The sequence below is a fragment of the Vidua macroura genome, chromosome 1, assembly GCF_024509145.1.
Source record: "Vidua macroura isolate BioBank_ID:100142 chromosome 1, ASM2450914v1, whole genome shotgun sequence".
Classification (NCBI taxonomy): domain Eukaryota; kingdom Metazoa; phylum Chordata; class Aves; order Passeriformes; family Viduidae; genus Vidua; species Vidua macroura.
The window spans coordinates 2,846,208-2,988,938 of record NC_071571.1 but is presented as its reverse complement, the minus strand read 5'-3'; the positions used below and the strand labels follow the sequence as shown (position 1 = coordinate 2,988,938).

At 44.7% G+C, this 142,731-nt stretch overlaps 2 protein-coding genes and 1 long non-coding RNA gene across 6 annotated transcripts; 2 read left to right on the top strand and 1 right to left on the bottom strand.

Moving 5' to 3' along the window:
- Positions 1-46,623: 46,623 nt before the first annotated feature.
- SEC22C (SEC22 homolog C, vesicle trafficking protein) lies at positions 46,624-68,211 on the bottom strand. Of its 2 annotated transcripts, none has more exons than XM_053996725.1 (8): positions 68,184-68,211; positions 63,773-63,961; positions 63,139-63,348; positions 60,762-60,925; positions 59,181-59,363; positions 52,141-52,259; positions 51,480-51,545; positions 46,624-50,141 (listed from the first exon to the last, which is right to left on the bottom strand). In XM_053996725.1, the coding sequence occupies exons 3-8, from the start codon at positions 63,318-63,320 to the stop codon at positions 49,941-49,943; spliced, it is 915 nt and encodes a 304-aa protein (XP_053852700.1). In that variant the 5' UTR covers positions 63,321-63,348; positions 63,773-63,961; positions 68,184-68,211; the 3' UTR covers positions 46,624-49,940. The 2 variants fall into 2 exon arrangements, with proteins under 2 accessions (XP_053852700.1, XP_053852709.1); XM_053996734.1 differs by having other exon boundaries at positions 63,910-63,961.
- An 874-nt stretch (positions 68,212-69,085) lies between these two features.
- LOC128810905 (uncharacterized) lies at positions 69,086-71,020 on the top strand. Its single transcript, XR_008438173.1, has 2 exons — positions 69,086-70,409; positions 70,494-71,020. It is a non-coding gene; the product is annotated as an uncharacterized LOC128810905 (long non-coding RNA).
- A 17,496-nt stretch (positions 71,021-88,516) lies between these two features.
- NKTR (natural killer cell triggering receptor) lies at positions 88,517-124,481 on the top strand. 3 transcript variants are annotated; one of them, XM_053981458.1, is made up of 16 exons: positions 88,517-88,587; positions 96,925-96,999; positions 99,613-99,720; positions 100,349-100,393; positions 102,056-102,143; positions 109,994-110,023; positions 110,827-110,972; positions 112,657-112,879; positions 113,426-113,578; positions 114,595-114,682; positions 116,071-116,216; positions 117,184-120,120; positions 120,747-120,842; positions 120,954-121,013; positions 122,318-122,413; positions 124,147-124,481. In XM_053981458.1, the coding sequence occupies exons 1-16, from the start codon at positions 88,530-88,532 to the stop codon at positions 124,223-124,225; spliced, it is 4,428 nt and encodes a 1,475-aa protein (XP_053837433.1). In that variant the 5' UTR covers positions 88,517-88,529; the 3' UTR covers positions 124,226-124,481. The 3 variants fall into 3 exon arrangements, with proteins under 3 accessions (XP_053837433.1, XP_053837426.1, XP_053837442.1); XM_053981451.1 differs by having other exon boundaries at positions 122,315-122,413; XM_053981467.1 differs by lacking the exons at positions 88,517-88,587; positions 96,925-96,999; positions 99,613-99,720 and adding an exon at positions 100,705-100,732 and having other exon boundaries at positions 100,353-100,393; positions 122,315-122,413.
- Positions 124,482-142,731: the final 18,250 nt, after the last annotated feature.

Here is a 142,731-nt window from a genome sequence, read left to right as displayed (position 1 = left end):
GATGCTGAAAATTCCTTGACTTATTGTGAGCACAGTTTAGCAACAACCAGAAAATCAGTGTGGTATCAACATTATCCCCATGATAAATCCAAAACACAGCTCCGTACCAGCTGCTGGGGAGAAAATTAACCCTGTCCCAGCCAAAATCAGGACACAAAATAACGAGCCCCAGTTTCCTCTTCATTTTTGTGGACTTTGCTTGTCCAAGCTGGTCAGCCTCTCTTGTTTCCAGTCCAAGGGAAACAGCTTCATGTCTGACAGGAAATTTAACAGAGGCAGAGGTGTCCTTGATCCAAAAGCAAGGATGCTCAGTGCTACAAAGGCCTGACACACCAGGCACACAGATCCCAGCTTCAAAGAGCAGCTCGTTGTTATCTGCACAGCAGCTGGGGCCAGGGCAGCTTTTGAAGATGCCTACCAAAGACATTGGAGCCCTAACCCAAGATAAAAAAAAATAAACACCCTCCTGAGATGACTTCTCTTGGCTGATCAAAGTCAGAGTGAGTGCTGGGTGTGCCTGGGAAAATCCCAGAGCTGGGCTCACTTCATACAAACTCCAGCTTTTAACAAAGCCAGGGATTTTCTCCACAGCTCAGCACAAAGGCAGGTTCCCCTCCAGGAGATCAACCTTCCCTGAACTGGAGAGTGTTAGAGGAGCCTTGGGTTAGAACTGCAAACTCCTTCTAAGACGGGACCTCCTGGAGGCACATGGAGCTTAAAGAACCACAGAAATAGTCAGGGAGTTGGTCAGGTTGGTTATTTTCCTAATCCCAGAGCTGGTTTCTCAGCAGTGAGCATGAAACCCTCCTGACCTGAGATTAGAAGATCCCCACAGGATGTGTCTTCCAAGAGGTGTTTTTGGGATGAAGCACAGGTGGCCATAGGGAGAGAGAGGAGCTGTAAGCACCATGCACAGTCTTAACCATAACAAATTTAAGCTGAAGGAAGTAGATTTAGATGGGATATTAGGGAGGAATCCTTCCCTGTGAGGGTGCTGAGGCCCTGGCACAGGTGCCCAGAGAAGCTGTGGCTGCCCCTGGATCCCTGGAAGTTTCCAAGGCCAGGTTGGATGGGGCTTGGAGCAGCCTGGGGCAGCAGAAGGTGTCCCTGCCCATGGCAGGGGGTGGGATGGGATGGGCTTTAAGATTCTTTCCATCCCAAATCACTCAGTTTGTGGATTCATTCCATCTGTGACTCAGTCCCACTTTCTCAAGCCCCTCTGTGCCCTTCCCAGCACTGCTGGCACCATGGGCAGCTCAGCTGTGGCTCTCGTGGCCCAGGAACCAGGCGGAGGTGCCACCCTCCCTGAGGGACAGGGTCAGGCCAGTTCTCCTTCAACACGTGAGACTGGGCAGACCTGCAAGCAGCAGGGACCAGAAAGCTTTGTCCTTGCAGGAGAAAAGAGGGGAAGCTTGGAGTGGATACACCAGCCCTCCTGAGAGACCTTCCCAGCTCCCTGAACAGCTCCTACTGCTGGAGCTGTGCCCAGGATGAGGCCAGGCTCTGGATGGAGAAATTTTTTATCTTCTTTGACCCACAGAGCTGATATTTTTGGGTCAGGCAGAGCCTCAGGATGAAGGTTTGATGTCTGGCTGTACCCATTGCAGCTCCCACCACCTCTCCACTCCCTCTAACACTGATGTCCAGCTGCTCCAGGCTGGTGGGAAATGATGCCTCAGGTTTTAGCTTTTATATTTTCAGATTCTGTGCTGCTTTAGTGTGTAATTCTGAGCTTCATATTATGGGATGCTGAGCTCTCTGCACAGAGCAGGGAGACAAAACAATTCCTTCTCCAGCTGGGCACCAAGGACAAATGATCCAAATCTCAGGCCCAGGAGCACAAACAACGTGGGCTGGAGAGAGAAAAACAAGCAGGATGGGACTGTATGGGCTAAAGCTGGAATGGGACAATGAACTGCAAGGTGCAAATGGAGCAGAGCTGATCCCAGTGAGAGCCCCCGGGAGCGCTCGTGCATTTTGGGACCATTTTGGTTGATCTTGGGTGCAGCCCTGGCTGGGCTCTTGTGCTGCCCAAGGTGGATCCATTGAGGCCTTCTAATAAATCCCTGCTTTATTCTTTAGCTCTGTCCAGCCTCTGTTCTAGGTCAGCCTTCACAAGGCACCAAGACCTGCCAGGAATTTTGGCACCTTCCCCTTGAGCAAAAATCTGCTGCCCACACCTCTTATTCTCTCATCCACACAGCTGCAGAGACTTCGGGGACCCTCCCTAGAGCTGAACCCATGCTGAGCAATCCCACCCTCAACTCCATAAAAAGCAGGGCTGGGATGAGGCACAGCAAAACCATCTCTCCTCTATTGTCCAGATTTTCCTGAAGCTGCCAAAAACTAGGGCAGCCACAGGCACACCATCTCCATGCTTAACTTCTGCTGTCAGTCTGAAAAAAAAAAAATATCAGGAAGGCAGCTCCTGATGCTGCAAATTTCCCAGGAAATGGGATTTATTCCCCCCTTAGCACTGTGGGTTTGCAGGCAGTGCCTGCCCCTGAGGACAGCATCTGCAGCACAGGAATTCCCTGTGAGCCAGCAGATCCTGCTGCTCCTGCCTGGGAATTCCGGGAGCCTGGAGCTTCCCACTGCAGCCGTGTGCAGTTTGCTGGGTCCGGAGAGCAGGATTCCAAGGAAAAGAGCAGAAGCTGCTGCTTTCTGCATGTTAATAAGCTCAAAATATATGCCTGGAATTCTGTGTATCAGTCATGCAGCAGCCTCAAAGAAACTGGAGCACTTGGAATAATTTGGAGCTGTTTTCTTACACATTTCACCATTTCTTGCTTAATACAGCCAGAGCAACAGCCTCACTTTTATAAAGACAAAGTACAAGGCAAGTACCTGAGTTTACAACTGCTTTTACAAAATGTTCTTAAAGCCCAAAATGCCCCAGAGCATCTCCCAGTGTGATTTTCCCCCGATTTGCCAATTATTCCCTTGATTAAAGGTAGGGGAGTAACACATTAGACATGCAAATTCAAAGATCACGTGCAGTGTAACAGTACACACAAAAAAATGAGGGAGTAAAAGGGATCTGTGACAAATTGAGGCCACTTATTTTTTGTCATTTTTTAATCTTCCTTTTTTATGTGTGTGTATTTATCAGCTTCTATTAAAAAAAAAAAAAAAAAAGAGAGAGAGGAAAAAATGTCGTTGGTTTTTGTGATTTTTTTCCCCTTAAAAAGGAAATGTCTTGATAGTAACTTCCAGCTAAAACTCTGGAAATCTGCAGGATTTTCTGCAATGGGGAGGGCAGGTACAAGCCTTGCAATCCCTGACAAAGTAGAGGGACTGGAAATGCTCCAAGAGCCATCCAGCCTGTGTTCAATCTGAAAGGACATCAATAAAACATGATCTGCTTCCCTACAGCTGATAGCAATTCATAAATAATAAAACTCTTAAGATGTGGACTGAAACTGGAGGAGAAAAATCCCTGGAAATGATGTGGGAGAAGTTAATTTAGGAGTCCCTGTGGCTTGTTCAGTGCTTCCCTTCCCACTGCAGCACAGAGCATCACCTGAGACAGCAGGGACCCCTTGGGGGGCAGACGTGGCCCAAATAAATGACAGCACAGAAATCCAGGGCTGGATGTGCTCTTCCTGCCTGTCCTGCCCAGCCTGTGATGTCCCCCTGGGCCCATCCAGGCTCTCGTGGTGTCACAGAACAAGGGCCACACTGTCAGAATGGTGTCACAGCAATTTGTTGTACACAGACTGGGAAGTGCAGGTGTGGGAGAAACCTTCAGGAGTGCCTCCCACACGCCTGAGAATCCATGGATGAAAGCACCGCATAACCCTTGGAGACCTTGAGACATGAAATTACAGAATGGAATGGTTTGGGTTGGAAGAGAACTTAATTCAGTTTTAACCTACAGGGCACCTTCCACTAACCCAGGCTGCTCCAAGCCCAATCCAGCCTGGCCTTGGACACTTCCCGGGATGGAACAGCCATAACTTCTCTGGGCAACCTCTGCTAAGGCCTCACCAACCTCACAGGGAAGAATGGGAAGAATTTCTATCCAATATTTAGCCTAAATTTCCCCTCTTTCAGTTCACACCAATCTCTGTCCCTGACCACCCTTTCCAGCATGACCTCTTTCCAATAGCCGTAAGTGTCTGTGTTTGAAAAGACAGGTGTCTGCTGAGGAAGGCAGAAGCCTTCCTTGAAATAGAAAATGTAAACTCCCTCCCTAAGAATTATTATCATTTTGAAATTAAGGGGCTCTCAGGAAAAGATATGGAAATAGGAATAGCAGTTTTTAACAGGAAAATTAAAAATATAAATGCAATTGTACTAATAATAAACCAAACCACTGCCAGAGTCAGAGCAGGCCCTGGCAGCCTGTGGGTCAGGGTGGTGGCACAGTCCCATTCCATGGGGGCTCAGCCCTCCTGCAGTGCCAGCTGTGCTTCTGCTGGAGCAGGGATCCTGGACAAGGCTGGAGTTTTCCTCTGAAGCTCCAGGGCTGCTGGAGATGGGCCTGGGCTTCCTCTGGGAATGCAGTGGGGAAGAAAGCTGCTCCTCTGGGAATGCAGTGGGGCAGAAAGCTGCTCCTCTGGGAATGCAGTGGGGAAGAAAGCTGCTCCTCTGGGAATGCAGTGGGCAAAGGCTGCTGTGGTGTCCCAGAATCTCAGATTGTATCCAGGTAGGAATGCTTGGCTCCTCCCCTGGGCGCAGCATCTCCCCATGGGATGATGGAATTTTCTCAGCCATGCAGGGACACTCAGTGGCCATGAACAGAAGAGATCTCCTGGAGGGAGGATTGGCTGTGGGAGAGATAAAGAAAAACTGCCCAATGAACAGGAGAGAACTGCCCCCCTCTAACAGATGGGAAATAGAATACACACCCCCAGCCACATCATGTAACCTAAGACAGTCAAGATTCTGATTTTCCTCCCAGCAATAAGGGGTGAAAAGTCACCTGGAGAGATATAAATTGGCTTTATGTTGTCTGTGGAGGAGAAGCTCTCACCAAGGCCATGCTGTGCCTCATGACCAGCATGGGGTACATTAAGATTGGCAGTACATTTATTAATGCACCAGAGCTTCAGAGAGCAACACACACTGGAGAACAAATAAGTGAAAATAGACAACCTCCACTTGACTTCAATAATGTCAGCAGAAAAGGGTCAGCAAGGGGTAAAAGGCTCAGGAGTGAAAACTGTGCCACAGACTTTGCTTGGTCACACATCAGAAAATGGAATCAAATAAATGATTAACAGCCTGGCTTACACAAACTGAGATAAGTCAGTGCTGTAAAGAGTCCTGGGGATCTGCTGCCCAGAGGTGAAGGTTGTGTGGCGTTCCTACAATTGTCTTTAATAGGTTCATGTCATTTTGTATTTGTGATAATAAAAGAGGGTTTGTTGCTGTGGCTGTGTCCATGCTTAAGCTCCTACCTGTAAAAAAACCCTGCTCTTGGGAGACTGAATTTTATTAAGTTTGGGGAGATTTATTTTCTGCTGATTGCAAAGGATCTTCAAATAAAGAGTTGAATCTGAATCTCCATCTTTAATCTAAAGCTATATTTCCCTTTGCATTGATTTTCATCTATTTTGTGGGGTTTTTCATCTCTCCTACTACACAAATATCACAAGTGGCATAACAGTGTCAGGCAGGAATTCTTAATCCTTATTTGAATTACACTTTATTTACTAATTAGGGCATGTTTAGCATTTTAAGCAAAAATTCATTTCTTTCCTGTTTGTTTCAGAGACCCTTTTTCTCTGAGGGATTGCTTGAACTCTCTGTGCTGCTGTATCAATCTGGGGAGTGCAGTAAGATGCAGAAGCCTAAAAATCCACTGCTGCATCCGCTGCTTCCCTGGTGTTTTCAGCAGCGATGGCTGAACCTGGGCTGCAAATTTGAAATATTTTCAAGCACATTTTAGTGCAGTCTGCACTCAGATCCACTGAGGGAAATCATTGAGCCCCCAAACAGTTTGGGTTGGAAGGGACCTTAAAAATCTCGTTCTATCTTTGCCACGGCAGGGACATCTTCCACTGTCCCAGCTTGCTCCAAGACCTGTCCAACCTGGCTTTGGACACTTCCAGGGATCCAGGGGCAGCCACGACTTCCTTGGGCACCCTGTGCCAGGGCCTCACCACCCTCACAGGGAATAATTCCTACCCAAAATCCCATTTAAATTTACCCACAGCAAACTTCTGAGAAGGACAAGACACCCGGCTGGCTCTCTGGTGCCACTTAACACATTCAGTTTTCATCTTCACATCTACTTTCATTCTTCAGCTGCCCCCAAAATCCCAAACCTGGCACTGAGATTTTGACTTTAGAGATTACTGGAAATGTGGGGAAATTCAGAGGGGCTCCAGGGTTGCTAACCTAGACAAAAAGGGGAGGCTGATATGGAAAAAACCCTAAAACTTGTGACTGGAAGCCCAAGAATCCTGGCACTCCACAACAAGTGGGAAAGAGGATCAGGCAATGCACTTATCCATTCTTGTGACAGCATCTCTACAAGCAGCACTTTCCATCTGAACAAGCCTTGTGTATTTGTCATAGTAACTGTCCCCAAAATCTGCAGAACATTGCTCAGCTTTGTATCGACACATTCCCCACAACCCTTTTGGTGAGAAAACAGAGATAAATGAATGCCCTGTTGTCTTGGTTTGAAAAGACTGGTGTCTGCTAAGGAAGGCAGGAGCCTCCCCTGAAATGGAAAATGTCAAGCCCCTCTCTCCAAATTATTATAAATTTGAAATTAAGGAGCACTCAGGTAAAGATATGGAAATAGGAATTACAGTTCTTTGTTAGGAAAAAAAAAATAAAATATAAAAATAAAAATACAGCAATACAAAGCAACACTGCCAGAGTCAGAACAGGAGCGTACAGCCTGTGGGTCAGGGTGGTGGCAGCAGTCCCATTCAATGCTGGCTGCAGCCCCCCTGCAGTGCCAGCTGTGCTTCTGCTGGAGCAGGAATCCTGTAGAAGGGCCAGTGAGTGTCCCTGCATGGCTGAGAAAATTCCATCATCCCATGGGGAGATGCTGCGCCCAGGGGAGGAGCCAAGCATTCCTACCTGGATACAATCTGAGATTCTGGGACACCACAGCAGCCTTTGCCCACTGCATTCCCAGAGGAGCAGCTTTCTTCCCCACTGCATTCCCAGAGGAAGCCCAGGCCCATCTCCAGCAGCCCTGGAGCTTCAGAGGAAAACTCCAGCCTTGTCCAGGATCCCTGCTCCAGCAGAAGCAGAGCTGGCACTGCAGGAGGGCTGAGCCCCCATGGAATGGGACTGCTGCCACCCCCCTGACCCACAGGGGGTCATTTCATGTTCTGATTCTGGCAGTGTTGTTCTGTATTACTGCATTTTTTAATTTTTTTTTCCTGTTATAGGACTGTTATTCCTACTCCCATATCTTTGCCTGAGAGCCCCTTAATTTCAAAATGATAATAATTTGGAGGGAGAGAGTTTACATTTTCCATTTCAAGGGAGGCTTCTGCCTTCCTTAGCAGACACCTGGCTTTTCAAACCAAGGCACAGTCTCTCTCCATCACTGGGTAGGACTCAGCTAGGTTGGTGTGAGCCAGGTGTTTCTTAGGTAAGGAGCTGGCAGCCTCTTTTTCCTGGCAGGAACATCTCAGCTTTTCTTTGCTTGGTCTGAGTCTCCACAGTGCCCTACAGGAGTTTGTTCCTTTTCTCTTAGTGGTGCTCAAACAGCTGCTCCAGACAGCTCCAGAGAGCTGCCCTAATCCAAGGAAGCCTCATTTTCTCTGTGAAATTTCAGCTCCAACATCGTAACGTCTCAATAATAAATCAGAGCTGTGATGTCTCCTTCAGCTCCGTTTCTGCCCTGACATCTCATCCTTATGCAATGAAAGGAGCAGCCCAGGAGGCCTTCCCAGCTTTCCCAGCTCCTGGGTACCACTGCTGAGGAGTCTCTGATCACTGTTAGTGACGTTGGTTCAGCGAATTTCACCAAATCCTAATGCAATTAGCAGGGGAGCAACTGAATTGGCTTTATTGCCTCTCCTCTGGGAACACACAGCATTCCCTCAAGGCATTTTGAGGCCGTGTGTAACTCCACAGCTTTAAACACTCTGCCACATACCCCCATGTCAGAAACTGAGAGAAGTTTAATCACATTTTTCTTCCTAAATTGCAGCTTCCAGGCAATGTGGTGACCTATGGCTGGAAATCTTCTTTACAAAGGCTCTTGATTTATTTTGATGAAGATGGATAAACCCATCCTGTGTTCCCAGCAGAGGAGGGCATTTGATGATTGATCTGCATCACTGTGACATGTGCTGGTGGTATAATCACAATTTCCAAATGCAGGCAGAGAAGGACTGGATGGGGACTATTAAATCCCTTTTTCTGATTACAGGTCTCAGAGGGGAACTGCCTGCAGCTTATTCAGCAGTTTGGTTTCCTCTTACTTTTTTCTTTTCCCATTTTATCTCCACCAATGAGAAAATAAGGATAAAAGGAGGACAGGGAAGAAAGAATATGAACATTGTACCTCCATCCCAAGGTGCATGAGCACTCATTGCTCACTCATTTTGTTTTGTCTATTTAACTTTCATTTTTTGTGGATGTAGAATATGTTTGTACATAATCAATAATGACAGAGTCTCTCTCAGATGAGTCCCTCACCTATTCCAGGTATATTTTCTTTTGCCAAGTTGAAAGCCTGGTGTTAAAAATTCAGAAAACTTTCCAGCACAAAATAAAATGAAATAAAATCCTCTTCACTGCTGCTCATGTAATTTTCAGTATCCCAGAGGAGCAGCAGGGAGCTGAGCTCAGCACAAGCTGCCCTGGTTTGTCTAGACGTGCATTAGCATACAAAAGATTAAAGATGCAGTGGGTATTTTGGATCCTGCAGTGTGCTGTGGACCAAATTCTCTGCAGTTATGGCTCTCCTGAAAGCCTGAGGGAGGTGAGGGTGGGACCTCCTCCTGGCTAAAATGCAGATATTTCAGCCTGAGATTTTTCCCCCGTTTTCCTTCTGTAGTCAAGAGAGATAAATGGTCCCATCCAGAGGGGAATTCACCTCACCTTAAAATAGGAAACCAAGGTCAGTCTGACCAAGAGCCTTTGGTAGAGCTGTGGTGATACTTGATCTCTTCGAGCCAGGTCTCAGAAGCTCTCAGAGAAAAGTATCACACCCGAGATAGCTCAGCTACCTCAGGTGGCATAAAAGAAGCAGGATGGCTCCTGTGACAGTGCTGGAAACAGAAAAGTTTTAATAAAAGGCAAAATAACAAAGCTTTTTACAGAGAAAACCCAAGCCAGGGCAAGAGGTTCTTGCTCCTGCTAAAACATTTCACAAAAGCAATTAGTTCTTTTGTTCTCTTCTTTTTCTAGGGAATTGCTTAGGCAGGACTTTTTGGCTTCTGTCCAATTGGCTATCCTTAAGTTTGAGGTGAAGTCCCCAAGGTCCTATAAGGTGTCTTTTCACCAAATTGAGGAGAGAAACTTCTGGGCTTTTTTTCCTTTTTAAGGAGACAAAGGATAATTTGGTCACTCCATCAAAAGGGGGCACATTCCTACACTGTGGGTTAGAAAGGGATCCCAGGATGAGGAATCCAGGTGGAGGAACTCATCTGACTTCCAGATGCATGAAATGAAGATAAAACCCTCGCCCTGAATCAGGTCCCTGTCCCTCCCCACCACACCACGTGAAGGGACCAGCCCCTCCTCTTCCACATCACTGCCCCTCCACACCACAGGACTGGGATGAGGGGAAAGGAACTCTCCTTTTTCATCTCTGAAGGGAATATCAGGACCTCTCCCACTCCTCGGGGCTGAGGGAGAAACCAACATCTGTGTGCTGAGGACGGGTGCTCAGCTACAGCAAAAAAAGCACAATGTCAAGGTTTTTTGGGAGAAAATTATCTTCCTGGGAAATCTGAGCCTGATTATCCCACCAGTTCACCTCACTGAAGCAAGTGGGGCTTCCCAAGGCCACTCCACAGCCCTCACTCACAGAGCAGAGGACAGAATCCAGGGTTTCCTGGATGTTCCAGGTGTGCTTCTCCTTCCCAACCAGGAACAGGTTTGTAAGGTCATCTCAAGCGCATAAGAAGATGATCTTGGTTAAATCACATTCCAAAGAGCTGCTTCCTGCTGCAGCATGCCAGCAGTGGCAGCTCTGGGTCCCTGTCCTTGCAGGGGACAACTTCAGCCTGAGCTTCACTCATCAGAGCCAGAGCGACTCCCGTGCTCTGCACTCTGTGCTCAGAGACACTCACTGAAAGCTCATCTCTTTTTCCACTACCAGGAAAATCACTTCACTTGTCAGAGAGACAGAGGCCTTTTGATCAGCCCGAGAGAGGTGTCTGGCAGAGCAAATCCCTCTGCCTGCTCAAGGTGCAGCCTGCACTGTTTTTCCAGACTTGGTTTGCTTTGTTTTCTACCCTCAGGTTCTTTTTTTCACAAAGCAGCACTGCAAAGTGGGACAATGCACACTCTGCCAGAGCCCATCAGGGAACTTCCCAGGCCCTGTGAGCCTTGCCACATTTATTTATTTTTTAATCACAAAATTGTTTGAGTTGGAAGGGTCAGGAAAGATCATCCAGTGCCACCCCCTACCATGGGCAGGGACATCTTCCACTGTCCCAGGTTTCTCCAAGCCCTGTCCAACCTGGCCTTGGGCACTTCCAGGGATCCAGGGGTAGCCACAGCTCTTCTGGGAAACCTGTGATAGGGCCTCTCCATCTTCACAGCCAAGAATTCCTTCCCAATATCCCGCCTAACCCTGTCCTTTGTCAGTTTGAAGCCATTCCCTGTGTCCTGTCCTTCCATCCCTTGTCCCCAGTCCTTCTCCAGCTCTCCTGGATCCCCTTTAGGCCCTGGAAGGGGCTCTGAGCTCTCCCTGGAGCCTTCTCCTCTCCAGGTGAACATTCCCAGCTCTCCCAGCCTGGTTCCAGAGGGGCTCCAGCCCGGGAGCCTCCCCACAGCCTCCCCTGGATTCACTCCAGGTCCATCCTGCAACGGAGACCCCAGGGCTGGACACAGCAGGGCAGGTGGGATCTCACCAGAGCAGAGCAGCAGAATCCCCTCCCTCAAAGTGCCCACGTGTTTTTGATGCACCCCAGGGCACAGTTGGCTCCCAGGCCTGGAAATCCACAGGGCTGGGGCTTGTCCAGCTCCTCATCCACAGACAGCCCTGATGCCTTGTGCAGGCTGCCCTAGAACAGAGGCTGGACAGAGCTAAAGAATAAAGCAGGGATTTATTCAAAGGATCTCCTCCATGGATCCACCTTGGGCAGCACAAAAGCCCAGCCAGGGCTGCACCCAAGATCAACCAAAATGGTCCCAAAATGCACGAGCGCTCCCGGGGGCTCTCACTGGGATCAGCTCTGCTCCATTTGCACCTGGCAGTTCATTGTCCCATTCCAGCTTTAGCCCATGCACTCCCATCCTGCTTGTTTTTCTCTCTCCAGCCCACGCTGTTTGTGCTCCTGGGCCTGAGATTTGGATCATTTGTCCTTGGTGCCCAGCTGGAGCAGGAATTGTTTTGTCTCCCTGCTCTGTGCAGAGAGCTCACCATCCCCTCATGTGAAGCTCAGACCCACACACTAAAGCAGCACAGAATCTGAAAATATAAAAGCTCAAACCTGAGGCATCACCCCCAAACTCCAAGAGTCCCTGATCCTCAGAAAGGAGTGAGAGCCTGAGGGAACAGTCTTTGCTGTACAACAGCTGGAGTGCATTTGTCCCCAGAAGTGCTCTGGGCATTTCTGTGAATATTTCAGCAGTCAGACCCTGATCTGGGTCACACATCTGGGACACAGAGCTGTCCCCATCACCTTGGGATGTGGGACACTCCTCAGGAGAAGAAAAGTGGAGAAGAACAAGTGACACCAGCCTATGACACACCCGTGTTCCTGTGTTGTTCTCCGAAATGAGCCATTTCCAAATAAAAGGAAAAGAAGCATTCTTAAAGAGTTCAGATGTTTTGATGACATTTTTGAAAGAACCTATTTCCACCCACACGAGTTGTTCATTTGGAAAATTTCCCTAATTGCTCTTTTGTTATCTTAATTCTCCAACTTTGATCAGAGCACTTTGATTCAAATGAAATGTTTTATTCTGAGGGTTGCACTAGCTCAAAACACTGCTTTCCCTAATTACCCTGATTGCAGAGTCAGGGCAATTTGCCTGCCTGGCACAGGAGGTGACAAATGGGCAAGTCACAGCTGAGGCACAGAGGTCACCATGACTTCCCATACAGGAGAAACCCAAAATTCTGGTTCTGTTTTGGCTGCTTTTGAGAGACAGGCAATGGAGCTGGGCGTGAGAGTCAGGGGTTAATTCCAGCTCTTCCCTTAGGCTTTCCCTGAGGTTTGGATGCCTCTCCCTGAGCTCCTCAGCCCACATGAAATTGGTCAAGGGGACAATTCACCTCATCTTTAAGAGGATACATAAATAGGTCAAGCATTTTGCTCCCTAAAAGCACCAGCTTCTTCCCTTAATCCATTATCAGAGCCCAGGGATAGAATTTATTTGCCTAAAATCAGGCTCCTAATGGTATTTGAGAGCCATGGGACTCCACTGTGTGCTCAGCTGCCACTTCAGCAGGCACTGAGCACCCTGTGCATCCTTCCTGTCCCATACACATATTTAAAATACCCCAGACTATGTGAAAAGATACCAAACACGTGTTTAGAGCCGATCACAAACTTCAAGAGACAGAGAAAACCATAATTCTCTGAAGAGTTTGCTCTAATAAGTGAACTGCTCTCACTTTTCATGTTTTTTTTTTCCTTTCTTTGTTGTGTTGTTGAATAGATTAAAGAGCCCATTTAGCATCCAACCCCTCCCTGTCAGTGATGTCCTTTTAAAGACAGCAATCAATCCCCCTCTGGACAGAGTGTTTGGGAGGTCTTACTGCAAGATTGTGAAATAATTCCCATTGGAGGCAGAAAGAGGCAGAGCAGGGCAAAAATAAATTTGAACAGAAGCTGTTTCTTAAAGATAATTCAATCGCAGGCAAAGCACAGAACTCACAGGACCTGGAATTGTAAAAAAGTCTTCTTAAAATAAATTTCAGGTTCTTGCTGGCATCATTTCCAGAACTGAGTGTTGTCCTTGCTTTTAGGAATGGATATTATTCCATGCAATTCAGGGAATTTCCTGTTACCTTACATCTGCTCTTGGCCATCGCAATCAAGGTGAGCTCACTAATAAAAGAGATTTTTAGTGCCTCTAAGGAAAAAAAAAAAAAAAAACCTCAGTGGGAAAAACTCAGCAGAGGGAAAGGGAGCTCTGCCAAACCAGCCAAAGAGATGAGGGGAAAGTAATTTGTTAAGTCACTGATTGTTTTTATTACCAAGCTTTCAACCTCTGTGGCTTCCAACAGGAGAAGCAGAGATTTTATTACAGGCATAAGCTAATGCAGGGAAGTAATTATGTTAATGAACATGGCAAAGAGCTTGGTGAGGGGAATAAATGAGCTCCTGGGACACATCAGGGCACTATTTAGCAGGGCACAGGTGGCAAATGTCACCAAGGAATGAGGGAACTGCACCAGCACCTTGGGAGCAGAGGAGAAAACAGTGTTAGCTGCTCTGAAAAGAAAAAAAAAAAAAAGAGAAAATTTAAAAATAAAGATGTAAAGTAACTGGTCAGTGATCTGCAAAATATTCTGTTTATTGCTTTGAATTCTATGTGAAGGTCACAAACCTACTGATTCATGGCTGAATGCCACATAATTGCCTAAAAAATGTCATCAGAAAATGAGCTGGCCTCTGGAAGTTTCTGCTTCTCGTGTCTGATATAGAAAGAGCCTGGGTGAGTAATTTGAAATTGTCTGTTATCTTTTAAACATCTGATACTAGACAAAAACTGCTCTTCCCCTCTTGTTTCAGTAGGTAAAAGAGGATGGGCAGAGGAAATGATGGCCCTGGTACAGAGGCTGCTGCTTGGACTCCTGAGCTAAGCAGGGTGAGCCCCTCGCTGATGTTCTGACATTTTGCGTTTGTTTTTGTCTTAATGAAACATTGTTCATTTGAAGATGTGCCTGCTCATTGCAGGGGCGTTGGGTTAGATCACCTTTAGAGATCCCTTCCAACCTAGATTCTTCCATGGTTCTACCATTTGGCTTCAAAATCAAGCCTCCCCTCACCAGACAGGTCTTTCCTGTGTGTTTGCAAGACTGATGAGACCACTCTTCTCCAAAGAACCCTCTACTTCCTTATGTGCCAATAAATGGGTCCAAAGGAGGATAAAAATCATCTTTCTCCCAGCCTGACCCTCCCCAGCAGGCACCACATCAACCTCCAGCTGTTCAAGCTGCCAGTTCCACAGGATGTCCACTCCCAGCAAACCCTTGTAGTCACCTCCTGCCAGCCCCTGTCACCCTCTCAGGGCCACAGGAGCAGCCCACGATGGCCCTGCTGTCCCCAGGCTCCTCAGCATCAGAATGACAACACCTCTGCCTTGGTTTGAAAAGCCAGGTGTGTCTAAGGAAGGCAGGAGCCTCCCTTGTAAATAGAAAATGTAAACTCCCTCCCTAAGAATTATTATCATTTTGAAATTAATGGGCTCTCAGGCAAAGATACGGGAGTAGGAATAACAGTCCTATGACAGGAAAATTAAAAATACGAATGCAGTTGTACAAAAAACTGCTGCCAGAGTCAGAACATGCCTGACAGCCTGTGGGTCAGGGTGGTGGCAGCAGTGCCATTCCATGGGGGCTCAGCCCTCCTGCAGTGCCAGCTGTGCTTCTGCTGGAGCAGGATCCTGGACAAGGCTGGAGTTTTCCTCTGAAGCTCCAGGGCTGCTGGAGATGGGCCTGGGCTTCCTCTGGGAATGCAGTGGGGCAGAAAGCTGCTCCTCTGGGAATGCAGTGGGGAAGAAAGCTGCTCCTCTGGGAATGCAGTGGGGCAGAAAGCTGCTCCTCTGGGAATGCAGTGGGCAAAGGCTGCTGTGGTGTTGCAGGAGTCAGATTGTATCCAGGTAGGAATGCTTGGCTCCTCCCCTGGGCGCAGCCTCACCCCATGGGATGATGGAATTTTCTCAGCCATGCAGGGACACTCACTGGCCATGAACAGGAGATAATTAATAATTAATGGCCCATGAACAGAAGAGATCTCCTGGAGGGAGGATTGGCTGTGGGAAAGATAAACAAAACTGCCCCATGAACAGAAGAGAACTGCCCCAGCTCTGACAGATGGGAAATAGAATGAGCACCCCCTGCCACATATTGCAACCCAGGACACCCTCACATCCTGCCCTCCCCTCCTGGGACTCCCTGCCTGAATGGGATCTCACATCACAGGGCTTTGATGAACAGTGCTTTTTCATTCCATTTTGCAGAGGCTGCTTTCAGGGTGCACCAGACACCTCTGGCAAAATGTTCCATCAGAGGGCACGGAAAAGCCAAGCAAGGAATGTGAGTCATGGTGAAGTGTTTTAAATGCACAAAAACTTTTTCTTTTTTTTTCCTGGGGCACTAAAAGCTGCACACTTGGCCTATTTTTAGTGCAGCTGGCAGTACATCAGCATCAATATAGCTGCAATATTTTAATGGGTGACAAGTTATGGAACGAGCCATCAGTCCCTGGTTAATGGATGTGTTCTTGGCTTGGGCCAGTGTGAGTTGTTCTTCCTCTCTTTCCTTGCTCCACAATTTCCTGCTGCTGAGAGCTCCCCTGTGACAAGTCACTGTCACTCAGCTGAGCAATGGCAACTTGTCCATGGGTCCAGCACAAATGTTGTGCAATGGGCATTGAAAGTAATTAAATACCCTTAATTAAACCCCTTCCTTCTGCCTGTTCAGGCACAGGAATGTAGCTATGAGCATGTAAAGTAGCTCATTCTTATGAGCCCTAATGATGGCAGCATGATTGAGATGAATAATTTTAAACCCAGAAGTGCAAATTTAAATGTCACTCCTCCATCTCAGGCTGTTGACTGAGGTGTGACATTTTACAAGAGTTTGTGGTGATAGGATGAGGAGGAATGGCTCTAAACTGAGAGAGGATTGATTTAGAGTAGATGTGAGGAAGAAACTCTTCCCTGTGAGGGTGGTGAGGCCCTGGCACATAAATCCCTGCTTTATTCTTTAGCTCTGTCTAGTCTCTGTTCTAGGTCAGCCTTCACAAGGCAACAGGTATTTATTAGAAGGCCTCAATGGATCCCCCTTGGGCAGCACAGGAGCCCAGCCAGAGCTGCACCCAAGATCAACCAAAATGGTCCCAAAATGCACGAGCGCTCCCGGGGGCTCTCACTGGGATCAGCTCTGCTCCATTTGCACCTTGCAGTTCATTGTCCCATTCCAGCTTTAGCCCATGCACTCCCATCCTGCTTGTTTTTCTCTCTCCAGCCCACGCTGTTTGTGCTCTTGGGCCTGAGATTTGGATCATTTGTCCTTGGTGCCCAGCTGGAGAGGAATTGTTTTGTCTCCCTGCTCTGTGAAGAGAGCTCACCGTCCCCCATTATGAAGCTCAGAACTGCACACTAAAGCAGCACAGAATCTGAAAAATAGAAAAGCTAAAACCTGAGGCATCATTTCTACTTTATTCTTTAACCCTGCCTAGCCTCTGTTCCAGGTCAGCCTTCACAAGGCAGCTCAGATGAGCTGATGCTAACCAGGATTCCACAGGCAGGGAATGGTCTGGAAACACTGCCAGTGTTTTCCTCACTGACTAGGGAGAGCCAAGTTCTCTTTGTGCCACCATTCAGCCTATAAATTTTTATGTTTACAAAACCACTACGTGCTAACCTAGGTGGTTTTATGGGTGCCAAATGTTATGTGAGGATCTGGTTTAAAGTTCTCATGTCCCAACGTTCCTGGATAGAGGTGGAGATTCCCCTCCGGAACCCTACGTGGTGCTCGTGGTTTACAGGCCAAGATAATCTCACCAGACGTGGCACAGCCAGGACATCCCCAGCCCCATGTGGAGGGCACAGGCTCTTTTTTCCTCCTGAGAGGAACACAGCATGCAGAGGTCCCTGGCTTCCCCCCATCAAGGTTTGGATGCACCTCCCTGTCACTCCAGAGTCACCCAGGGGGACACCCCAATGCTCTGCATTCACATCTGGTGAAGAAATTGTGCTGCCACTACCTCAAGAAAAGCCCCCAAGGCAGGAGCGACCTGACAGCAGGCAGCAAAGCTCCTCCCTCTGTGACAAATTATCCTCGTTCAGCAGGATGGATGGAGCTCTGATTTCCTGGGCATGAAATCGTTGTACTGAGGGCCTTTAACTCACCAGACATGCATTGGGAGGTACAAGCTGTCTGGACAGACACACAGCCAGGCAGCTGGACATGAAAAAGGGATTTTAGAGCTTGGCCATGATGGATTTCAAACATAGTCAGAACTGAAGTGAGGGCTCTGCTGTGCTCATTCTCCAGGGAATGACAGCAAGGGGTGAATAACTGAGGAGAGCTTCATTGAAAAACCTTGGGTTTTCAAGTTAACTAAGGAGAAAAGACAAATTAACGGAACTAAAAATTCTGTGCTTCTTGTGGTCATTGATTAGGGCAAGAAGTCGACTGTGGCTTCTGCAGTTTCATCCTGAAGGAGGTTTTCCAGCATTACCAGGGATGCTGCTGTGCTGGTGTGTGACATTTTGTCAGGAAAGGGCCTCAAAGCCACCAGCTCCTCCTGAAAGGAGCCACCAGCTCCTCCAGAACTGCTGTGATCTGCCAGGCAGATCCCCCAGGCACTGACACTTGCCTGCAGACTCTGGAGCAGGTGTCACTGATGCGGGCACAAACTGCACAAAGAAACAGACAATTCCTGCTGCAAAAGTGTCCAAATCCAAATATAAGACAGAAAAATTGAGATGAACGTGTTCTTTTATAGACTGGGAAGTGAGGCACAGATGGAGTGTACAATTCCCCCAGGGTCACTTAGGGAGGTTTGGCAGGACATGGGAGTAAATCAAGATCTCCTGAAATGTGCTGAACTCCTGAAACCTGGAGTAAATCCCTCTTTGCAGTCACAGCACAGCCAGGAAACATGAACATCCCTGCTTTGAAAATGCAGCTCACATCAGCTGAGTCTCTCTAACACGGTGGGACTTACCTGGAAGAGCAGGATAGAGAAACCTTTGTGGCATCTCTGCAGTCCAGCTGTGGCTTGGAGGCCAGATTTTACATGTTGGGAAAGAGGCTGCAAACAATGAGCTCTTAACCCCAGAAACAACTTTACAGAGGACAACACTGAACCCTTACTAGAGAACTCAGGATATTGCAAGGCCCAGATTTGCCTGTGACACACAAACATGAAATAGATGCTAAAGACCACAAATGCTGTCACTTTGTGGGTGCAGAGAAAGAATTCAAGTGCCATTATTTCTGCTTGGCTTGCGCTTGACAGCACAATTTTCTCCCAACTCTTGTTAATGCTGGCATAAAGAGAGGCCAACCACTGACACACACCATCAGTGCTAATAAAAATCACGGTTGCTTGGCTCACTGAGATCCTTTTGAGAGCTCCTAATAAGTGGGAAGCTGCTGCTATTACCACTCCAGCTCCTGTGAATGTCAGCTTTTAAAAGAGAGAGTAAACTGCAAGGGGGATGTATCAGCTTTACAGCAGCAATAACATTTTGATTTCTAATCCACCATTATTTTAAATGAGAAACTCTCACTGCTGCAGCTCAGCCTCTCTCATTCCTTTGCTCTTTATGACAATTTGCAGGTGGTCCCATCACTGGGGTTTGTGATGGTCCGTGGGAACTGATCCCTAAAATGATCCAATGAGGGAAATGCCCACTTCCCACATCATAAAATCCCAGAAAGGTTTGGGTAGGAAGAGACCTTAAAGAGAATCCAGTGCCACCCCTGCCATGGGCAGGGACACCTTCCACTATCCCAGGCTGCTCCAGCCTGGCCTTGGACACTTCCAGGGATGGAGCAGCCCCAGCTTCCCTGGGCAGCCTGTTCCTCTTCTCTGGATCTGGGGCTGATAAATTTACATCTATAAATAGAAGGAGTTAATGACTCTGCCTGTCCATCCCATAGTCACCCTTAGGGACCTCCCCCATCTCCTCAGCCCCTTTTTTTTCCTCCTTTTCCATGTTCATAGAGGCCAACCCTGGTTTTTTTTGGTCCCTTCTGCTTCCACTGACCCTGAGAGGCACAATTTAATCCCAAGGGTTGATTGAGGCATTTCTTTCTCACTGCAGCATCTTTCCTCAATCCCTCAGTTCAACTCAGCCCTTTTCCTCTATCTCAGGCAAGCAACAAGCTCTGAGCAACCTTTTTTAGTGGAAGGTGTCCCTGCCCATGGAAGGGGCTTGGAACTGGGGAATTTTTAGGGTCTCTTCCAACCCAAACCATTCTGTGACTGACCCAACCATGGATCATCCAGCTTTGTTCAAGGCAGCCTTGTAAGCACTTGGTTGCAGGATAAAGGTGAGAGAAAAACCAAAGAGATTTTGATGAGAAATACCTGCAATTACAGAGCCTGAGGCGCATCCTTGGCAGAGCTGAGACCTCGTTAGCACAGCTTTGCACTTATTTATGGAATTTGGGATACACTTCAGCATGAAAAGTGCCATATAAATGAAATATTACCAGGAATTATTAAAGACTCGGATGATGCAAAAATCGGGATTTTCAGTAGCTTTCTGCATTAATCTTTTGTCCCTTTTCCTGTATCACTGTAACAAAAAGGGGGAGAGAAGGGTAAGGAAAGGAGCTCAGAGGTACCAAGGGGAGTGGTTACATCAGCTCAGTTTGTGGAATCCACCCAGCAAAGATAGTGGAAATGTCTTCTCTTTCAAATGGGACCAAGAAAATTTAAAAAAATGCTCAAATGAAGGCTGAGTATGAGAGCAGAAGGAGCAGCAGCTTCATTGGGGCTGGGTCTGTGCAGGGGCTGGAGCTGGACTCGATGGTCCTTGAGGGTCCCTTCCAATTTGGGATATTCTGTGATTCTTGTCAGAGCTCCTTACACAGCATGGGTATAAAGGAACCACCCAAAAACCTGGGGCAGAGACAGATCAGATCCCCGAGGACAAAACTAATGACATTCCTGGCCCTACAACCCTGCATCCCTTCATGGGAAGGAACCCAGCACCAAACCCTTGTGCTGCTGCTCCTCTGATGTGGGTCACAGAGCTTTCCAGAAATCCAAGAAATGAGGATTTATCTTTTGGCCACAGCCATTTAATGTCATCAGCAGAGCCCTGCAGAGAGCTGTCCCTCAGCCATTTGCTGATCTCTGAATTTCTATCTTGGTTTGAACAGACAGGTGTCTGCTAAGGAAGGCAGGAGCCTTCCTTGAAATGGAAAATATAAACCCCCTCTCTCCAAATTATTACCATTTTGAAATTAAAAGGCTTTCGGGCAAATATATGGGAGGAGGAATAACAGTTCTTTAAAAGGAAAATTAAAAATAGGAATGCAATTGTACAAATAATAAACCAAACCACTGGCAGAGTCAGAGCCGGCCCTGGCAGCCTGTGGGTCAGGGTGGTGGCAGCAGTCCCATTCCATGGGGGCTCAGCCCTCCTGCAGTGCCAGCTGTGCTTCTGCTGGAGCAGGATCCTGGACAAGGCTGGAGTTTTCCTCTGGAGCTCCAGGGCTGCTGGAGATGGGCCTGGGCTCCCTCTGGGAATGCAGTGGGGAAGAAAGCTGCTCCCCTGGGAATGCAGTGGGGAAGAAAGCTGCTCCTCTAGGAATGCAGTGGGCAAAGGCTGCTGTGGTGTTGCAGGAGTCAGATTGTACCCAGGTAGGAATGCTTGGCTCCTCCCCTGGGTGCAGCATCTCCCCATGGGATGATGGAATTTTCTCAGCCATGCAGGGACACTCAGTGGCCATGAACAGAAGAGATCTCCTGGAGGGAGGACTGGCTGTGGGAGAGATAAACAAAACTGCCCCATGAACAGCAGAGAACTGCCCCCCTCTAACAGATGGTAAATAGAACACACACCCCCAGCCACATCTGGCAACCCAGGACAATTCCCAACCAGACAAGCTGAAATCCAGGCTTCTCTCCAGGGTTCCAAAGCTAAGTAAATCCTCCTCCTCTTCAGTGCAGAGCAGTCCACACAGTCTGCAGCAAAGTCTGACAGATTAAATCATTTCCAGAGCCCAAAGTGCTGAGGACAAGTGCTTTTCCCCTGCCAGCAGTGAATGCCTCCAAGCCACGACACTCTGGACATGATCTATAAGCTGTGGTCAATCAGCACGAACTTTTAGACAGCTCCTCCTCCTCCTTCCCCTCTCAGGCTGTGCAGAAGTGACAACTTTGGCTTTGCTGAGGGCAGGCAGGGAGAGAACCCACACTCAGTAAGCAGCAAGGCATGACAGCTCCTCTTCAGGCTGGAATCTGATTCCCTTCCTTCACAGTCACTGTTTATAAACTGTTTGATCTAACAGGTGGCTTTTGCAGAGCAGGGTAACAGCACAAGGAAAACTGACAGGTTTTTTTATTAGATTACAAATAACTGGGCATTTTCTGTGTACTTCAGGCCAGTGAAGTAACCACACTCCTCCTTTTGGGCTTGCTTTGCCAAGGGGGAGCTTCTGAGTTTCCTCCCAAGGAGGTGAAAATGCTGCCATTCATTATCACAGTGATGAAACTCAGTTCAGACTCCAGAAAAGCCAAGACCAGTTCTCCCAAGTGACCAGGAGGAGGCACATCCTGGCAATCTGGGCTACTTCTTATTTTGCTTGAAGGAGGAAAAATCACTACAAACATGCAAAGGGAACACAGATCCCTCTAAGAAGTCATTTACATGGCCTGAAGAACACAATTTGCAGACAGAGGTCAGTGATGCAGATGTTTAAAACACTTCTAGAGAAAAAAAAAAGAAATAAAACAGGAGAAGATTGAGAAGATAACCACAAGGATGATTAATAGATGTGAGAAAATCCTTTGCAAGATTTGAACAACCTGATCTTGGTGGTAGCATCCCTGATCTCACCCATCTAAGGTGAGATCCTAAAGTCCCAAACCATTCTCCAAAGAACATTTCACTGTCTTTAAACAGCCCACACTTAGGTGCAGCAGCTTTGTCCCTGGCCGTGGGGAGCCCCTACAGCAGGATGTACAATGGGCCACTGCAGTGTCACTTATGCTGTAAGAGCACAAAATTGGGGGTTTGATGGCTTTGGGCAGCTTGAATTCCTATTTTATACTTTTCATAAGAAACCAGGTCAATTGTGTTTCATGCTGGAGAGATTCCCTACAAAACAGGGAAGGAAAAAGGAGTGAGGTGGTGAATTTACTCAGTGCAGAGATGCCCCACCTGACTGATCTGTTTCCTTGTGCCCTTCCTCTGGGGAAAAGCACCACAAACTGGTCCCCGTTCTCCAGATGTGAGCAAATCCTGATTAGCCCAGTGGCAGCTGGTGAAATATGTGACTCCTGAGCTTTCTCTGGCCACCAGAGCAGCACAGGGACAGAATTTATCCCTGATGGTGCTGGTGGCACCATTTCTGCTCAATTAAGCCATGCAGACTTCCAGGAGTAATCAGGGAAATGGGGTGATGGTCACAGCTTGGTCTCAGCCTCAAGGTCAGCAAATTCAAGCCCTGCTAAAGCCCTGCTGAGGCAAATATTAAATCCAGAAACTCAAATACAAAACACACAAATACACACACAGCTGTGCATGGTGACTGCTGGTATTTCAAAGGCATCCATTTGTCCTTTTTGGGGAGGAAAAAAATCAGTAAAACCATGTCAGAAATGAAATGGCGATGGATTTGAGATCTTCTCAGAGCCTGGTGTGACCAAATGTTTCTCCAAATAAGTTTTATAATGCTGAGGGAGAAAGATCCAGGCTGGCCCAAGCAGAAACACCCATGTCTCTGAAAAGCAAGAGCCAGGTTGGACACGAGAGTCCTTGCAATTACACAGGTCTCAGAGAGAACAGTTTAAACTAAATGTGGGCATTTCTGGGTTCAAACTGGCCAAAATCAGCAGCTCCTCCAGGCTGAGGGCCCAGTGCTGCTGTTTTCAACACCTCAGGGAACAGGGGAAAGTGTCCAGGGCCAGGCTGGGTGGGACCCAAGCAGCCTGGTCAAGTGGAAGGTGTCCCTGCACATGGCAAGGGCTTGGAACTGGGTGATCCTGAAGGTTCTTTCCAGGAATCTGATGTATTTTGTTCCTTTCAGCTCTCTGGTGCCCCATTCAGCTGAGTTTGGTCTCAGCATTCAAGGGTTCTCACCCAGCTCTGAGGGCACTTCACTCTGAGACAGAGCAGCTTCCAAATCCCCAGGGCAGGCTGGAAACCAAACTGTGTCCTTCACATGAGAAACGCTGTTATTGCCTCAGTAAGCTTAAAAAAAAAACCCTTAAAAAAAAGGAAAACACAGCATGCTGGCACCCAGGATGTGAGAGATATCCCACTGGATATTCCCTGCTGGGAGCTGGAGAAGGGCATCCAAAAGGAAATATCTGAGAGGAAATTCTCCTCTGAAGGACTAGAAGCTTTTCATATTAAAACATTTGAAGTTTTCAGGCTTTAATTCAGTTTTTCACTGGTGAAGGCTCAGGCAAGGATGTGGGACATCCTGGTTGCTGTGGTTTCCTTCTCTCCTTGGAGGTTTGTCCTTGCAGAGTTCCTGCAGTGTTGTGACACGGGCTCAATCCCACCCACCACCAATTTAGCTCAGAAAGCACAATTTCAGGTCAGGGTTTTGCAGGAACCCATGGATTCAGAGCTCCTCATCCATTAGGTGTGTGCAGCCCCTCCATGCACTTCATTTAGCCAGAGAGTGAAATCCAGCCCTGCTGGGTCACAGCACGGACGTAAAACCCATAAAAGGGGTGAAAAGCAACACAAATCCTGGCTGCTGCTTTAGGCTGAGTTTAGGGGCAAAAAGGGGAGTGTTCAGGCTCTAGTCCCTCATTCCTGGCACCGGGGAGGGCACAAATGTTTTACACAGCAAGACAAATTCGCTGTGGGGTGTTCCTGGTGCTGCTGAGGTGACAGCACAAGGACACTGAAGACAAGACATCATTTTAAGTGTGGACTCAATCTCAGAGGACTTTCCCAGCCAGAATGATTCTATTTTTCCAAACCAGCCCCTCAGAGTCAATCAAAGGCATGGAGAGCAAAGCAGGGATTTTTGTGTGTGTGGTCGGTTGCTTATTCTGAGTTGTCTTATTTTTCCCCCCTTTCCTGTTCCTCTCCAAGTCTGAGTTTTCACACATCAACTCTCAAGAGGAAGGGTTTGTTCCCCAGATCAAGCTGCCAGGACCCTGCTTGGCTCCCACACCTCCCTCATCCCCCTCCAGTGCTGTCTTCCCACCTTCCTTCCCAGATTTTCACCGGGGAGAAAATCTGCAGAGCTTCACTCCGTGGGATTCCAAAGCCCCAAGCCTGAGGTTTGTGTGCTCCCTGTCCTCTCCAAGAGCAGGGGGCTGGGTTTGCTCTGCAATCCCTCACCTGTGGGATCACCCTCCCCTGCCTGTTTCTCGTTCCTTTGAGCACACAGCAAAGAAATGTTTCCCTTGTGAGAAGTTGAAGGAATTTTCTGATTTTCCTGGGTTGGAACTCTGGGGATCGCGTCTATCCTGCTTCCTCCACCACCACCTAATGGCATGAGAGAAAACAGCACCTGGATCCCCGTGAATTCTGTGGAGCAGGTGAGGCACACCCAGGACTTGGTGGGCAGCTCTGTCACTTTGGATTTGCTGCTCAGAGCAACCCCTGCCAAAATATCCCGAATTAATCCTGCCCCACCACTGCACGGGCACAGCAGCCCTTCCCAGGGACACAGCTCAGCCTCTAAAAATTTAATTTGTCCATTTCACATAGGAAACTGAGGCCCAAAAAGGACAAAAGGATCAAAGAGTGGAGGAAATGCAGAGAGAGAAGGAATTAAGAATTAATTAAGAATTAAGCCGGTGATCTGGAAATTGAATAGAACAAACACCTGAGAAGTTCAGTAATGCAATTTGCAAATCCTCTGAGTTTTGCCATGCCTGTTTTCAAGGGCAGGTAAATCACCTTAGAATCTTTGCCTGTCAAAGAACTCGGGTTCTCTGTCATCCCAGAAGCACCCAGAGCTCCTTCCCTGCTCCATGTGAGCCTGTACCTGGTGCTCTGGGCCAGTCCAGGACTGCTCAGCACAGCCAGGCCCTTCCAAATGGATTTGTAACAGTTATAAATGGCACAGGACAATTTAAATTCTGCCTCCCCCTCACACCAAAGCAAAGCCACCGATTTTTCTGACATTTTCCTGCACAGCAGTGTGATGCTTCGTGGTTTATGTGACCTCCAACATGCAATGTATGGATAAATCCTGCATTTGGGCTCGGGATTTTTGGTGCCAGGAGGTATTTAGGGGTTTAATTATTTAATGAGACACTTCAGTGAAATTTTAAAACCACACAGCCTGCCTGGGTTAGCAATGAGACAAAAAGAGACACTGAGATTTATCTCCATACTCTTTAAAGCATCTCCCCTCCAAAGATCACCCAGGCTTAAACATTTCCCTGGTTTTAAACCAAAAAAAATTCTTTTTGAACTGCCAGGTACAACAAAAAGATGCTGCCAGAGCTGAAAACCACTGGCAAGGCAAGGGAAAAATCAGGATATGTTATGTTATGTTATGTTATATGTTATGTTATGTCAGGAATGTGTTGAAAGGTGAAACACAGGGAGGGGGTTTGCTTTGCTACAGCTGAGCCTCATCCCAGGTCTCCAAGGAGGGAAATCATCCTTCATGGAGGGTCAGGAGCCTCCCATCACAATCCTGCTCCACTCAGGATCCCCAGCTGCTGCTGCAGGAGGAAGAAAGCAGCAGTGGTGTGGCTTCCCCCAATAGAACTTCATTTCACACTCCTGGGAGTGTTTGATCTGGAGAAAAGGAGGCTCAGGGGGGACCTTCTCACCCTAAAACTCCCTGACAGGAGGGGGCAGCTGGGTGGGTGTCAGGCTCTGCTTCCAGGGAACAGGGGCAGGACCAGAGGAAACGGCCTCAAGCTGTGCCAGGGGAGGTTTAGATTGGATTTTAGGGGAAATTTCACACTGAAAGGGTGGTCAGCGTTGAAAGGGGAGGTGTTGGAGTCCCCATCCCTGGAGGTGCCCAAGGAAGGCCTGGAGGTGGCACTCAGTGCTCTGGGCTGGTGACACTGTGGGGATCAGTCACAGCTTGGACTCCAAGGTCTTGTAGTTCTTTTCCAACCTTAATGACTCTGTGATACTTCAGGGAAAGGCGTCTGCTTTTCTTCCAACCTCTCTACATCTCCAGCAAGAGAAATCTTACCTTGTTTATTCACTAAAATTATTTATGCCACTTCGTACCAAGCTTGCTGAAGAAGAGGGCTCTGCTCCACCACCCACACCCAGGGTTAAATTTGCTTTCTCCTCACACCCAGTTTCACAGCTCTGGCTGCCTTTTCTCCAGGAGCTGGAATGACAAGTCCCTGTGTTTGACAGGAGGGGGAAGGAGCAGGTTCTCCCTGCTGGCTGACGTGGGCATTTGCCTCTCTCCTGGCAGGAAAACAAGCACCACATTTACCTTGGCCACATAAAACCTGTCCAGGTCCTGCTGCAGAGCAAAGAGGAAGGCACCAGCACCCTGAGACCTTTTCTATCCCCTTTGTACAGACAGAACCAGCAGGGAAAATAAAGAGGCAAACCACCACCTTTCTGTTTGCTAATGCACACGAATTTCAGCCACCTCAGCTCCCACTGTGTTTTAGCTCAGCTCTGCAGTGTCCAAGTGTGAATTGACACCTCCCCTCACCAAACTTTGCACAGGCTGGCATAATTTAAGCCTTTTTCTGGGTTGTTTTTGTTTTTAGCTGCCTGCAAAGCTCCCCAAAGGACTGCTGGGCCACGGGGCTTGGGGTTCAGCTGATCCCAACCAGGCAGGCTGGGGAGGAGGAACACCTGGTGGATGAGGTGAGGGTTTGGTGTGGCACTCCTGCTCTCCCCAGTGGCACTGGGATCCTCACTCCAGCTCTGGGAATCCCACAGCTAAGCCAGGCTCACACGTGGGATCCTGAACCCTCCCTCAACAGGAACTCTGATCCTAGGGCAGGCTCTGCCCTCCTAAATCCATTCTGGACCCCCCAGATATCCCTCCTGGCCTCCAGCTGCCTTTTCAGGAGAATGCTGGTCCCTCATAAATGCTCTCTGACACCTGCCAGTCCCATAAGAATGTCTCAGATGCCATCCCAAATGGTATTTGGCAGCTGTGTGGGGGAACTGAGTCACACCTGAGGTCTGCAGGATCAGGGAGCTGAATTCTGGGCCACTGGTGTCTTTTGTTCTCCTAGAAAAGGACTCCTGGGTGACAGGTTTAGACTGGAAATTTAATTTTTACATGTTAAGTAAAATTAATCCTCTGCTGAAAATGCTGAGTTTGTTCAGCCTTAATAAGAGAAAGCTCCGGGGGTTTTATTAATTCCTTCAAATTCCTGATGAGGGAAGAAGATGGAGCCAGATTCTTCTCAGTGATGCTCACTCAAAGGATAAGAGGCAAGAGGCTCAACCCAGAGAAGGGGAAATTCCACTTAAACATAAGGAAAAGCTTATTCAGGATCAAAGCATGGAGCAGGCTGCCCAGAAACGTCGAGGAATTTCCATCCTTGGAGATATTCCAAACCCAAGGCTGCACATCCTGCCTTCCTTGACTGGTTTCAGCAGTGGGCATGGACTGGAGATCTCCAAAAATCCTTCCCAGGGGGCTCTGTGCACCCCAGGGCATGGCCAGACACCTCAGGCAAGTGCCCAAATGTGGGAAATGGGTTTGTAGAGAATTCTCCAAGCCTGACAGAGGCTCACACAGTGTGTGCAAACCTTGAGACAAGAAATGCTGGCTTAGAAATGCCATGGAATAGGACAGACATTGCTGAGAGAGAAATGGAGCTGGAAACAAGTTTCAGAGGATGGCCTTGCAAATAAGACCAGATACTCTGGAGAAATAGAACTAGGAAAGATGCATTGCAGTAGGACCCACGAGGGGTAATTTCAGATGATTGGCTTTAAGGCATTTTCAGCATGGTGTGGCTAAAGCTGATAGGCCAAGAAACACTGACAGTGTATTGTCATTAGGAAATAGTTGGCTTCTGGTTGTGATGGAGTGAATTATAACATCTGTATTGTCTCACCCTTCTCATGAGACTGAAAATGGAATGAAAGTTTTTAAAACACCTCTCAGGTGCCCCAGCTCTGGGGCATCCAAAGTCTTCCAGTCCTACCTGACTTCTGATGAGCAAAGCAGCCACACTCAGGAAAATAAAGTACAAGGCAGGCCTGAGCTTAAAAACAGTTAAATGCCTCATGACAGCCTAATTAAACTAAATTAAAGGAAGCTGTGACTGCCCCTGGATCCCTGGAAGTGTCCAAGGCCAGGCTGGACAGGGTTTGGAGCAGCCTGAACAGTGGAGGTGTCCCTGCCCATGGCAGGGGGTGGCACTGGGTGATCTTTAAGGTCCCTTCCAACCCAAACCATTCTGGGATTCTGTGATTTAGGCAAGACACAACATAGAGAAAGGTGTTTTTTCAACTCTTTCCTCCAAGTCTCAGACATTCAGTGCTAGACCCAAAACTTTCTTCTGGATGGAAAAGGAGACTTTGTGTTCTTCTGGGACAGCATGAGCCAGCCCACAATGTCACTGCCCTGCCCTTAAATCCTCCTGTCCTTGTGCCTGAGCTCCTCTGACAGCTACGTCCTTACTGCCTGTGTTTGTTCTGGTTTAGGGCAAATTTTGGATGACACCTCTGAACTGGGGTCCTCTAGAAAGCAAATCTAAGTGGTCATTCCCCCCGTTGGTTTGGGAAAAGATTTCTTTGGAGAAAAGTGGGGAAAAAAACCCCTCTTTAACACACAAAACATTTACTAGCATAAAAAAAATGAATAATGCTAAATAATAATGCCATTCCCATGGGCAGGAAGTCAAGGCAAGGAAAGGCTAAAACCCAGGAATTCTACAGCAGGGCAAGGAATTAATCCCATTTCTCCTGAGCTTTTTCTAAGTTCATCTTCTTTCCCACCCCTCTTAGAAACAGGGTTTTGTCTCTGCTCCTGTCCCTGCTTTCTCCTTGGAGAAATGATTGAATAGGTACTGAAATCAGCTGTTAGTTCTGCCTAAACCATCCTGATGATACTTAATGGTTGTGAAAATGTTTTTCTAGGTTTCCTTCCTCCAGGGACAACTACACTTCTCCCAAATCCCCTCATATTTTGAACCAGCCTCACATGAGGAAGCTTTTCCTAACAGTTAACTAAAAATCCCCTGTTGTAGCATAATTCTACGATTTCTGTACCTTTCCCTTTGGAGATGGGAAAGAGTTTATTCCCTTCACTTGCTCAAAGATAATAAAATCCCCTCAGCTCTCTCTCCCAACACTGAACAACAGAACTGAACTTGTTCAGCTCCCCAGCCTGGCTCCAGAGCAGAGGGCTCCAGCTCCTGGAGCATCTCCGTGGCTTTTTCTGGACCCACCCCAGCAGCTCCACATCCTGATGCTGGGACCCCAGGCCTGTGACACTGCAGGTGGGGGCTCGTGAGAGTGGAGTAGAGAGGGAGAATCATTGTCTTGGTATGAAAAGCCAGGTGTCTGCTAAGGAAGGCAGGAGCCTCCCTTGAAATAGAGAATGTAAACCCCCTCCCTCTAAATTATTATAATTTTGAAATTAAAAGGCTTTCAGGCAAAGATATGGAAGTAGGAATAACAGTCCTATAACAGGAAAATTAAAAATGCAGTAATACAAAACACAGAGTCAGAACATGAATTGACCCCCTGTAGGTCAGGGTGGTGGCAGCAGTCCCATTCCATGGGGGCTCAGCCCTCCTGCAGTGCCAGCTGTGCTTCTGCTGGAGCAGGATCCTGGACAAGGCTGGAGTTTTCCTCTGAAGCTCCAGGGCTGCTGGAGATGGGCCTGGGCTTCCTCTGGGAATGCAGTGGGGAAGAAAGCTGCTCCTCTGGGAATGCAGTGGGGAAGAAAGCTGCTCCTCTGGGAATGCAGTGGGCAAAGGCTGCTGTGGTGTTGCAGGAGTCAGATTGTATCCAGGTAGGAATGCTTGGCTCCTCCCCTGGGCGCAGCATCTCCCCATGGGATGACGGAATTTTCTCAGCCATGCAGGGACACTCAGTGGCCATGAACAGAAGAGATCTCCTGGAGGGAGGATTGGCTGTGGGAGAGATAAAGAAAACTGCCCAGTGAACAGCAGAGAACTGCCCCACCTCTGATAGATGGGGATAGAACACACACCCCCTGCCACATCTTGCATTTCCAACCTAAGACAGTCAGCCCCTCAACTACTGGCCACCATCCCTCCTTATTGGAAAGGTGCAGCTGTAGGTAAAACAGGCAATTTATAAGTGAGTATGACCCAGCCTTTGGCACCTGAGATCAACCTCTGGCTCTTTTATTTTGAAATGTGAAGAGTCTTCTGTTTCCCACGATGGAAAGTTTTTCCAGACCAGCTCACATCACTGCTAACAGAGCAATGTCCCACCCTGGGGTCCTGGCCGCACCCAGGGGACACACACAACAAATTAACACACCCCAAAAAAAAAAAAAAAAAAAAAAAAACCCATGCCCAAACCCCCTCATGGTCTAAGGTGTTGAGTTCACCTCTTCTGCCACCTGGCCAGGCTGATCCTCTCACTGTCACTCAGCTCCCTCCCCCAAACCCTCATGCATTAGCTCATTTAATTGCAGCATTTCTGAATCGATGGGATTTCATCGATTCCCGAGAAGCTGCTCTGGGTTTGTGCCTCCCAAACACATCGGGGCCAGCTGGGAGCTGTGTTCTGTGTCCTCCCCTCAAATCAATACTTAATGGATGAGAGGGATCCTTGAGACTGAATACAATTTTGGGATGGAAGGTATTTTACACCCTGACTGTCTGCTTTGTTTCCTGCAGCCCATTTGCAGTCTTTTAACATGATCACAGGCATAACTCACCTCAGAACAAAGCAAAAGCCCCCTGTACAAGACAGGGCAGGGGTGCTCTGGGCAAACCTCCCTCTGCAGAGATAAATGGGTTTCATCACTCTGCTTAAAGGATCCAGCCAAGCTCTAGAGGCAAAAGTTGTACTTCAGAAGCAAATCCAGCTTGTTGAAGGGGGAATGGTGTTGGGCAGCCTGATTTAGGTGGGGGTTGGACCTGGTGACTCTGGAGGTCCTTTCCGACCTCAGCCGTTCTGTCCAAACACAGAGGCACAAAGATTTTCATCATCACAGAAGATTTACATCACTCACCCTTGCTGCCAGCTCAGGAGTATGTGTCAGTCTTGTGGCACCTGTGGTTTTCCTAAAGCTTCAGACGTTGAAATTGTGCAAGAATATAGAGAGAATTAGCAAGCCAAGGGCCTTGATTGAAGCCTTGGAATCAGGAATGACCCCACTGTCACCTGGTGCTCCCATTCGAACCAGGGTTGCAGCTGTCTCCAGTGACTCGACTTGGAAAAAGGTAAATTTACCCCAAATAAATTCAAGGTAAACACAAAATGAAGCAATGGAAAATAGAAAAGTAAAGAAATCACTTCACTTACAGAGGACAAGCCACAGCTGAGCTGGACTGGCTTTACACCACGGTGACCGCCTAGACCAGGAAATCTGGATAAAATAGGAGAGCAGATGATTGAAGCAGAGCCATCCAGCAGATCCAAGAGGAGCTGGGCAGGATTAACCCCATCATCAGCCCCCACTCCCCAGCTGGGTGGGTGCTCACTGATGTCTGCATGCCTGGGACAAAGGGAGCTCTGTGTTCTGAGATGCTTTATTGCATGCGGTGTGTAGGAATATAAAAAGGTAAAAGACTTTAGAAAGTGCAAAAAGGCCCCAGAAAGTAGACATAAAGCTAGGAAAGGCTGGGAAATTTCTAAGCCTTCTCATGGGAAGCTAGGAAGTTAAGAACCAAGTGAATACATTTATATTTATCATAAGGAAAAAGAAAGAACAAGAACTTATTGATAGCTCAAGATGTGAAAAGTCCTAGATATACACTTTGCAAAGATAGAAGAATTTTCAGTCTTCAATGATGAATTTTTGTATATCATTTGAGGTTCATAGAAGTCCTTTTGTTAATGTTAAACCCACATGGGTCCTTTTCTTATTGGTTAGAGTATAATGATTTTACACCTTTTCTTTTATGCTATTGGTTCAAAGAATATGTAGAAAAAGGGTTTGCATAAGCTGCCATCTTGCCTCTGATCTGGATTTGCATGGATGTTGTTATTTCCCTGTGTCTCTTGCTTTTTGCTTGTGTGATACAGACAGATAATAAATCCTAAGTCTGCACCAGTCAGGGTCCCGTCCCGTTTGTGAGACACTGACCGATTTGGCAAAGTGGTGATTCAAGAAATAAATCACATTTGCAATAAACATGAAAGGATGAGGCCAGTACAAGGCCTCAGGGTGCCCAGAGCAGCTGTGGCTGCCCCTGGATCCCTGGAAGTGTCCAAGGCCAGGTTGGACAGGGCTGGGAGCAACCTGGGATGGTGGAAGGTGTCCCTGCCCATGGCTGGATGATGTTAAAGGTTCCTTCAGCCCCAGGCAGTTCTGGGCTGCTGTGGTTCCATGATTCCATGTTGGGACACCTGAGATGTGCACACAGGACTGGAACACAACCTACAGGAGATCCAAACCTCCTGGGTTTGGACCACGGGGCCAAACAAGAGACCTCAAACAAGAGACCCCAAAAAAACCAAAAATGGATATCCAAACAGCTGAGTGTCCCTGTGCACTTAAGGAACATAAACATTCAAAGACACACGTTCACAGGGCTCTTCACCAGAACCACATTAATATTCAGATGTTTATCACACCCTTATGCCACAAATCATTCCTCTTTAAGAGCTGCTTTTGTGTGCTTTGTAGAAATCTCTTTGCAGAAGAAAACCAGCAATTATGCTAAGCTCTCTTCAAGTAATTTGAGCCTTTTTCATCCAGTCCCAGTGTCTGCTTGTCTAGGATGTGTACTACACACTCCGTTTGCATTGTATGAGTTTTATAACCCATTTTCAGACATACAGGTTTTGTCTGAATTTCTGGATAAAAACCACATTGCATCCACACTGCCAAAGAGCACCCGAGGTGCAAAATGATGGAAAGACTACCAAGTAACTTCTAAATTTAAAATCAGAGAAGTCTCCCGTGTTCTTTACAAATATCACAGAGTTATAGGGTGGTTTGGGATGGAAGGGACCTTAAAGCTCACCCAGTTCTAATCCCCTGCCCTGGGCAGGGACACCTTCCACTAGACCAGGTTTTTAACCAGTTCCTTCCCTTCATGTGTTAAATAAGTCCAAAGAGGGTGAGCTCAAACCTTCAGGCTGAAATAAAACCACAAATACTGAAGGCAAAAATAAAATAAGAGGGAAATACCCCAAATCTAATGACACCAGACATTTAGGCACCTTGCAAGTAGCAAGTAGTTCGCACCTGCAGAACTCAGGCAGGGTTAAAAGTTTATCAGACCTCCTGAGACACAAAATAATGGGATGGGGAAGTCCTGGGAATCAAATTAATTAGTCATTTATTGCCTGCCACTGCCTGGGGGGAATGAGCACAGCATGGGGAGGGGGCAATGTAAAATATCATAAAATCAATGCCCATCGATTTTCCACATCCAGTAGGTTGATCTATTTGACTCAAAAGGCTCATGTTCCAACAGATTTTATTGGTCTTCCCTGGTGGTGAACATGACTGAGCAGACACAAAAGGGTGAAGCCTGCAAAAAATATTCTCAGCTGGGCACTGGAGGGTTTCTGACTGTATTATTTTGACTATTTTGCTCATTGTGGCTGGGTTTTTTCATGTTCCTGGGCTCTCTGGCAGTGCTTGGAATGAAACCTCTCTCTTTGTCCAGGACTTAGTGGGTCTGGGCAGTCTTGTACTAATACATTTCTTATGGATACCTACAGATAAGCTTGGAATTTGGTTCAGAAGCTGTGCCTGCCCCTGGATCCCTGGAAGTGCCCAATGCCAGGCTGGACAGGGCTTGGAGCAGCCTGGGATAGTGGAAGGGGGTTGGAACAAAATTATCTTTGAGTTCCTTTCCAACCCAAACCATTCCATGGTGGGTTTGGAGGTGTCAGAGGCGTCTCTGTGACCTGTGGGGGGTTTCTGCGTGTGGTGTTTTGGGGCTGGTTGTTTTTCATGCTGATTGTGGGGTCCAGAAAACAGAAAGGAGATACTGGGATATTGTAAATGCAGGTGAACCTGGTGGGAAGAAATGCTGATGTCTGACTCCAGTTCAGAAGGCTGAATGATTTCTTTATTATAACTATGCTATAATACATTCATATACTATTTAAAGGAGATACTAAAACTACAAACCTACTTTTCTAACTCACAACTCGTGACCCTCTGTGAGAGTGCAGCCACAGGTGGGTTGGATTGGCCATCAGGCTCAAACAATCCTCACCAGAATCCAGCCAAGCAATCACCCCAGGTAAAAAAATTCTCCAAACACATTCCACATGGGAAAAACAAGGAGCAGAAACAGGAACTGTTTTCTCTTTCTTCACTCTGTGCTCCTCCATGAAAAAATCCTGAGAGAATGTGCTTGCCACATTGGGATAGAGGGAGAGAGAAGAAGGACAAGAAGAATGAAAATGGGTTAATGACAACACCAATGAGAGTGACTGAGAGCAAATAAGAATGTAGTGGTTTAAGTTTTATTTATTGCATCATATTCAAGATGTAAAGTTGGAATATTTTTAGTGCCCTTTAAAGTGCAGCCAAAGGTAAATCTGGCAACCCCAAAGCCGTGCTCGTGCTGGAAAGTATCACATGCTGCCAGCCTGACTGCCTTTTAACTTCCTAAATCAGCTGAACAGGAGGATAATGAATTGCTGGAGAGGGAAAGCAAATGCACACTGAGCAGTTCTTTCATTTGCTTTCCCCAGCTTGTGAATCCAAGTCTCCAGTGGCACTTTGCCCAGTTCATTTTCCTTTAGCAGCTGGTAAATGAATATGTGATCAGGAAGTGTTTCCAATAAATGTAATTACTCCTCTGCTGGGGGGGGGGTGATGGTGAGGGAAATGCAGCCCAGCAATATTTTATATTAAACAATAAAAAGGGAGAGAAGAAATTAAGAGAAATTCCAGCTTAACTTGATTCTCATGGGTTAAAGGAGATCACCTAAGTCCTAAACTGGTGAAAATCAGGATCAGCTGTGGAATGAATTCCCTCCAGTGGATCTACCCACTTTGATACTGCTAGAATGGCAAATTCAGGGAATCATGGAATCACAGAATGGTTTGGGTTGGAAGGGACCTTAAGGAACATCCAGCCCCACCCCTGCCATGGCAGGGACACCCTCCACTATCCCAGGCTGCTCCAAGCCCCGTCCAACCCGGCCTTGGACACTTCCAGGGATCCAGGGGCAGCCACATTTTCTCTGATTAACCTGTTCCAATGCCTCACTGCTCTCTAAGTAAAGAATTTCAGCCAAACATCTCTTCTAAACACATTCTCTTTTAGTTTAAAACTGTCTCTCCTTGTCCCATCACTCCCTGCCCGTGTAAAGTTCATTTTATGGCAGGAACAACTGGATGCTCCCCTGGGAAGAGGCTGAACAACCACATCTGCTGCCTCACCAGCTGTGGATTTTGCCCTCAGGCATTTGGGCACTGAAACACTGCCCCATCCACTCTGCAGTCGCAGCTTGCAGGCTGCAGCCACAAAGGGTGGCCTCTCTCTGGGCAAATGTGCCATAAAAACTTACCTGGCCTAAGGTCACACAGCTCAAAGGCACTCCTGAAAGTCCTGCTTTAAATGCAGAAGAGAGGAATATCAGCTTGGAGATCAGGTTATTCCTTTCTGTTCAGGTGTGCCTGCAAAAATATTGTTAAGACATAAAAGAAGTAAAAAAAAAAAAAAAGCTAAGGTGGTTTGTTTATTGGGTTTTTAAATAAATTCTACTGAGGGCTGTTTAATTGATCACAGAGTAATGAAGGGGAATGCTGTAGGAAAACGTTCACTTTTCTTTCACTGGAAGTTTCAAAATGCTGTCTCGTAATTTCAAGTGAAATTTCATCAAAATGGGCATTTTAATTTTTTCTGAATTTTTCTTTGGAAGAGAACAGAATTTTTCTGTTGAAGAGAATGAATTTTTCTTTGGAAGAGAACAGTTCAACAAAAAAGGTTCTGCAGCTGTTTGATGCAGGAGGAAGTGAGGCACAGAGAAAGTGAGAAATCCCCATATCCTGAGCGGGGATGACAAGAGCCTCACGTTGGTGTGGGATCTGTGGATCCCAAGGGAATTTGATCCTGGACAGCAGATGCTCCAATTCACTTCCCTGAGCTCAGAAACACTGGCTGGCCACAAAACCTGATTTCTGCATGACCCTAAATCTGTCTGGAGTCACACAGGGAATTCCTGGAGAGCAGGAATTGATCCCAGGTCCCTTCAGCTGTGTCAGAGCCTGGCAACCCCTTTGGTTCATGGAACTCTCCAGCGATCCCTGGGGTGCTCACTCCAAAATAGGAACAGTTGAAGTCTCCCATTTGGAAAAGCACTGTCAAACTGAGTTATGCTGTAAGCTGGGTTCAGTGGGATGAATTTTAGAAATCTGTCTCAAAATCTAATTAAAGGAAGGAGGTGAATATTGTAAAATGCAGGCAAACCTAATGGGAAGAAATGATGATGTTCAACTCTATTTCAGAAGGTTGAATGATTTCTTTATTATAACTATGATATAATACATTCATATACTATTTAAAGGAGATACTAAAACTACAAACCTACTTTTCTAACTACCATATCTAACTCACTCACAACTCGTGACCCTCTCTGAGAGTGCAGCCACAGGTGGGTTGGATTGGCCATCAGGCTCAAACAATCCTCACCAGAATCCAATCAAGCAATCACCCCAGGTAAACAATTCTCCAAACACATTCCACATGGAAAAAAACAAGGAGTAGAAATACAAATTGTTTTTCTTTCTCTCTGTGCACCTCTATGAAAAATCCTAAAAAAAACCCCATCTATATTTACTACAGGTGAATTCTCAGAGGTGCTCTGGAATCATTCCTGCAGCTCAGTGTGTCCTGATATCTCCATATATATCACCCAACACATCAATATCTCCTAACCTGACTCCAGCTCCTCTTTTGAAGTTCCTCAGGCTTTACCTTTCCTTCCCTCTTCCCCACATTTACATCCTCATTTCTCTCCCACTGTTGTAAGCAGAGATCAGCACCCCCAGCAGCCAAAGGCCACCTGGGACCTGCACTTTTCCTTTTTCTCCTGATTTTACTGAGCTCTCAAACATTCTCATCAACAGGGCTCACTGATCCCTGGCAGGAATTGTTTGCACTCCAAAGTTACTGCTGCATTCAGCAGCCACAGGCCAAGGAAAACTCTTGGAACCCTGATTACTGAAAATTTTGGGCTTTCTGTGCTGCCAGGCACTGACCCCCAAAAGAACACTGCATTGACCTGAGGCCGTGGAGAAGCTTCCAAAATGGAATGACAGAACTGGGATTGTGGGGGTGGAGTTTGGATAGAAGTGTGTGACATCACAGGGTGGAAACTCAGAGTTTAAGTGTTTAGAATACAGGAATAGATATAGAGCAAGATGGATGTTTTGGGGTAGAGGCTGCTCCTTCTTCTTCTTTCTTCTTCTTTCTTCTTTTTTTCTTCTTCTTCTTTCTTCTTCTTTCTTCTTTTCCTTCTCCTTCTTCTTCTCCTTCTTTTTTCTTCTTTCTTCTTCTTTCCTCTTCTTTCCTCTTCTTTCCTCTTCTTTCTTATTTTCCTTCTTCTTTCTTCTCCTTCTTCTTTCTTCTCCTTCTTCTTCTTCTTCTTCTTCTTCTTCTTCTTCTTCTTCTTCTTCTTCTCCTTCTCCTTCTTCTCCTTCTTTCTTCTTTATCTTCACCATCTTCATCTTCTTCACCTTCTCCTTCTCCTTCTTTCTTCTTTCTTCTTCATCTTCTTCATCTTCTTCATCTTCTTTTTCTCCTTCTTCTTTTTTATCCTCCTCCTCCTCCTCCTCCTCCTCCTTCTTCTCCTTCTTCTTCCCCTTCTTCTCCATGGGTTTGGGTGGTTTTGTGTAATTGGATAAAAAGTCCCCTTTGCAGGCACAGGTGGCTGGTTATTGGGTTAAAAGTAAAAATAATTCAGGTGTCATTTCTCAATGGGACAGTTGATCCTTAAAAGGCCTTTAGAGAGAGAGCTGGGGCTCCATTTTTAGTTTGTTGGAGTGAAGTGCTGCAGAACTCAGGGTTTGTGAGGCTGTGACAGAGATAAGAACTGATAAACATCTGAGTCTGAATATGAAATTCCATCTCAAGCACTTTCAATCCCAACCCTGACCAAGGCAGAAAAGAAGATAAAGAACCAACAGAAAACCTTTGGCACATGCCAAGCATGCCCTTTTCCCCCTGTCTGTAACTCATGGAACGTCACAGGTCACAGATGGGATCATTTTCACTGAGCCCTTCACAGCCACCTCAGAAGCTGCTCTCAGGAACTCTTTGATCTTTCAGTTGTGCATAAATCTCTGCACCCACCACACCAAAACCTGTTCCACTGCAAACACCCAGCTGGGAGCTGGAAAATTCCAGAATGGGTTCAGTTGGAAGGGATCTTAAAAATCTTCCTGTTCCAACTCCCTGCCATGGGCTGGGACACTTTTCACTATCCCAGGTTGCTCCAACCTGGCCTTGGACACTTGCAGGGATGGGGCAGCCACATCTTCTCTGGGGATTCAGTCCCTCCTGGCCAATTCTCCATGTGAATAGAGAGGGTTCCTCTGGGAAGGGAGTGCTACCCTGGTTTTGGAAAGTGTTTTCTTTTATAGTTCTTTTGAAAGTTTTACAGTTCTCATAAAACTTCTTTAGCCTTCTAATAACGTTTACATATTTCTAGTAGAATTCTCACACACTGTTCATGTAAGTAATAATAGTTTTACATTCTTCTTTGTGAGAAGAAATAATTGATAAACTCTTAGTTTGACAGTGTGGTGGGAGAAGTGGCAATTTCATCCTCCAATCCACTGTCACTTTTAGAATTCTATATATTACAAAATCAGAAATAAAATTAACTCTTTTTCTCTCTTAAACTCACCAAGCTTCTGTACACTCATTTTGTGTCCAATAACAACATCTGGAGTAAAAATACGTCAACATTATTAGAAAGCTAAAGAAGTTTTACGAGAACTTTAAAGCTTTCGAAAGAACTATAAAAGAAAACACTTTTAAAAATCAAAGTAACAAGGGAGTCCTCACACCAGGGTTTTTTTGGCCATCCTGAGGGAGGTGGGTGTGCAGGAGGTGCCCCAGCTGCCGAAGTGCAGTGGGGCTGTGCAGTTTGAAAAGGCAAAGCCCATCACTCACTGGAGACACCTCCACACCGTGTTTAATGCTGTGACCTTTTGCATTATTGAATATGCTCATTGCTGTAAAAAGGATTGATTTGCCTCCCAGGCAGTGATGGATGGAAAGATCCGATGCAGGGGGAAGAGCTGCTTAATAACCTGGGTCAAAAATATTCTCAAAGGCCTTTTCCTTTCTTGCCCACATGCCCAAGTGTGCCTAAAGCAGCAGGAGGTGCCATAATGAAACAACTGAAGCCCATAATTCCTCAGTACATCAATGGATTTGGGGACTACACAGCTGACCAGGCACCAAAGGATGACTTAATTTGCAATCATTAATTTATTAAGCACTTAAATTTTTAAGTCAGTCTTAAAAGGCAATGGGGTCTCCACAAAACTGAGCAGTGAATTTTAATGACTCAAGATTGTCAGAACAAGGGCTGAGAGCAGTTATAGCCTGCCTTTAAAATCTTTATGTGATTAAACTCTTTGATCAGAGCCCACTGTTGCTGTTTCTAGGCTTTTCTGGACAAAAACTCTCTTGAGTTGAACAAAATATTTCATTTTCAGGATGTTTTCTTTTTTACTTTTATCGAGATTTGAGGCTGACAGGGAAGTATCAGTTTGAACGAAAATTGCAGCGTTTGAAGTTTGTTTTTCTTAAAGACAAGTTTGGATTTTTCTGTTTGTGGCTGAAACACCAGAAATCCCAGAATGGTTTGGGTTGGATGGGACCTTAGTGATCATCTGATCATGATTCCAATCCCCTGTCATGGGCAGGGACAACTTCCACTATCCAAAGTTAGTCCAAGCTCTGTCCAACCTGGCCTTGGATATTTCCAGGAATGGGGAGATACAGTCATGCAAATCTGCAGTAAAAGGTAATTTTAGGTCTTTTTTTGAGGCTGATGTATCTCAATCATCAGAAAAGTTAATTGCCTTAAGATATGGGAACAACACCACATTTCTATCCCCAGCAGACTTCCTGACTGCTTTGGAAGGCACTGGTGGTGTCAGGTCATTCTACCTCTCCCATAAACCTATCAGAAACTTGTAAATTGAAAGTTTATTGAGTCAGATTGCTGATAACTGGGGAAAAATAAAAGGTTTTCTAAATTCTATTGATGTTTGATTTCTATCCAGAGAGCCTTCAGGGAGAAAAATTTGATTTGGGGTTATTGGTGGGGATTTTTTGAATGCTGTGCTAATTTAGGACCTGAGTGCTGTGAAGCAGCTGAGCAGCACCCAGAACCCTCAATCACAGGATGGTGAAGTGCCAGAGATGCTGGTGGGCAGGGACATTAAATCACAGGGTGCCACGGGTTTGTCAAACCACAGGGGTGTGGTTGGAAGGGGCATTAAATCAGGGAGATGTGGCTGGAAGGGACAAGGAGTGCAAGCTTTGGCTCGGGGCAGGACTGACACCAGCACTGGGGCACATCAGCTCTGCCCCACGATGGGTCAGGCTGGGCATAGAGAAACCCCAGCCTGTGGGAGCTGTTCCAGGGCTTCACTTCCCTCCTGGTGGAATTGGTATCCAGCATCCAGCCTGGACCTGCCAATTGCAGTCACAGAATCACAGAGCCACACAGAGATTTCTGAGGTCCAGCCTTAACCCAGCACTGTCATGTTCACCACCAAACCCTGTCCCCAGGTGCCACATCCACACGGCTTTGAGCACTTCCAGGGATGGTGATTCCAGCTCCTCCCTGGACAGCCTGTTCTGTGGCATTCCCATTCTCTGGACAGACAGACACAATTCTGTCTCTCAGGAGAAGCACTGAGAGAAGAGGAGAAAACAATCTCTATCTCTGCTCCTTTGTTTTCCCCATGTGGAATGTGGCGTGGAGATTGTTCACCTGCAGGGATTGCTGGGTTGGATTCTGGTGAAGGTTGTTTGGGTTCAGTGACCAATGGGATCCAGCTGTGGCTCAGATGCTCAGCAGAGTCACGAGTTTGTTTGTTAGTTGATAGGGAAGTAAGAAGTAAGTATGTAGAATAGTATAGTATCTCTTTAAATAGTATATTAATGTAATATAGTATAGTTTTAATAAAGCTATCCTTCAGCCTTCTGAGCTGGAGCCAGACATCAGCATTTCTTCCCAGTCGGGGTTGCCTTTTTTACAATACTGTTCCAATGCCTGAAAACCCTTTCCATGAAGAAATTTCCCCTAATGTCCAACCTAAACCTCCCCTGACACTATTTGAGGCCATTCCTTCTCCTCCTGTTCCTGTTCCCTGGTGGCAGAGCCTGAACTGGCTGTCCCCTCCTGTCAGGAGCTGTGCAGAGCCACAGGGTCGCCCCTGAACCTCCTTTTCTCCAGGCTGAGCCCCTTTCCCAGCTCCCTCAGCTGCTCCAGCCCCTTTCCCAACCCCATTCCCTTCCCTGGACATGCTTCAGCCCCTCAATGTCCTTTTTCCCAAAACTGACCCCAGGACTGGAGGTGCCCCAGCAGTCCTTCGCTCTTTGCCAGTGAAGATGTGGTACATGACAGCTCAGCACTCTCCATGCAACGATCAGGAAGAGATTTAAAAGAAAACCAGAAACAAAAACAAACAAACAAACAAAAAAAAAAAAAAAACAACAAAAAAAAAAAAAAACAACAACAAAAAAAAAAAACACTATAGGGAAAGAAATTGCTGAAAGAAATCCCTAAAATTGTGGCTGGGAATTGGGAATTTTTTTTTTCCCAACCGCAGGTGATACCAGAAGTAGGCAACTTCTTGTACAGGACTCTCCTCCTCTTCACTCCTCAACAGCAGCAAATTTACTGTGGGATGAAGCTGGGGAAAATCCATCCTGTTTGCCTGTTCCTGGCACTCTGTGCCCCCTCCTCTTGCCAAGGCACAGGCTGCAAGGGCAGCATCACCCCTTGCCCATTTATCAGCAGGTTTGGAACCACGGCTTTGCCTCGAGTCCCTTTCCAAAACTCAACTTTCCAGGCAGTTTCTGCAGATGGATTAAGGGCCAGGAATGTATGGATGTGTGCCTCAGAAACCCTCCAGTCCCTTCCTGAATCCCTCAGGCTGAGAACAAAACCCCAGGGTTCAGACCTGGAGCGCCACTATTCAGCACAAAGAGCGAGGCTTTGTTCCTTAAAGACAAGCAAAACCAAAAAATAAAAGCTGCAGTGACTTTTTGCTTCTGACAAACTGGTTCCAGCCCTGACAATTAAGCAGATTTGCAGCCCCGAAGTGATCATCCTACAGTCTCCAGGGTGTTTGATCTCCATTTCAGGAATCCTACAGCAAAATCTGCCAGGAAAAGTGTAGCGTTTTTAGGAGCAGGTAGGAGATTTGGCAGGTTCCCCTCAGCTTCCTTCCCAGCCTTGTGCACTGGTGCCTCCCAGTGCCTGGAAAAGGGAGAAGCAGAAAGCTCGGAAAAATTGAAGATTGTTTCAGTATTTTTCATTTTAAATCAAAGTATTCCTTGCTATCATGGAATCACAGAATCTGAGAATAGTTTGGCTTGGGGAAAACCTTTGTGATCATCAAGTTCCGAGGCAGGGACACCTTCCACTGCTGGGAGGCCCATCCAACCTGGCCTTGAGCACCTCCAGGGAAGTGTAATTCACAGAATCACAGAATGACCAGGTTGGAAGAGACCAAGAGTCCAACCCAGCCCCAACACCTCAACTCAACCCTGGCACCCAGTGCCACATCCAGCCTTTGTTAAACACACCCAGGGATGGTGACTGCACCACCTCCCCGGGCAGCCATTCCAGAACTTTATCACCTTTCTGTAAAAAACTTTTTTCCTGATATCCAACCTGAATTTCCCTTGGTGCAGCTGGAGGCTGTGTGCTCTGGTTCTGTCAGTTCCTGGAGAAAGATCCCAAGCCCAGCTGAGCACAGCCACCTTTCAGGAGCTGTGGAGAGTGCTGAGGTCAGCCCTGAGTCTCCTTTTCTCCAGGCTGAGCACCCCCAGCTCCCTCAGCCGTTCCTCACAGGGTTTGTGCTCCCAGCCCCTCTCCAGCCTCGTTGCCTCTTCTTCCCAAACTCAGTGGACAGAGCTGGGCACGGCACTCGAGGTGTGCCCTCACCTGTGCCAGGTACAGGGGAATGTGTTTGTACCTGTGTAGGGGAATGTTCTGTACCTGTTCATGCTTGGGGGAAATCAGGAAATCCTGTGTGAGCTCAGGGAACAGCCAAGGAGCCCTGGGAATGGGGGGAACAAGGCTTCTCCCTGCTGGGTTTAGAGTATCAACCACAAAGTGCTGCTGCTCCCCATCTGCCCCCTCCAGCCACAGAACAAACCAGGAAGAAGTTTGTAAGAGGAGAAAAGTGGTTTTATTACTTAAACATGGGCCAGACACAAAGCAGAAGCTTCAGTACCACCAGCACAGGGTGCCATCCCTGGAAGTGTTCAAAAAACGTGTGGGTGTGGCTCTTTGGGACACGATTTAGTGGTGGAGTTGAGAATGTTGGACTCAGTCCTTGGAGGGCTTTTCCAGCCTCATTGATTCTGTGATTGTGACTCATCAGGGGGATTTTGGCTTCTGAGTCCAAACCAAAAACTCAGCTGCCAGCTCTGGGATGCCTCAAGCACCAGATGTTCCCACTCTGGATCATCTGAGTATTTCTCAACCACCACTGGGCAGCCAGTTCCAGTGCCTGCCCACCCTTTCTGTAAAAAAAAAAATCCTCCTAAAATCTCACCCAACTCTCCCCTGGCTGAAGGAGAACTTGGCACAACTTGAGGCCATTTCCTCTGGTCCTGTCCCTTACCTGGCAAAGGTAACCACTTGTACATAAACCTGGGTCAGAGCTAAAGCAGAGACAGCAGTGCCAGGGTGAGGCACTGCCACTGGCCCAGCCCCTGTCACCTCAGCAGCTGTGGTTGCACTGTCACATCCTCTGAGCAGCACCCAGGACACATTTGCCCTCTGGTGGGGACTAAAGAATTTCAAGGCTGAACTTTCTGCCTAATTTGTCTATTATTTCCCTACAAGAGCCCATGAAATAAGGGATTTGGGTTGTTAATTGTGGAGTCTTTGCTTCCTTTTTGCCAAGGTTGGAATTTAATGTGCAAGACAGTGTTTCTTCTTGGGACTCAGATGTTTATCAGTTCTCATCTCTGTCACAGCCTCACAAACCCTGAGTTCTGCAGCACTTCACTCCAACAAACTAAAAATGGAGCCCCATCTCTCTCTCTGCAAGGCCTTTTAAGGATCAACTGTCCAATTAAGAAATGACACCTAAATTATTTTCACTTTTAACCCAATAACCAACCACCCATGCCCACAATGGGGACTTTTTTATCCAATTACACAAAACCACCCAAACCCATGGAGAAGGAGAAAGAGAAGAAGGTGAAGAAGGAGCAGCCTCTACCCCAAAACCTCCATCTTGCTCTATATCTATTCCTGTATTCTAAACCCTTAAACTGTGAGTTTCCCACCCTGTGATATCACACACTTCTATCCAAACTCCACCCCCACAATCCCAGCTCTGTCATTCCATTTTGGAAGCTTCTCCACGGCCTCAGGTCAATGCAGTGTTCTCCTGGGGGTCAGTGCCTGGCAGCACAGAAAGCCCAAAATTCTCAGCAGCCAGGCTTCCAACAGTTAATGTCTTCCCCTGCATAATGAAAGGAATAATCTCAGCCTTCCATGCTGCACTGACTGGTGTTTTACCTTTTAATGGTCATTATTTCAAGCCTTCCTTACCATTCTTACATCAAAAGACATTTATTCCACCAAAGGGACTTTTAAAGTCATTTTGTGTTTTGCTTACCGTGTACTTTAAGTGGCAGCAGGGAGCAAAGACTTTTTAGGGCTCTTTGTTTGGTGTTGCCATTTAATTACTTTGCAAAGGATTCTTCCAAGGGCTAGAGAAAAGTGGCCCAAAGGAATCCCAGAATCCCAGAATGGTTTGGGTTGGAATGGACTTAAAGATCATCTCATTCCACCCCCTGCCATGGGCAGGGACACCTCCCACTATCCCAGGCTGATCCAAGCCCTGGCCTGAGCTTAGGACAAGTGGCCCAGGGCTTTGAAAGCCACGACCCCTTGGGAGGGACACTTCACCTGTCCCCAGCTCCTGCCTGCCCCTGCTTTTGTGGCCATGGTTTCCTTCCCCCCTTCACAAACAGTTTTTCCATGCAACTGGGTCACCTTTGAAAGTCAGCAGAAGTGGAGTTACTTTGTTTAAAATAAAAACATGTATTTCTATCACCTCAGGAGTTGTTTCTCTTTTGGCACAGGGACCCTCTGATCCTCCCACCTCCTTTTATCAGCATCTTCAAAAGAGAAAGGGAGTTATAATTGCTTTCTCCCCTCACCACAGAAGCAAGGGAGAGGCTGCTGTTCCCCTCCACTGGCATCCTTAGAAGAAACATGCTTTGAGCAATCATTTATTTACAGAACAAAAATAACATCTGGATTTCAAAGGGCAGAGCAGTTCAGAAGAATGAGGCTCTCTCCTCCTCACTCCCACCCCCTGCTCTGCCTCTCTCCTCATTCCAGGGGCTTCTCCCTCTCTCTGAGCTTTGTTTTGATTTTGCCACAGAACCCCAGGGTGGTTTGGCTTGGAAGGGACCTTGAAGCTCCTCCAGTGCCACCCCTGCCATGGGCAGGGACAGCTCCCACTGTCCCAGGCTGCTCCCAACCTGGCCTCGGGCACTCCCAGGGATCCAGGGGCAGCCAGAGCTCCTCTGGGCAGCCTGTGCCAGGGCCTCCCCACCATCAGAATGAGGAATTTTCCTAATATTTAATCTAACCCTGCCCTCTGTCACTTTGAAGCCATTAGATATCCTGTGGAGAAGCAGGGAGCAGAAAAATGTGAAGAAACCAGTAAGTTCCACAAGCCTGATTTCTTCCAGCTCTTTGATTTTTGCTTCATTTTCTGGTTCCTGATTGAGCAGAATCCTCTGAGTCCTGTCCCACAAAACATCTCCCCCATCCCATTCCAGCGATGGAAAAGCTGAATTTTCTGTCACATTAACCCCTTCATTGCTTTAAAGCTGATGAATTGGTGTCTTCAGAGCCATTGGCAAAGGTGGCTCAAATTCCCCCCAAAAAAGTCCACAAGTTCTTAGTAGGGACAGACTAATTAACAGGCCTGTTTTCATTAAGGCTAAAAATGCACCTGCAAACTGCCACATCCCCACTACTCCCTGCCAGGCTGCTGGAAAGGCACCTTTGGGATGTGTCACATCTCATTTCACCACTTCAGCACACAGGTTTTGCAGGAAAAGCCTCTGAGAGTCCCTGAAATTAAAGAGCAAGCTTCTTAAAGCCACAAGGAGATTCTATCCCAGCCTCCTGCAATCCCCTGCTTGGATAACTAAATTTCTATACATGTATTTATAAATATGTTTCTACACTTCAGCTGATGAATTGGCCACAGGGATCACTGGAGGTGCCTGCAGAAATGACATGATTGATCAACCTTGTTTCTCCTATAATCAATAAATTCCAAACACTGAATGAAGGCAACCATTACAAAAAAAAAAAAAAGCCATTTATTAGATTTATGTACATATATACATATACATGCAAAATTATTTTATACACATTTACACAGGTTCAATTATTAATACAGTGCAAAAATGTCTAAAAAGGTACCAGCCCACCTTCTACAAACTCAACAGGTCTTTGGGAGAAAAGGGAAAAAAAAAAAAAAAAACAAAACAGAATTACCAGCTTCATAAAGTGACTAAGCACTGACTAAGCAAATCTGGAAATTATTGAAGTTTATTCTTTGCCAATTTGCTTGTGCTGAGCTGCTGGGTGAGAGGAGTTTCCAAAAGACTTATCTTGCAAAGTGACAGAATGAAGAAGATGCAATTCAAACCACATTAACCAGTTTAAAGCTGAAAAAAGGGATGGATTTCTCTTTGGGGATTTGATTCAATACAGGAAAAATTCCACATTATGAGTCAGATTTTATCTTCTCAAACTGCAAGTCATTCTTTTTTATCAAATCTTAAAGCACTGAGATCAATGTAAACTATTCTATTCCTCTTGCTGTTTTGCCAGGAGAAAATGTTTTAACTGTATAACTACTGTGTGAACATGGGATAAATACCAAATTAAAAATAAAAATAGGTCAAATTCAGTGTGCTCTGCCTCACCCTGGAACCCCAACTCAAATCTATGAAGTGTACACAGACAAATCCATGTAGATTCCTTAATATGGTTTACGCCTATTACAGGAAAATAGAAGGTTGCAAATGGATTAAGACCAGCACCAAAACAGAGCTTTGTCACTGGGCAGAAAACACCTGAAGATTCAGCCACATTCCCCAAAAATCCACAAAGCAGAAAACTAGAAGTTTAGGCAAAGGCAGAATTGAACCAACTGATCTGGTTTGATTCTACTGAAACGTTTTTAGGAAAACCAATCCAAAGAAAGCTGAATTTAACCTTTCTCCACTCTCTGTTAATTGCACAATTATCCAGACACGCTGTGCTAGCACTGCTTTGCAGAGCTGTGGCTGCCATCCCCTGGCTCAGGGATGGATCTGTTTCAGGACAGAGCAGCTGGATGCTGGGGAAGCATCAGGAATGTCACAACTTTTCCCATCAGCTCTGAGGAATGCCCTCAGGAAATGCTCTGTGTGCCTCAGGCTAGAGCAGGGCTGGCTTTAACCAAGCCCAGGAGAAACAGGAAAAGCTCTTTTGGACTCTTTAGGATAAAAAGGCAGGAGCAGGGAGTTGGCTCCTGTCCTGAAGTCCTTTTCATGAAGATTTGTCTGTCTGTAGTACAAAATGCTTCATCCTTTCCCCACAGGAATCCAGTGGGTTGATATCCAATTTATCCTCCTGGAAAACACCACCAGTCACCAGATCCATGATCCTTAAAGTGTTAAGTTTCTAGTGTCAGATTTTTGGGGTGTTCATTTTTCAGATTTTTTTTTTTTTAAATTTTTTTTTAACTTGTAATCCAAACTCATGAGTTCCCTGCAGTCTCCAGAAGTTTTTACCAGGGAAAACTGGGAGTGAACAGGATGAAAATTAAGAGCAGCACAAAAAAAACCCTCACATCTGTGGGGTCACCTTGGTGTCTCAGGGACAGTGGTTGAATTGTGGCTCCATTTCTCCACTTCCACTCTGACAGAAAACTGGGATAATGACAGACAAACTTGAATCCCCTCCCTCATAACAGAAAACCTTTCCCTTATGGCACACAGCTCGAGCTGTGTCCTTAAAATGCCTGGCGAAAATATTCCTCCATCATCCCTACCAGACTATTCCTTAGAGTTTGGAGGTTTTTATCACGTTGCTGTTACAGTAAGTGCAGAGAAAAAGAAATCCCTGCATTTTCCTCCTGGGAAAAGCTCTGGCACTAAGTCCCCTGATGTCCTAGAATGTTGTAATGGGCTGCCCAAGGATGCTGCTGCTGCAGCCAGCTGCATCCAGAAGTGCTTCCAAGCTCCAGCACCACAAATTTCTGGTCTGATCCTCGTGTTTGATTTCCCTGAGATTCCAGGGAAACTCACTGAGATAAAAAAAAAAGACAACTCTGCTGCATGTTAATCTCTTTGCAACCAGAGGTAGAGACTATGTGAGAGGAAAAAGAAATCTTTGGTGAAAGAAATGGGGATGACCAGAAAAGAAAAAAAAAAAAAAAATGGAAACTTTAGGACTGTAATTCCACAATAACATACCCACACTTCTCTACATCTCAGATTGAATCTCTACAACCCCTCAAGGACAGCTGCATCAAACTGCTATGCATTTTTTTAACAGCCAGCCTAAATTATTCATCTATGCCCTAAAATGCCCCTGTGCACCTGGATCCATGACAGAGCAGAACAGCCAGTGCAGCAGAGGTTGGGAATTCCAGTCCCCTACCCCAAAGTGCACACCCAGAAACTCATCTGAGTGTAAGAATTCACCTCCATTACCCACAGGTGTTTTACAGAACAAAGAGAACCTGCTCTTGCTTTCCATTCCTGGAAATGGCTTTCTACTCACCAGCTACTCATTTTGTTAAAAAAAGGTGAAGGAGTCAGTGGCCTGTCATAAATAGGCTTGGAAGATTTATTATCCATACAGGCCAAGCAAAGATGGAATTGCCCTTATCCTAAAAGTGACCTTAGCCAAGGAAACAAAGGCCACAAGAGCTGACAGATCACTTACACCCACTTGGATTATTTTCTGCTGCCCCAAGCATATTTGCAATTAACCCATGAGCACACACGTAACTGCAATGTGCTGTTCAGCCAAGGAGATATTTATAGACTTTATGGTTTATAAAAGAGCCACAGCTTTTCCCTGTCCTTCCAAACTTAGAAAAATGATCCTGAAGCTCACCCTCAGCATTTTCCCACTGATACTGCACTCACCTAATTACAGCAAACAACCCCTTTACTCATATTTACCAAGACAATCTAGAGACAAAAATGTTGCCCATCACTTTACCTTTGTTTTACTACACAATTTGAGTATTTGAAGCAGCAGGGCAAGACTGACCTGCCAAGCTGTCACAGAGCCAGTGAGACAAATGGCAAAATGCTGCCTGGATGGTGGCAGCCAAGGAGGAAAAGCCTGCTGATGGTAAGAACTTCCATCTGTGGTGACACCTGACAAGCTCCACCATGCACCATGTGAAATCCAGCTGCACCCCTTGCTGGGTGCTGGACACAATTACAGGATCCTGCTTATCCCAAGTTGCTTGGAACTGTTCTCCTTGCAATAACCATTGCCATGGATGACTAAAAAACGCTCTGAGCTACTTTTGGCCAGGTGAATACAAAAAAAAAAAAAGGAGTTGTAAAAACAGAGTAGCAAACCCCAAGTTTTGGTTTTTTTCATACGCCACAGTCAGGCTGCTTCTCCAGGAGCTGCCTTGTCAGGATCTGATAAGAGGAAAGAGAAGCCACTCCTATGTGGAAGGAGATTTGCCAGAGGTTCCTCAATCCATACAAGTAGATGTTGCATGAGCAGACACAGAAAAGGAGCACAAATGTCTTCACCTTCCTGGCTGAGCTGTAGAAGAGGTACAGGTAACACTGCAAAAGGAGCAGAGAGGGAGAGTTAGCACTGAACCCTGCAAAAAACCAAGGATCCAGCTGGGAATTGCTGCCTGGGACCCATCTGCTGAGCATGTGAAGGGCAAAACCCTCCCAGGAGAACATGAAAAGCTCCCACTGCTGACTGAGGAGTCACTTTTTCCCCTCAGGCAGTGACAGATCAGCTCAGGTCACGATTTCCAACTGTGCTGATGCCACAGGCAGAGGTCAGCACGTGGAAAGCGCTGCAGGTTGTGCACAGGCACTTTGGGAAGAAGCTGCTGTAAATCAAAAGGAGAAGAGAGAACTCTCCTTTATTCAGCTTCCCTGGCTTCAGGTACTTACAGGGAAAGAGGCAGCACACAGCCTTTCTTTGTGAAAAACAGCTTGCATCAGGTACTTAAATCTAAATTCATCTATTAGATCTAAATTCATCTATTAGATCTAAATTCATCTATTAGATTGAAATAAATCTATTAGATTGAAACAAATCTATTAGATTGAAACAAATCTATTAAATCTAAATAAATCTATTCATCCCAAAGCCCTACCACGAGCAAAGGTGCAAAGAAGCCAAAAGACACTAAATTGTATCATAATACAACAAATAATCCCATAAAGACATCAAAGTCTGCAGATAGTGGTGCCCAAACCATGGTCCAAGTGCAACAAAGGTAATGAATACACTGTAGGCACCAGTTATTCCTAGAAACAAAACTGCAGCACCTTTCTGCAATGCCAGGCTAAAAGTTGAAGATTTTCCAGCATATATTGCCCTCAAGTTAAAGGCTGTGGAATTTTTTAGGAATTCAAGGAGCCTTTCAAGAAAAACCAATTTGCAACATGTTGTGTTTTCCTCATTCAAACTCTTCTGTGTAAGGTCAGAGAAAATAACCCCATTATGGAAAAAATCTAAGGAACCACCAGGATTCAATGTGATTTTTCATGTAAATTACAGCATTTTCAATAATGCTGCTGTCCAATATTTGCTGAGTCCTCAAGGTGGTTGTGCTGCAAAAGCCCATCACGAAGTCTGACACTGACAGGGAGATGTGTCCATCCCTTTGGGAAGAAACCATCTTTGGGATGGCATTTATCCATCACACCCAGCCCCCCCTGACTTGTCAGAACATGGAAGCACTGAAAAAGCCTGCAAATGCAATTCTCCAAGGGTCAAAATGTGCCTTGAGCTGCTTTTGTGCCACTTCACTGGAATAAATCAGTGGAATGACCTAGGTAGGATATTAAAAACCTCTGCTTAGCTAGAAGTTAGTCTGTCTTGTGAATTGTAACAGCAAAATAATCAGCAAAAAAAAATTTTATTTGCAGTTAACATACCTGAAAAACACAGGCTAGAAAAGGTAGAAAAAAAGCTATCACATTTCCAATGCCTTCATGGTCCTCCTGTTGGGATTAAAGAAGTGACAAGTACGTCAGGCAGAGCTTTTAGCAAGTGCTGCTTGATATTTGAGAACATTATAAATATAGAAAAGAACCTCTTAGCCCAGTTTATGTTGATTGACTGTAACAGTGTTAAACACCAAGATCAATATCATTGGATAAGACACCAAGAACTGAGGCTTATGTGACAGTTCCTGCTAAATAAAACTGTGTCAGGATACAATCAGGACACTTTTTTTCCCCCTTTTTTTAAAGTTGTTTACAGACTCATGTTTATTTAAAAAAATACAGAAGAGGATCTAAAATAAAATGCAAGAATGGAGAAAAAAAAAAATCCAGGCAGCCTGGTAAGAATAAAATACTTCTCAAAATTTAAACTTCTCTAGAACAGAATAAAATGCAGAATACTGGGATGTGTACAGCAAAATACAGAAGGTGTAGCAGGTGAGCAACCAACTGCACATTCCCTGGAGAATCAAAACTCTTCTTGTGGAAAGATGTGTGCACAGCTAAGGGGCAGAACAGCCACCCTGGAAGTGGGTACCCAAAACCTCTCTGCCTTTCACTGACTCTCAGGTCTGGGAGCAATCAGGGTTACCTGAAAGGAATATTCTGCCAGGTGAACTCCTCGGATGAGGTTCAGAGCTCCACACATGATGTTCAGAACAAGTGACAGAATCCCCAGGGCGGTCACAGGCTGCATTCTGTAAGTAGGGACTTGAAATGAAATGAAAACCAGACATTAGTGGAAGTTTGCACTTTTACTTTCAATCTTTTAATAGAAAACACCACAATTACCTTGTGTGGGTTTTTAACACTTTCAAAACCTTTCATGCTTGCTCCAGGGAAGACTGATTATGAACAGAAACTCCTTTTTTTTTGTTGTTGTTGCATTGCAGTATTCAGTTCTTCACACATCCAGAAATCATCAAGAGCTCTGAAGCATTTTTAAACAGGTCAGCAACAGATTTTTCTTGACCTATTTGGCATCAATGCCTTCTACTATGGTGAACATAGATAATTCTTTGTTTATTCCAGCAGATGAGGATGCTCAGCACTCCTCACAGGTCAGCAGAAAAGCCAGAGGCTTTCACCACCCAAAGGTCTGGGGAAGAGCTTAGATTTCAGCCACCCATCAGAGCAAGGCAGCAATTCATCTCCTCCTTAACCAGCAATTAAACATTTCTTCCCACTGGCAGCTTGAGGGTTCAGGCTGCCCCCATTGCACAGGTAGTGAATTATCTGCCTCCTTCCTTTCTCACCTTCTCTGCTACTGCTTAACACCCACACTGCTGAACAGCAATTCTGCAGGATAATCTCATTGATACATCCCTAATTAAGGTCAAAGTAATTACCATAAATGTGTGTTTAGCTTTGGAATCTGCTGCCTTTAATTCAGGCTTGGCCAAGAGCACACCTCCAGTTTTCCTGCACTTGTTCAACAACAGATTCCACACCTTGATCCTCACCCACATTTCATCCCTGCCCTTGGATCACCACAAGTAGGACACTGTCAGTTTAATCAAAAATGATAATTTGCAGCTCAGATATCAAATCCAGATCTTCTCCTGTACCCAAGACACAGGAGAGAATGAATGAGCCCTCCAAAAAAAAAAAAAACCATCCAGCCCTCAGGATCTTCTCCCTATCCTGCCTATTACAGATAAACTGCACCCCTGGCTTCCTTTAGAGTGACAGATGGAACACCACAACAGCCACCACAAGGTTTCAGAGAGGAAAACACCTCTGCCTTCTCCTTCAAGCCCGATTTTGATAGATGGATGCAAAAAACTCTGCTGCCAAATTAACAGAGGGATGTAAAGCACCTTTCATCCATGTCCCTGTAATTAATTTGTCTGGCATGCTCTCACACACCCATAATTTCAGCTCCAAAGGAACTGGATCAACTCAATTTGATGTGTGTCACTTTAGGGAGCATTACTGGATATTACAGACAGAATGGTGTAACTCTGTCACTCCAAGGCAATTTGCCTTTTCTTCTGCTACACAGTGACATTTACAAAGAACTTGCAGCAGCATCTTTATTCATTCACTGACCCCAGAATTCAGTTTCCTTCTATTTTTTCCTGCTATTCTTACTTCCTGCTTTTGATTAATTAAATAATGTTGCAGCTATATATGTGTGTAACTCTCCCACAGATATTTCCTAATAAAGACTGTTGCTCAAATTCTAAGGTTTACTTCAGAGGTATAAATGTCTCTCAAACAAATTATAATTATCAAATACAAATGTCATTCATTGAGCAGAACCCTGCAAACTACACGTGCCAAGAGTTCCCAGTCCCTAGGGAAGAACAATGTAGGTCTCAATATATTGCTTCTGCAGCATGAAATATTATGTAAAAGTTACATTTTTTTAGTCCAGGAGGATAAAAAGAATTGCTGTCACAGATGCAAGGGAGATTAAAACATCCAGTTGCTCAGGGTTCAGATTCTGTGAAAACTTGCCTTGAAATGATTTGCTGCAGAGATTTATTTGTGCTGTTAAATTCTGAGGTTTAACTCACAAACTGAAATTGCACAGAGAAGTGAGATGGGTCCTGCTAAGGGAAAATTATTTCATTTCCTTGGGTGAAGTCAGTCATATTTTTATAAAGAGAATTTCATACTGGAATGGCCTATTATGTTAAATAAGGGAAAATAAGAGAAAAAACACTCAGTCCAAGACAGCACCACTCTGCACAAGCACAAATAAACACTAATTAGGCTTCACAATGATCTGACTCTTCAAGCATAGAAGTTGTGCACTTCAGAGCACAAGACCCAGAGAAACGTTCTGGGAGCTGTGGGTGATGCTCCAGCAGGTTTGAACACGTGCAGGATAACTGCAAACACCCTCACACAGTGAAGAAATTAAAACCTCTGCCCATAAAAGATTTTCTGGCAGAGGCCCGTGGCTGTTTCACTGGAAGGAGACACCAGAGTGTGCAGCAGCTTGGATGTGCCTCCTGCAGGCACAGCACAAGGTTGGACACTGAGTCACTCGCTCCGAGCTCTGCAGAAAGAGCGCCAGGAGTGAGAAATGAAATCGCACTGCACCAGCCTAAACTCAGATACAAGCACACAAAAGGCAGAGAGTGAGACAGCTTCAAAAACAGCCCCTTCAAAAGGCCTCTGAAGGACTCCCTGTGTGCCTGTGGAGGATGAAGAACACTCACCAAGGGGAGCTGCAGGATTCACCAGCTCTCTCACAACACCAGCGGCACAAGTTGTTCTGCTGCTTCCCAGAGGCAGCTGTGATGTGCAAACTCCCCCTTGCCCACAGAGAGCTCCTCAGAGCCCCCTGTGCCCTGCACACAGCCCCAAGTCCTCTGAGCAGCACCAGCTGTGCCCACACTGGCACCAGAGAGGCTCTGAGCAGCAGCCAGGGCTGTGGGGGTGCTGATCGAGGGTACAAGGGAAGGGTTTTTGTAGCCAGAGTTGGGCTGGGTTTAGTCAACAAAAGGAAAGAACAAACAGCAGAAAGAACGGAAGTAAGAAGGGAAAAATCTCTTGTTCTCATGAATACTAACAAGGACAAAGCTGCCCTGACTTTTCTGGCCCTTTTCACAGCAAACTGAAGGGCCAGAGGATGAGCTCACCCAGCTCCAAAGAGGTCAGGAGCAGCTCCAGCCACGTGAGGAAGGGATGTTTGGATCATCCCTGGATCCATCAATCTGCACCAGGGAGTGCAGTCACAATTCAATCCTGCTCTCCTGCAGCCACAGCATTTCCAACAGCCTCTTGTAGAGCAGAGCCATCACATAAATAACATTAATATGGAACAAACACTATGCACACAGCTAAACTTAGAGCAGCAAAGTGGGATTCAGCTGGGAGGGGATGATGAGAGGAGAGAGACACAAGCCAGGAAAGCTGACTCCAGTGGAGGCAAACAGATGATCATAAACATGATCCTTAAAATAAAGGCAGAACAATCTGTGAGAGTATTTGGGTTAGACCAGAGAGAACAGCCAGAAATAAAAAGCCAGATGGAAAGTAAAGGAAAGCAATTAGGAATAAGAGGGAAGTGAAAATATATTTCTGATCTGTGGACACAGACTAGATCACAAATATTTACTGGCACTGAAGCTGTTGAAAATTTAAAAGAAAAAGTGCAAAGAATTTCTAAGCCCTGTCAAAACATGAAAAGATTTAACCTTCAAGCACAGTTCTGAGGAGCACTCACAAATCGGACTGGCAAATAAAGTGGTTTCCATTCTATTTTTAATTCCTCCTGGCCAGTGCCCTTCCATACTCTAATTTAAAATACCTATGTCAAATTAGATTCCAGCTCATCTATCAGAAACAGTAAGATTGAGCAACTGGAACTTAATTTTATTAGTCTTTCATAAGCCAAGAACAACAACAACAAAAAAAAAAAAAAAAAGAAAATACAAGCTCATGACACTCCAGCTGCATTTAAACCACCATGCTAATAGGATTAAAATAGAGAATGGTTTAGTGGTGGACTTGGCAGGGTTTGGTTTCTGGTAGGACTCAATGATCTGAAAGGTCTTCTCCAACCTAAATAATTCTATGATTCCATTTGTGGAGGAGGTAGGCAGGACCTTGACTGTGCAACTGAAACACAAGTAAGAGGTACCATTTTATAAAGAATTAGAGGTTGGTACTTCAAAAGCAAGTAAAACATCAGGTTTTGTTATAAAAAAGGCCTCTGTGATATTTATACAGATACACAAAGCCTCTTTCAGAACTTTAGTCAAATGGATTAAATTTCTGAAAAAATAAGGTAAAAGGAAAAAGCAAAGAGGGGAGAACAGCTCAAGCCAGACAATGCAGGAACAAGAGGTTACCCTCAGCTCATATTTTTCTCATCTTCTTTTCTCTCAAGGCTGAAGAAACTCATTCAGACTGTAACTACAGATCTTTCATAATGAGTTTGCAACAAGCAATGAATCACCAGAGCTTCTTTAGAAATTTGAACAAACAAGGATTTGAAGAGAAGAGAATTCCACATGGAAAATATCAAGCCCAGCCTATGTTTTCCATACAGAGAAGAAGCTGTAAGGCTGGAAAAAGACTCCACAGCAGTCCCCAAAGCTCTGCTGCATACCTGCTGCAATGTAAAGCCCATATGTTGTTTACTATGATGGAAAAAGCCTTTTTTGGTTTCACACACACGATGTAAATAAACATTTCTTGGTACACAAGGAACCCCCACGTGTTTTTCTGCCACGTGCTGTGGGCCATAATTCGTGACCAAAAAATGAAGCACAGCAGATTTGTCCATCGATTTAAATCTGCCTGCCAAAACAAAATTGGCTTTTGAAGTAGAAAAAAGAAAATAGCAGCCTCAGTGTTGGCCCCTGGGGTTGCTGCTGCAAAAACTTAAAAAATGCTAGGAGAATTGAAAGTGCTAGCTAAGTAAGCAAAGCAGTGCTACATCCTTAGCACTGAGTGAGCTGCCAACAAATGCTAATAACACCAAGCATGTAACACTATAAAACCAAGCAGCAACAGACTTTTCACTGCTTGCCCGTGGACATAGCTGCCAAGACTTTGAAAGGATGTGCTGCTTCAACCTTTCTTCACACTCAACATCCATCCACATCCAGAGGCTGAAGGAGAAAGCAAAGGGCTTAAAAGTTGAGAAGAACTCAGATATCAATGAACTTTTCAGACAATGGGGTTGACAAGATGGAAACAGATTTTGTAGGTTGTAATCATTGTTTTTATCATTTTACTCATGTTTTCCTGTTTAGTTAAGTATCTACAAAAATCCATTGGGGAAGTCTTCATAGTAGGAAAAAACAGGGGAGTTGTGGGAACGTAATAAACCAGGCTTTGCCCTGGAAAAACCTACCAGAGAGTTTTCCCCACCTAGGCTGAAAGAGAGGACTTCCCCCATGGTGCTCTGCAGCGCTATTGCCAATCTACATTAGAAATCTGTCTCGGTTTGAAAGGACAAAACTGCCTCAGGAAGGCAGAAGCATCCCCTGAAATGGAAAAATGTAAAGCCCCCTCCCTCTGAATTATTCTAATTTTATTTCAATTCCCCCATTGGCCAGTTCACCCTGCTCACCCCAATTGTTCATCCCTCATTCCCTCTACAGGTTGCTGCCCTTTGCACCATCCCTGTACCCTCAAGTCACTGACCCCACCCCACAGCACATGGTTGGGTCTTTGTCCCTGATCCCTTTGGCGTGGTGGATGCAATAAACCTTTGCTGGAATACATCACACAAAAACCCTTCCTGTCCTTCTTCCCCTGAGCTCTCTGTGGTGTGTGTGTGTGCATGGACTTGAAATGGCTGCTCTGGTGGCCTTCCTCTGAGTGCCTTCTGAAGGAGATGCTTCCAGGGAGGTTGCAGCATTTCTACTGTTATAGATAAACATTACAGTATTGGCTTTTTGCAAATATTAAAATAGATTTTATATGTGTAATGCTAAAGTAACTTTGTTACCATTATATAGTTTTTATTTCTGTTGTTAATTAAGCTTAGACACAGTAGTGAAATAGCTCTGCTTGTGTTAAAATGCCTGCTGGCATGGGATAACACCCAATGAACACAGGATGAAGACACTGCTACAGATCTGCCAACCATCAGCACTCACCCTCTGAAGACAGTGTGCACTAAGGCCCAAAAACTGGAGGTGAAAAAATGGACTAAAACCACAACCAAAGAATGTGCATGCTCTAAAAATGTGAACCCAAGAAGAAGCCAGGCTAAACAGCTCTTGGAACATGTAAACTAGTTTGGGGAAAAGCTTCCTATGCATAAGGATCTATGAATATGCAACAGGTTGATGTAATTAAAAGGCATTTAAGGGGTATCCCCAAAGATAACAGGGTGCTCTTGGTTCATGTGGGAATCCAGGGCATCCCTGTGGCTGCCCTGGAAGGTCTGGGACCCTGGCAGGGGGTCAGGAGCCCCCCTGTACAGAGCCCCGAGAGACACTGCCTCTGATCTCTGCCCATGGAAAAGAGTTTTCATTCTTACAGGATGAATTACAAGCTCTGAGTGTTTGCTATAAGTAGTAATTAGTGTGGCACGGGTGCAAAAGTAGAATTTTAGGATTCTAGATAAGGGTTCAAAGGGGGCAAGATGGAGGAAAATTGGGCGTGCCTTGTCCTCTTTCTTCTCCTTCAGGCCCTCCATGTCTCACTGTGGTGTTGGCATTTTTCTGTTGGTTTGGGCTGGGGACACACTGTTCAACATGGGTGATGGATTTGGCACGTTATTGTGAATACAGCACATGTATTTTCTAGTCTAGAATGTTTGTAACACCCCACTGAGGGGCAGAGCCCCCACGCTGCCCTGCAGGACAGACCTGCTGCAGGTCAGAGAGAAAATATTTTAGACAAGAAGAAATAAACAACCTTGAAAACCAGCACAGACAAATTACAACTCCTTCTTTGGCAGCGGGGCTGAAAGACAGAGACTTTCTACAATCTCAGGAGCATTTAAATATCACAGATCCCAACAGTTTCAGTGCCAAGATGCCCCTGGCTGTGATAACATTTGCTCTATGCTCCTTGTCTCCTACTGCCCTTCATTAAACCTTTTCCATTTTCACAGGAGCGAGCGCCTTTTTTCACATCTACCACCCTGCCACCTGGCAACAATGTGCAGGGTGAGGAAATCTCCTGTCACCTGGTGGAGAAGTAACTTACCAACCTCCACATGGCCTCCTGCGTGCCCTCCATTGCTCAGCCCGTTCAGCAGCTCCGTGGCCTCCAGCTGCAGCTGCACTGGGGGCTGCAGCTTCAGCTCCTCCTCCACCCTCTCCCAGCTGGCCCTGGCCCGGGAGCCACGGCTGCTGTTGAAATGGTGCTTCACCTTCTGGATGGTGTTATCTGAAACAACAGGAAAAGCTGCTCAAGTCACCTCTGAAAGACTGCTTAATTAGTCCTTAGCGTTGTTAAAACCTTAATTGTGGTGGTATTTTATTGTATCACGGCGTTCTCTTCGATTGTTTTCATTTCTTTGTTTCATTTCTTACTGGGTTCAGGCATGACATTCCACTGCTGGCTAGGGAACAAAAATACTTTTTTTTAGGTCTTTTACAGCACAGAAAGGTTTGGGATGGAGGGGACCTTAAGGATTATCCAATGCTACCCACTGCCACGTGCAGGGACACCTTCCATTATCCCAGGCTGCTCCAAGCCCTGTCCAGCCTGGCCTTGGGCACTTCCAGGGATCCAGGGGCAGCCACAGCTTATCTGGGCACCCTGTGCCTCCCCACCCTCACAGGAAAGAATTTCTTCTAATAACCACTCTAAAAAAATAATAAAAATAATCTATAGCTACCAAACAAAACATTAAAATCTTGAGCATCAAGAGCATCTTAGATCCAAACACAGGAAAGAAGATGATTAAATTAATAAATAAATAAATAACCACACAGCAATATTAGGCACTCAGTAACTTAATGAATAGTAAAAATTATTTTTAAAATGTATTTTTTCTTTGAAAAATGAGCTCTATGCAATTAAAAGAGAAATTCCCCAACTCCAATTCCCCTACTCAAGTTAAAAAAAAAAAAAAAAAAAAAAAAGGAGCAATGTGATTCTCAATATGAAATTACATCCTGGCTGTAACTTGCCCTGCAGGGAATCCACCCAAAATCCAAGATGGCTCTAGAAGGAGCTTTCCTAATGGATTTCTCAAGTTTTTAAGACTGAGTTTAACACTGTTACTGAAATCTGGACTGAACAGTGCAAACACACTGCAGGGTATTATTCTTTCCCAGAAAAGTTTCTCACTGCAAGGGAATTGTGTCATTCAAAGGTCTGAGGTTCAGTAGAGCAGCTGCTGCTTGGCAAGAAAACCAATTATTTCAGGTGAAAAAAGAATCACTGGGCATGGTTCTGAAGTATTCTGACTCCAAGTCATTCCAGAAATAAAGCTGCCCACAAAAATCTATTCTGTCTCCCTTTCTTCCTGTAGTCATCTGTCCCTGCTTGTCAGATTTTTTAATTAAATTAGAAAGTGTCTGAGATATCAATTTCTTTTTTCTTCTCTGCTTGTTCATCAATCACCACAGCATTTTGTTCATAATAGATGAACTCCCAGGAACTCCAAACCAAATATTTCAATAGTTTAGGGCATTAAGATCTCCCCCTCCTCCTCACATGCAGGCAAAGGCACACCCAGAGTCACTTTTATCATCAGCCTTTAGCCAGGAGATGTTGTTGAACACCATCAATTTGGCAGAGAGAGGATTTTTACTATTAGAGAGCAAAGTTACAAACCAAATTCAATAAAAGCATATGGTCTGGAAGCTGAATTGATGCTCCTTGTGTTGTAGGAAGCAGCAAATTCCCAGCGAAGCTCTTCCAGGAAGCAGAAGGCCATGATGGTTGAGTAGCTGCTGGAACAGATTGCCATGCAGGCAATATCCCCAGAAGAAAGGAAACTGAAATAGAAATTAAAAAAAAAAAAAAAAATCAATCACATCAACATAAAAAGGTGAAAGTCCTGCTGAACGTGAGGATGAAGCTGTGCTGTCTGTCAGAACAAAATGTACAGACTGAGCTGAGAGAGCAGACTGCAAAAAAAAAAAAAAAGGGATTTTTGTTGTTGTCAAAGTCCTGCAATCCCTGCAGATCTATTTTTTCTTACACAATTATTTATTCTTAACTCATCCACGATGCCTGAGCACAGTGAAAAGCACAACACAGACTTTATTAAATTGGTACATCAGTACAAATCGAGGACATTCTTTTCCCAGGCTGGCTTTAAGTCACCTTAATAAAAACCAAGGTGGTCAGAAAACTAATTTTGAAAGAAAATGCAGAAAAAAAAAAAGTAAAAGCAAGGAAGTTTGTTCCCAAGAAGCAGATGGGACTCCTTGCTTCCCTTGAACATGGCAACATCATATTAACAGCAAGAAATATTTGCAGATTTGCACAACCCAAGATTTGCAAACACTTCCTGCTACATCACAATAAAAATTCTACTCTAAAAGGGGCTCCTCTGACACTGAATCCATATTTTATTAATATAAATAAAACTTTCATTTTATATATAAATAAACTTTTATGTATATAGAAATAAACTTTTATTTATATAAAAATTTCCACTTGCAGATGGTCCAATCCTTCCAGGAGATTTCTCAGGGATATCTTCCCTTGCAGCCATTTGTCAGCAGGAAATCAGTTTAACACCCAAGTTTTGAAACTGAACAGTTTGTCTCCTTCCTCCTGTTCCTATATTTTACCCCAACTTCATTTCCCTCTCACAGTTTCCATTTCAGCGCATTTTTATTTATTTGCTGTACTGCGGACTTGGGATTTACAGTTTTGCTTGGCTCTGCCAGCCCCAGTTCCACTGGGGAGCTTCCCCAAATTCCTGCTGCTTCCCAGCTGAGATCAACACCATGCCTGCCTAAAAGCACCTTTTCCAAGTTGTCCATAATTTATGGCCTTTTTGCCACGGATCCAATTGCACTGCTCTCATTCCAGAGGCAGACCACAGCAGATTAAAAGCAGCAGGACTTGCTGGCATCAAAGGGCACAAGTTTGCTTTGAGTGAAAAGGAATTGAGATGAAAATCTCTGCTTTTCTGACTGTCTCCGTGTAAATTCATGTGTTTTTAAACTACCACAGAAAGGGATGCTTAGGGTCACTTAAAGTTTTCTTCCATTTGCTCACCAGAAATGCAATGACAAGCTAAAATTCACTTGTTAAATGAGTTCAAACAGATTTCTTCACTTCTTTCTCTGTAATGTCTTTAATAAATTTCTTCTCCTAAACTAAAATCATTCCAAAGCACTTGGATGCTTTCTTAAAGGGATTTGTAGAAATCCATGATTCTCCAACTGCTAAGAGTAACAAGCACTGCCCATTTTTGCCACACGAAATGAAAATTAACATGAGCAAAACATATATAAATAATAAATATAAATATATAGCTAAATATGTAAAAATATTGTGCATGTATCTATAAACATGCAACTAAATGTGTGTGAATATTGTGTATATATCTATAAATATATAACAAAATATGTATAAATATTCTGTATATATGTATAAATATATAACAAAATATATATAAATATTGTGAATATATCTATAAATGTATAACAAAACATGTATAAATATTGTGTATATATCTATAAATATATAACTGTATATAAATATTGTGTATATATCTATAAATATATAACTAAATGTGTATAAATATTGTGTATATATCTATAAATATATAACTAAATGTGTATAAATATTGTTTTTGTGTATGTATATGTAAATATGTATAAATGTATGTGTATTTATATGTATAAATAAGTGTAAATGAAATCTATGTAAATATAATACAGTATAAAACAAGTAACAGTTATGTAAGTGTATTTATATAAATTAACATACAAAATACAATATATGAACATACAAAAATATACAAATATATAACTAAGCACATGCTCACTACACTGAGCAGGAACTGAGGAATGAGGCTTCAAAATCATTGGAATTCACACCCTAGACAAGCAATGTGGGATTTCACACTGCAATCAGGCACTGCAGACCACACCCAGGGTATTATTTCAATATAATCCCGACCCCCAAGAGCAATATTTTAGAAATTAAAGCCATAAAAACCCCCCAGCAAGGCAGAGCAGGGACTCACTGGATGCTCAGGTTACGTCCTTTCGCCGTGCCCCGACTGGGGTACCGCGCCAGGATGGAGGACAACGCCTTCAGCCTCTTCCTGCACTCCAGAAAGTCCTGGTTGAGATGGAAATCTGTGGAGGCTGAGAGGGGAAGCCCATCCCTCACCCTCACCACGCAGGCAAAGAAGATCATGGACATTCTCCACGGGAGTATTCATGAGGACAACCTGGAAAGGAAAGGTTTAAGTCAGCTCACTGTGAAATTCCAGGCAGGGTGAGAGTGAATTCACCACTGGAGCTGAACAGCACCTCTGGTGACACCTCTGCCACTGCAAGGCAACCAAACTGTTCTCAAAACTGTGCCCAATTCTTGCCTCTGAGATTAAAAGGTGAGGCAGAAGATTTGATAGGGCAATTATCCACCTGAAAAATATTCCTGTTTTCCCTGCTGCTCTGCCCAAAGCATCAGAAAGGCTGAGTAAAGTTCTCACAGGTGTTTGTGGAAGCTGCTCAGCCCCACTGATGTGCTGCACCTCCACTGGAGCTCCAAAAAGCTGCCTGAGCATGGCACTTCTCCATTTTCTAGTGTAACACACAAATCCAAAAATAAATTTTAGGCTAGAGCCCCTCAGGTTCTTTTTACAGACTCACCTAGGGCTAAATACAGAATAAAAGTTGCCCTCTCTTGACTTCTTCCTCTTTAAGAGGTCACAAACTCCTGTGGAAAGTTATTCTTGGGCTTCACCTGGCATAGTCAGAACATGCAGAGATGTGTCCTTCAGACATACCATGAGGATCCAGGGCACGGTGTCAGAGGATTAACAGCACTTCCAATCATCTCTGAAAGAGAATCAGAATGAACTAATTAAAAATTAGTTTAAAAACTTAATTAATTACCTGCATTTACATGCATATTTACTGTCGGATCCCCTGTGAAGTGGGAAAACATATCCTAGGAAGTGTTTTGCCTGAAGGAAAACAAACAACTCATTTTCGTATCCAATATATTCATTTCCAGACTCATTCAAAGATGCTGTGGAATGATATGCAAAATATTTATGATGCCCCAATCATAATTTTTTAAAGTTATATCCGTAAAAGAGCAGTTCTAAATCAGCAGGTTTTAAGGAATTATCACAAACAATTCAAGGAATTTAAAAAAAAAAAGGAAAAAAGGAAAACCAAAGGCATTTACTTGGCTTCTGGCAAACTACCTAAATAAAGCATTGAGGAAATAAAAAGAAGGGAAAAAAACACTTTGTGAACTCAAACTTTTGATAGAGAAAACAACTGCTTTGACCAGCCCTGTATCACACAATTCATTAGGATGCTCAAAGTGTCTTTGAAATGTGGCTCATCAGGACGAGCTTTTCTTGTCTGAGAAGTCCAGAGAGCAAAACCTTTTCTAAGTCAGGCACCACAAACTCTCCTGATGTCTGATAAGGGCTGAGTTCTTGCCACAGGCAGCACTAAGAGGGTCTCATTTCTACCCCACAGGAACCATTCCCACAGAAACTGTGGGAACCATCCCTCTGTCCAAGGTGCCAGCACATAAAAGCAACTGCAATTATCAGAGGACAATCATCAGAGGAATTAGCAGAAAGCACAATGGCACAAAACTTGTTTCCTTAGAAAAGCAGATTAAAACCACAGAAGATCAGACATCTCTTGAGAAGTGTTATCTTGAACTTTTTAAATGGAGATTGAAGAGTTAGATGTGATTTTTTTTTTCCACAATCCCTCTCACAGTTCTCTTCCAGCTGTCATTTAAGTTGTAAAAGCAAACTAAGCTCACAAACTCCAACACGCATCAGAAATCACAATAATTGTGATTGTAATAAATCAGTTTGAAAGATCCCATCAATCTTCAACGTGCCCATAACCATTGATATAACAGTGCAGAAAATTTTCACATGAAAGTTAAATAAACCCAAAAAATGTGAACTTAACAGAAATATTAACTTTAACACAGCCAAATTCTAAGCACAGTTGCTCAGAATTGCAGTTTTAGAGTGAAGGGTTGGTAATGCTGATGAAGTTTAGCTCCAAAATAACTCCAAAACAGCCAGAAGATGATCAGGACAATGAAAAAGCACCAAACTGAGAAATCAAAGACATTTCCTAAAACGTACCCAGCCCATGAAATTATTCAGCTCCCTATGCCACTAACAGCAAGAGTTTAAATTTAAATATCTATATTTGTTACTAATCACCAAGGATAACATCACCTACAGTTAACCAACTGCACATAGAGAGTTTTCCAACTTTCCAAGACGTACAAACCTTCCTGCTGCAGTGCCTAATGCTGTCAGCTGCCCATCACAGGGATCCTTTGGTCTGGGAAAGAAAGATCAGGTGTCCACCAGGAAAACTTCCAAATTAAATGCCAGACTTCACTGGAGAAGGGAGTCCACTCTCCTTCCTCAGAAAAAAGAGGGTTGGGTTTTCCTTTTGCTTTGGCCCAGCCCTTGCTACTCTCCCATCAGATGATGTTCAGAGCTGTGCTGTTTTGGCAAGTGACAGCCACCATTGGCACTGCCCTTGGAATTTTAACTACTCGCAAGGCGGTTTTGCCACGTCACCTGTGACCAAGCACAGAGTGTCACAGCTGACCAAGGTGTGCACGTAGGCACGGTGCTGTCACTGTGTCACCCTGCCTGCCCTTTCCTCCTGCAGTCTCTCTGTTTGCACAGCCATCAGCAGCCCAAAGATCTGGCACCGCCTGGACGTGGCAGCTCTTTGACCTTGGCTCTGAACTTGGACAATGAACTCAAGGCTCTGCATTTGAGTCTTGCAGAGTTCACAAGTGATAACATCATGGCAGCACCTGGCACAAAGCAGAGCCTTGGGAAGCATTTCAAGCAATTATTTCAGATGAACAAGTTCTAATTTAGAACTGAAGGAAACAAAGTTGTTTTTTTTTTCATTTCCTGAAGCACCTGTACGTGCAACAATGCTTCAGAGTAAAACTGCCTAGTGCAAGACACACAGTAACAGCCCCAACCTCAGAATAAACAATTCCTCGGTGTATCTAAGTGACCTGGAGCACAATTCCCCCTTCCCTCACTTCTCAGGGAGCAGCCAACTCTGCCCTGGCTGAGTAGGGATTATCAAGGCAGCCTCAATCAGACCTCCTGCACTTCACTGCGTGTTACACAAGCTCTTCTGGATAAGAAGATTACACCCAACTCAGCAGGCCACACTTCCCCAAATGCTCAACAAACTCCTGCTGTATTGGCTGGACTTAGAAAACAATCTGCTCAAAAGGCTGTGAAAGCAAATGCAAACCAGCTGAGACTTCATAAGGGAGATTATAACAAAAACTTGCTTCTTTCAGAAATTATCTCACCATCAAAAGCAGGTTTCATTCCAAGAATGGCACCCTGCTCCCAAAATATCTGACCAGGATTTCTCTCAAGAATTCGCTGTCTCTCCCTGTTCAGACATATTTTCCTGCTCTCTAGAGGTGTCCAGCTTCAACCCCATCTGCTTTGTCCAGTTCTCACCTTCCTGCTGAAGGAAGAGCCAAAAGCTTTAGATGTTCCCACAGCCCTGAAGCAGAATATGAAGTTTTTTGGACACATGACAGCTTTGGACACATGACATATGACCACAACTATTGCACTAAAGCATCTTTCCTCGGGCAGGTGATCTCCAGAGGGAGTCCTGGACAGCTCCAGGTGGGATGAACATGAAAGAGATTCAGGTTGACTCATCAAACACAAAACCTGAGCTGCAGCTCCAGTGCTGCTTTGGGGCTCACCCAACAAGGATGTGGCTCATGCGGGAGATTTATCACATCCCTGAGGGATCACAAAGTGGATTTTATCTTCTTCTCAGATATATTAAAAAAATCAAATCCAGAACACTGTTAAATTTCTCATTTTCTACGACTGCACCAGTATCCACCTGATCCTTCCCAGCTGATCTCCCTCCAGGCCCCCAGCAGTGCTGAGCAGCTACAGACACCCCAGACCCACTCTCCAGACTGAGCACTGAATAAAAGCAATTTGAAAACGTGCTGCTATCTCAAAATTTAACACAGGATTTGTGCATATCCAGAGCTTTTAGGCTCCCATAAATCCTACAGGCTTACTCTTATCCCCAAGGGGAAGCATGTGGAAAAAACCCTTACCATCACAAATCTGTCTGCACACACTCCTGTGGATTACCAGCAATAAAGCACACACAAACCTCCAACCCCAGCACCCAGCTCCCACATCAATCCCACTATTCCAACAGACAATCCTCCAAACCACACTGCAACAACTCTGTGATGCTCTGAGGCTCTGCCCCACCTTCATCTCTAAGAAACACCAGCCACTTCACCTGTTCCCAAATATTCACCCACCCCATCCGCCTGAATCCTGACACCTCCACAGTCCAGCAGCTCACCCTGTGCCTTCACCAGCCCACCTCACTAAGGACCCATCCCACCTCCATCCTGTTCCATTGTACGGAACTACCCCCCACTCACACCTCTCCACCCCCGCATTAAGCATCCTAAAATCCCCAAAATAACCCCCGTCCCACACTCTTCAATAAACCCGGGCACCTTAAAGCAAACACACCCGTGCCCCCACTCGGGGCTCTGCTTTGTGCCAACAAGGCCTTCCACACATCAAGCACACAGACACCCCAAAACCTTACCCCCATCCCGCAGCTCCCAAACCCTCCCGTTATCCCTGCTCACCCCAAAGCCATCCCCAACCCACCCCACGCCTCCTCCTCCTCCTCTACCCCTCAAGCACCCCAAGGAACCCCCAAACCCTATATCCTATATCCCAACACACACATCCCCGTGCTCCCCACATCCCCAAACTCCCCTCATCGCCTTCCCAAGCATCCCAACTCCCCCAGACACCCCCAAACCCCAAGTTAACCCCCGTCTCTTCCCGGTTCGCTCCCCCAACACATCCCGGACCGCCCCGCCCCGGGGACGCGCAGGGGACGGGGGCACAGGAGGAGGATGAGGAGCGGGGTCAGTGTCCCCCTGCCCAGCCGGGACCCTCCGGAGCAGGGTCAGTGTCCCCCTGCCCAGCCGGGACCCGCCGCCGCTCACCTCCCTTCCCCCGGCGGCCCCGCGGCCTCGCTCCCCGCTCCGCCCGCCGCCGGCCCCGCCCGCATCACCAGCGAGGAGCGGCGGGAGCGGCCGCGCGGGGAGCGCCGGGACAGCGCCGGGAGGACCGGGAGAGCGGGCTGGGAACGGGGCTGGGAACGGGGATAACGGGGCTGGGACCGGGGAGAGCGGGCTGGGAACCGGGCTGGGAACGGGGAGAGCGGGCTGGGAACGGGGAGAGCGGGATGGGAACCGGGCTGGGAACGGGGAGAGCGGACTGGGAACGGGGAGAGCGGGATGGGAACCGGGCTGGGAACGGGGAGAGCGGGCTGGGAATGGGACTGGGAACGGGGAGAGCGGGCTGGGAACGGGACTGGGAACGGGGAGAGCGGGCTGGGAACGGGGCTGGGAACGGGGAGAGCGAGATGGGAACGGGGAGAACGGGCTGGGAACGGGGCTGGGAACGGGGAGAGCGGGATGGGAATGGGACTGGGAACGGGGAGAGCGAACTGGGAACGGGGTTGGGAACGGGGACAACGGGCTGGGACCGGGGAGAGCGGGCTGGGACCGGGACTGGGACCAGGGAGAGCGGTGGGAACGGGGCTGGGGCCGGGGAGAGCGGGCTGGGAACCGGGCTGAGAACGGGGCTGAGAACCGGACTGGGACCGGGACTGGGAACCGGGCTGGGGAACGGGGCTGGGAACCGGGCTGGGAACCGGGCTGGGAACAGGACTGGGACCGGGACTGGGAAACGGGCTGGGGAACGGGGCTGGGAACCGGGCTGGGAACCGGGCTGGGAACAGGACTGGGACCGGGACTGGGAAACGGGCTGGGAACCGGGATGGGACCATGGAGAGCGAGCTGGGAACGGGAGTGGGAACTGGGAGCGGGGATGGGACCGGGACTGGGGGTGCCTCGGGATGGCGATGGCGTGTGGGGAAATCCCGCTGGGAAAAGCCAGTGTCCATAAAGGAGACAGAGGAGTCCTGCAGCTTTATTCGGGTGAAGGGAGCGAGGCCACTGGGGCACATCCCCGCGGGGTTTTCTCTCTCGAGGTTTCGGAGGGCGCAGCCTCCCTTTATCCCAAACTCCCGGCCGCTCGTTGCCCTCTTCCTTCCCCCGCTGGCCGAGGTACCGGGAAGGTGCAGCCTTCCCGACCCGCCTGCCTCACATCCCCCCTTGAACACGTTATTTACCCCCAAAGTTTAGGAACTCAGGCTCGTGCGGCCCCATTTGGCTGTGTCAGGAGTCAAACTGCCCGGGCTCTGTAACAAATTTGCTGCTTGAAGTTTATAATATTGAGATATTGAGCCCCATTTCAAAGCCGTTCACAACCATCCCCTCACCCATGGAATTGCTTGTAAAGACATCAGCACACATCTTCCCTATCAGGAATGGGGTTGGGGATGAAAATGGGAATGGGGACAGGGTGTAGGGATGGGGATGAGGCTGGAGATGAGGATGTAGTGTGGGAATAGGGATGGGTGCAGGGTTGGGATTAAATACCCAAGACGGTATTTTTTGTTTGGACTTAGATGTTTATTAGTTTTTATCTATGTTACAATCTCACAGACTATGAGTTCTACAGCACTTCACTCTGACAAACTAAAAATGGAGTCTTATCTCTTTCTCTGCAAGGTTTTTTTAAAGATAAACTGTCTAATTAAGAAATGACACTTAAATTATTTTTACTTTTAACCTAACAACTAATTACCCATGGCTTGTAATGTGGATTTTATCTAATACCACCTAAACCGATGAAGAAGAAGGTGAATAAGAAGGATTAGTCTCTGTCCTAAAATTTTTATCTGCTTTATATATATTATTATATTCTAAAACCTTTAAGTTTTCTACTATGTGATATTACACACTTCTATTCAAACTATACACTTATAATCTCAGTTTTATCATTCAATTTTGGAAGTCTTTACAGCCTCAGGTCAATGCAGTGTTCTCTCGGGGGTCAGTGCCTGTCAGCACAGAAAGTCTGAAATTCTCAGTAACCATGGTTCCAACAGGGGTGGGACTGGATAACCTTTAATAATCTTCCCAAACCCAAACCATTCTGTGTTTCGCATTGCAGGTGTTGCAACAGTAGCACAACACAGACTGCTCTCACAGGACATTCATCTGAAAAAAAAACAGCAGAATAAAAAGAGTAAACAAGAAATCATTCCTGAACAAGGGAGCTCTGAACTCAAAAACCATGATGTGGAGCTGCTATCTGAGGTGTTGCTGTCTCTAAGCAGTAGCAGCCCTGCTCAGCACCACGTGCAGTGAGTAACCACTGGTGTTCTGCTGTTCCTCTGACAGCTTCCACTCCCCACGAGCACATCCCACTGCTGCAGGTCTGCCTTGCTTCACAGTCTGACCATCCCTGCTGAGGGTTGCTGCTTTGAACACATCCCACTAGCCCAGGTTGCTCCAAGCCCTGTCCAGCCTGGCTTTGAACATTTCCAGTTTGATTGCAGAGTCTAAACATTTATAAGGAAAAAAAAATATTTTCATCTACACACCAGCAATGATCTACCCAGTGGCGCAGGAGAGAAACAAAAAGCTGATTTTTCCTTTGCCACAACCTCAGCTGTAAGAATGTGAACAATGAGGCACAGAGCACCACTGAAGTTCCAAAGAAAATAAGTTTACATGCAGACAGGCTTGAGCCAGATAAGCTGACACAATCTGTACCCCACATGAGAAGCTTTGCCAGGGAATTTGAAGCCAATCTTTGGTTCCATTTTTAAGCAGAAAATCCTTATGTCAAAGAAAAAAAAACTGTAGAGAAAAGCATGGACTGAGTATTTGGGGCAAAAGGCATAAAAATAAACCTAAATACTGGAGTGTTGGGAGAATTTTTCTGTGTTAAACACAACAAACAAACAAGAAAACCACAAAACAACTGAACCCAGGGCACATTCTGAAATGGCAGCATGGTTTATGCATATAAAATAGGAATATATTTGAAGGTTTCCTTCCTCAGGGTGCTATGGAGTAGGGTCAGCACACTTTAGAAATGGCACATGCAGGGTCAGGCAGCCCAGCCAAGGGGATCACACAAACTCAGGCATTATTCTCTAAGTCCCCAGGGAGCTGGGGAAGTGCCAGCCAACATGAGTAGGGCCTTGCTGTGAAAATACCTTGCAGTTATTTCACTGAATGGGTTTTTAGGCTGTATTAAATGCAAATTCACTTCTTGCCATGGCATGGGGGTTAAAAAGAGGCAGGGCACTCATCTACTCAGCTCCCCACAGCACTCAGGAGAGTGTGATTTTTTGACTGACCTCCTGTTTGAATTATCTTGCCAGCCTCAGAACTAAAGACTGGTTTATTAGATTGCTTGCCTTTGGGATTTTTTTTTTTAGGATTTAATGATCCTAGCCATGACTGGGAAAGAACAGAGCATGTCAAATACTATAACTTTCCCTAAAAAATTTAAATTAAACCAGAAGAGAACACACTGACATGCAAAACCCTTGACAGCTCTCTGGATGAACACAAGTTGGCATTTGGTGGTTGTGTTAAAATAGACAGAATGGCTTGTTAGAGCTCAAATGTCTTCACCACCACTTCCTGAGTGAGCAGGAGGGCTGGACACTAATCCTGGGTTTAAAAGGCCACAGTGCTGGTTCCAAGGTAAATAATTGTGAATTACTCAAGTGATAGCACACAGCTCTGCCTGAAAGGAAAGGTACACCCTGGTCTGACAGACAAAGCTCTGGCAGGCTTTACGCCTTTCACAAATGTTTATTTATGGTTATGTGGATGCACCTTGTGGGTGTCTGAGTAGTGGAGTTAAACCACTGCTGTGTATCTGAAGGTTTAGATGGGATATTGGGAAGAAATTCTTCCCTGTGAGGGTGGAAGGCCCTGGCACAGGGTGCCCAGGGAAGCTGTGGCTGCCTCTGGATCCCTGGAAGTATCCAAGACCAGGCTGGACAGGGCTTGGAGCAGCCTGGGACAGTGGAAGGTGTTCCTGCCCATGGAAGGGGGTGGAATGGGATGAGCTTTAGTGTCCCTTCCAACCCAAACTATTCTGGGATTCTGTGACCTTAGATATGCAACCAGGGAACACAAAACATTGCAAAGTGGGGGAGGAGTGTAAGATTAAAACCTCAGCACACTCAATTTTACACCTGTCCAGGAAGCAGGGCCTCCATGAAAAGGTGCAGGAGGAGCTATCAGTCACTTTCTGAGTGGAGGTTTGATGTCTTACCCACAAGAGTGGATCATTCACTCCTGTGACAGTGGCTGGCAAGACCAGGTAGCTCAGCACCTTCAGGCACATTTCTGTCTCACACTGTCAGAAGGGTGACAGGATGTCACCAGAGATGTCATTAAACATTTTGTGTCACCAACACATCAGTGTAAGACCCTGGCTGAGCTCGACATTCACACAGGAATGACAGTCTCCAAATCACATCACAATGCTCAAGTCATTTCTTCCCAAAATAACCATGATGGAGTAACTTAGGACATAAAGCCTTAAATTTCCATTTCCTAAGAATTTGGGAACCAGATTTCTTAACCTCTAGAACAACTGATTTAATACTTTAGCAGGAGGTAAATCCTTTTATTTGCTGTACATTATTGCAGAAGAACATGTCATATTTTGTAATTCAAATCCTCAGTCTTGTGAGCATTTGATGAGCACGTGGGAGGTTTATTTGTCTGACTGCTCTCCCTGAACTGAATGCATCCATGCCTTTAAGAAATGCAATTGTGGCTTGCTTAAATGTGTTCAGGATATAGGGTTTGTTTAAAACTTAAAATGGGAAGAATCACTGAATAATTATTCTGCTTTTTAATATTCATGTTAATAGTTTCTTGTTAATATATAAAAAGGCACAGGATACTGATTCCGATGGAATGTGTAAGTAGTTTTCAAAAGTATCTAGAAGCACATGTCAAAGAAAAGATAAGTGATATTTCCCACATGAACTAGAGCTTCCAACTACTTTCATCCCAGAGAATTCTGTGAACCTTATGTGGTTTTTCTACTTGGTAATGCTCAGCAGGACTCTCTAAAGTCCCGACTTAATTTCCTTTTTAAGCCAGGAAAGCTTTCTCCATTCACAACCTCTGGCAAGGAGTTCTAAGGTTCATCTGCCCACAGCATGAGGAGACATCTCTTCTTCCCCTGTATTAATATTGAAATATGCAAATCCACGCTGACCTTATTTCTGTGTTTGTTGTTTGGGTTTGGTTTTTTGTTTGGTTTTTTGGGTTTTTTTTGGGTGTTTTTTTTGTTTGGTTTTTTTTGTTTGTTTGTTTGTTTGTTTGTTTTTGGGGTTTTTTTTGGTTGGTTTTTTTTTTAATGATGAATTTACCCTGAGTTCTCGTGTCTTTGCCATGTTATCATGGCTTACATACAGATAATTTCCATTGCTCCTGCTGTCCCTGTCCCATGAACGCTGAGCAAACCCGGAGCCTCTGGGTTTCCTCTTCCACTCCTTGGCTCACGCTCCAAGGACAAAGAAAGCAGCTCCCAGCAGCTTTTCACTTTCTGCCCAGGTTTTACAGGTGCTACAACTGACACAACGGGCTTGAAGTCTTCTGACACCCTGCTGCTCATCCCTGTCCCGCTCTGGCACGATGGTTTTGGTGAGGGCAGATCAGAGAATGAAGGCAGAAAAAAAGAGGAGATTCACCCACTCCTCCGTGTGAGCTCTGCCAGCTCCGTGCTCGGAGCCCCGGGGCAGGCGGTGCAACCAAAGGAGCAGTTCAGGAGGAGGTGAGAGTGTTCTGAGCTTTGAGGAGGTTTCACGTTACGTTCACTCCGGAGTCAAGCAGCAGCTCGGAATATTTTTATCAGCAGGGAGCCCCGAGTACTTTGACTTTTAAAAGCCTGGACAGCATAAGCAATAAACCAGATGTGCTTTCTGTCTGCTAAATTCAGCCCCATCACCGAGGCTTCACTCTGTGTCCATTTGCAGTCCATGTGAAACGGGGACTAGAGGGCACGATGCCTCTGGAAAGGGAATTAATAATCAATTACATGTTTATACCGGCAAATAATCCCACCACTGTAATACATAAGTGACCAGAATGGGAATAAGCTTTGATTTTATTCTATTATTTCCTACTTCCCTCTGCCAGGAAGAGCTGCTTGGCAAAGCAGGGCAGGCAGAGCCAGATCTGCAGCCCGGCTCAGGCAAGGACCAGGGGCAAGGCATGGTGCTGAAACAGAGCTCTCAAGCCCAGGGCTGCAGGTTTGTGAAAAAATGCATATTTTATGATTGACTTTTCGTAAATATTACAATGAATGTTATATGTGTAATGTTAGAATTATATTAATTCTCTTAAGTAGTGTGTTAAATATAGTTTTAGGTTATAACATAATGTTAAAATAGAAACTCTACGATGTAAGATATTTTTTCCTAGCTCAAGAAAAGGGATAAGATAATAATGAAACTCTTTGCACAGAGATAACAGCGACAGGACACACAAAGAGTTACAGTCTCCTTACCAGAAAAGACAAACATTCTTCCACCTTCTCTCCATCTTCATGGAACCACCAGGATTAAGGGGAAGAAGTTGACAAAAACCAGAAAAATTCTTAATTTGCAAGGACTTTATGCACCATGTATGAGATATATGAATATCCAACAGGCTGTTGCTTTTAGGGGTTATTCCTTTGTTCCCAAGGCATGATTTTGGCAGCTCAGTGCCCAAAAACATCCAGTAAAAACGTCCGTAATTCTTTGCTTTTTATTGTCTCATAGTGTCCTAATCCTCACTGTCCAAATTTTTATTACTCCAATTTTATTACTATTTTTTTCATAACTATTTTATTACTAATAAACTTTTAAGATTAAAAAAAAAAAAAAAAAAAAAAACAAAAAAACAAGTGATTAGCGTTTTTCACAAGGTTCATGGGCAAAAACTCCAAGCAGGAATTCTCGGGTTTCCACAGCAGCCTGATCCCACGTTCCAGCTGCCCTGCACCAGCTGACCCCGAGCACCTGCAGCTACAGAAGAGCCTGGGAGGGGCAGGGAAGGGGCTGCAGAACCTGTTGGTGCACTCAGGGCTGTGACAGTCACCTCCTTTCCCATCCCTGTTTGTCCCCACGTGTTACAAAGGTCCCGCTTTGGAGAAGCAGGTGTGAAATGCTTGGTGCACAGATACCGTCCCTCCGAGGCCAGATTCACCCCAGGGTGTCCAGGGGACACCAGGTTGGGGTGCAAAGCTCTGTGGATGCTCCCAACAGGCTTTGCTCTGCTGGGATCACAGATGGGGCAGTGATGTGGCAGGGCTTCTGTCCCCTTCAAGGAAGTGTCAGGGCTTCTGTCCCCTGCTGTCCCCTCTCAAAGGACCACAAAGATGTTCTGAGGGCTGGGGCACTTCTGCTCTAGAGTCAGGCTGAGAGACTTGGAGAACTGAAGGCTCCAGGGAGACCTTAAAGCAATTCCCAGTAGCTAAAGGGGCTCCAAGAGAGCTGGAGAGGGACTTGGGACAAGAGCCTGGAGTGACAGGACAAGGGGGCTTCCCACTGCCAGAGGGCAGGGATGGATGGGATATTGGGAAGGAATTCTTGGCTCTGAGGGTGCTGAGGCCCTGGCACAGGGTGCCCAGAGAAGCTGTGCCTGTTCTGGATCCCTGGAAGTGCCCAAGGCCAGGCTGGACAGGCTTGGAGCACCCTGGGATAGTGGAAAGTGTCCCTGCCATGGCAGGGGGTGGAACTGGACGATCCCTTCCAGCCCAGGCCACTCTCAGATTTTATGAAAGATGTTGGCAGTCACTTCATTCATCTGGGACTGTGGCTGAGAATGAAGGGGACAATCCTGTGAGCAAGGCAGAGACCTAATCCTGAGAGTGCAGGCCAGGGCAGGACAGAGCCAGAGCACTCAGGTGGGGCAGTGACCTGGAGGGGAATGGAAATGCAGGTGACAACCCCTGAGAGCCTCCCAGCATGGCCTTGGTCCCACAGCACCTGGGCAAGGGAGCACAGCAGGTCCAGTGAGAGTGGCCAAGAGTCCAGCAGATGCCAGACAAATGCACAGCATGGAGGCAGGTCCAGGAAGCCAGGAGCAGGTCAGGATCAGCAAGGCACAAGGCAGGGCACAGAGAGACCTCAGCATCCCTCAGGCAAGGGAATGAGCTTCAGTGCAGCTCCTGAAACACAGGAAAGAGACCCCAGGCAGGTCCCTCCACACACTCAGAGCTCAGCAGAAGGACCCAAGGCCATGGCTGAACCTTGTCAGAGCTGTCCCCAGCACAGGCAGCCACAATCCCAGGGAAGAGAGGAGGCTGTAGAGCTCAGTGGTGCATGCAAGGCTCTGATGAGGTCTCCTCTCTCCCTGTACATCCTCTTGTCACGCTGCATTAACATTTAAGACCAGACATAGGCCAGGAGCCTCTCCAGCCGACTGGAACTGTGAGGGAGCTGTTTGCAGCTTTGTGCTCCCTAAAACAGAGCCTCCCTCTCTCTGTTCCCTTTCCTCCTGTAATTCACAGCACCTTCGGGCTTTAAAAATTGTCAACTGCTTCATACTGGAGAGCTTTGGTGTTTCTTGGGAACTAACAGGTCATTCAGAATAAATGTTATGACAGCTCTTCCATCACTGCTGCTCTTCCTCCTCCTCAGGAGGTGCTGTGGCAGCTGAAAGCACTGACAGGACATGGTTTAAAAGCTCAGCCATTTTTCTGCCCCACAAATAAGCTAATTGACAGTATCTCTACCTGTAAATAAAGGTCAGGGTTCATCCTCTGACCTGAGAGCAGGGCTCCTGTTGATGCAGCTGAACTGTGCTCCTGATCTCCCCCCAGGACAGGCTGGCTCCTTCCTTCTGCTGGTCCATGGCTCTCTCAGAGCCTGAGTCAGTCAGGAGATGCCAACAGCATCCCAAAGCAATGCCACCATCTGCACAGTACAGCCACAGACAAGTGTCCACACCAGTGTCTGACCTTCTTCACTGGTTTGTAGGTGTCCATGTAGTCCCTGGGGTGGACATGTAATTAATTCTTTAGGAATAAAATAATTAAAGTAAGATTTGATCCTAAAAACAGTCTCATTTTCTCCTCTGATTCCCAACTCAAAAAGGGAGAGTTTCAATGTACCTGCCATCCACAAGTTGCTGACTTTTACTCCCCCCTCTTACACGACAAGTTACAGACTATGTGGAGAAATACTTGTGGAAAAATCCTATCCCAAGTGATGTCAGACAGAACAATCCCCTCATCCCTTTTAGCTCTCAGTATCTGAGGACTTGGGTCACAAGGCTGATCCTTCTGCCTTTTCCAGCTTTGTTTTTTTTTGCCTGGCCTGTGTCACTGACCAGCCTGGCTGGGCTGGGGGTCCAGCTTTTCCCTCAGTGCCAGCATGTAGGAATGCATCACTTCAGAGAGGCAGCACCGACCTTGCTTTGCAGCATCTCCTGTCCCCTGTGGCACTGTCAGACACCAGATAAAGAGCCTCTGTGCTTGATGAGTGCTCTTGCTTTCTCCAAGCCAGAAGGAATTCTTCAATTTCACAGCCTGAGTTTCCTTTGTTAACCCTTCCCCACCTGCTCTCAGGGTATTTTTATTCTTCCCAGTCTCCAAGAAGATTCAGACTGCAGGTTATGTTTGACTGATTAGCAGTAGGCAAATATGCAGTTTTATAATGTTCAAAGAACCTTTTTTCCCCCCCTGGGGATTCTTAGAATTAGTGATTTAGAGTAACAACATCATCCACCACACAAACACACCCTGCTGGAGCACCTTCATGCTGAATACACAGCACTGGAGAGGTGAACATTTTAAAAAAGCTTATCAAAAGTGGCCAGGGATAATTAGAGGGGGAATTGAGGTCTGGAAGCAGCACCCAGGAGCACCGGAGCTCACAGCCCCTCTAAAATGCTGCTGCTTAATGAATCCAGATGACAGGAGGAACTGTGGCACCTGCAGTGAGTGACACTACTGAAATAGCACACCCTGCTCATCCCAAGAGAGAGGAGCAGTGGAATTACTGCTCCCTCCACCCCTGCTTCATGTCCCTGTCCACAGGGATGCAACCTTTGAGATGTCTCATGGATTCACTGAATCATTTCGATTGGAAAAGATCTCTAAGATCGTCAAGTCCTACCATTAACCAGCAAACCATGTCCCCAAGTGCCACATCCACCCATTTTTTGAGCACTTTCAGGGAAGTATTTTACTACAATATGTAAAATATGAGGTTTTAAGGTTCAAAATTCTGGGATAATGAGAAACCAAGGAAAATCCTTTCCACAGCGAAGGTACTTTGTAGGTATCATAACAGGAGATTAGAACAAAAATATGAATCCCTGCAAACATTTTTTTTGTTTTTAAAGCATCCCAGCTGTCTTTGCTTTAAAATTCTTAGAGGCTTTAATTCGGGTTTATGATCCTTTGGGGTTGGACTTGGGGGATGAGCATCTGGAGATAAGAGAAACTGTGCCATGGCAGGGACATCTTCCCAGGCTGCTCCAAGCCCCGTCCAACCCGACCTTGGACACTCCCAGGGGTGGAGCAGCCACAGCTTCCATGGACAACCTGTGCCAGGGCCAGAAACTTTCCCATCTTGCTGCCACGTCCTTTAAGACCTCATTGCAGCCTGATCTAGAGCTGCTTCCTGAGCAATCTCTTGCAGCCTGCAGCACAAATATTTGGTGGGTATTAAGCAGGGAAGGATGTAGAAAATGACAGTGTGCTCGCATTTGCACAAATCCCAGAAGTCAGGGAGGCAGGCTCAGCCTTACAGGTGGTTTCAATGTTGTTTTCTCAATTTTCCTCCCAAGAGCCCACATTTCACTGCTCTCAGCAAATGATGCCTTTGCTCACAAATATTGTTTCTCCCAGAAACCTCCCTTCTAGGACAAAGCTTATCCAACCGTGGCACTACAGCATTCCAGTTACATTTAATCCAAATTAACTTGTCTCAGTTTTCACACATCAGGTACCACCAGTGCTGGTAACAGCCCATAAAACTGCAAGGGAGACACCAAAGCAACGGGAAAATTATTCAGAAAGTCTGCTCCATTAGGGAGAGAACAAACCAAAAGAAAATCACCGGCCTCAGGAACAGAAAATGAGCTGTGTCCCTCAAACATGATGTTTGCTGGGAATAATGTGGCATATTCATGCTGACTTTTGCAAATGCTGCAATTACTGTCTGGCTGCCCTAAATAGTCCCATTTATCTCCAGAGACTTTCTCTGCTCTGTGTGATTTTTCACGGCTCTTCCTCGGAGCTGTCTGCTCCCCGGCAGAGTTGTTTACATGCTCGTTATTTTTATGGTTTTCCTCTTCGTTTCCCTGTAAGTAGAACAGCAAATAAAAGGTGTAGAGAGGGTGTGAGTGAGTTCCTGCCAGGGGTCAGTGGCAGCTCAGTCAGGCCAAGCAGCAGAAGGTGGTTCTGACAGCGGGTTCATCCTACAATTGTTTGAGACAAGTCAATGGCTGAGGTTGACTTTAGAGAAGGAAAATGATTGATGTGGTGCTCTGGCAGGAAAACAGGAGAAAAATTAAGGCAGAGACACAGTTTTACTTCAAGAAATGAATTGTTTTCACCTCAGAATTAAGGGACACATTACTCCCATTTATAGCACCAGAAGAGTTTCAGCCACACCTTACTTGTCAGTGCCAGCAGGGATGCAGGAGAAAACGTGGCCATGGAGATTTGATTAAATACCCTTTAAGGAAGTTTTCCAATTATTTTCCTTGGCTCATATGTTCTAGCTAGACCCAGGTGCATCCAGTGTTTGGGTAAGAAATGATACTCAAAACCTTTTTCTATTCTGTGGGTTTCAGTTTGGTCAGCTCTGCGGATGTTGGTCAGCAGCACTGAAGTGGCCAGCACTTTACAGAATGTGGGAGAAAGACTTTCTAGCGTAGCCAGGATCTAACAGCCTAGGCAGAAAGAGTCACAGAATGGAATCACAGAACTGTTTAGGTTGCTAAGGTCTTCTGAAATCAAAATTAACCATTAACACTGCCAAGGCCACCACTAAACCATGTCTCTAAGTGCTACATCTACACATCTTTTAAATCCTTCCAGGAATGGTGACTGTCCTACTTCCAATGCCTGACTACCCTTCAAATGAAGAAATCTTCCCTAATATCCAATCTAAACTTGCCCTGGTGCAACTTGAGGCCATTTCCTCTCCTTCTGTCACTGTTCCCTGGGCGAAGTCATCAAACTCCAACTGGCTGCACCCTCCCATCAGGGAATTGTAGAGATCAAAAGCATCTCTGAGCCTCCTTTTCCCTGGAACCCCCAGTTCCATGGGGTTTACATACAAACCTATGTGTAGGTTTACAGCTGTTTCTTGCCTCAGAATCTGAGGCTGAATCTGTGCAGCCACTCTTGTATTGATCCTGATTTATGTTCAAAGACATTGTGTGATTTTATCACTCCTTCATTTACCCACCTCCATTAACACTTCCACATCTGACTGTCTAGTTAGATACCAACTGGCAGCAACAGCTTCATGGCTGGATTTTCCCTCATTCTGTTCCTTAATTCACCATTAAAGCTTCATTATTATTGTGATGGTAAAAGGCTTAGTTATTCATTATTACTGTCCCAAAGGCCAGGCAGATCCCCTGGACAAACACTAGGCAGATTTGAGCACCGGGACTAAATCTAACAGGGTGATGCAGAATGTCAGGGAAATTATTTCCCTGATCCATAATCCTCCATCAAAAGCAACATTTATTTGTCTTTGACCAACAACACATGATTTGATTAGGACATCCAAGCTGCAGGTACAGGATATCTCACCTACATGACACCTGCAAAAGATGATCTTGGCCATGTGGTTTCTCACACAGCCAATCCTAATTTCTCGTGCTGGGAGGGAAGTTTTGGCATGCACTGGAAGTAAGCAGGCTGGAGTTTGGCTGCTTCCTGATTCACATTTTATTTACATGTTTGAATTCAGGTTTTACTTTAGGCTCCTGTTTTACCATAAGGCAAAACCTTGCTATGCAGAGGCATAAATAAGATTTTCACTACATCATGCCAGAGTTTTATATATCTCTGTCCACCAAGATATCTTTTAGTATCAAATTAAGTGAGGCACTGAACTCCCAGCACAGATATTTTGCTGCTGCTGCAGGAAAGAGAAATTGTCATTCCCAAACAGATCGATGCAGTTTCCTGTCTCTGACAGTGGCCAGTGCTGAATGTTTCAGAAGACAATATAAATCCTTCCCTTCTTCCAACCTGCTCTATCCATAAGTGCACATACTGCATTTAATTGTTCAATCCGGAAATCTAATATCTTCATAACCTTAGCTGATTGTAATTGCATAGAGCTTTATTTATATCAACATCAATATTCATCTGGATGGGTTTTACCAGCACTGCTACCAGGAGGCACCGAGTGTTTTATTACTGCTGTTCTCTAAAGGCACTGTGCCAGTCCAGGACTTCTGGCAATCCTTCATTCCCCCGATAGAAACCGCCCCCTTCTTTGCCAGAACTCCCTGCAGGAATCCATCCTGCCTGTGCCCACAAGCCAGAATTTCACAGGGTCATAGAATCACAGAATTATTTGGGAAGGAAGGGATCTGAAAGATCATCATCTTCCAAATCTCCTGCCATGGGCAGGGACACCTCCCACTATCCCAGGCTGCTCCAAGCCCTGTCCATCCTGGCCTTGGACACTTCCAGGGATCCAGGGGCAGCTACAGCTTCTCTGGGCACCCTGTGCCAGGGCCTCACCACCCTCACAGGGAAGAATTTATTCCCAATATCCCACCTAACCCTGCCCTCTCTCAGTTTGAAGCCATTCCCCCTACTGCTGTCACTCCAGGAGTGACAAATTCCTTCTCCAGCTCTCCTGGAGCCCCTTTAGGGACTGAAAGGGGCTCTGACACGTCCCCAGACTCTTCTCTTCTCCAGGTGAACACCCCCAGCTCTCTCAGCCTGGCTCCAGACAAGAGGTGTTCCAGCCCTTGGAGCATCTCCATGGCCTCCTCTGGACCAGCTTTAGCAGATCCATGTCTGTCTTGCACTGAGGACTCCAGAGCTGGACAGGGCACCCCCAGGTGGGGTCTCATGAAGACAGAGTAGAGGGGCAGAATCACCTCCCTTGACCTGCTGACCTGAATTTTTCTGTGCCCTCACCTGTTACCAGGTTTCTCTGTTCATTCCTCAGGTTCAAGAGCAGGGAGCTGCTCCCTTTTGCCTACTCAGATCCTCTGTGAATTCCCCAGCTCGCTGCAGCTGTGGCTCTGCCAACTGCTCGGCTTTTCCTTCCTGGCACTGCTCTTGCTGTTATTATCACTCTGCTCTGGAGCCTCAGCTGCAGATTCACTGATTTAACACCAGAACAAAGCACTGTATCAATTAGTTTGACCTCCCAGCTCACAGGGGCCACTACATTTCACCCAGTTCCCTTCGCGCTGTGCCCTGAATTCTTTATTTTTAAAGCCCTGGCAGCTGTATGGATTTATCCATCCCCAACATGGCTTTGTGTGGAGTCAGCGTGGTTTCCATATGATCAAATGGTTCAGGACCAGCAGTGCATACAAATGGAGCTGCACTTGTTCCGGAGCCAATTTGGGTCTCGGAGCGATGCAGAGCTCAGCTGGTTCTGCTTGGAGCCAGCTCCAGCCTCTCTGTGCTACATGTCACACCCCTGGAGCAGGAAGTTTGGGACAGCAGTGACAAGGTGTCCCACCAGCACTCCGTGAAGTCACCTCTGGCTCAGCACAGCAAAGTGATGAATCTCTGCCGCTCTGCAGAGCTGCTTTAATGGTCCCCAGCACAGGCAGGGCCCCGAATCTCTGCCTATATTTGCATCTCAGCTAATTAACAATCCCTCCTGCGAGCCATGGCGCTGGCACTGGGCTGCAGAAGCTGTCTGAGCTAAAGCTAACAAGCTCTGAAGCACCTGAGCTGACTCAGATTCAAGTGCTTCAAGCTGCATAACAGAGTGTTCTCAGATGGTGCTGGGTGAGAATATCGAGCTGGATTTACACGTCTTTAATAATGCAAAGGCAAAAAGGTAAATTAAACTTAAGGGGAAAAAATAAAAGGAAAAATCTAGGGGAGAGGAATCATCGTGCCATGTTCCCCTCAAAAAGGTATTAATTAAATATTAGTTCCAATCGGAGTGATCCTGGGGATATTACAGCATCTTACAGGGTTGTGTGGTTGCCTCCAGCAATACACATGAATTTTCTTTTCCTACTTGCTCAGTACCATTTTTTATTTCTAATCTCTGCCTTGGTGTCACTTCTGAACAAGAGCAGGCTTTTAGGCAAAATTGCCTTATCCCTTTTCCCGACAGCAGACCGATAGAGGTTGTCAAAGTCCCTACCAAAAGCTCTCCGTTGTCACCCACTCCGAGAGCTCAGGATTCAATACGAGAGACAAGAGGCGCAGGGAGACAGATGGGATATGGCAAGAACACAGTAGCACAAACAGTCTAATTTTATTGGAAAGGGTAAAAACTCCCTTGTGCTGCTGTTCTGCAGCGTGTCCCACTTACTGGCTTTCCACGTAAGACTCCACATGCAGAACCAGACATGGCATCGTTAACCTCCACAATCTCCCAAATTCACTGGTTAATTATACGCTGTAGAAACGAACCTCTTGTTTTTGACCTAGTTTGAGTGTTACTGAGTGGGTAAATCGTGTCTGATATGAGGGAATACATTTCTGCCTTTGCATAAAGAATAGTTTTCAGTGCTAGCAAGACATCAGGGTGGGAATTTTTTTCATAATTCTGAATTATAACACCCTGAAGTAAATGAAAAAAAAAAAAATCACTTTGGGGTTGGGATCAGGCCAAGTGTGATCTTGAGACATTCCCAAGACACCGACCCACACATCAGGCATTTATTAGTTAAGGAGATATAAAAGCATCAACCCCTTTATCTACACACAGTAGAATATTTTAAAAATGGAGATGTTTTTGTAAAATTATTTGGGGAGAACTCATACTAATGCAGGCAGGGGAGCAAATAAGCATGTTGGCAGACAGGAAGGTTGTGGAGGTAGAGATCACCCTGCAGCAGCTTGGATGAAATGTGGGTTTCAAGGCCTGAAGAAGCCACAAGCACAGGAATATTCCCTGCCCCATTAAGCAATTCACACATAATGGATTAATGACTTGCTGATATTTCTATCACGCTGGGGCAGTCATTAACAAATTCTGTTTACTGCCTGGATAGCAGATGGGGCCACCTACTCGTGCCAGGGATGGAAACACTCCTAAAGCTCCAGGGCAGGATGGGGGGATGCTCAGTAATCCTTCAGGAAGTGTGTTAGTGGTTCAGGTATTGAGTGGGTTCACAGGAAATCCCAGGGCAAAGGGAAGCCTGAGTGAAGAGAACCACAGGCAGCGTTGGGATGTCTGAGGTTACAGATAGCCCTGTACCCTGTCCAAGTGTGTCCCCACATCAGTGCTCCTTCCCAGAAAAAGTCCTGGGATAAAGGTTTTGCTTGAGATGTGCTATTTCCTCCCCTTTAGCTCTCCATACTCAAATGCTGACCTGGGGATTTTTTAATGAAGCCCCTTTTTGCTGTTTCCATTTGTTCAACAGATAAACTGCCTACCAGCCTTTCACTTTTAATTTTGTGTGTGCTCAGCACTGAGGCCTGGCGTAATTAAAGCCCCTTTTAAATTATTCTGGATTGCAATATTTACTTTTTGTAACAAATACCAAAGAAATGGCTTTGCATGACTGACTGACTGAAGGAAACACTCCAGGTGCTCGTCTGTTCTTCAGTAACAAGTTCTTTAAAATTTAAATGTAGAATTTTCCGGCTCTTTTTTTATCTTTCAATGCTCAAAACCTCAGTGACCCCCGTGAACAGCTCTGAGACAGTTCTTCTCCTGGTGTCAACTCTTTGCATCCCTCCTGGAGCAAAATCTGCATGGAGCAGTGAAGAGTGAGATTTTGAACAAGCAGCCATGAATTTGTCTCACCAAAGTATTCTGAGCTCCAGCCCCTGAACTCAAATGACCCAGATAATGAAAAGCTTTGTTGGAAATTCCTTCTCCTCCTTGAGTACCAAACTAGGTAGGAAAATACTCAGCACCAAGGAGTAGAGCAGAGGTTTTTCAGGCACTAGGCCCTCTACCAATAACTCATTGCTCAGAAAAAAAACCTCGTTTCCCATTGCAGTCTCAGGTTCCAGGCATGGGATTTGCAAAAAAAAAGATAAGGAAAAGCCTCAACAAATACCTAAACAAAAGCTGCTTAGTTCAAGCTTTCATGGCCACATGGAGACTCATAGTCATTAAGGCAATCAAAGACTGTTTGGAAATTAAAGTCTGTGCCCCATTCGAGCAGTTTTACCCCAAAGTGACCGCAGGCTCTGTAGCTTTGCAGCCTCCTACTTTTCAACCTTGCAGACCAAGAGGGCTCTGTCTCAGGAAAGAATGCAGCTTCCAGCCAAGATTTGTCAACATGCATTCTTAGGCATGAATTGTACCACCAAGAAATCTCAAAAGGTAGGATAAAGTTGGATCTGCAGATCTCAGTGCACACAGAACTTCTGTCTTGGACTGGAAAATAACCAGGAAAATTCTAGCCTATAAAAGGAGGGTGTTTCACAAACTTATGGCTTATCAAAAATGAGAATGACACAGAAGCAATTATTCATAACCGTGCTGAGTGTGATGCCCCTCACACAGCCTGCACCCAGAGCCACTGCCATCAAAGGGGACTTTGTCACTGCTTTCAATGGACACAGGATGTGACCAGAGCAGCATCTGCAGCAGCTCCCAGAGAGGAGCACGAGGGAAAAAGAAAATCTTAATTTGTAACTCAGTGTTTCTTCTTTCAAAAGATCAGCTTCAGATGTGCTTCGGAAACTCTTCTTTTGGGTATCTCTTTCTTCCACCAAGCTGCATATTTATCAGCTCCAGTCCTAGACATGATCTTAGGAGCTTATCTCCCAAGCGATCAGAACTTCTTTCCAATTTGGTTTTTTATTAAAATAATCAGGGCTTGGAATCAACTTCTTTTTTTTTTTTTTTTTATTGCTCACAATCTTTGCTATTTTCATCATGAGCAAGCAGCACATTTTCATGCCTTTTTTGAGACTTTCTGCTTATTTATTTGCTCATCTGCCTCTAGCAAGTTCATTTATGAGGACAGAAAAGCAAGAAACTGCAGGTGAAAGAGAATCAATAATCTATTTGAAGATTAAGGAAATCAAGGAGATGTGGTTTCAAATTTTAATTCTGGCAAGGAATTCCTGCAGACTTCCTGCAAATCAACCTCTCAGTAGCTTTGTTTCTCAGCTCCCATGGAAAAGTGAGGCAAATAACACCCTTCTGCTTTATAAGAGCATTTCACAGTCAAATAATTGAGGACCAGACTTGCTCCTTTTTTTTTTTTTTTTTTTTTTCCACATTTTTTGACAGCTTACCCTGCAAACCAGCGTGACAACTCCAGTGACAGGATTCCTGAGGGACCACTTGCACAATCATATATTATTAGACCTAATAAAGAATGACAGAATCTGGCTGTTAAAACTTCAAGAGATCCTCAAACACTATCGTGACAGCAACCATTAAACTATAGATAAATTACACCTAGAACAATCCCACTTTGCTGCATTCCCAACTGCTAAAACATCCTGTGATTTCAGCACTGCTACTTTATTCTCAGTGGGTTTTTTTGGTTTTTTTTTTTTTTTTTTTTTTGGTTTTTTTTTTTTTCATCTAAAACCTCTGAATTTCTCCTCAGACAAGGACATAATTGCAGATACTGCTGCCAGGTAAAATTACTGCAGAGTTCTGGTTTGTACAACTTTTGGGAAACATTGGAAATAATTTGCTTTCTGAGTGTGAGGACTAAGTGTCCTTCCTGCTTAGAAAGAAACAAAACTTCTTTCTGGAATTACTACAGGTACTGTTACAAGAGTATTCATATAAATTAAATTAATAAACCAAAGTGTTTTAATCTTCTGGATATCCTTGGTGTGAAGCAACTTTGCCTGAAGGATGCATTAGGCTGAGGATTTACTGATTTAATTCTCCTTCCTAAACAGTTTGATGCTTCAATTTTTTGTTGCCATTTCCGCACTCCAGCACGGTCCAACATCTGCAAGGCAAAATAAATAACCTCTGGCCTGCTGCAATCATTAAAATGTATTTGGTTTAAATTTTTTTGAGTTTTTAAGACTGAGGCAGAGCAGGAGGCAGGATGATCCTGGGTTGGCAGCAGCCACGTTCTCATCCTGAGGGGGAATCAGGAATTCATTGCAGCAAACATTTTCCATCCATAATCTTCTGAGGGCTTATTTATACTCGCAAAAATCTTTTTCTTTCATGGAGAGTTGTCTTAGACACGTGGGGTGAAAGAACTTGGGGGGTCCCTCAGCACAGGCATAAGGGTGAGGGGTCAGGGCAGCGAGATACCCCCACCATGGCAGTTAAGTCTGTAAAGGTTATTTATTCTGTTATTAATTCACTGTATTTATTCCGCAAAGGTTATTTATGATGCTATTTATTCTCGTTATGTATTCTGTAAAGCCTTCCTTCCTCCTCCCCGAGCCGCGTTCAAAGAGCTGGGCAAGCAAATTCCCACTCCCGTTTGTACAGAGAGGAAAACACCGGAGGGAATCGAGCCGCTATTTCCAGGATTCAAACTCACAGCCCACCACTTATAGGCAATTACACTTCCCATAGGGGGAAAGCACGAGTTAAGAGTTGGGTTTTTTAATTTTTTTAACATTCGTCGTTTTAAACGCGGCAACGAGGAAGCTCGGTCACGCCATGTCTAGCAGGGAGCGGAGCCCCCTTCCCCTCATGGCGCCACTCCCTTTCCCGCCCACCGCGGCAAAGCATGTGTTAAGAGCCGGATTTATTTTTCACACTATTATTATTATTATTATTATTAATATTTAAACATTCCTCATTTCAAACGCGGCACGGGGGAGGCCGCTCACGCCGTCCCTCACGGCACCGCCCCCGCGGGCCCCTCACGCAGAGGGCGGGAAAGCGCGGCGGGCAGGGCGGGCAGGGGGCGTGGCCTGGCGCGGCCATTGAGGCCGGGCGGGTAATGGCGGCGGGGGGCGGCGGCGCCGCCTGGCGGCGGGGCGGGGCGGCAGCGGGGGCCGCGGGGGCCGCGCCGTGAGGGGACAAAGCGCCGGAGCCGCCAGGTAAAACCCCCGGGGGAAGGGAGCGATGGGGCGGGCTGGGAAGCGGCTGGAAGGAGGGGGGTGGGCCGCGCTGACGGCGCCGAGCCCGGCTGCGTGTTCGCGGCAGGAACCGCTTCCCCTCAGAGCGAGTTTCCCCCGCCGCCGGGGTCGGGGCTGAGGCGGAGCCGCCCCGCTGTAATTGAACCCCTGGGTGAGGAGGGAGGGACGGACGGAGGGAGGGACCGCGGGGGCTCCTTCTCTGCTTTGTGTCCAGGTGGCGAGGCCGAGGGGCGGCCATGGGGGTGCAGGACCGGCCCCAGTGCTTCTTCGAGATAGAGATCAACAGGGAGCCAGGTAAGGCTGTGTTTGGGGCTTTTAAATCACGTTTTTGCTTGCATAATGGGCCCAAGCCGCTGGCAGCGAGTTTGGCCATTGATGTGTTATTTCTGAGTTACTTTTTAATAACTTCGGATGTTTTCTGGGGTTCTGGGTGCTCCTCATTCCCCCTTGAGATCGATTTTTGTTTCCACACGTGGATATAAAGGTTCGGCAGGGTTGATAAACGCTGTTCTGAAGGTAAAAAGCCGTCCGGTGATGTATTCTACCGTTTCTATTATATCTTTGTTATAGCACTTCTGTAAACTGTGGAAAATCGGGGCAGGCTGTGAGGAGACTGGATATTTACTCCTATAAGTATATTTAATGATACAGGAATTAAAACTGGGAAGGAACTTAGGAGGTCATCTGGGCTAAATCTTTCCTTGTCCTGCTCAAAATGCATCTTCTGAATGTTAAGGAAGAACTGGGCATTCAACCATAGGAAGCACAGAACACCTCACCAGCTGGCCTGTTAAAAAAACCCCAGTAATTAAAATAAATCCATCTTTTAACTCATATTGTCCCTATACAAGTGTAATGCCCAGAAGCTGTAGGCTGTGAGTTTTAATGCTGAACAGCAGCTTGGTTCCCTCTTGTGTTTTCCCCCCTCTCTGTAAAGATGGGAGTGGAGATTTTTCTCACCCGTCTCTTTGAACAAGCATTTATCAATGCATATTAGTTGTCTCACACATACTCCGTGCTTTATCTTGCTGCCACTTGTCTCTAGAAAAATGAATGTATGTGATGGCTTCATTAGGCTTTCGCTTTCATTTTCTGCTTCAATGTTTCTCTGAAAACCTTTGAATTAAGAGCTTATATCTCAGAGATTCCAAATTTCAGCCTTGTTCAGATGCAACTGAAACCCTTCTTAGCGTTTTGTTTTCACCGCAGTTTCAGAAGAGAGGTTCTGTTCGAACTTCAGAGACCTGATAGAGCATATCTATAAATCTGTTGTTGTTGTAACTCCTCTCTGAGTTATTTTGATTGGCACTGTGGTTTCTGAATACTTCCAGTGAGGAGATAAGTGATGATGTAAATGGAGTTTTAACACGTTCTGTTGCTTTAATTTCAGGTGAAATTTGCTATGGAATGAGACAACTAGAGCTGTTTCAGGTTGGGTGGGTTTCCACTTAGGAATGGTAGTTTGATGGGATTGATTTAGAGCAAAGACATTTCATTCTCAATCTCATTTGCTGTTAATCTTTTTAGGTTTAGTGTGGGTTTGTTTTTTTTTCGTTTTTTGTTGTTCTGACTCCACCTGAAGGATCTCTCCCTGCACTGTTTTCTCTGCTCTCCCTGCACAGGTTGCTGCTCCCATTTCATAATCTCTCCTCCTGCCTCGTCCCCTCCTCAGCCTTGAGCTGTGCACCTCGAGTGAAAGTGGATTACCTTGTTTTCCCCCAGACCTCCTTGGGTTTGGTGACTGATAGAGCTGTCAGGGAGGAATTGCAGCGTTGGTGTTCTTGGTGGTGCAGAGCTTGGGTTACCTGGAGCAGACCCAGGGCTTTGGCTCTGTTTGTGGCTGTCTGCATTTATTTTCTCTTGGAAGTAACAGGAATCTCCCAGCTGCACATCAAACTTGGAGCTCTGCTGGTTTCATTGCACCTGACTCATGGCTTGGATTTTTGCAGGAAAAATGCCAGTTTGTAAAATTGGTGTTGGGACTTGTGTGCTGTCTGGTCATGCTGCTTTATTCTGGTGCCTGTTTATTAATTCACCATGCAGCTCTGTCTCAGGATTTAAGGATATATTTAAAAAGCTTTAACATTGCTCTCTTAGCTCTAAGATGACCTTCAAAAGCTGAATCAAGTGGTAAATCAGTGCTTCCAGATGACACCAAGCACTAACTCTGAGAGATGTGCTCTCCTGCTGGCATTAGTGAGGTATTCATTTTAACTTCTAAGCTGCCAGCAGATTTCCAAACGAACATTTTGCTTATTTTGATTTCAGTAAATAAGCTGATATGCTTATTACATTTTAGGAGAAGTGGGGAGCAGAACAACCCTGCATTTTGTTGCTAGCCAAGAAAAAAGGCCTTGCCCATACCTTGTGTGCACTGAAAAGCTGAACCAACATCTCCACAAAATGCAGAGAGAAGGGGATGTGCCTCTTGCAGCACTGGAAGCATCTTTCTGCCTGCAGAACACAAAACTGTCTCCTTTTTTACACTGTAGCTTGCTGTGAGTCCAAAAACATTCCCCCAACGCAGCTGCCAAATCTTGGCTCTGCCCTTCCAGGCTTTGCTTGCCCAGGGTGTGCCAGGATACCTGTAGCAATTAAAAGTCAGGTCAGTTTTACTCTAATAAGATCCCTTGGAATGTGCAGGAGTGAATCTCTGTTTTGGCTGTGCTTCCAGAAGCTTTATTACAGCTTTTGTGTCCATATTTTATTATAGCTACAGAATCTTGGAATAAAACTCAGTGCCAGCTTGTACTTGCCTCTTGCACTGGGGCAAACTTTGTTGGCTTGGTGTTTTTTAGAGCTAAATTTAGTCTGCTTTTAAATAAGTTGCCTGTTAAGCATTTTTTTTTAATGAATGCAGGTTGTGGCTCATAATTTTTAAAGGGCAAACGGAAGACAAATCAGGAAGAATAATTTATTTCGATACTGGCACAAACAGTGCTTCTCCCTTCTTTTGGGCCCCCCACCAGTGAATTTGGGCACATTGAGTGTGCACACAGGATTAAACTGCTTACAGTATTCCAAAGAATTTTGGGGTGGCAGCAGATGCCTATTTAAATAATTCTGTCTTTACTCTGTGAGGCAGAATGTGTGTGAAGCTGCAGCCTTTCAGGTACCGTGGTAATTGGAACAGATGTCCCACTAGGATGTCACCGATGCAGTCGGCTGCTCTAGCAGCTCCTGTGGCCATCCAAGGTCTTTTTCCCACATCTCACCCCACCCCCTGACTGGTTTCATCCATCATGAAGTTTGGTAAATTTACTCAGTTTTGCTTTGTTTCATTCTTATTCATAGAATAATTTATCAATTAATCATTTTTTTTTCCTCCTGTTTTCTATTACTGTTTGACCCCTGGCTCATTGATTTGTTCCACTTGAGTTTCTTTCATTCCTGGGATGTGTCCCTTCCCATAAAAGTCAGCCTCTTTCCTTCCTTCTCTCTTTCTAGTCACTTGAGCCTGAAGCTTGGTGTATTTTGGGATTTCAGCTGTTATGAATTCATGTGAAAGGAGCACCTTTGCAAGAGTCATTCTCTTGTGCCTCCAGGAATAGACCCAGTGACGCCTTGTGGGGTTTTTGTTATCTTTCCTAAAGACAGAAGCTGTTGTCAGCTGGTTCCACATTAACTTTTAGTCTTTAGAAGGGAAAAAGTTGTATATTGGCAGAAAATAGAACCCAGAACTTTGTCTGTCCATGATCCCATGGGCAACCACTGTGCGTGGGACAGCAGGAGCCAAGGGAGATCCCATATGGAGAAAACCCTTCTCAGGGGTGGTAAGATGGAGATTTGAAAGGAATTGATTCAATAAAAAAATTATTCAGAATAATCATGTGGAATTGTTGTCAGTGCAGGATGAAATACCCTGAAGTCTCACCTTGAGGTCTGGAACAAGTTGGATCAGTAAATAAAAGAAAAACTGATCAGCCTCTTCTGCCAGAAGGCCAAGTGCTGCCTCTCACTTCCACATGCCTGGGAAACTGAACCCAGCGAGTGTTTGATGTGTGCAGGACTGAAAGAAGTTTGGTTTTGTGGAGAATGGAGGGAACTTCAGGTGGTGTTTGTGGAAGAATGGACTTAGAGAGCCAGGGAGAGAAGTTTATGGAGGTTTTCCTTGCCAAGAGTGCAGGTGGGGCACCAAGGTGTGAACAAAGTGTTGATGTGTCAGGGCTACAGATCCCTGCTCAGGGCAACTGGGGCATCCATTCTTGAAACTCCTATTTTAAATAAAATCTATTCTTGTTCCACACTGAGGTTTTACTTCCTTGAAAACTGTAGCCACATTTCTACTTTGAAGCAGTTTTTTTTAAAATTCATGTGCCTTAGCATTGGCAGATTTAGGGATAAACAAATTAATAAAATTCAAATAGTGTCCTTTTAGTGAGCTGTTGTTTAAACTTGTATGCAAATCTGTCTGAGCCTTTGGGCCCTTGGCAGCCATCCTGGGCTGTGCATCATTGTCTCACTGGTTGTAATCCCTGCTTTCTCCTTCAGCAGGCTATTCCTGCTGATAGGCTGGGAAAAATACCTCTTGTGTGGTTTACTCTTAAGAAATTGAGAAAAGATAAAATCCTGTAGATACAGTTTTGAAAAATCAGGTTTGTTTTGGGAGTGTGTAGCTGAACTTGATACCTGTGTGGTTCAAACATAAAATCTAGCAAAAGAGTTCACATTACTTGGAAAATAACTTGAAACAATGTGTGTTTGGCTCCCAAGGTTTTTTTCCAAAAAGTTAAGCAGCTAGATTGGGGGAATTACCTTTGAAACAATAAATATTTGAAATCAATAATTATTTTAATAAACTTTGCTAGCAGGAGCCCTTATTTCAGTATAGCATGGATGTTTCTACCACTTAATTTGAATCAAGTACTAGCTCTTCCTCAGCTGGAAATTGTTAAGGAGTTCAAAAACAAAAGAAAAAAAAATTCATCTTTAGTTTGAAGACAGAGTTGTGAAATTGGATTATTTTTGGTCATTCTGCCTTCTGGTTTCCCTAATTGGTACAGCTCATTAGCTGCAGAGAGCACTTCATCAAATTTCCAAACAGCTTAGATGTTATATAGGCATCACTTGCTGTATGTAATGTACATATTTCTTTCACCACTTACTCTGATTCTTAAAAAAACAAGTTCAAAGCCTGCTTACAAATAATACTTTATCAAATTATTGTTTCATAAATAATAGGCAAATGCAATCTCAGCAGTTTTTACTTTAGCCTGGAGTTGAGGTGTCTGTGCAGGCCCATTTCTTGGTTAAAGCCAACTGAGGACTGGATAAGTTTGTGAGCAGCTTTTGCTTACTTGACTGACTCTTTTTAGCGATTTTTGTTTGTTTATTTTAATTTACTGTTCAAATATTATGGTTAGTCACAGAGAGCTTGTTCCCTGAACAGATCACTTAACCTTTGCATCCGTTTGTGAGCAGCTTTTGCTTACTTGACTGACTCTTTTTTAGTTATTTGTTTGTTTATTTTAATTTACTGTTCAAATATTATGGTTAGTCACAGAGAGCTTGTTCCCTGATCAGGTCACTTAACCTTTGCATTGGGGAAATGAAGCTGAAGAAAGCATTGGAAATGGTCTGCAGTGAGGGTGATCATTTCAGAGGAGAGGTGTCTAAATCTGGGGAAATAAGTAGCATCTCAAATGCTTTTTTTATCTGTGCTATATCAGCATATACCTCAGCTCCAAGTTTAAAATGAGATTTTTCTTTTTTTTGTGAGGGATGAGGCAAGAGAAGGATTCATAGGTGCTAATCAGACATACTTCTATTCATTTTTTTATTAGCAGCTGTTCTTTCTTGCATCTTTGACCAAGGTGTGAAAATGGGTTTGATCTTTCTCTGGCAGATTTCATTGCCTGTTTGTCAGTGGAAAATACAACCTTTCAGTGATAATGGTATTCATGCAGTTGCAGTAAAATGCAGCCAGTAACCCAGCAGATGGATTCACAGTGTGTGGTTTGTGTCTCAGGAGCAGACAGCAGCGTTTTCTGTGGCTGGATGGAGCTGGGTAAGCAGTGCTCCAGGTTTTATGGAGGAGACAGCCCTCATCTTATAAACTGGATCTGTCATCTTTGGATCTTGGATGTATGTGCATTACGATTTGTAGGATTAAAGGGCATAAAAAGATCAGGCTGGATGGGCATGGAGTAACCTGATCTCTAGTGGAAGGTATCCCTGCACATGGAACTGGATGATTTAAGGTCCCTTCCAGCAGGAAACACTCTGTGATTTTATGAGCACCTGGCAGACTTTGTTATTGACAAAGCACTGGTGAAAAATACTGCTGAAACTGATACCTTGGTTATGGATGTCTCCTTCCATCTTCTGCCTTGTCATCTGCAAGAACATAAGAGAGTTCTTCCACTGGAACAACGCAGTGGTGGTGTCTGCTGCTTCAGGTGCTAAATGTGCTGGGTTTGTAAGTAGGGTTTGCAGCAAAATCCTTCTACAATTTATGCCTCAGAGTAAAAGCCCCTTCTGGAGCCTGCAGGGACTAACAGCCCTCAGTTCCTTGGCAGCTGGTGCCTTGGTGAAGCAGCAGCTGGGCTGCAGAGCAGAATGGGGGTAGTGACAGTTTTATCCCTGGAAAGTGTCGTGTGTTATTTCACACAGTGAATGCAAGAGGAACCCTCTCCTGCAGAGAAAGAGTTGGGGCTGTTCAGCCTGGAGAAGAGAAGGCTCCAGAGAGACCTTAGAGTCTCTTCCAGGACCTAGAGGGGCCCCAGGAGAGCTGGAGGGGGACTCACATGGGCATGGAGCAATGGGACAAGGTGTTAAACTGAAGGGAGGATGGGTTTATATAAGATATTAGGTAGAAATTCCTCCCTGTGAGGGTGCTGGGACCCTGGCACAGGGTGCCCAGAGCAGCTGTGGCTGCCCTTGGATCCCTGGAAGTGCTCAAGGCCAGGTTGGTCAGGGCTGGGAGCAACCTGGGATGGTGGAAGGTGTCCCTGCCCATGGCAGTAGAGCTGGGACTGGATGAACTTTCAAGTCCCTTCCAACCCAACCCATTGTGGGATTGTCTTCCATGGTTCTGCAGAACCTGGATGTGGCTCTCTGAAGCACTGGGTCCTGCCCAGTTTGGTGCTTGTGCAGCAGAGGAATGGAAATGGGATTTGTGTTCTCCTGAATTCCTGTATAATGAAAATGGATAACTCTTCAGCTAAACTGTCTTGTCTGTTGTGTTCCTTGTAGGAATCTTCAATCCTCACAGCTTAGAATGGTTTGTTCACTTGCAAATAGCCACCCTGTCATAGTGGTAGTTACAGAACTGCTGTTTGATGGGGGTCTTTGAATAATCCCTATTTCTTCATTCTTTGGATGCTCTCCCTACCCATTCCCTTTGGATTTTCCTATGTAGTGATAAATGCTTAGAGAACATTCTTGCTGCAGTTAATGAGATACAGACCTTTCAACAGCTCAAGGCATCTTGAATTTTTATCTAAGATTATCAAGTACTAGTGCTGTTATTTTATTTCTTCCTTTCTGAACCATGCAATTCACAATTGCATATATTTGGACAAAGCCTTAAAATTGAATGTAGTTTCTTAGGAGCCTCTCAAAAGTTTTTTTGGTAACTAAGTATTGAATGAAATACATTTGAACTTCTTTTTTTTTTTTTCTTTAAAGGAAAGAAAAGAGAAATTATTCCTGGAGTAGTTACTTTTTTAAATGATGAAGTCTTACCAGTGTGCACCACTAGAGTGTAGTGCTCATTGACAGATTATTACTGGTCTCCTTGTAATTCTGCCCAACAGTGAGACTTCTATGGATTATTTTACAATCTGCAGAGATGCCAATTTTTTCTTTATTAATTATGTATTTTTTAAAGATTTCATACATTTGGGAGCAATTTGTTGCAGGTTTTTTAGTACTGTACATCCCAATATCTTGGAAAATAAAATAGAAAATGGAATCAGTTTTAAAACAGTTTTATTTATATTCAACCTCTTTTCAGCAGTATTTTAATAGATTTGGAGGGTGCATAGCACAGTTACCACTAGTAACAAAGAGAAAATATTTGGTTTATAATAATACCTGGTAAGTGGAGCATTAGTCCTGCCTGCCTTTCATCTTCCCTGTTTGATTCATCTGGGTTTTTTTTAAACTGAAGGATTTTAGGCCAAGAGTGCCAATGCAGCTGTAATCCTCAGCACAATATGGAGCTAAGCCAGTTGGACTTTGTAGGTAATGATCACAGGGAAAACTGTGGAAATGTGATTATTAATGTATTTGTATAAACACAGTAATTGGGGAGGGAATTGCTCCAGCTCTCTGAGGACCTGTATTTATGGGAAATCATTTTCAAGATGGAAAAGATCTGACATGATTAAACTATTTTAGTAAATCAGCTTGGCTTTCCAGGTTCAAATCACAGTGGAATCTCTAGGACTTCTGATTAAGTAGTATTATTCCATCCAATTTATGTCTTTTTTTTTTACAATTATGTTATTCTTATTTCTTGCTGTATGTTTTAATATATGCATACTTAAGATGTTTTCTTATCCTGCTTGATAAAATAACCTTTACTCAGAAAATCACATTTTTAGAACATACAGATTGATTTATATGCAGATTATCTTATTCCAGACAGTTCTAAAACTCTAATTATTTTTAAAAATTATTTTCTAGTTGGTCGAATTATGTTTCAGCTCTTCTCAGACATTTGTCCAAAGACTTGTAAGAACTTCCTTTGCTTGTGCTCGGGTACGTAGCTGATTTTTCAAAATTTTATTGTTAATGAATAACATTTTTATTGTTAATAGTAATTTTTATTGTTAATAATGATTTGTTTATACTAGTACAAACCCCTGCCATATGCAAGGCCTGTGCCCACCTGAGGAGGTAAATTATAATGGAGAGGGGATGCTGTCCCATTCTGGACCACAGGATGTGCAGAAAGCCATCATCAAGCCAGGGTATTTTTGGCAGATGGGGGAGGACAGGGTGATAGTGGCATTGCTGTCAGAAGTAGATTTGGCCCCTGGAAAGGTCCTTTCTGCCCAGAGAGAGAGAGGCTTTGAAATTCCAGCAGCTGGCCTTGCAGATGCTGCCCACCTATGGAACAAACACAGGCCCATCTGCTGTGGTGCTTTGTCAGGAGCTGATTCCCTTCTGATCTCAAACAGGCACCGCCTGGCACCTGATTCACAGTGGGTCACACTGAGCTGCCACTCCAGGTGCTAACAGGGCAGCCAGTTCTCCTCTGCCATCCCATTTCCAAGGGGTTTGCAGGGCGTGGAAAGAGCTGCTTAATGATTATTCTTTTCCCTCACAAAATTCGTGCATGTCTAGAGCAAAAAGGACAAGGCTGGTGTTTGGCCTGAAACAAAAGAGAAGCTGAGCTCAAGAGCAGTGTATTGGCTGTTGTGTGAAAGTGTCTGAGCCTGGGGAGGTGCTGCAGCTCTTGCCAGTGGAACAGCTGCTGTGTCTTTTACCTGACTGGGAAAGCACTGGCAGTACTCTAAAGGGGAGTGAGAAAAGGGACTGGGACTTGTGGCCACGGCCAAAGCTCCCATCTCAGTGTACCAGCTCTGTTTAAGAGCTTTAAGTTTTAAATGGAACAGAAATGTTATCATTTATGTGTTCATAATATATAACTTCAGAAAATACCATGGAAGTATTGCAATGCCATAAAAATACTTCATTTGTGTGAAGTATAGCATAGATCACACATTTCATTGCTAATTTTTGAAGTTCTAAAATGTTTCAACTTATGCAATATTTGTTTGGAAAAGTGTGTTAAAAGCTCCTCACTGGAGGGTTTTAGGATATTCCATCTTATTAAAACAATTCAAATGCAGACTCTAGTCTGAACTGCTTTTCACTTCTGGGTCTGCAGCAGAGGCAGCACTGGTGATGTTCTGTTGGTAGAGGAATGTAACTGTACCAGCTCAAGTGCCATGCAGGATCCCATTCTCTAAGGGATTTTCCATAGCCCTGAGGGACATCCTGGAACATGACCAAACATGCAGGCAGATATTCCATGGTGTTGTTTGATGAGAGGTTTCCAGTTTTTCAGTGCTGTAGCACAGAGGGGTACGTTTTGGGGAGGGGTGTGTCCATCCCTGTAATAAACAGCTTTGCTTGCATAACTCATGTGGAAAACAAAACTGGGGTAGGAGGAGGCGTGGATTGGGATTATGGGTGTGGAGAGGCAGGTAAATAACTTGTATTCCATGAGTGAAGGATGATAAACAGCAACGCCCTGAGTGGGCTTTGTGCCACAAACTGCCCTTTGGCCTCATCCTGGCAGTGATGGGCTTGGAATGGCAAACTTGGGGTGACTGAGCTGGCAGAGTAATTTAGGGTGGCAGACTAAGAGATTGCAGCAGGGGAGTGTTGGCTCTGGGTAATGAGTGTACCTGCATTTCTGAGAGTGCAGAATGTTTGGTGAAATGTCCTCTAACCCAGTGTCAAATACCTATTCCATAACCAGTGATGGGGTGGAACTGAACATTAGGTTATTTGTCCTGTTATTTATCCTGTTGATTTATGTTCCAGTACCCAGCATCTCCTGTACATGTGGGTAATGTGGGGTTTTAACTGTTGCACAGTGTATAATATTGTTATTATAACCTTTTACTGTTAATTGCCACATTCTGCCAGCTCCCCTCCTCTGGGAAGCTCAAGTCAGTGTCTCTTAACCAGTATAAATCCCTCCTGGATCTACTGCCTAGAACCTCAGCCCTGCCAGTCATTGTGACCTCTTCAACAAGCCCAGGGCAGCTTCTCTTCTGAATTTTGGAAGATGTGCTAATGAAACTTGAGGTTGTGGGACCACTAAAAATCACCAGCCCACCTGATCTGCAGCTGGTGTTAAGGGGTGGCCAGACACTGTGCATGGATTGGGGAAGGTGTGGAAGCTTGGAGTAGCTCAGTCACACTTTTCCAAGTGTGGATCACATTGAAACTGAGTTGAAACCTGTTTTCCTGGCTTTTCTCTTGGGAATCATCTGGCACATCCAGATGTGTGAGTGGTTTGAAAAGGATACTGTGACCTGCATTGGAGTGTAGCTGTACCCACAGAAAATAGTTAACCCACTATTATCCTGAACTCTTATTTTTTTATAAATTATCCTGAGTAGATTTACACACTCCTTCTTGAAGGGGGAAGGGATTTTTTTTTTTAAGAAACAACTTAATTTTCACCTCAGAGTCCCCTTGTAAAGATCCCCCTTCTGGATGGTGAAAAGCCATCAGGTAGGACTGTGTTATCTTTTAGTTATGGCTTCCATGTCCATTAGAACTAGGGAGGGAAAACCCTTGGAATTTCTTCAGTGACAATCTGTAGATTCTTTTTGTCTCATCTTCTTGCAGGTGAAAAAGGAATTGGCAAAACTACTGGGAAGAAGCTGTGCTACAAAGGCACCACATTCCATCGTGTGGTTAAGAACTTCATGATTCAGGGTGGGGACTTCAGTGAAGGTAAAATGGGCTTTTAAAACTGCCAGGTTTGAAATGGAACAGAAATGTTATCATTTATGTGTTCATAACTTCAGAAAGTACCATGAAAGTATTACAGTGCCATAAAAATCCTTCATTTGCTGTGTAGTATAGCATAGATCACACATTTCATTGTTAATTTTTGAAGTTCTAAAATGTTTCAACTGATGTAATATTTGTTTGGAAAAGTGTGTTAAAAACTCCTCACTGGAGGGTTTTATGATATTCCATCTTATTAAAACAATTCAAATGCAGACTCTAGTCTGAACTGCTTTTCACTTCTGGGTCTGCAGCAGAGGCAGCACTGGTGATGTTCTATTGGTACAGGAATGTAACTGTTTGAATAAGTTTAAAAATAATAATAAAATATTGAATGAGCAAGAAATGTTTTTAAAATCTCCAGGAATTTTCCTGGATTTTTTTGTTCCTTTCCTGAAATACCTGTCTTTACCAAAATGTTTGTTTTCACTGTGTCCTGAAATCCTAGGGCTGACCAAAAGAGCCTGAGGAGGGAATATCCTATTTTGAGAGTCAAGTGCTGGTAGAATGTTTTGCACAGCTTTTGTATAAATGAAACAAAAAGTTTTAATTGATGCTTTTTAATGTGTAGGTAATGGAAAAGGAGGTGAATCTATTTATGGTGGCTATTTTAAAGGTAAGAGCAAATATGTCTTTGCAGATCCTCTATTCAGTTCTGAGATAAATAAGTCTTGATTCCCAAACTACTTAATGAAAACAGGTTCACTCATAGATCACCTTTTGCATGAAACTAATGTTGCATGAGAATTCCTTTTATATGCATGACTTTCGGATAATTTTTTGTTAATATTTAACTTAAATTGACAATTAATTAAGGCTAACATAATTGGTTAAACATGACTTTCAGCATGGAGGCTAGGCAACTTTATTCATGAATAAACTCCTATCTTCCTGCCTAAAACTGTCAACATATTCTTTTGTTTATAGAGAATGTGGTCTTTTGCAAAATGAAAAGGTAAGAGACAAAAGCTCAGTAACACAAATTCAAACTCTGTTCCCTTGTCCCCTCCCTAGTAAATATATAGACAACTGCTAAATCCCTTTGTAGATGGATATCTGTGTTGCTTGGAGAAATGAAGAGTTTGTATCTAACCTTTCTGAGGGTTAATGACTTATTCTCAGAGAGAATCCACATAATTCCAACTCTAAACAGTGATTTCTTCTTTTGTTAATGTCCCTTTTCCTCCCCTTCCCTACTCAAGGTTTGTATGCTTAGGGTTCATTCCTGACTTTATTTATATGCTACACAAGTCATTTTCCTTGCAAAGAATTGGTAAATAAATGTACAATTACCTCTTGTAAAAATCTTTTGGAAGGAAAATGGTGAGTTTTTAAATTATTTGTTTAAAGACATACAATTATTTCTTTAAAAAAAACAGGTGGTTACTCTGATACTCAATTGTTAAGACAGTGATTATATTTATTTACAGCCTCTGGTTCTGTGTGTGTTGCAAGTAGCTCCGGTTAGATGCATGAAACTAAGTTTTTTTTAAAAAAGAGACATGGTTTGATGTGGGACTATTGAAGTTTTTAGTCAAGGAAAGGCTTGAACAGATCCATTTACTAAGAAGTTACTCAGGGTTTGTTTCGCATGGTGAGTGCTACATATGCAGGATTGTGTTTTGATATGTGATCTAAAAATTAATAGCTTTGTACATTCAAATTAGTATTTTTATCTTTGGAAATGACCTGGAGAAGATCTGGTTTTATATTCTGCTGTACAACCAGAACTCCTTTTTAATTCACTGCAATATAAAATGCATGTTCAGTTTACTCTTAATGGCTTTTCTAATTAGATTCAGATACAGAGAGGTTTTTTTCTTCTATGCTTTGAGACTTCCAGTTTTGAGTATAGAGGTGGCATACCAGGAAAATAAACAGCTTTTTCTCCTGATCTTTCCACCTGGAGTGTAAATAACAGCATCATGTATGTTAATTATTGTTTGAGAATGTCAATAATTCTGCCAACCTTGTTCTTACCCAAATAACTCAGTGTTTAAATCCATTATCTAATGTTTATTGAAGACACTCATAATGACTTGAATTATTTTTAATTAGGAATGTTTGCACTGTATCTGCATCATTTTAAGAAACATAGCTTTGTCTCAACTGTAATTTGAAGAGACTTGTTTAAACCTGATTGTTGTTTTTCCTCCAACCTGTTCCCATTTCTCCAGCAGCAGCAGAATTTCTCCTTAGACCATCCATAAGTTACTAAGAAAACAACCTGCCTCCCTTGCCAGGGAAAATCTGACAAACATATTTTTTCTTCAAACAGATGAAAACTTTATTCTCAAACATGACAGAGCGTTCCTTTTGTCAATGGCAAACCGAGGGAAACATACCAATGGTTCCCAATTTTTCATGTGAGTAGATGTGATCCCACAGTGGAGCTTTTCTTACACAGAGAAGCGCTGTTCATGAGAAAGATGGTATTGCTAAATTATCCATATCCATGTTCTCCATCTGATCCTGGCTAGGAGTGAGTGGCACCTGCAGGAGGAATTGTTAGAGATCACTATTTCCTTGTGGCATTCATTTAGATTAAAGCTGGTGCTCCATGAATGTTCTTCCTTTGTGACTTTTTTCCCTAAAAAATACGATTTATGTTCAGTTCTTAGTGGCCAGAAAATAGATTCTTTGCCTTTTTGGGTGCACAAATCTCATCAGTTTATCTGCAAAAGACAATGATGAGCGTTTTATGTAAGGGGGAGTGAGATATAGAGGTGGTTTGTATGGTTTTGCTCTTTAAAAAATGGTGATTTATGATTAACTTTTGGGGGGGTGTTTTGTTGTGTTTTCAGGAGGAGAATGAGTGGGGATTTTTATTTGATTATTGTGATAATTAGTAATTTTTTTTTGAGTGTTTATTCCTGACTTGCTTTTTTAATACATATTCTGCATAATTCTGTTAACTTGTGCATATACCAACACTATGTAGAATTATGTGCTGATAACCAGATTTTTCCTTCATTACCTTTAAAAAATGCCATTCTAGTAACCACATTCTATTAAATTATAGAAATTACAGAAAGCACAATAACCTTTACTCATAAATAAAACACTCAGGTGTGATAATTGAGGGTTTCCTGGTCAAAGCAGGTGTATTTTAGGTTGAGTATCATTTTTTTCAAGCTTGCAAACTTTGATGTGATTATTTCTTTTGTTAACTCCCTTTTCAAAATTGCCTCCTGTTAATGTTTACCAGTTTGTATTTGGAAAGAGCAGGTTGATAACTTTAGTCTAGAAACACTTTGTGGAACAACACTGGGGTTTGAAAAGTAAATTTTAGCATAGTTACTTAACTAGAAAAAGTCTTCTTTGCCATCTTTCTTGGGGGATAAGAGTGAATGGCGCTTCCCTGTCTTCAGTAAAGGAGTAAATTGTCCTCAAGAATCTTGGGTTTTTTTCTTTGCCTGAAAAAGATCTTCAGTATGATATGATGTCGTTCAGATAAGAAACATTTTTAGGTCTTTTCCTAAAAAATGTCCTGAAAATGGAAGATGCATAGGAACCTAAAAGAAAGTCTCACACTTAGCACTGTTTAGACATTCCATAGAGATAAAATTGTTTCAAAAGCTTGTTTTCTGTTCCCTTCAAAGGAAATTTCAGATGTTGTGCTTCATTACAATAAATCTGAAAGGATATGTGTGCACATTAATATGGAAAAGTTTACATAAATACAACTCCATGGCTTAATAAGCTCTCTGAAGGCATTGCTTCATTATTTTTTACTTGATGACTTGCCTTTGGGTTCTCTTGCCTTAATTTTCCATTTTTAAGCTTATCTGAACATTAAAAGTGAAAACCTAATGATGTCACATCAGTCAAGCAGCTGTCATTTGAGGGCTCTAAAGTTTCTTTTCTCTCCTGCATTTGATTCCAAAGTCATCTTCTTTCCCTGATGCTTGGTAGGCTCAGCTTGTTCAAGTAGATTTAAGCACCTTGTCTTTCCCCATACACCAAAACAACCCAAGGTTGTGTTGGATACTAAATTATAATTAATACAGGACAATAAATGAAGATTGTTTAAAAGCACTTTCATCAAATACTGAAGTGTTTTGAAAGATGCAGATTCCTTGAAAAATTCAGGGTTTTTTTTTCATATAATCACTCGAAGGAGAAGTGTGAGTTCAGTGGGAATTGGGGCAGAGTAAGAGACCTAAAAATTCCCACATGAGCTGGATTCACCTGAGCTTCCTGCAGGAAGCCAGAGCTGGATTTAGCTCTGGTTAGGCTTAGGTTTAGGCTCCTGGGGTGTCCTCTGTGGCCTTCAGGATGAGGATGCTCTGGAGCTCTTGCCTTCCCATGCAGATTTCTGGGCTATCTCTAGTGTCTGAAAAGTCACCAGCCTGCCCTGGAGCCAGGGAAGAGAATCAGGATTGCAAGTGGGAAACAGCTCCTAAAGGTTTTATCTAGGCAGTTTGTGCCTTCACTTCAAAATGCAGTTTATTAAAGCAGTTAGTCTTGCTGGGTGGCATTTGTCTGATTGCTTTAGGGAATGTGCAGTGCATCTATAGAGCTTTTCTTTAGTAAAATACTTTCTTCCTTTACACTTTAAGCTGAAATTAAAATGTGTTTTTTTATACTCCCAGTAATGCTCAGTTTCTCTGTAGTTTATCATTAGGAAAAATATTATTCAAATGTTTAACCTGAAATGTGTGTGAAAGGCAATATTCAGTGTTAGCCTTCAGATTTTTCTTTTTAATATTTGTATATATTTCATTTCATTTATTAAATTTATAGAAAGGGAGATAATTCACCTGAGCTTCTTTAGAGCTCTGCATTTGTTTTCAGGGATGAGAACTCTGTATTTTGTACACATATAATGTAGCAGATAAGGAGTACAAATAAGTGATTTTCTTTTCTATAACAGTTTGTCCAAGTAGGGCGAAAATAATAGCAAGGATCCTGACTATAAGAGTTCTGTTAATTCATCAGAATTCCCTGTCTCCAGAGAAAAGTTGTATTTGGAATAATAAGTCTTTACAGGAAATAATCAGACAGCAAATGTCTCTTTGGCATATTGCACCAGCAAACCAGGCACAAGAAGACTCTGCAATGCCTAAAAGTTGATTTAAAGTGGACAGTTTTACTTGAAATAGAATCTCCAGACTCATCTTAATGTAAACAGGCACCTGAGCCATCCTAAAAAATCATCAGCTTCCTTGGAGTAGTCAGGGATTTCTCTGGCATGAAAGAGCTTGGAGGGTTTATGGGCATGGAAAAGGCAGTGGAAGTGATATTGGGAAGCTTCAGGGAAAAGCATGGACTGAAATCAAAGAGTTCTGGAGAGTGGCACAGTGCAGAGGTGGAAGGAGTCAGAATTGTCTGTGTAGTATCAGAAGTGCTGGGTTTAATGTTTGTAGACTAATTCCCCCCCTTTTTTTTTTCCCCCCTTAATTGAGTAGGAGCAACAGTTGGGTGGGAAGGAGAAAGTGTAGCTGAAGGAGGATTGTGAGTTCCATGCACATGTGCTGTAAATAGGCCAAGTCTCTTCTCATGTGCCTGAGAAACATTTCCTGCTCTGGAGGAGCACAGCATTTTGCAGTCCAGCAGAAAGGATCCAGAGGGAATCCCTCTAGATTTGTAAAATACTGCAATTTCAGTTTTCTTTACCCAAAGGTTTGTAGCAGTTCATTGCAGGCTTGTGTTGAAGAGAGTTTGAAAGGCATTAGTTTAGAAATTGGTGTTTTCAGGGAGCCCCACTCTGATTTTTTTTTTTTTTTTTTTTTTTTTTTTTTTAATAACTTCCTGTAGAACCCTCAGTGATTTTACAAGTGTGCTAAACCCATCTGGGGATGTAGATCTGTAACTGTTTCCATGTGGGTCCTGAGCTAGGAGTCCCTAGGATGGGGCAGAGATTGGCAGGAACTGCTCCAGAATCATCTTTTCTTTTTCTGTATCTCCAGTAGCTGCTTTGAATTGCTGCTGCCAACATCAGCAGCAGTTCCTGGGGGAGCACAAACAGAGCTCATTGGTACCCAGGGCTCTTCTGGATATTCCAGCTCAGTGGCTGGATTCCTTTGGGTGATGTTCTGGAGCCATGTGCTCCCTTTCTCTTTCTCTGTAAATATCTTGTCTCTTTAGAGCCATTCCATCATTCCTGTGGCCATCCCCCACGTGCCAGTGAGGAATTCACAGTACAGAAGAGTGAGTGCAGCTCTGGTGAAAATGAGGGAATAAAGGAGCATTACATTACTGAGACTCCTGATCTCCCACTGCTCAGCTCTGTTTCCCCTCTCACACCAAATCTGCCAAGCTACATTTGTAGCAAAGCACAAGTGCCCCTGCTGAAGGAAGAGTAAAGCAACAATAGGAAGCAAAACAAAGTAACCTCTTTGTGAAAAGAGGGAAGTTTTGTGTCATAATTATTTTATTCTAGTTCAGGAGTAAGCCCTTAGTGCAACCTAAAGAGGAGTCCTGGATTCTGTTCCTTACCAGTTCAAATGCCTCTCTGTTCCACAGCTTTTAAAACTGGAGTCTGATTTCCTATTACTGACAGATTTTTTTTTTCCTTATTGAGGGTGTTGTTGGTTTAATGTGTCTCTCAAGCTCTGCTTTCTTGCTCAGAACTAAATAGGATTTTTTGGTTTAAAAATGTTTTAATGCGTGGTGCCATGCCCAGTTCATAAACTGAAACAAAGGAACCACTTTGATCTGCTAAATGAATGATAAAATAATTTGGGAGTACTCTTGTTTTGATTTTACAAATTGTTTCTGAATGTTACCAGCTCATTAGAAGTAGTTCATATCTTTTTGGTCTCCCAAACCAGGTATTTTCCTAATCAACAGTTAATAATTTCCTTTTTTGTTGTTGTTATTGTGAATGAAATACCTTTGAGCTAATTATTGAACAGTTGACTAATACAAAAATGAAAAAATGTCAAATGGAAGGGGCTGATGTTGCATTATCTTTGAGCATTATTGGTACATGTGCACTTCCCACACAGGCAGGTCCCATTGGCTTGATCAAAAGTTTATGGAAAAATGAAAACATTCCCAGGATACTTTAATGCATAATCAATAACAAAAAGATCATTTTAGCACTTGACTGTGCAGAGATAATTAATCACTGATAGTTTGTTGGGGGTGGGGGAGGGCTGTGGGTGAGCTCAGCTGATAGTGCAGTTTTCAAACATTGCTGCTGCTCAGAATTACACCAGGGTAAAATCCAGTACCAGCTGCTGCAGCTGTTTGGGCTTTTTTGCACCTGCAGTGTGGTTTTTGTTCTAAAATTCTGAGCAGAAGCAATCAATGCACATATTTTAGAGAATGCACTGATTTTTCTCACTTGTAGAAAAGCTTCATAGTAGGAGGAGGATGTTAGCTATCAGTGAAATATCTGAAGCTGTGAACTTCCTGGCTGTACAGATTTCCTTTGTGAGTCCAAACATTTGTGTGCCAGCCTGGGGAGTTTCTGCTTAGGAATGGATTCAGCAGAACCTTTGAACCCCTGTGGAGCTGCAAGCATGTGAATAAACCCACAGAAATTGGTTATTCACCTGCTTCAAGTTGGGCTTTTTTTGCTGGAATGAGACTTAGAGGGGAGTGGGGGCATTCTCTAACTGTTTGTTTTTGCAGTAGTTTTGCAAGCAGGTTTTGTCTCGAGTTTTCTTTTTGGTTTTAAGGAGAACTTTAGTTTTCAAAGTGTATTCTAAAGAAAATTTAGAGCCCTCTTTTAGGCATCCTTTTTTTTTGCATACAACTTGATTAATAATAATTTTAAACTTGTATTTAATAAAACATAGACTCAGTTTTGTCTGAAAATGTATTACAATTTATTTCTGCCATTTTTGTGTAAAATTTACAGAAACAGTGTTACATCGTGCGCTCCAAAGGTAATGTCTCATTCCTCTAAGGCTGTGTCCTTTCCTTTTCTTTCTGTTTTTCTCTTTCTTGTTTTTCTGATCATATTGTTATGTGCATTGAACCCTTTCTTAGGCCTGAGGTTCTTTGGGGGGGGTGGGTGAGAACGTGCTTTTATCAAAAAGATTATTTTCTCTTCAGCAGTATCTTAAACCAATTTAAACTTGAGTGAAGAAAGGTATTTGTCCTTCTGTAAATAACCTGCATAACAGTGTCTATTAAAAGGCAGATTTTGAATGGTTTAAATGATGACAGCTCTATATAGAAATGTTCTAATAAAATATTATTTTGGGGGGGTAAACTCATCATGACTTTAGGTTTCCATACTGCCAAGACAGGAGGTAGGTTTGCTTCTGGTTAAGTTCTGAAGCCAAATCAAATATTCAAGGATTGATGCAGAAAACCTTGAAATGCTTTTTTAAAGTGCACCTTTGCAGAATAAATGTCAGATTACAGCCCTGACTCGGAGGTGTGAAAACTTTCAAAGGCACCACAAGGATTTGGGGCTCTGCTTCCCATGGGAAGTTGTTCAGTCACCCAAGTCCTTGTGGTGCATCTGAAAGGTTTCCCTGTGGGACAAAGCTTCTCCTGGTGTTCTCTCTTAGTGAACAAGGACAGAAACCCTGTCCATTTGAGCTCTCAAACTGCCAGGGCAGTGGGGCAGCCTCTGCACGGGTTTTAATGCACCAACCACCCCTTCCTCTGCTCAATAAGCACCAGTCCAAAGGCAGCTCCTGCTTAGGTAATTTGCTTAATTAGTCTCCAATGCTGCTGCAGCATGGCAGGAACACCTGCAGCCTCCCCAGCCCTGGTTTTGAGCCATTTGCTGTTTCCAGCTAATTCTAAACACTGTCTTCACTACTGCTGGTTTCATTGAAGTGACGACCCACTTCTGTTTTTTTCACCCCTTTAAATCAGCTTCATAATTAAAGCCACTTAAACTGTTTACTTAACAGCGGGTTGTTAATGCAGTTAACTCTTGCTTCAAGAGCTTCAAAAGCCATAAGGATTTTTCTTTTTGTAGCAATATGCTGTGTTAGCAAGGAAAAATCAAAGAACACCCACTGCTATTGAGAAATTTAATGTTGTGTTAATAGCATTTATTCCCCTGTGTTAACCCAAGGAAGCTTTCTGTATCATTCAGTATTACAGAAGTGGGTGGGCTGGTTGACATTTGGAACTTAAAAAAAAAATATCATGAGTGTAAGCACTCCTGATTCACAGTTCCACCTTTTGGGATGTGTTCAGCACTGCAGGGTTTTGTGACCTAATAGTTCAAAACTCGAGGGAAGAGAAGTGTTTAAGAAGTAATATTTTATTCTAGTAGTGAAAAACTGACTTCTTCATACCACATCTGTGTTATTGTAAATCCAGAAAAATCACCTGTGATGGATTATTTGAGAGAGGGAGTTCATTGGAAGAAGGCTTTAAAAGCACAATAGTGCTTGGGAGGAGAAAGAATGTTTCAGAAGTGATTTCTCCCCCAGTATTTGAGCGGGTTCTGATGTTCTTTACTCAATATTCCTGCATAGTAGGATCCCCTGTGCAGCAGAAATTCAGGCTCACTTGGAGAAGTAATTTTAGTTTACTTTTGGAAAGAGATTCACAGCATTAGAATCCAAAAGATTTGTACAAAAGGCAGTTGCAGTTTCCATTCAGGCTTAATGTGAGAAGCTGAAAAATAGGGAGGAAATCTGCATTTATCAGTGAAGTGTAGGTGACACAGAATGTCTGCTGTTGATTTTGGGAAGCCTGTGAGTTTTTGAGCTGAAGTGTTTGATGATTTAAGACAGAAATATTGCTTTGTGTTCTGAGTCAGGAGGCCAACAGGTAAATGGGGAGTGAGAAGTGGTGGGAGGTGAGGGGAAGCAGAGAATCCTTCATATGTCATAACTCTTCTTTATTAAAATAAACTGTCTTTAAAGTGACCTTGCAATCTAAGAAGCTAACAAGCTCAGAAACATTTAAATCCCACTGGTCACCTAATATTTATCACCAAATTGTATCTTCTCTGTGATTAAAAATCATAAAGTTACATTAAACGTGTATTTAAAGACTTACTTGGAAATTGTTTACTGCATGCATGAAGTGATACTTGGTACAGCTTTCAGTATGCACACTTAGCTAAACTTCAAACAAATACCATGTAAAAGTTTAAGAAAGCCTGTGTGTATAATCTGTAATTTTAATTTGTTAATTCCATGTATTTAACTGTATTTTTTCACTATTTTTGTCTTACCTTCACCTCTTTTTTTTTTTTTTTTCTGTGTCATTCTCCTCTTACTTCATCTGAATCCCTGATTTTATTTTATTTTACCATCTTCCCATCTTGCTGTTTGTCCAACAGAACAACAAAACCTGCTCCTCATCTCGATGGGTAAGATTCCTTTCCATTTTCTCAAATGATTGCTGAAGTTTGAGGGTTATGTTGAAAGTAGGCAACAATGGGGAAACAAATCCTTAATTCTGTGGAAGATTATACAATGGGATGAGATGGAAAACAAAAGTTTCAGATCTATAAAAGTTTCAACTCGCAACTTATTTCCTAAAGCTGGACAAAAACTTGGAATTGTCTTAAATCCTAGAATTACTTCTTTGAAACTGCTTGCTGCCCTCAGCCCATAAATCTGGGAGTTGAATTGCCGAATTTAATATATTTGAGCAGTCATCTCTTTTGGGGCATGTTTTTATCCCTAAAATTTATGGGGCACATGGAAGAGAGAAAGAGAAATGTGGTACCATAGAACAAAACCAAGGATTCCTTTATTTTAACTGTCCCTGCAATGCCAGGGGGGAATTGTGTCCTGGGTTTGTAGAGATCTATAAATTCTTCTCTGGGGAGGAGTTCTGTCATGTTTATAGATGGGCTCTTGATCTCTATTGCACAAAACTGCAAAAATAGAAGGGTGGGTAGGAATTTTAATCTGTTTACCCTGCCCTTGTAGAGGAGATGAGACTGCTTCAGTTTGAGGGAAATACTTGATGTCAGAGTGGATCTTTGTTTCACATTGCATAAAATCTTAGCATTGTTAATGTTAAAAGCCTTAAAAAAAACTTATTTAATGCATTAACAGCTCAATGTTTCTATCTCAGACAGACTTTTTGAATGTGAAATTAATTGCAAAATCATCACAGTGATTCACAGATGTCTTGTACTTCGTAAATACTTCCTTCCTGCAGTGTGCACGTTGTCTTTGGGCTGGTTATTTCTGGGTTTGAAGTCATAGAACAGATAGAAAATCTCAAAACCGATACAGCGAGCAGGCCCTACGCAGACGTCCGAGTCATTGACTGCGGGGTGCTGGTCACCAGATCAGCTAAAGATGGTGAGTTCCCAGAATTCTTCATTAGCTTTAATTCAACATTCCCAAAATTAGTGAGGTTCATGTGTGGGGAAATTTGCAGAGAATTCTCCAAGCCTGACAGGAGGCTCACACAGTGTGTGCAAACCTTGAGACAAGAAATGCTGACTTAGAAATGCAATGGAATAGGACAGACATTGCTGAGAGAGAAATGGAGCTGGAAACAAGTTTCAGAGGATGGCCTTGCAAATAAGACCAGATACTCTGGAGAAACAGAACTGTGAAAGATGCACTGCAGTAGGACCCACGAGGGGTAATTTCAGATGATTGGCTTTAAGGCATTTTCAGCATGGTGTGGCTAAAGCTGATAGGCCAAGAAACACTGACAGTGTATTGTCATTAGGAAATAGTTGGCTTCTGGTTGTGATGGAGTGAATTATAACATCTGTATTGTCTCACCCTTCTCATGAGACTGAAAATGGAATGAAAGTTTTAAAACACCTCTCAGTTGGCTCACCTCTGGGTCAGAAAAGGGCTCAATCCAACATCCCCCCCTCCCAGGAGCTGTTCCTGATCTCTCTTCCTGCTGTGCTACAGAACCTGTTGAATGACAGAGTTCCTTTTGTTCTTCATGGGTTTCAGGGTGGCTTGTCCATTCTTGAAGCAAATAGGGAAGAACTCAAGGTCTCCTGGAGTTTAATCAATATAATTGTACCAGTGTGACCCAAGGATTTCCCCTAGAACAGGAGGGACTTTAATCACTTAGATTTGAAAAGTAAGACAGGTGATGATGCATCAGAAGTTTAAACAAAAATGAGTGGGTCAGAAAAGGGTTTAATCCAACACTCATGTTCTCAGAGTACAACAGTTCCACCAACAGCTAAAAATCATTATGGTAGACGTGTAGAATCTTAATTCTTGTGAGCCTGTAAAATGTAAATCTTGGTGTAGGAGAGGAGGGCACAGCAAAAAAAAAAAAAATATTTTCTGCCCTCAACATTTGTCCCCTGTTCATGTTAGAGGTTGACAGGACAAACTGAAAGGAATCAAAAGTGTACTTTTCTGTGATTGAAAGAAGGAGACACGAAGGCGCTTCTCTTAAAGTTGGAGTTTGTGCACTTTCCAAAGGTTTATTTTAAGATTCTATGAAGTTAATATATGCAATATATGTGGTCAAGCTTATTTTCCTTCTCATGAAGATTCATAGACAATAAACGATTTTAAATATATGTTTGGACAGTCTATGTGAATTCGTGCATTTTCTACCTAATTTCTGATTTTCCTTAAGGATAAGATGGTTATTTATGTTCTTTAGAGAAAGTCAAGAGGAGCTCTAGTGTAAAAGTGTGAGGATGCAAAAAAGAGAAAATAACAAAGTTTTAAGAATAAAAATTACACAGCTGGGCCAGCAACTCATTTCTTTTTAATCTTTGATTTGCAGCCTGGGTGTTGTTTCCAAAAGCACCCGATTTTTTTTACTATAAGTGGTCTTTACTTACTGTGTGTTCTGTCTTTGCTGGAAATTATTTGTATAATACCAACATGGATTTAGGTGAATTTTTATTTTGATTCTTCGATATTGAGAAAAAGTTCACAGAGCTTCTCTAAAATAGCCCATTTGTATATTTATAAATCTATAAAATTGTGTGCTTTGTGCTTTTACATGCACTCACATGTGCACAGTGTCAATTGACAATATCTGTTCAAGCTTTGGAGAAGAAGAAGAAAGTTTGCTCTGACTCAGAAGCCTCAGAGTCCTCTTCCAGTGCATCCAGCTCTTCTGAATCCTCATCTGAGAGTGAGGCTGAGAATGAAAGGAGCAGGAGGAAAAAGAGGAAAAGAAGAGCTAAAACCAAACAGTCCAGGAAACGAAGGAAGGAGGAGAGGAAGAAGGAGGATCCAAGGTGCAAGCGAACCTCAAGCCAAAGACGGTGACTGTTCTTTAAAATTTAACAATTGCGGTAAAATGTGGGGAATTCTGCTGTGTTTTCATGAAGTGCTCAAGCAGTAAATATGAGAATGCTTTTAAGTTTGGGGGTTGGTGCATGATTTTATAAACAAACAAAAAACCCTAAAGCTGAGCTTGTTGAGTTTTCCATTAAATGGAAGATCTTTGTAGATAGAAGCAAGAGTGATGTTGAAATGACTAAATTCCAGCATGTGAAACTCTTCAGGGCTAAGCACACCTGTGTAAAAGTGAGACTTTAGGCAAATTGCAGATCTTTGTACATATATTTGATTATATTTTTTAAATATCTCACAAGCTCTAAATGAAAAGCAGAATTACTTGCTGTAAAGCAAGAACTGAACTTTCTCTCCAGTAATAGTGGCCCATCCTCCCTTTAGCCTAAAATGGGTTGTGGAACACATTTTGGTTGGTAAGCCAGCTTTAAGTTTGATGCATCTTGTCTTGGAATCCAGTTGGACAAGGGATTTTTCCAGCTAACTGTGATGTCTCACGCTGCTCTTTCCCTTAGCAGCCTTTCTGACAAGAGCGATGTCGCAGACAAAGTCGACCTTAGCACAAAGCGGGACAAGCCCGTGGTACGTCCTGAAGAAATCCCCCCAGTGCCTGAAAATAGATTTTTGCTCAGAAGAGATGTGCCTGTTGTCAATATAGAGCCTGAACCGTAAGGAACTCCGAGCTTTTTATTCTGACTTGCTGAAAACTGTGCATGAAATATTCCTGTTAACATTCTCTTCCTGGGGCTGCTGACTGCAGTGTCAGAAATGCTGCATGAGGTCATTTCTTTGTCCTTTTTACAGTTTCTTTTCCTTGTGACCTCTGCCAGGGGTTTTCACTGAGATCTCGAGATGATTTCATTGGTCTTTAAGGTGTTAAACTCAATTAAAAACAATTAATGAATAATTTCAGAGTAATCACGCTATGCAAACCACCTTGATTGCAAGGGAAACGTGGGATTGGGAGAGGTGATTTTTTTGTCTTTCTTAGACTGATGAAGAAACTTTGGTTCAGAATCAATCACCTGGAATTTCATGACTTAGCAGTGTTTGAGAATAAGAGAAAATACAAAGGAAGTCCTTCCTTTGCTACAAAGGAAGTCACAAATTCACGAGATACTTTCAATGTATTTTACCTCCACTGTCACATTTCATTGCTTTTGTGACTGAGCTAATCCCTTATAGTGGATTATCTCTAAAATCAGTGTTGGCTTTGTTTGGTGTTGGGTTTTTATTTTCCCTTAATGGTCTCCTGTAAGTCTTTTCTTGGAACATCACTCAGGTTCCCAAAGATTTACTCACTGCTTTTGGGGATATTCCATAGGCTGAAAGAAGCAAAGCTTTAGAACCTGTGAGCTATGCTGAACTGAGATCCTGAAACTCTTCTGCCCATACTGTATTCAGGATTTGTGCCCCAAACACAAGTTAACCTGTTTTGCAAGTTCATTGTTAGCATTAATTCCTGTGTCAAGAGATCAAGCTGCACATTTGGTTGAAAACAAATACATGTTGATTTGCCTTTTGTTGCAGAACTCTCTTGCTTTGTTTCTTGGAAAAAAACACTGAATTCTGTCTGAAAATGAATAACATGATGAATATTTCTCATTTTTAACTTAAATTAATTGTAAGTTAATTGGTTTTTTTTTTTTTGCTGTGTAACTTCATACTTTATTAATTTATGTAGGAAGCTTCTTGATGCTGCGCCAGTTCTGACTGACCAGAAACCATCAGTCTCTAAATCTGGACGAAAAATTAAAGGAAGAGGCACAATAGTATGTGACAATTTTATTTATTTCTTTATTTCCTCTCACCCAGAGGAACATCCCTGACTTTGAGCTTTGAATTTCCCTGGAGGGCTTTGTATGACACTTTATTTACATGTTGTAGGATCCTGTGTAGAAAGCATTGAAACCTTGTCAGTTAGTTGATTTTATAACACTTCTTTTCCATCCTTCTGTTACTATCTTTTAACTTAAAGATTGTTCGGAGAAAAAAAATGCCTAAATGGAACGTTTGGGAATGCTTATGTAAATAAAGACTTGAGGAAAAATAACTTAAAGTGGAGTAGCATTGGCTTCTGCCAGATATTGGGGTTTCTGTATTTTTTTCATCATTTTGGCACCCTCTCAGCAAAATTAAGAATGAAAAAAAGATGTCATTTAGGGCTGGCAGTTGGAGAAACACATCTTTCTTCCATCTGTTACAGTTTTTATTAGCACAGCTTCTGTCCAGGTGAAGCTTGTTGATGTTTTTCAAAATACTTGTTTGTAGGTTCCATGAGACTCCAGAGTATAAAATGTGAGAATTAGGGAGGTCCATGACACCCTGCAATCTTTTAGGCCATTCTTTTGTAAAAGCTGTTTTTTAAGTAGTCATTGCTTCAGCTGAAACAATAGGGAAGCTCAGGTTATCTTGATTTTGTTTTTTTTATATAAGAAGGATGTCTTAAAGCCTTCTGTAATTACCTGGATAAATAAATACATGCATCTTTGTGATTTTATTCTGAGGGACAACACTTTCCCCCCCCCATTTTATTGCTTTCATAAGTGGCTTAAAATAATTGAGTCAAATCCAGATGTGCTTTTATTGAGTCAAAGAGCATCTGATTTCCTCACAGAATTTACCTAAGTGTGTATCCCACTGGGTAATGGAAAATAATGAGTTAGCAATAGCAGAGTTCTTCTTTCTCTGCTGCACAAGTAGCTCTTGTTGCCTACTTAAATGCTCTGCCTAAGAATAATTTTTTAAATTAAGTGAAGTTTCATAGCCCTTTTTTGTGAAAGAGTTTGGGGTTTTTTTGTGACTTTTTGTGTTCAATTTTTTATTTTTTTAATTGCTTTAAAGCGACTTAATCTGGATTCCCATTTCTGAAGAGCTGAACAGCAGTAACTTTTGAAACGGGGTTTGTGTTTGCTCCCTCAAACCGTGAAGTGTCTGACTGATGTGAAACATCTGTGCTTTAAAAACGAGGGTGGTTATCTGCAGTAATTGTGTTATTCCAAAAGGGAATCCATGGCCTCTCCCTTGATTCTTCCTTTCGTATTTCCAAAAGCTGGGCGAGCTGCTGGCCTCTCTCAGGCTTTGCAGTTTGCTCTATAAAAAGTATAAAAGTGGTTGTGTAAGGAAGCCTTCCTGCAGCTGTGTGTGTTTGCTGTCCCAGCGCTATCACACCCCGCCGCGGTCGCGCTCCTGCTCCGAGTCGGACGATGAGGAGAGCAGCGAGACCCCTCCCCACTGGAAGGAGGAGATGCAGAGGCTGCGGACGTACCGAGCGCCCAGCGGGGAGAAGTGGAGCAAAGGAGACAAGTAAGAGCCTCACCACAGCTTTGAGACCTTTGGCAAACCCTCAGTGCTTGTGAAGCTGTACCACAGCAGTACCAGGATGAGAGGAAACGGCCTCAAGTTGTGCCAGGGGAGGTTTAGACTGGATATTAGTTTTTTTTTCACAGAAAGCACTGGAGCAGGCTGCCCAGGGAAGTGTGAAGCCACCATCCCTAGAAGTGTTCAGAAAACATGTGGATGTGGCACCTGAGGACATGGTTTAATGCTGAACAAGGTGGTGCTGGTGGTTGGGCTTGGTGATCTTAAAGGTTTTTTTTTCAACCTTAAGTATTCAGTGACTTCCTTTTCCTCAAAGTGGATTACATGTTTTCTTTGGAGTAAAACAATCAAATCCACTAAGTCTTTATTGTTTTAGTTGTATGTTCTTTCAGCAGTTGCAAACTGTGTGATGGATGGAAGTCAGCTCTCCAGAATTCCTGATGGCTTGATACTAAATACAAGTATTTAGTATTTTATAAATATGAGAATATATTCTATCAAATTACAGGAGATTAATCTTATAAGGAAAACTTAAAAATATTATATGTAGCTAGTAGGGCATAATTGCAAATGTTTCTGATTATTCTTTTTTATGTACTTAGATGTTTTTAAACTTGTATTTAAGTGTGGGTTAAGGATCCTGTTTTGTAGAGGTCAAAGTCCTGCAGACTTTGAGGTAATTAAAACCTTAAATCTCTTTACATGGGTACTAAAATATGCAAAACTTGCTTGTGTTGGCTGATTTATTTCTTGGGGAGAAGTAGCTCTTGACAATGATACAATTTTATGTCTTAAAATGAGTGTAAGGAACTCAAAGCAATTTTCTGGTAATAAAGTGTGCGTGCTAGGGTTTGTGTAAACTTACTTAAAATTAAGTTTAAAAATACCTAATTTATTGTAAGGTTTTTAAAGACTTTGCACTTAGTCTGGGGTTTCTTTGTTTGTTTTCCAGGTTGAGTGACCCCTGTACCAGCAGATGGGATGAGAGAAGTGCATCCCGGAGATCCAGGTCTTGGTCCCATAACGGTTATGCTGATCTAAGCACTGTGAGATACTCCAGCCATCACAAGAAGCACAGGAAAGAGAAGAAGAAGGTGAAGCATAAAAAGAAATCTAAAAAGCAGAAGCATTTCAAGAAGCACAAGCAAACAAAGAAAAAGAAAACATCAGCCTCATCAGATGTAGATTCCTCTCATTCCTTCCACAGGAGGACAAAATCATCTTGTGATCGTGAGAGGAAATCTCGTTCTTCCTCATTGTCTTCCAGACGTTCATCCAGGAGAGACTGGTCTAAATCTGATAAGGAAGACCAGAGCTTGTCATCTTCATCAAGCAGAGGGTCTCGATCGTACTACAGGTCCAGATCCAGGTCTAGATCTAAATCAAGATCTTACTCCAGAAGAAGTTCTAGATCAAGATCAGCCTCTAAATCATCGCGATCTCGAAGTAGGTCACGGTCAAGTTCTAACCCCAGGCAGCAAAAGACTGTTCCCAATTCTCCACGAAATATTTCAGCACGGTTAAATGACACTAAGCTGACCAAGACTGCTGAGCCTGTCCGAGCAGTGATACTGCCCAGTGACAAGGTTATCGTGCCACCAGTTGTCCCAGAAAGCCTCCCTGTCATACCCTTAAGCGACAGTCCCCCACCTTCAAGGTGGAAACCTGGGCAGAAACCTTGGAAGCCATCGTATGAGCGAATTCAGGAGATGAAAGCTAAAACAACCCACTTAATTCCCACCCAAACTAATTACAATTTAGTGGTCGTTAAGGAGGCCAACACTTCCTCCTCCTATCGCAAGCAGGAGAGGAGCTCCGAGAGCGATCGGAGCGGTTATTCCAAAGGCCGCAGCGACAGGAGCTCGGAGAGCTGGCCGAGGTCCAGGAGCAGGTCCTCTCGAAGCCGCTCATACTCAAGATCTTACTCAAGGTCTAGAAGCCCATCGAGCTCGAGGACAAAATCTCCTTCCTCTGGCAGGTCACCATCCCCGAGTAAATACCGCAGTGACAGGTCGGGCTACAGCGAGTCCACGTCCGACTATTCCCTCAGCGATGAGGACAGGCACAGGAGCAAAAGGAAATCCACATCCAGCGATCCCAAAGCTCGGGGCCTCAAACTGAGGCAGGAAACGAGCTCTGAAAGCACTTTGCCTTACACGCATCCAAAGGACTACGACGAGTCTTCCCAAGGGTTGAAGGAGAGTGACAGTTTGTCATCCTCAGACTTCTCCTCCGACAGCGAACGCTCTGCCAAAGCCAAAGCGGTCCAAGAAAAAGAAGGCCGCTTTCCATTAGAAGGGGATGCTGAGAAACAGGATAAAAATAGCTTAAGTTCTGAGAGAGGGGAGGAGAAAGCCAAGGGTGAGCGGGATTCTGATCACTCCAAAAAGAAAGCAGCTAAGGAGAAATGCTCGGAGCAGTCCGGAGGTGGTGCAAAAATGAAGCGCAAATCCTACTCAGGTAGCAAATGGGACTCAGAGTCAAACTCTGAAAGAGGAGAGGCAAAGCATAAAAGGGGTGATTCCAGACCCTCCTCTGGGAAAGAAGAAGGAGAGGCCACCTCAGGGTCTGACACGGAGCTTAGTGTTACCAAAAGGATAAAAAAACAATCCAATTCTTCAGAGGGCTTTTTGGGTTCTGACTGCACGTGGAAGACAAGCAAACAGTTGTCATCTTCTGAGTCTGAGAGTTCTTGTTCCAGCTCAGCAGACACTCGAGGCAAGTTGAAAAAACATAAACATGGGTGGAAAAAGACTCCTAAAAAATCACATTCCAAAAAAGCAAAAGAAAAATCAAAAGGGAAAAAGGAGAAAAAACACAAAGTCCAGAAAAGAAAAGAAATGTTTCATTGGCAGCCCCCCCTTGAGTTTGGGGAAGAAGAGGATGATGAGATAAATGAAAAGCCGGTTACCAAGGATGATAAAAAAGAAAAGCAGCTTAGCAGGGACATAAAGGATAAAAAACAAGTTTATGAAAAGGATGAAATAGTCACAGATAAAATGGGAAATGGTGAAAAGTCATGTGTGAATGAAAACCTTTTAGATAAAAACACCACATGTGGGGCCTCGCCGGATCGCAGCAACCTTAATAAAGAGCCCATTGAAACAAGCACTTCAGCTGGTATTTTAAACTCAGGAATAAACGTGGCTGCCTGCAAGAGTGAGATTAAACAAGCTGAAGAAAATAACCAAAATGGGCTGGAAGATGTTATTCAGACAGATGACAACATGGAGATTTGTACTCCGGATCGTAACTCGCCGGGGAAGGTGGATGTGGATGTTTTGTCTCCTGTCATTCTCACTGCTAAACCTTTAAGTGCTGGTGTAAAAAAAGAGTTACAGGTTGAGACCCCTGAGCAAGATGCTGTCAAACTAGGAAACAACATAAGAGACTTTATTAATATTAAAGAAGAAAAAGAAACGGGAAGGCAAGAAAATAACTCTGCTCCTGTGTCTGGTGCTAAAGACTGTAGTTTAAAAAGTGAAATTTCTGAAACTACACCAAGCAATATGATAGACAATAAATGGAAGCCTTTGCAAGGTGTTGGTAACTTGAAACCAGCAACAATCAGTACGACCACAGAGGTTAAAAATGTAGCATCAGCACCAGAGCCTAAACCAGCAGGTTTAAGAATTGAAATAAAAGCAAAAAATAAAGTAAGGCCTGGGTCTCTCTTTGATGAGGTGAGGAAAACAGCCCGGCTAAATCGTCGGCCAAGGAACCAAGAAAGCTCCAGTGAGGAGGAATCTCCAAGCAGAGATGACAACAGCCCTTCCAGGAGTCTCAGCAGGTCACGAAGTAAATCTGAGTCTAAATCCAGACACAGAACAAGGTCCATATCCTACAGTCACTCGAGAAGTCGATCCCGAAGTTCTACATATTCATATAGGTGAGAAGCCTGTGCTGCTCCCACAGCCAGCCCTGCTAAATTGAATGTTCTTATCATTTCAAGGAATGCTTTTCAGGTTGTGTTTTTTGTTTTTTAACAGCCCTGTGTTACAGAACCACAGAGCGCTTCGGGTTGGAAGGGACCCTAAAGACCCTAAAGACCTAAAGAACTAAATCAGTTCCACCCCCTGCCATGGGCTGGGACACTTTCTACTATCCCAGGGTGCTCCAAGTCCCATCCAGCCTGGCCTTGGACACTGCCAGTGATCCAGGGGCAGCCACAGCTTCACTGGGCAACCTGTGTCAGTGTGAAGTGTCCTCCTTGTCCTGTCCCTCCATCCCTTGTCCCCAGTCCCTTTCCAGCTCTCCTGGATCCCCTTTAGGTCCTGGAAGGGGCTCTGAGCTCTCCCTGGAGCATTTTCCTCTCCAGGTGAACATTCCCAGCTCTCCCAGCCTGGTTCCAGAGCACAGGGGCTCCAGCCCTTGCATTAACTCAGTGGCTGTATCACCTAGCAAGTATGGAATAAATATTTAGCTAGAAAGCTAAAGATTCATAACTTCTTCTGGTTCCCATTTTCTGCTGCTCTTCTCCTCAGCTGTGTTCTCTCTTGGTGTCCTTGGCTGTAGGTCCAGGAGCTACTCAAGGAGCCGGAGCCGGGGCTGGTACAGCAGAGATCGCTCCAGGAGCCGGAGTAGTTCCTACCACAGTTACAAGAGCCGTAGGTGAGTTCAGCCAAACGTGTTTTCCTCCTCTTGTTCCCCCTCTCCCCCTGCCCTCTTCAGCATTTTGGTTTCTCTTGACTAAAAACCCCTCTGTGGCTTTGATTTTGTCAGTCGGAGCTACAGCAGGAGCCGATCCAGGAGCAGTTCCTATGGTCACCGCAGTCGATCCAGGTATGGATTTGATGCCTTGTGAAGGCTGACCTAGAACAGAGGCTGGACAGAGCTAAAGAATAAAGCAGGGATTTATTCAAAGGATCTCCTCCATGGATCCACCTTGGGCAGCACCAGAGCCCAGCCAGGGCTGCACCCAAGATCAACCAAAATGGTCCCAAAATGCACGAGCGCTCCCGGGGGCTCTCACTGGGATCAGCTCTGCTCCATTTGCACCTTGCAGTTCATTGTCCCATTCCAGCTTTAGCCCATGCACTCCCATCCTGCTTGTTTTTCTCTCTCCAGCCCACGCTGTTTGTGCTCTTGGGCCTGAGATTTGGATCATTTGTCCTTGGTGCCCAGCTGGAGCAGGAATTGTTTTGTCTCCCTGCTCTGTGCACAGAGCTCAGCATCCCCTCATATGAAGCTCAGAACTGCACACTAAAGCAGCACAGAATCTGAAAAATATAACAACTAAAACCTGAGGCGTCAGATTGTCCTTTTATACAACCTCTGCAAGAAATGTGCTGCCCATCAAATCATCTTAGTTTAAGTCTTTCATTTACATTTCTTTAAAATAGACTTTATTATATAATTATTGTATATGATACTATTATAGCTCATACATACTACCTATTTTATTATACATACTGTAATACAAATGCATATCTATATACATACTTAATTATAAAATTACTTTTTAAGATTCCTTTTATCTCATAGAACCCCAGAATGGTTTGGGTTAGACAGAACCTTAAAGGTGATCCAGCACCCTTCCCTAGACCAGGGTGCTCCAAGCCCCTTCCAGCCTGGCCTTGGACACTTCCAGGGATCTGTAGTGCTTAAAACTATTACTACAGTGTCATGATGGCAGCTTGGATCAAAGCAAAATGAGCCCAAGACACTTTCAAAAGCTGAAAATAACCAAACCATCCTGGCGTTACAGTTGTAGGTAATGCTGTAAGTAGTAGTGAACACATTTGCTTTTGTTTTCTTAAAATAAAATTGAGTGATAAATGGAATCACTTGACTTGCTTTCAGAAGTATCAGCAAACAAGAATTTTACAAGGAAAAAAAAGAGACAACACAAAACTTTATAAATGCTTAGTATGTCCTTCCTAATAAAATTTGAGATTTTTACTGTTATTTTGAAGATTGTTGTGTTGAAACCTTTATAAAGCGTGGAATTGTTTGCCACATCCTTGACAGTCCTTTCTATACAGCCCCTCATATATCTCTATAAATATCCTTGAAACCAGCATATAAAACAGCATTTTAGACCAGAAATGGTGAATTCAGTATTACTTTTCCCCCCTTTAAAGCAGGTCCTACAGCTATGACAGTTACTACAGCAGGAGTCGGAGCAGGAGCAAGAGGAGCGACAGCTACCGGCGATCTCGGAGCTACGACCGGAGATCCAGGTGGGTCTGACCCTGCTTTGGTGCACAAAGATTTCCTGAACACAAACAGAGGATGTTTAACAAGGCCAGAGTGCTGCTTTTTCCCCATAAGAATAAGAAATACACTCAGGAAAAGTACACTCAGGAAAAGTAATGATTCAAACCAAATTCTAATGAAAATGAGAGCGTGCGTGTGAGCGAGGAAGGTGGAAGTTCTGACACTCCAAATACGTGGATGGGGAAGCAACCAGGATAAGGAAAAGTTGATTTCCAGTTCATTGTATCCATGCATTCAAAGTTAGCACCTTTTCCCAGGGAAATGATGAAGTCCCATCCCTGGAAGTGTTAAAAACTTGTGGAAATGGCATTAAGGACATGGTTTAATAGTGGAGACAGTGAGGCTGGGTTAACTCGGTGATCTCAAAGGTCTTTGCCAACCTTAATGATTCTATGATTTGATTTATTACATTTTTTTAATAATATCAAGTGTTTCTTAAAACCCACATAGCTCACAAGATTTAACTCAAGTGCTCTGTTATGGATTAAAAGCTGCTTGGTATGCAGAGAATTCCAGTGGATGGTAAATTCTTTCTGGTTATGCTGCAGAAGTGGATCTAAAACAATTTCGAAGGGAAACTAAAAGTTTTGCTGAAATCTAGATTTAATTTTTAACTTCATAGAATGTATTTTGAAAGAATATTTTTACTTGCAGATCTGATGAGTGTAGAATAAGTTTTATTTTCCTCAGTCCAGGGGATTTATAGAAGTGTAAGTGAGCACATTTCAAGGAGATCAGAGATATGGAGAGTTGTAGGTACATTTAATATCACTGATGATTTGTTTTATACCTTCTAATATGCCCCCTATTAGTAATAAATCAGGTTTCTAAGACTACTGTACATTTTCATCCTCTCTTCATAGGAATTTTTTCACAGTTTTATACTAACTTTTAATGGACTTTGCTCTCACCCATTTGCACAAGACAACTTTTATCTTGTGTCAGAGTGAAAGTTAATGAGATTTAATGAAGAATGTGGAAATAAACTTAAAAATCATTGCTTTTTTATGTTGAGGCGCTTCAGTGTGGGATTAGGAAATGCTCACCTTTCACTTAGAAAGCTTCCCTTACAGGCAGGAGGCTGGAAAATCTCTGAAAGCTTGTTCTGTGTAATTTGAACGTGTCCTGTGGCTTGTCTGAAACCATCTGGGCTCTGTGTTGATATTTGGCCAGGTGCTGAGCTTGGAATTTGTCTGGAGGAGCCAAAACATTTTAAATACAATTTCCACACTGCAGACACACAAACACACTTCTGTTGTGGTTATAGGGGCCTAAGTTTTAAGACCCTCCTTCAAACAAGAAAATAAAACATGTGAATCAAGGATTGGTGAAATTATCCTAGTTGAGAAATGCTTGCAGTGTAAAATTCCACTTGTTAAAACACACTTCTCACTCAGCTCAATTAGCTTTTATCAAAACATAAATTTTGGATGGTTTTTAGCTGTAACAGAGAAAGCAAGATGTTACAAACAGTTTGACTTGAGTTACACAGAGTTTTCATCACAGGAATTTAATGATTATTTCCATTTTGAGTATCCTTTAATGAATCCTTCACTTACAAGAAATAAAATCCTGTAAAAGACTGGTGTGTTTTCTTATCTGTGACAATTTTTTGACATGATGCGATTTTAAATTCGAAGCTCAAATTCAAATTTGAGCAGCTTTGGGGCATTTAAATCTTTTTTTCTCCTGGCAGGTCCTACGGCTCCGACAGCGACAGCGATCGCAGCTACTCCAACAACAGGAGCCCCAGTGAGAGCAGCAGATACAGCTGAGAACGTTCCTTTGAGGATGGAAACTCCATTCCAGAATTTTTTTTCAGTATTATATTCAAAAAAAACTCTTCTGCAAGTGTCACAAGTGAAGGTTGTTTGCTGAATTAGCTGAAACTTTCCCGTTGAACAGTGAACTCAGCTCTGCTTACAGAGAGAAGGACTGAGCTCGACAGCTGATGTTATTTTTTATTTTTTTTTATGTCAAATGCAACTTTTACAAAATAATAATAAAAAAACCCAGTTTGGTTTCCTTGAATCAGCTTTTCCAAGCCATGAATTACACTTAGGTGAATTGCTGCTGCCACATTTTGGGTGCAACAGTCAGGACTGTCTTCAAGTCTGTTTATAAACACCTTAGGAAAGATGTGCTAGCAACTATTAAACTGTGAAGTCAATTTCTTGAAAAGGCTGCCATTTCTAGTTGAAAATGCTTTTTTATTGCTGAAGCTGTTTCCATTCTGTCTTGATTGTTGATTATTGCATTCTGTACAGGATATAGGTGAGGAAAACAAAGCCTGCCACTCTGTCTTAATCCCTCCTGAACTGTGATGTTCTGGAATTCTGCTGGAAGAGGTGAGCTGATGCCCAGTGGGAATTGTCAAACTGACAAGCAGTGAGCAAAAGTGTGATGAATGAGTTTGGAGCTTAATATCCAACTTGTCTAAACTTTTTATTTTTAAAAGAGGAATTTTGTGATAAACAGCAATGTCTTTCAGAGACTAAAAAAAGTGTTTCTAAACACTTCCTAATTTTGATTTCAGTTCCTATTACAGTGCTTGGCATCTTTCAAAACATTTTGAATGTTGTAAACCATGAGTGTATCATGACTTTGTCCAAAGCACTCTTTCAAACACTGAAATGATGATGATTTTTTTAGAAAACCAGCCATAAAGATTCCTTTATGAAAGCTCTTCATCCCATTCACCATAGGGAATATCAGATACTGATATTGCAGATATTGAACTATATCTTGTTAAAGCAGGACTAGAAAAATACTGGGATTCCTCATAAAGAGCATGGACAATACATTTGAAAGTAAAATTTAGTACCAAAATTACTCTTAGGTTACAGGTAAATGGCTTGCAAAAAAAAAAAATAAATAGGTTCAAGCTGAAGACCATTGAGTAATTCTTGCAATATTCTGACTGAGTTGATTTCAAATAATCTGTAAATTTTTGGGGGGAAGTTTAGAAAGTTGCATACTGAGGAAAAAACAGATTTTTTTTAATGGCATAATGTAACCTGAAAATTGAGGTCTGTGGTGACAAAACAAATGTGATTTGATTAGGGCTAACGAGCACTGTTGTACCATAACAAGTTTCCATTATTGATTTTCTGTAATATCTGGAGATGCTTTTCTTTTGCTTATTTTCAAATATTGGAAATTATTTTTCTTTATCTCACCAGGACCCAGTAGCTTTGAAAATGAAAAGCAATAATTTCTCGCTGAGGCATCCATTTCTTCTCTCTTTGATTGAATTAAGCTCCCCCAAATTTGATGATTTTTTTGGTACATTTATGAAAGGCAAGTTCAAAGGGAGATGGTGATGATTCCCTCCATTTCTGTCCTCCCACAGCACATTCCTGAAATTGAATTGGCCATGGAGGTTTTTCACTCTTCTAGAAGTACCCAAAACTCTGCTCTTACCCCTTTCCTACTTAAGAGTTTAGTGACAAAGTGTGTGCACGCAACCTTTCCACCCTTTGGGGAACTTCTTATGCTTTTTAGCATTAAATACACTTAATACCCAAGTCAGGATACGTTGACAAACATGTTTCTAACAGCAGCAGCCATCTCAGAGTCCTGAGCAAATATTTCAGTGATAGTTGTTGTAGTTTCATCATTTTCACTACAACTGTAACTTGTTTTTTTTTCCCTTATTAAGAAAATAGAACTAGAGGGTTCATGGTGTTACAAAATACACAAATATAACCATTACTTTCAATACCTATTAATGAAAATATTGCTCCAGGATGAGATTTTTATTGTATTTCAAATCTGATTTGACTTTTTAAGGCCAGGAAAAGGTGATAGAAATACAGTGAAACAGTTAACTGTAGTTATCAAAAATTACTGCACTGTCACTAAAGTCTTTCATATCTATAGTCAAAGGTTTATAAAGAAATTCCATCAGGTGGAGAAAGGTTGGGGAGGGGTTGAGGGAAGGGTTGGGGGTATTTTTACTTAGTGAAATCTGTTAAATTGTGCTTCAGATGGAAAATGTCCCCTGAGCTGGTTTTCTAACGCTGCTCTATGTTTTTGCAATTTTGTTATTCCAAAGTAGTTGCTGTTTGTAAAATAAACTTTTGTACATATCTGCAAATGCTGTTTTCTCTATCTGGAAAAATCCGTGGTGCTGCTTGAAGGAAACAGGCAGGAAACTTAAAAATACACTTTCAGAATCCGCTTTTGTCCCTTGCAGGACTCAGACACAAAGTTGCTTTTCCTTTTCTTGACCTACATAGGGGAACGATTCCTCAGCAGGACTCTGGGTTTACATAATAGTCATTGGAGGAACAAATATTTTGAAATTTCCAAGTGATTTGAGGTCTCACCATTTCCTCAAGATCTATAAAAGGTTCCTCTCCTTGGTGAAAAGAAGCACTTAACAGATCTCCACGGAAATCTGGGAATGGGCTGAGCTAATCCACTCTGCTAAATCTTCTTTCCCAAATCCACGTTCCCAAATCATTTCCTCAGCATATTGGAAATGTGCTCTTAGCCCATGGCAGCAGATGTGGGGGCTTGCAGGCTGACCCATTAGTCCTTCAGACCTTCTGTTCCACAGAAACTGGATTCCAGTGGAAATACTGGCTTTGGCATGAGGGGAAGAGGATGGGGGGAGGTGGTTCCTTGGTGTTTGGTGAGGTCTTCAGTGTGATCTGGATAACCTGGCTGACCTTGGAGAGGGAGTGGCACCACCACAGAGCAGATAAAACAGTGAGTGTTGGAGAAGCTCTTGTGTCACAGGGCAGCATCAACCAGCTTGTCATGGAACGACTTGGTTGGAAGGGACCTAAAAGGGACTTTAAAGCCCATCCAGTGCCACCCCTGCCATGGGCAGGGACACCTCCCACTGTCCCAGGCTGCTCCAAGCCCTGTCCAGCCTGGCCTTGGACACTGCCAGGGATCCAGGGGCAGCCACAGCTTCTCTAGGAGACCTGTGCCATTGCACAGAAAATTGTGAATTTCTTCCTCTTGTCTCCTCTAACCCAGTCCTCTTCCAGTTCCAAGCATCCCTGCATCCTGTCCCTCCATCCCTTGTCCACTCCAACTCTCCTGGAGCCCCTTTAAGCCCTGCAAGGAGCTCTGAGCTCTCCCTGGAGACTTCTCTTTTCCAGGTGAACATTCCCAGCTCTCCCAGCCTGGCTCCATCCCTTGAAACGTTCCCATGGCCTCCTCTGGCCCTGCTTCTGCAGCTCCAGGTCCTTCCTGCACGGTGACCCCAGAGCTGGACAGAGCACAGCAGGGTGGGGTGAAGGGGCACAATCCCCTCCCCAGCAGGGTCTCAGAAGTAGTCACCAACCTTTCCTTCAAGAGCACAATGATTTTGATGCTTCCAGAGCTGTGTTCCCTGCAGGAATCAGTCCTGGGGATCCCAGGGCTGCTCTCAGGTGCTGCTGCTGTGGAGGTCACGCTGTCACCTTGAGCTGGCTCTGACAGCGGGGCTGGAGCAGTGCTGGGTAAAAATAGAGTGGTGACACCCGGGCATGGATTGCTCAGGATTGAAACAGCTCTGAAATCCTGCAATGAAGTGAAATTAGTGCTCAGTTAGGAGTGATTTCATTAATAAAAGTTCTAAGCAAAGTTTGGTGTGCAGGTCTGGGGTTGTTTTGGGAATAGGTTTTCCACAGGGTATTGTGGAGTGGCTCTGTCTCCAGCTGCAGGTGAGTGCCTTGTCTCAAATATGACAACATTAAATGAACCATCTGCCTCTCCAACAACTACTTAATAAATCACAGATTTACAAAGGCACAGCATAAACACACTTTCCCTGCACTCTCTATGTGCCAAGAGATTCCCTTCCCACTCTATCACTTCCAAACAAGGGCTACTTGTCCTTGAACTCAAGGGGAAGGAGCATTCCCAATCCTCTTCCCGAGGATCCTTGGGTCTGTGGCAGTGGATTAAATTTCTGTTCTGGCTTTGTGTGGTTCCTGATGATCCCACTCACAGTTCAGAGCAGAGCACCGTGTTTGGATGACCTTGGGCTGCACCCTGGAACCCCATCTGCTGTCATTCCCAAACGGAACGCTGCCTGGGATTTAAATCAGGAGGAGATCAAGCTCTGCCTGCCCCACCCCTGCTTCACATCCATGTAAATAATTCTTTTTTAGGTGGTGGTGAAACAGGAACGATTTTCCACGTGGTACATTAAAACTGCTTACAAATCATCTGAACAATTAAAGGGACCCAGGCCTGAATTTCATCATATCCATGTAATCCCTGGGAAGTGGATGGGATTGCATGAGTGAAATCAGAGGGCCTGTGGCAGGTTTGGGGAGGGTTTTTAATGAAGGTAATAAATTTGTGCATGGTGGATGCACAAAGAAGGGATTTGCATTAATTTGGGATTAATTGATATTTCTGCTGTGTATCTGTCCTTGCAAGAATGGGGTGCAGCCCAGGGAAAGTGATGTCCTTATCCCAGGGATCCTCTGACTTTGCACCTGGAATTCTGTGTGCGATGTTGGGCCCCTCACCACAAGAAACATTGAGGGGCTGGAGCATGTCCAGGGAAGGGAACAGAGCTGGGAAGCGTCTGGAGCACCAGGAGAGGCTGAGGGAGCTGGAAAGGGGCTCAGTTTGGAGAAAAGGGGGATCAGGGGGGACCTTGTGGCTCTGCACAGCTCCTGACAGGAGGGGACAGCCGGGGGGGGTCAGGCTCTGCTCACAGGGAACAGGGACAGGAGAGGGAACAGCTTCAAGCTGAGCCAGGGGAGGTTTGGGTTTGGTATCAGGAAAAATTTCTTCACTGAAAGGGTGGTGAGGCATTGGAAGAGGCTGCCCAGAGCAGTGGTGGAGTCACCATCCCTGGAAGCACTCAAAAAACGTGTGGATGTGGCACTTGGGGATGGGGTTTGTGGTGAACACGGCAGTGTTGCGGTAATGGTTGGACTCGTTCTTGGAGCTCTTTTCCAGCCTTAAGGATTTTGTGATTCTGGCACGGAGAGTTCTGAGCTCAACACAGCTTGTGAACACTTGTAGCTCCCCCTCTGCCATTATGTCCCTGTCCTGGCCTCAGGCTGCAAAATTCCTTAATTAATTCCTGCAGACAGGAAGGGGCTGCCCTCCCTCTTGGGGTTGCTTTTTCTTCCAGCTCATGGTGCACCCTGTGAGGGAGGATGAGGAGGATCCATCCCCTCTCCTTGGTGCCTTGGCCACCCACTAGGGCAGCATCCACATTACTTTACCCCAATGAATTTTGGTAAATGAACATGCTGCCTCAGGTTTGAGCTTTTATATTTTCAGATTTTGTTCTGCTTTAGTGTGTGGGTCTGAGCTTCTTATCAGGGGATGGTGAGCTCTCTGCACAGAGCAGGGAGACAAAACAATTCCTGCTCCAGCTGGGCACCAAGGACAAATGATCCAAATCTCAGGCCCAGGAGCACAAACAGCGTGGGCTGGAGAGAGAAAAACAAGCAGGATGGGAGTGCATGGGCTAAAGCTGGAATGGGACAATGAACTGCAAGGTGCAAATGGAGCAGAGCTGATCCCAGTGAGAGCCCCCGGGAGCGCTCGTGCATTTTGGGACCATTTTGGTTCCTCTTGGGTGCAGCCCTGGCTGGGCTCTGGTGCTGCCCAAGGTGGATCCATGGAGGAGATCCTTTGAATAAATCCCTGCTTTATTCTTTAGCTCTGTCCAGCCTCTGTTCTAAGTCAACCTTGACAAGGCACCAAAAAAGCTTGAGGAAGTTTGGGAAGGTCCTTGTAAAGGGGAGAGGGCAAGAATTTCTGCACTTCCAGAAGAAACACTGCTGTTGTGAATGTGATGTGAATCAGTCAGCAGAGCTTTGTGGGCCTTCAGAAGAATGAGATTTGATAAAGAATGAGAACGAACCCGTTCCATTGAGAGGGATGCATGTTTCAGCATAAAGCAAGATTTTTAAAAACAAACTTTGTGAAGCAAAGTCAATTGTATATATTATTCCCCCTGTCACTTCATTTCCTTTATTCCCCATGTCTCTCCTGAAGGGACAGATCAGTCTCTGGTGTCCTGTGATCGGGGCTGCCCAAGGGTGTCCCCATGAGCTGCTGGTGTCAGCCGGTGTCACCGGCACAGAGCAGCTGCTGCTCCCCAAGTGGCACTGCTGTTTGGCACCCAGCACTGGGATTGTTCAGCCTGGAGGGGAGAAGCTCCAGGGTGACCTCATGGTGACCTTCCAGTGCCTGGAGGAGCTGCAGGAACCATGGAGAGAGACTTTTCAAGGGCCTGGAGTGACAGTGATGCCTTGTGAAGGCTGACCTAGAACAGAGGCTGGACAGAGCTAAATAAAGCAGGGATTTATTCAAAGGATCTCCTCCATGGATCCACCTTGGGCAGCACCAGAGCCCAGCCAGGGCTGCACCCAAGATGAACCAAAATGGTCCCAAAATGCACGAGCGCTCCCGGGGGCTCTCACTGGGATCAGCTCTGCTCCATTTGCACCTTGCAGTTCATTGTCCCATTCCAGCTTTAGCCCATGCACTCCCATCCTGCTTGTTTTTCTCTCTCCAGCCCACCTTGTTTGTGCTCTTGGGCCTGAGATTTGGATCATTTGTCCTTGGTGCCCAGCTGGAGCAGGAATTGTTTTGTCTCCCTGCTCTGTGAAGAGAGCTCACCATCCCATAATATGAAACCCAGACCCACACACTAAAGCAGCACAGAATCTGAAAAATAGAAAAGCTCAAACCTGAGGCATCAACAGGACAAGAGGGAATGGCTTCAAACTGAGAGAGAATAGGTTTAGATTGGATATTAGTAATAAAGTCTTGGCTGTGAGGGTGGTGAGGCCCTGGAAAAAGTTTCCTAGAGAAGCTGTGGCTGCCCCTGGATCTCTGAAAGTGTCCAAGCCCAGGCTGGACAGGGCTTGGAGCAGCCTGGGACAGTGGAAGGTGTCCCTGCCCATGGCAGGGGGTGGAACTGGATGAATTTTTAGATCCCTTCCAACCCAAATCATTCTGTGATTCTGTGATGATTTTAGGGAACATGTTGGAAATCTCATACTCCACACACCTACACGTCCTTCACCTCTGGCTAAACAGCAATCACCCTGAGCCTGTGGGCTTTAGACCCTGGGCTTTATCTCTCCCTTCTTCAAAGATCTGATCTTCCCCTTGTGACAAACAATTGTTCATTTTCAAAATGAAAAACCATAAAAGAAGCCCAAGAGAGAGGGAGGATATCAAGGACTCGGTGTTCTCGTCTGTGGGAAGCAGGGTGGGTGAGTGGGAGCCCGTGCAAAGACTTTGAGGTGCATTTTGGTTTCCCTGTGCCACCAAAGGCACGGGATATCATCTGGGACAATTCTCTGCTCCTGAGAGCTCACAAGTTGCTGTGAAGATGGGATTCCCTTCTGGGCTTGGCAGGGTTGGTTATTACAGAAGTGAGAGCTGTCTAAGGAAAATTTGGTCAGCAGTACAGAATTTGGGAATATGAGCTCACATCACCTGGAACCCAGGCTGCCTGCTTGTGTCTCTGGTGTGATTTTTGATTTCAGGATTGAAGCAATACACCACTCTTCTATGAAACCAGGAGGGAAAACAAAGGAAAAAAAAAAAAAAAAAAAAAAAAGCAAACATCTGTTTTATCAAAACCACTTTCTGTAATAAACCCCAATATTGATGGGTAAATCCAACTTCAGCCATGGATTTCCTGCTGACTTTCTGCAGGAAGCTGCATAGATTCCATGCTCATCTTACATTTCCATGAATAGCTCTGAGCTGACACCTTTCACAAGGAGTTTGTGCCAGAGAACATGGCAAAAAGGGGCCTTTTCAGCTCTGCACAGTTTCCTCCTTTGCAGAGTCAGGATCAACTCCAGCTGTATAAATCACAGCAGTTCTTATCCAACCAATCTACAAAAAAATGTTCAGGGCTGATATTGAGCAGGGCTGATATTGATTTGGACTGCCAAAACCAAAATTTGCCTGAAGTAACGCACTCTATTAAAAAAACTAAATAATAAATTAAAAAAAAAAAAAAACCAAACCAAAACAAAACAAAAAAAAAAAAAAAAAAAACAAAACAAAACCAAAAAGAACAACAAAAATCATCCAAGACAAAACCCCCCACTTTTTTATTGGTTTTTTTTTTTTTTTGTTTTGTTTTTTGTTTTTTGTTTTTTTTTTTTCTAAATTGAAGCTCCTTTTCTGTTGCATAAGCCCACCACTGCTGGTCACAGAGAGGACAGGAACAACTTATTTCCTTCTAATAAAATCAGAGAATGTCAAAATGGTTTGGGTTGGGAGGGACCTTAAAGCTCATCCAGTGCCACCCTTGCCATGGGCAGGGACACCTCCCACTGTCCCAGGCTGCTCCAAGCCCTGTCCAGCCTGGCCTTGGACACTTCCAGAGATCCAGGGGCAGCCACAGCATCTCTGGGAATTCTATTTCAACCCCTCAGCACCCTCACAGGGAACAATTCCTTCCCAAAATCCCATCCATCCCTGACCTCTGGCAGTGGGATTCCATTCCCCTTTGTTCCTATCGCTCCAGACCCCTGTAAATATTTAAATAGAAGGGAACAGACTGCCTTAAATATTTGTAGAAGTCTAAGGTAGCAAGGTAGCTCTTGCCCAAACCTGATCTTCTCTGCAATAAGTAACTCCAAGTCCTTTGATTATTTTGGGGGAGCTTGTGGGATTTTTGGAATTTGAGTGAGTTTGATTTCTTCTTCCAGCTTCTGTGATTGATCAACCCCTGAACTCCAGCACCAGCCCACAGCCTCCCCAAATTCCCACGTCTGTGCAGACAACCCACTCCTGGTGAGGATCCATGGATCCACATGGATCTAAATCACCCCTCCACGTGTCCCACAAGAAACATCCACCTGTCCTTGCCTCTGCTTTGCTGCTTTTCCCTCAGGACAAGGAGGGCTGCCCATCCTGGGCAGGGATGTGACGCCTCTGCCACATCCCTGCTCCCCCATTCCCTTCCCAGGCCGTGCTCTGCAGCCCAGCTCCTCTTATACAAGCAGCATTTTCCCTTTGTTTCTCCTAAATTGCAGACTATTTTGTTTTTCCAGGCTAATTCTCTACTGCATCAGGATTGTTTTGAAGTCCCAGCCCATCCTCCAAAGCGCTTCGAGTCCCTCCCCGGCTCGGTATCATTCGCAGCTGTAAGGAGCAAATTTCCTATTCATGCAAGTAATTATTAAAAAAATATTTTGAGCAGTACCAGGCCTGGGACAGATCCCCAGGGAGTCCCGGGCTGTGTATCTCCTCGCTTTCCCGGCGGATCATAAATAACTCCTGTGAGCAATGTTCCCTCCTTCCAGCACTGCTTTCCTCCAGCTCCGTGTCATCTTTCCCTGCCATCTTCCCTCTTCCAGCTGTGCTGGAGCTGCAGGGATGTGAGCAGGGGCTGGCTGCTGTCTTAATTTAATTTGAACTTCAGCTTCTGGATTTGGGTCTTACAAAGCCGTGGCTGAAGGTGCCCGTGGTTTGTTTTCCATACCCAGCCCTTGGAGCCTTGGTGATTCTAACCCCCACCCTGTAAATTTATCCTTGAAAAGATAAATTTCTACCCTGAGACACCTCTGTGAGGCCTTCACTTCACCCCTGTGTCCTTAGGATCATAGAATTACGGAAAACCTTGTGTAGGAAAGGACCCTAAAAGGTCATTTACTCCTGCCCCCCTGCCATGGGCAGGGAACCTTCTCTGCTGAATATTTCAGCACAAATACCAGCAGTTAATGGTTTTTTTTTGGCACTAATATAAATCAGACTATTTCTGTGTGATCTTCATCCCGGATTTTTTCTTCTTTTGATTTTTTGTTTGTTTTTTTTTTGGTGTTGTTTTTTTGTTTGTTTGTTTATTTGTTTTTCTGGATTTTTTTTTTTTCTGTGTGGGTTTTGGGGTTTTGGTGGGTTTTTTTTGGTTTCTTTTTTTTTTTTTTTTTTTTCTTTTTTTTTTTTTTTTTGGTTGGTTGGTTGGTATTTTTTTTGGGACATTATCTAACATGGCTTAGGCAGGGGAGGAAAACTCACTGGATATTTCCTGTATATGAATATTTCCAGAGTAAGATGGTTTCTTGTCTTTCACGTTACCGATTTCACAGAATCCCAGAATGGTTTGGGTTGGAAGGAAACTTAAAGTTCATCCCATTCCAACTCCCTGCCGTGGGCAGGGACACCTTCCACTGTCCCAGGCTGCTCCAAGCCCTGTCCAGCCTGGCCTTGGACACTTCCAGGGATCCAGGGGCAGCCACAGCTGCTCTGGATCCTCCTGTTATGATGGGTAGTTCCCTGTGGATTCCAGGGACCCAAAAGCCAGAGGGGAGAGAAGGGGCAGTGAAATTATTGCAGTTCCTATGTATCAGCTTTGAAACTCCAGCACTTCCACAGCAGCCTTAAAAATCAGGATTATCTAAAGAAGAAAAAGCAAGAATCTGTTCTAAGAAGACAGGCAAAAGGCAGGACTGATAATGGGGGGTTTGAAAGGTGGGGCTCCATTTTGCAGAGCTGCATCCCTGAACAGAAACTCCTATTTGGGGCAAAGTTTCCCCCAACTCCCTGGAGACTCTCTTGAATTTAAATGCATCTCTGGGTATTTCCTGTAATTCTTGATAATTATTTCAATCAAGGTATCAATTTATGACTTCCTGACTAATGAAAAGCTGCTTCTTACCGCATTCTCCTTTGATATGCAAAGCTGCCTTTGAGCTGCCAGCCCCGTGCTGGGCAGACCATGCAGATCCACACCTGGCAAACCCAGGGGTGACACCAACGCCCTTGGGAGCTGTCACAGGAATTCCATCCTTAACTTTGCACACAGGAACTGCTTAATCCACCTTTGGACTGCGTATTGGGTGAGGGATGAAGTTGATTGCTCATTTAAGTTTGTTGTTTATTTATTGGTGAAGCCTGCAGGTGCTGAGCAGTGATCCAAGTGCATCTCGCTGCGTTTGGAAAAGTCTGCTCCAGTGACTGCCCCATTTTTCTGTGAGTTTATCAAAACTGTTGGTCTTTTCCAGAAGCAAAAGGAGGTAACACTCCAAGACCAGGTTTGCAGCAGCCTGGTCTAGTGGGAGGTGTCCCTGCCCATGGCAGGGGGTGGAATGGGATGAGCCTTAAGGTCCCTTCCAACCCAAAACGTGGGATTCTACGATCTCTATAATTTATAACAATCTCACGTTCACTGACCTCACCACCTTCAGGATTTGCTGCCCCTCATTCATAAGCTCCCAGGAGCCTCCCCTCCTCCAGGCTGAACGATCCTGAGCTGCCATCTCACCTTGCAAAGCACCTGCCCCATCCCAGTGGTCATTTAATTGTTCTTTCTTCTTCTCCAACACCACCAGGCTCCCCTCGGAGATCAGGGCTGCAGAGCTATCGAAACGGGGACGCATCGGGGTTTCCTGCAGCAGCAAAGCGATGCCTTGAGCACTGGATGTGCACAGGGAAAGCTGAGAAATAACAATTTCTTGTCTCTTTTCAGCTGCCACCTTGAACACTCCTTGGCCACACGCTGAGCCAGTGATTTCTGGGGGCAGTCCAAGATCTCAGCTCGCGGTGCCAGTCCCAGCCTTGGCAGAGCACGAGAATTGCTCAATTTCTTTTTTTCTCCAGATGCTTTACTTTATCTATTCCTACATCAAAGCTTATTTGAAATTTCTTCTTAGCTTTTCCATTTCTCGAGAGCCTTTTGGAGTTTCTTGCCCTCAGTGTGGCACTGGGTGCCCTCAGAAGATCTCTCCTGCAGAAATGGAGATGGGGGGCTGCTCTTGCTCCTGCAGGTTGTGGATGAGGATGTTGAAAAACCCTGGACTCAATCTCTGCTCTACCACACCCTGGACTCATTTCCATCCCAAGAAATGATCATTGAAACTTCTTGCTTTCTGTGTTTTTCACCAGTTTTCAAGCAACAAAAGGACCTTTTCTCCAGTCATGTGGCAATATATTTCTTTAATTGTATTGTGAAGGGCTTTAAAAAAAATAAGTAAAATCCTGTGGTTTTCCCACCTAGATCATAGAATCCATGTGCTTTATCAGGAAAAGGTTAAATTTTACTAGATTTACTTTTGTCCTGGACATCACAGGGGTTAAATTGTTCGTGCAGGAAAGCAGTAGCCAATAATGGCTGGAGAAAGGCCTGGTGGGAGAATAAAAATAATTCTTTCCCCAAAATGTTGAAACTGCCAAGTCAAGTTGTTAATAGAGATTGTTCCTCCAACACAACAGCAGTGAGGACAGCTTGGCTTGGGCTGCTTGGCTTGGCTCAGCTCGGCTTGCTCGGTGCACGCAGAGCACAGACCTTGGTTGTAAAACCTGCTCTTAAATAATTCTCAAATAAGCCATTTTCCACCCAAAATGAAGACCTGGCAATGCTCTGCTGTAACTCACCCAAAGGGATGAGCAGAGCCAGCTCCAAAAGCAGGGTCATGGCAGCTGGTCTGTGATCTCCTCACTTGTATCACATTTAGGTGACCTGAATCCCTGGAAGTGTCCAAGGCCAGGCTGGATGGGGCTTGGAGCAGCCTGGGATAGTGGAAGGTGTCCCTGCCCATGGCAGGGGGTTGCAAATGAATGATCTTTAAGGTTCCTTCCAGCCCAAATCATTCTAGAATTCCATGAAAACATCCCCCAAGGCCCCAGTTCTAATGAGTCTCGCTGCTAACGAGTCGATGTCTGCCAGCATCAACACAGCCAGGGATGCACAGACGCTGAAGCCACGCTGAGTCAGGCAGCGTGAAGAGACACAGCACAGCCTCACCTGGCTCCAGCTCTGGTAGCCAAGAAGTACTTCTTGAAGTCCAACAGCTGGGCAGATGTTTGGGCTGTGATGGATGCAGCTCCAGCGTGGGCCAGGAGCCTGCTCCAGCCTGGGCTCTCCACAGGGTCAGAAGGTGCTTTGAGCATCCCCCAGCTCCAGCATGGCCTCTTCCCATGTCCTGCAGGAGGATCCATGGGCTGCAGAGACACCACTGCCTCTCCACAGCTGCACCGTGGAATCTCGGGGGAATCGCAGCTCTGGCGCCTGCAGCAGCTCCTGCCCCCCCTCCTGCACTGACCTGGGGGTCTGCAGGGCTGTTCCTCTCACAGATCCTCACTCCTCGTGATCCCTTGTGAAGGCTGACCTAGAACAGAAGCTGGACAGAGCTAAAGAATAAAGCAGGGATTTATTCAAAGGATCTCCTCCATGGATCCACCTTGGGCAGCACCAGAGCCCAGCCAGGGCTGCACCCAAGATCAACCAAAATGGTCCCAAAATGCACGAGCGCTCCCGGGGGCTCTCACTGGGATCAGCTCTGCTCCATTTGCACCTTGCAGTTCATTGTCCCATTCCAGCTTTAGCCCATGCACTCCCATCCTGCTTGTTTTTCCCTCTCCAGCCCACGGTGTTTGTGCTCCTGGGCCTGAGATTTGGATCATTTGTCCTTGGTGCCCAGCTGGAGCAGGAATTGTTTTGTCTCCCTGCTCTGTGCACAGAGCTCACCATCCCCTGATATGAAACCCAGACCCACACACTAAAGCAGCACAGAATCTGAAAAATATAAAAGCTGAACCTTAGGCATCACTCTGTCTGCAGCTGCAGGGATTTTTTTTCCCACTTCCTCAATCTGTTTTCCCCAGAGGGGCTGCCCCCATCTCTGATGGGTTTGGCATTGGCCAGCACTTGGTCAGTCCTGGGGCTGGCTGGAATTGGCTCTGCTGGACATGGGGGAGGCTTCCAGCAGCTTCTCACAGAAGCCACCCCTGTAGCCCCCCACCACCAAAACCCAGCCACCAAACCAAATTCATTCATCCAAGCATTTGTTCATTAATTCTTGGATCTTCTTATTGCTGTGCGCTAACTCAAAGGTTAAAACTTCCTAGTATTGGTGTTGCCAAACATAAAATTAAACCTGGTGATTACAAAATTGGTAGGAAAAAAGACCTAGAATCCAATATGAGCTCCTCTGAGAATTAAAACCTGGCTGCTGGCAGATCCAGAAGATACCCGTGGGTGGATAAATTCTTGGGTGCATGAAAAATAGAGAAAAATACAAATTCAGTGGGGTATCCATGAGTCAGGGTCTGACTTGCAGTGTGGATTCCTCTCCTTGCCTCAGCCAAGCAGAGGCAAAAAGTTATTCCTGGTGACAATACCACCTGCCATGGGATAGAGTGGCTTTTGCAGCATTGGGAGCTGGTGGTTCCCTCCCAGGCAGCAAAATTCTGGGTCAGCTGGGGCAGGGAATTGCAGCGGTGGATGGATGGGCTTGGCACAGACGTCGTGCTTGAGATGGAGTAACAACGTCTTCCCTGCTTGGATCACAGCCCTTCCACGGCCCAGGGCAGGATAAACACCGGCCCAGGGCATGATAAACACCAGCACAGCCACTGCTGGAAGGGGAGCAGCTCAGGGGGCTTCACCCACCTCCCCAGCCAACCCTCCTGAACCTGCTCCCCACCCCATGATGGGAGGGTTTCACCTGGACCCAGCCAGCCCTGCCTGGATCATCACTTTTCTTTTTAAATGTCTTTTTTTTTTTTTTTTTTTTTCCAACCCCCCTCCTCCCTGGTTTGGAGCAGAAGTGAGAACTCAAAGAGGAAAAAAAAAAAAAAAAAAAAGGAAAAAAGAAGAGAAGAATCGGGGTCAACACGAGCAGCAGTATTTCAGTCGTCCTTTGAGAGCTTGTCTATACTCACTGTGGGTGTTCTCCTTGCAAACACTGAGCAGGAGATGTTTTCCCTTAGTAGGGCAGGATCCTGTGCTCAGCCCTCCTCGCCTGGCCATAAAAGGGCAGCGTTTTCTGCAGGACCCCCGGATCCTCCGAAAGCTGACGGGTTTTTGGGAAGGGGCCTGCCCCGGCACTGCTTGCTTTGGACCTCACAACCCTCGTGTTTGTGTTATTTTGGCCCCTTCTTTTCTTGTGCCTTTTGTTTTGTCTGTCTCCTCCTCCTGCTCCTCTCAGGAGGTTGGAGGGACAGAGGCCAGAGAGCCTCCAGGAATGTTCTTGCTTCCCCTATTTTTTATTCTTTCTTTCTCCCTCCCTTGGCCTGATTTGATCCCTTCTTTTCCATGATCCCGCTCAGAAAACCAGCTGCTGAGTGAAAACCTCTGGCCAAGCCCAGGATATTTCCCTAAAGGGCTGACCACATTCCCAGCCTCCATCCTGTGTCCCAAGGGAATCTGGAGGGCTCTTCCCTCCTGCTCTGCCCAAGCCCTGACCTGCTCAGGAAGGGGGCACACCACAGAACCTCCTCTCACCATCTCCTGGAACACCTCTCCATGGGAATTCCAGCCTAGAGGAGATGCTCAGCAGAGCACAGCTGTAAAAACAGGGAATCCTGGGCAGGCAGAGCCATGGCTCCACCTCGGAATTCATCAGTCCAGGTCCACTTGGCTCTTCACAGAATCATTTAGGTTGGAAAGAACCCTCAAGATCATCAAGTCCGACCATTAACTGCCAAGCACTGCCACATCCACCACCAAACTCTGTCCCCAGGCGCCCCATCCACACAAACACCTCCAGGTTCTTCCGTGGTTCCTCACAAACCCAAAGCTCCCTGAGATCTTACAGGGTCTCAGCTTTCTTCTCGTCCCTTCTCCTTAATGGCACTTCCTTTGGGGAAGTCTGAAACCATGAAAATGCAAATGGAAACACCAGTTGTCAGTCAAACCAAGGAAACAGGAACCTCTCCTGGTTTCCCCAAACATTTTCCTCTGTGTTGTTGTGGCTGATCTTTCATTTAAGACCCTCTGTGACCTTGCAGTTGCCATCTCATGGCCTGGGGGGAGAAAGGAAGAGGTAAAGCTGCAGGAGATGTCCCTTTTGTGGCCACCACTCTGCTGGAAAGCCCCAGGGAGGAGACACAACACTTCTGTGTCAACAGGCTTGCTCCATGTGCCCCTTGTTGCCAGTTTCTCCAGAACTTTGCCTTCCTGGAGAACCTGTTCCCTGTTCAGCACCTGAACTGAACTCTGGACCTTCAGATCCCTCTGTGGACCCTGTTACCCTTTCCTTGATCATTTTTCACAGGCAGTGATGCTGTACAAGGTATGCCAGAGGCATTTCCCAGCCCGCAGCCCTCCAGGAAGACACCAGAACTTCCAGAACTTTGTATGAAGGCACCAAGAGCTTGGAGTTACCCTCAGCCAGAAATCCCAGCAGCTGAAGAAGCTCCAGCGAGGGATCAGTGCCCCACATGCCCCATTAACCAACACAACAAAGCCCCCGAGGCAGGCTGGGTGGGATCTCACCAAACTGCGTGGGGTGGGATTTGCAGGGAGCTTCAGGAAGTTGTTTCAGCAAACCCCACGTAGCCCCTGGGTGGCTGTGGCCAACAAACCACCTGCTGGTCTCTCAGGAGCGTTGCTGTGGCCACTGTGCTCAAATGAAGGGTTTCACACAAGTGTCTCATTGCCTTCCAAGGTTTTTCCCCTTGTCTTGGAGGCCCCTGCAGGAACAGCTTCTCCCTCGCCAGGAAGGAAAAACTGCACCTGGCAAAGAGCAGATCTCCAGGTGAGAGGTGGGCTCAGCTTCTTGCAAAAAGCCAGGACCTCTTGGTGAGCCCCTCAGAGAGGCATCAGGGCTTTGGCCACCCCTGCAGGTCTTCATATTCCAAAGCTATGAGGACTCCAGATCCTGGACCTCCTTGGTCCCCTGTGCCACCTCCATGCAAAGGCCACAGGGATTTGGGTCCTGGAGCAGAGCTTAAATCCCTGTCTCCCACCTCCAGCCTCATCTCACCCTCACCCCCAGCACTGGCTGCATTTCCAGGAGCTTATGTAGCTTTTTGGAAAAGTTTCCAGGGTAGGAGAGATGTCGGACAGGCCAAACACTCATCTCACAAAAAGCTTTCTGACAGGGAAGATGTTCTGGTGGCACTGGCCAGGAATTTTTTCCTGTAGAGCAGTGCAGGGTTGAGAGCAAGAAGGAGCATTAAAAAAAAAAAAAAAAAAAAAAGAAAAAAAAAGGAAAAAAAAAAGAAAAAAACAATTAGGAAAGCTCTGAAATGAAGCCGGCGCGGGCAGGACGTGGCCACGGGGACGTTATGCAAAGAGCTGCTCACATCTGGAAGAAGTTACTGAGCACGGCAACCAGGGCTGAGCCTAAACAAGTGCAGGACGTTCCCGCGTGGATGTCGGCAGCTGGGAGCGGCTGGGGGAACCAGGGGAGCTGGGAAGGTGGGATGAAAATCCCCGGGGCTCTGGGGATGCCCCCAGTGCCCTTCAGAGCTGCTGTGCTGCTCTGCTTTTAGGGTGGTGTGCTATTTTGGGTAGTGTCTGCAGGAGGGTTGGGAGCACAAATGGGTTTTGGGGGGTGGTCACCATCCCTTTGAGGTTCTCTGAGCACCTCCTGGGGCTTTTCCTGCCGAGGGGCAGAGCCTGTCCTGGTGCACGAGGCCACCACAGACACCCTGGAGCTGCTCCAGCTTTGCCCCCTCGGCGCCCAGAACGAGGATTTTGGGGTACCCAGCTCCTGGGTGAGGCTGGGGGTGTTGGGGTGATAAAATCCACCCCTGGCTCAGCATCAGGGAGAGCCGAGCAGAGCTGGGGGTGAAATGATGAAGCTTTGCTTTGTTTTGGAGGGTTTTGGGGGTTGGGTGTGTCCCACAGGTCCTGTCCCAGGCCCTGAGGGGGTTTGGGGGAATCCCTCTGCCGGCAGGAAATGTTCCTTAAACACCATCCCAGAGGGGTCCCCATTTCCTCTGAACAGTGGGAGAACAAAAATCCCCTTTTGTAATAATTAATGTTGACTCATGATTCCTCCAGTTGGGGTTTTAAGCCCCAAAAAACGTTCAGGTCTTATTGCTGGGTTTTGGGAGGGGGTGAGGGGTTGTGTGCCTCAGTTTCCCCCTCCACAGCAAGATCCAGAGGGTGCTCCCAAGAACCAAATGTATCTTAAACACCCTCCCAGTGGAGGATCCTCATTTCCTCCAAACAGCGGGAGAACACCCCAAAATCCCATTTTTAAATAAACCAACCTTAATTCATTACACCCCAAACTGAGGTTTTATGCCCCAAAAAGCCTTGGGGTCTTTTTATTGGGTTTGGGGAGGGGGTGAGGAGGGTGATGTGCCTCAGTTTCCCCAACCATAGCAGGATCCAGAGGATGTGTTTAATCTGCCTTAACACATCCAGGTGGGGAGATCCCCATTTCCTCCAAACAGTGGGAGACAACCCCAAAAATCCCACTTTAAATAAATTGCTGTTACTCCACAACAGCTCACATTGAGGTTTTATGCCCCACAAAAGCCTTGAGGTCTTTTTATTGCATCTGGGGAGGGGTAAGGAGCTGTGTGCCTCAGTTTCCCCCTCCATAGCAGGATCCAGGGGATGCTCCCAATTAATGCTCCAAATGTGCCTTAAACA

What these genes read in the sequence shown, in the direction of transcription:
- SEC22C (XM_053996725.1), bottom strand. Translation starts at nt 63,320, where the DNA reads ATGTCCATGATCTTCTTTGCCTGCGTGGTGAGGGTGAGGGATGGGCTT. An exon ending in TGGCAGAATATTCCTTTCAG is followed by an intron (nt 51,546 to 52,140) that starts GTAACCCTGATT and finishes TAATCCCAACAG; the next exon opens with GAGGACCATGAAGGCATTGG. An exon ending in TTCTAGCCTGTGTTTTTCAG is followed by an intron (nt 50,142 to 51,479) that starts GTATGTTAACTG and finishes CTCCTTTTGCAG; the next exon opens with TGTTACCTGTACCTCTTCTA.
- NKTR (XM_053981451.1), top strand. Translation starts at nt 88,530, where the DNA reads ATGGGGGTGCAGGACCGGCCCCAGTGCTTCTTCGAGATAGAGATCAAC. An exon ending in AGTTCTACATATTCATATAG is followed by an intron (nt 120,121 to 120,746) that starts GTGAGAAGCCTG and finishes CCTTGGCTGTAG; the next exon opens with GTCCAGGAGCTACTCAAGGA. An exon ending in CACAGTTACAAGAGCCGTAG is followed by an intron (nt 120,843 to 120,953) that starts GTGAGTTCAGCC and finishes TGATTTTGTCAG; the next exon opens with TCGGAGCTACAGCAGGAGCC.